Genomic DNA, 142,199 nt, shown 5'->3' on the forward strand with positions numbered 1-142,199 from the left:
GCGGCAGGGGATATGATGTGATGTTGTGAAGCATCGTGGGTCCTTGAACCTTGGATAACAATAAAAGATACAAAGGTATTTTTTTAATCTTAGCAACTTTAAGATGGGTGGATTCCCTTAGCAACTTAATGCTGGCTGGGGAATTCTGGGAGTTGAAGTCCAGACATCTTAAAAGTGACCAAGGTTGAGAAAGGCTACTCTAAACAAAACGCCAAAGGAAAGTTTCCAGCGGCACTGAGTTTGGCAAAATCCTCTCCAGCTCCCCCTCTGTTTTTTCTCTCTCCCTGCAGTTCATTAAGCTGTTTTTCTGCCCAAAATGAGAACATCCTAGCAGCGACCTCTTGCAGCACATTTAATCTCAATTTTCTGTAAGGTTTAATCACTTCCCTCTTTCATCAGCCTGACACCAAGGTGCGCGTACACAGACCCCCACACAAATCTCAATGCAAGCAGAAAAGCAAAGAGATTTTAATGTGCGTGTGTCTGTGTGTGTGTGTGTGTGTTTCTGAAATTGCCATCTGTGCTTGTGTTTGGGAAAAATCTGGTTAACTCAGGAGGTTTTCTTGATGCCTCATCAGGAGGGCAGATCGCCCTTATGTCTTTAGTGATAAATCATATGTGGGCGTCACAACTCTTCGAAGGACATGGGGAGTATGTGGCTGAGTCAGTTGAGAAAAAAACCTCCACTGTTTTCAGTATGGCTCCTTCTGAATAAATGCACACAGGATTGCCTTTAATATTATGTCTATATTGTATTCAGAGCTGTCTTATTAGAAGTTAAATGTTCATACAATATCTTGGGGAATTGGTCGTTAAAACCTGTTGTAAAAACATGCCCTTCTGCGATAAGCGTATTAGCATTCACAGCAAAAGAAGCGAAATTGGTCCAGATCCAACTTTTTAATGTGCCCTTTTGTAATGGGCCTGCTAATTTCCCTGCTGTTTCTTTTAGTAGGGCAAAAGCATTTCTAAATAATTTTTACTGACTTTGATGGCATGTGGTGGCAAATGCTCCACCCATAAGCCGGGATGAGAAGCCAGACTCACACAACAACGGTAGCAAAAAAACCAACAACAACCACCCTCATAAAATCAGACACAACCATGTTAACAAATGCAATGATTCAACTTAACAACGGTGGCAACAAAAGCCGTAAAATAGGGCACACTCGCTTAACAAATGTTTCACTTAGCAACATGAAGTTTGGGTTCAATTAGTGAAGGACTACTTGTATCTGTAACTAATTTTCTCCGTGTCTCAGATTCTGGTATCCTGGGAGCATTGATACATTTCACACAATTGCTGAAAGAAGGCGAAGCGGTTGAGACGTGACAGGCAGGTAGAGGTCCTTTATTGTTGTGTTATTATGTCATGGCTTCTAAGCATGGCAGGAGAGTTTGCAGGAGTCTTCAGGAGCCCTCCTCTTCTCCCAACTTCTGCCTTCTGTCTGTCTAACTGTGGATTAGACTCCTCCTTTTCAGAGAAGCCACCTTCCCGCAGCTGCCAGGGGAGGTCAGCACATGCTAATTCTTGGTTTCGAAAAAGATGGCTTGGATTGAATAGTTCCAGGCCTCTTCTGAATGGAACGGAATGGAATAGAATAGCAATTAAGAATAGAATAGAGAATGGAATAGAATAGAAATAAGAACGGAATGGAATGGAATAGCAATTAAGAATGGAATGGAATAGAATAGAATAGAGAATAGAATAGAATAGAAATAAGAATGGAATGGAATAGAATAGCAGTTAAAAATAGAATAAATAGAGAATGGAATAGAATAGAAATAAAAATGGAATGGAATGGAATAGAACAGCAATTAAGAATAGAATAGAAATAGAATAGAAATAGAAATAGAAATAGAAATAGAATAGAATAGAATAGAATAGAATAGAATAGAATAGAATAATTCTTTATTGGCCAAGTGTGATTGGACACACAAGGAATTTGTCTTTGGTGCATAGGCTCTCAGTGTACATAAGAAAAAAATAAAACACATCAAAAATCATAAGATACAATACTGAGTGACAGTCATAGGATACTAAATAAGCAATCTAAATCATATTAGGAAACTAAATAAAATAATATAAATCGTAAAGATATAAGCAACAAGGTCATCGGTGGGAGGAGATTAGGTACTAGGAAGGATGAGAAGAATAATAGTAAAATAGTCTTAGTAAGTAGTTTGACCATATTGCGGGAATTACTCATTTAGTAGAGTGGTGGTGTTGGGGAAAAAGCTGTCCTTGTGTCTAGTTGTTCTGGTGTGCAGTGCTCTACAGCGTCATTTTGAGGGTAGAAGTTGAAACAGTTTAATGTCCAGGATGTGAGAGGTCTGTAAATATTTTCACAGCCCTCTTTAAGCACATCGGCCCCTTCGGGACCCCAACCCACTTTAACATCCCTATCACTGTGGGAACTATGCAGTTAGAGAATCTCTCTAAGATAAAGAAGCATTTAGCTGGTTTTAGGCAGGACACACCCTGATTAACTTCATCCTGGTTTTTTTAAAAAACAAATTTATATGGCTGCCCAATTCATACAGGGTTAACAATTTAGTGCATTATTCCAGTTCTCTGGATTCAGACAATAGCCTGCATGATAAACTCATCAATCAGGATGAATTCATATATAGCACACTGGGTTAAATTGCAGTAAACATTTTGTAGCTCAGGGTTACATTATGGGGTCCTTGGTGCTCTCTGAGCCTGGTTGTTTTCTTGCAGACATTGCATCACCCAACTAGGGAACATCATCAGTGCTAAAACTTTGTGGCTTAGTTGAGTAATGAAAAATCTGCAACAAAGCAACCCAGCTCAGAGAGCACCACTAAATTTGCTCAGTATGTGGTTCAAGGCATTGTGTGTTAGTAGTTTGGGGTAGGGAGGGGTTGTAGTATTTGCACCATGGTGTATATTCTTGTATTGTAGCATATGTGCATATTGAAGTGTGGATTCCCCTCCAATTGTACTGTATTATGGAGCCAGCTGTTATTGATAATGCTTCTCTTACTTGGAGATACAGTAAGCCAGTCCTGTTCCATTTGGGATTCCAAACACCTGCCAAAAAAGTTGACACAGTTGCCTTTCACAGTGTTACATGTGCGTTTGTGTGCGTGCGTGTAGAGAGGAAGGATGGGCTAAGGGTTCCAAAAGAAGCTTCCTAAGAGTGAAGGAACTTTTCCAGAAACTGATGTTCCCTACACACAACCTACGGCAAAAATGTGGTTTGCTCCAGCGTGACTCAACACGTTTTGCGAAACTGTATCTGGTGCAATTTGTAAAGGATGTTTTGTTGTTGTTGTTTTGGTAGGTTGCAGGAAGCCTCGTCCAAATCACAGGAGTTTTGCAGGCTAGAGAAGAGAGAGTTTCTTTTGATTCTGGGACCAAGAACAGTTTAAGATTATTATTTTTTAATCAGGCCACGGAGATGAGGGAGATTAAATCTGGACCAGCGTTCCCTTGGAGGAAGTTATCGTTGTTGTTTTTTTAAGAAGGAGAAAAAAGACAAGATTTATTTTATTTATTTTATTTGTCAATCGCTTACAAGATAATAGTTATAAGTATAAACATAGTTATGAATACATGAAATGGATACATATAAGAAAAATAAACAATAGGACAGGGATGGTAATTCCTCCTGGGTGTCTGCATGGACCCTTTTAAATCACCTCCACCTCACCACCCCACCACTGCGGACACGGCTCATAAAAAAAAAAGTGCCATGTACAATTTAAGCTGTAGAGGGAAAGAAACTCTTGTCTTTTTAATCCGATACAAAAGAGCCCACCCTGGCAGGCCGCCGTCTGCGTTTGCAGCTCCTAAAGTTTACAAGTGTACGAGCCAAAGGCAGGGAGGTAGGTTCAGGGTGGGCAGCCAGCCAGGGCGGTGATGCCATAGGCCTTCTGCTCAGCCTCTTCTGCATACCTCCACGGCACATGATGCAGTTTAAAGTGGGTCTTGTCGTTGGATTGGATTGTAATGCCAGAATTGGGAGGAAAAACAACAACAGGAGCTGACTCTCCCACCCACTGGCTCCATTCACCCACTGGAGCAGGGGGTCCCCAAACTTGGCAACTTTAAGACTCATGGACTTCAACTCCCAGAATCCTCCAGCCAAGCATAGCTTACTCTCTTATAATCCCTTCCTCTGCAATCTCTCTCCACTTTAGGAGGTTAAGAGAAAAACAAACAAACAAACAGACATGGCTGGCTGGAGAATTCGGCGAGTTGAAGTCCACAAGTCTTAAAAGTTGCCAAGTTTGGAGACCTTGTGCACTGGAGGGTTGAATGGAGATAAATCTCACAGCTGAACAGGTTATCTGCCTGTCTCTACTGGCTGGCTGGATTGCATGGCCTTACTGGATCCCAAAGTTAGCCAATCCCAATCGGAAATGTGAAGGTGGTAGAGAGGTGATAAGGCTTAATGGGAAAGGGGCCCAAGTGTGGGGTTCTGGAAGCTGGGTTCTTGGCCATGCTGGCTGGGGATGATAGTTTTGGAGGTGCACAACGGGGACAGTCACCAGGCTAGCTTTAACCCTTTCATCCACAGGTAGTCCCAGTTCAGAGAACGGTTCAGATTATCCCCCAAAACTGTAATTGGAATAGCTCAGTTTTGCATCTTGGACCCAGAAGGGATACAAAGGCACAGTTTACTCCAAAAATCCTCAAGGCTACTGTTCCATTACAGCAGGCCCTCACCCCATTTTCCTTGCATTTTGTGTACGGTGTGTGTGTGTGTGTGGTGAGTGCAAGAAGTTTGTCTCCTAGAGCAGGGGTCTCCAACCATGCCAACTTTAAGCCTGGAGGACTTCAACTCCCAGAATTCCCCAGCCAGCTGGCTGAGGAATTCTGGGAGTTGAAGTCCACAAGTGTTCAAGTGGCCAAGGTTGGAGACCCCTGTCCTAGAGAACTCTTATCGGGTGTTTCTTCTGACAACCTAGTAGGTCACTACAGTTGTGTCAGCCAAGGCCTAGGCGCAAAATCAGGACATTTCCCTCCCGTGAAAAGAACCCGAAGGCCAGCTCCCCAAAGTTCCGATGCGCCCTTAATACAGGTTCCTTGTCTTTACAAACAGGTTACGCAAAAGGGAGAAGGCACCGCTGGAAAGAGCGAGGAGGGGGTGCCGCGATTCTAACAAGGAAGGCTGGAAGCGGCGAGCAGCAGCGGTTGAACTAGAAGCAGAACCGCTGGTTCTAGTTCAGGGGGGTTGGACTAGAAGACCTCCAAGGTCCCTTCCAAAACTGCTGCGATGCGGTTCAGAAAAGTTTCTATGCGGGGGGTAACCTGCTTCAGAGGGGAGGGGCGATCCGGTTTTTTTTGGGGAGGAAACAAGCGCTGGGAAAAGGAGGGTCAAAGCGCCCCCCTCCCCAAAGACCCCTTTAGGAGACGCACCGCGACTTCCCTGCAGCGTAGAGACCACCCCACTCCCCACTCCCCCGGCGGCCTCTCTTGCCTCGTAGCCCGGCCGGCCGACTGGCCGAGCCCCCTAGCCCGGCACCCTCCCCCAGCTCCGCCTGAGTGACGGCCCCAAGTGGGCCGACTATAAATAGCCGGGTTCGCGGGCCTCCCCGGGGTGATTGACGGCGGCTGGGGCGCTGCGCGGAGCGGCCCCGCAACGCATTCAAGCCCCCGACTGGGAACCGGCCGGGACCCCCCCGCGTGTGAGCTCCGGACCCCGCTTTGGCCCCGCCGGGGCTGCCGATCGCGATGGGTTCCCGGCGGAGACCTCTGGGCCGCTCCTACTCGGGCAACGGGTCTTCCTTGGGCTACTGCCCCGGGCCCGGCAGCGACGGCGAGGATAACGGGCCCCTGGTGGAGTACCGGCCGGATAGGCGCAACTACCTGCTTAGCGTGCGCCCCGCCAACAGGTAGGCTTAGGTGCGGGGGCCGCGGAGGGGAAAGGCGGGACGAGGAAGGAAACCCCCCCTTCCCCGCCCGGGAACGCAGCTCCAGGCCCCCTTGAAAGCCCAAGGGCGCCGCGCCTTGGAGGAGGGGAGAAGGGGTCCCCAAGGTGGGAAGCCTCCTTGGAGGGAGGGGAGAAGGGGTCCCCAAGGTGGGAAGCCTCCCTTCCCGGGCACCAGAGCAGGTGGAAGGCGGTAAGGACGGAGCAAGGACTCCTTGGGAAGAGCCGTGGCTTGCGGAATTCGCGGCCACAAGAGGCAGGTGGTTTTTTTTTGGGGGGGGGGGGTCCGCTGCTCTAAGCGAGGTTCCGAGCTGCCGATTCCAGCGGGCCGGGCATGCTGTGGGGGTGAAAGCCAAGGGGCCGAAAACGTAGCCTCTCCCCCTTTCCCCTGCTTCTTGCAGGGGGCAGGCAAGGTACCCCACCCCCGAGGAGCCGGCGTTGCGGGAAGGGCTGGGACCCTACAAAGAGAACGGTGTGTGTGTGTGTGTGTGTCTGTTTCTGTCGGGCTGGGGCTGCTTGTAGGGTTTCCCTAGAAACACGACCTACCCTGTCCCACTTCTTGGGGGTCCCAAGACCCCCTTCCCTTCCTTCTCCCGCTGCGGTCCCAGCAAGGTTTCCCCCCGACTTTGGAAGAAATAGGGAAGGGGCGAGGATCCCGGAGTTGAAAAGGGGGGGCGTTTTCGCCAGCTGTGTCCCAAGCAAGCCAGAACGAGACCACCAATCCGTAGGGGAGGAGGGCCAAGAAACAGCTTGCTGTGCGGGTGTCTAAGTCACAGAACTGGAGGGAGGGAGGGCTGGGGGAAGGGCAGGCCCGTCTGCACAGCATTATGGACCCCCCCCGCCGCAAAGCAGTGCAGTGGGGGCCCTAGGACAACTCCCAGGAATCAACCTGTCGATGAAATTTAATTATTTTCGTGTTAGTGTTAATACAGAAATGCAGTAAAATGTAATAAATACGTTGCTGTATTTATAGGATACAAGGTGCATGGAAGGGTTAACATACACAGGTTAGTATGGGGGGGCCCTTTGCTCGTGGGGCCCACGGGCAAGGGCCCATCAGGCCCATGCCTTAAGACAGCCCTGGGGAAGGGGAGAGAAAGGGGAGGGATAGAGAAGGCCAGATGCAGCTCTGGGCTTCTGAATGAAGCTGTAAACTTTTTTTTTTTCCCCTAGAACCCCAGATAGCTAAAATACGGGGTGTTTCTATTCATTCTTGTAAAGTCTTAAGGGACTTCTGAAAAGTATGAAAGAGTTTCCTGAATTAGCTGCTTCCAGAAGATGGTAGAGGACAGGAAGGCCTGGAGGAATGTTGTTCAGGGGGTTGTGATGGATGCAACTAACAACAACACCGAAAGTGGCTTTTCGTCTTGTTTTCTCCCGTGACAATCTTTTGGGAAGGAGCTCTGAGTGCACGGCTTGGATTTTTTTTTTTTTAATTTTAATTTTATTTCATTTATTTTTATTTTGGTACAGTGTTTCTGTCCCAGCTGAGCCAGGAGCAATAAGTTGCACTGAACTGGGCGGTGTGTTTACGGCTGAGTAGACCAAGAGAGCTCTTCCCTTGAAAGTTGCCTCTGCAAAGTCATTTGCTGGGGAATTAAATCCTACCAAACCTGATAGCTTATAAATGTACTAGGAATCCCATTTGACTAGAACGGTGCAAAAGTTCTCGATCATTTTTGACCCTTTTGATGCTGTGGTTTAAAGGCACCAGGTTAGAAACTGGGAGCTGAGAGTTCTAGTCCTGCCACAGACAGCGAACCAACTGGGTGACTTATTCTCTTTTCCCATATATTGATCTAGGCTTCTTCAGGAAAGGCCATAAATTTCCACAGGATAGGAAAACAAGGGGGCTGTTTAGGGGCTTGCTTTCTGAAGTAGATCGTGTGATCTCGAGATCGTGTGATCTTGATACAGAGAGCCCCTTTGGTGCAGTGGTTAAAATCACCATGCTAGAAACCAGGAGATCTTGAATTCTAGTCCTTCCAAAAGAGACAAAGCCAGTCACACACTTTCAGCCCAAGGAGGAAGGCTTTGAAAACGTTGGCATTAAAAAAAAAACCAAAAAACACCTGCATGGATTTATCTGTGTGTGGATACACACACAAACAAATACACATTATCCTTGGCAGCTTTGGTGTCAAGCCAGGAGTCTTGCAAGTGACAAGTCGTATCAAAGTCATTTTAATTTAGGCATGGATTAGCATTGTCTTTGCTTGCTTCAGAATTTGAATTTCCTTTAAAAAAAGATGATGAAGTCCTTTTTGCTCTGTTATTTTTGGGCAAATATTGTTGGGTAGGTTGAATCAGAATCAGAATAGAGCTGGAAGGGACCTTGGAGGTCTTCTAGTCCAGCCCCCTGATCAAGCAGGAGAACGTATTCCATTTCAAACAGTATAATAAGGCTTCTTTGAATTAAGAAGAGGATCTAGCTCAACTTTTGGACTCATGATGATCCAATTGTGGGTCTACTTTGAACCTGGAAGGGATACTTCTTTATATTAAAGCAGTCTAACATGTAATGGTTCGTGGGTGACAAAGTTCTAATGGTCTGGCGGATCATGATATTGTAGGAAGTAGCAAACAAATCTAGTAAACAAGGGTTTGCAAAATCTGGATTTTGTTCCTATGACTCTCATTTTAATGACCTCGGGCCAGTTTTTATATCTCACCCTGGCCTACCTTAAAACCCTATTGAGAGGATAAAGCAGAAACGCAGGTGTGTGCTTCCCTGAATTAAGCGGTGAAAAATCAAGATAAAAGTATAAAAATTACACACGTGCTTGATGTTAATCCTGTGATGGCATGACTTCCCTACCTGGAGCCTTGCTCTGAGAAACTCCTTAGAAACATGGTGTTCACACATAAACACTCAGACACAGTGGGGGGAAATGCGGCAAAAGCTTCTTGTATTTCCGAATAGGAAAGGATCTACCATTTTTACGGCCATCCGTAAAAAGATTATAACCAGTGGGGAAGTTCAGGGAACTCTTTCGTGAGTTGGTTTCACTGTAAAAATGGATTAGGAATGTACTGGCTGTAAAGCAGGTGGTGTTTTTTTTTTTAGGGTTTGGGGTTTTGCTGTATTAGCAAAAGGGGAGAATTAAGCAAAAATGTTTAACGAAGAATCTCTTCCAAATGGTTATTGAAAGTTTTATCGTTCTCAGGAGTTTTACACAGTCCAGGATAGTTTGTCATTATAGTCCTCTTCCTACTTTTCCTTCCCTGTTTCTTCTCTCTTTCCTGCTCCTCTCCTTCTTCTTCTTCTTCTTCTTCTTCTTCTTCTTCTTCTTCTTCTTCTTCTTCTTCTTCTTCTTCTTCTTCTTCTTCTTCTTCTTCTTCTTCTTCTTCTTCTCCTTCTCCTTCTCCTTCTCCTTCTCCTCTCTCCTTCTCCTCCTCCTCCTCTCCTCCTCCTCCTCCTCCTCCTCCTCCTCCTCCTCCTCCTCCTCCTCTTCTCTTTCTCTTTCTCTCTTTCTCTCCTCTCCTCCTCCTCCTCCTCCTCCTCCTCTTCCTCCTCCTCTCCCTCTTCTTCTCCCCCCCTCTCTCTTCTCCCTCTTCTCGCTCTTCTTCCTCTTCCTTGCCTTCCCCTCACCCTTCTGGTTGTTATTGTGATGTTATATCTTTCAAACCAGATAGAGACTGACCCAGGCTTTTGTGATAACATTCATACTTTTAAGAATCCTATAGTTCCAATCCACCCTGTGACACCCTTCTGTCTCTTCATTCTTTACCCCGGCCTCCTGCCTCCATCCTCAAACCTCACATTTCTAAAAATGTTGAGTGACAAGATCACATCACCTCTGCCTCCCCTAGACTGAAGCCAGATCAATGACAGTTGCCTCTCTCCAGGCAAGTGGGCATGTCCTTCACTTCTTCCAGACCTTACCTTCTAAGACAGGGCCTCCAACCTTGGCCACTTTAAGCCTGGTGGACTTCAACTCCCAGCAAAGCTAGCTGGGGAATTCTGGGAGTTGAAGTCCACCAGGCTTAAAGTGGCCAAGGTTGGAGGCCCTTGTTCTAAGATAGGAAATGCCCAAAGAGGTCACGTAGAACCTAGATTGGTTGTATTCCCCTGGTAAAATATGGGACAATCTTCTCCCACGTCCCAAAGCTGGAGCTGTTGCTGTTGCGTGTGAGTGTCCACCCAATCTCAATCCTATTTTCCGACCCCTTGGCTGTCTAGCGATGGCCCTGAGATCCGGTCAAAGTTTTGGGGTTTTGGAGAAGGACTTTGGGATCCATTCAAAGAAACAAATTGAAAGCAGGGCATTTCTCGCGACGAAAGCGTCACAGTCTGGCTTGCAAATAGGCCAGTTGGAGGAGAGAAGAAGTTGGAGAGCTGGCTAAGGAAGAACAGGCGGGCTATTTATATGCCTGCTTTCCGGAATGCTGCACTCTGATGGGGGCCTCCACTAGATAGTGTTCAACTCGCTCTCTGGTTTCCCAAATGGGTATGTTGACGCCTAGGAACCGATTAAGACTGAACTGTCATGTCACGGCTAACGCTGCATTCATTGTTCCATGTGTGTCTGTACTCCAATCTGCACCAAAGTTGCTTTTTTCAAGAGGCAACTGGACTTCCTTTGTCCTTTCTTTCTTTCTTTCTTTCTTTCTTTCTTTCTTTCTTTCTTTCTTTCTTTCTTTCTTTCTTTCTTTCTTTCTTTCTTTCTTTCTTTCTTTCTTTCTTTCTTTCTGTAAATTTTTAAAACTTTTATTGAAGGTACATACAATTCATCTTCCATTTAACGGTGTCTCGTCTGGGTACAAATATCTTGTGCAATAACAATTAAAATTTACATCCCCATTCATTACTTTGGTATTAATTCTCTATTTTTAGTTTGTTCTTATTTTATCAATATGCACAATATCTCTATTACTATAGCACTCCTCAGCATGTTTATTTCTATAATAAACCTATTTTCTATATTTCACTGGTCTATTAGCTATTTCTAGCTTTCATATTTTTTCTCTCTAGCCATTGATGAAATAGTTCCCGTATCTTATGATATTATATCTTATAATGGATTTTCTTTGTTTTTCTTTGAAGACAATTCGCTTCTCATCCAAGAAGCTTCTTCAGCTCTGGATGAGAAGCGAAACATCTTCCAAGAAAAACCAGAAAGTCGAGTTGCCTCTTGAAAAAAGCCCCTTTGGGACAGCCATGATCTGGATGATGGAGAATCTCTGTAGAATTTAGCCATGCCCGACCAGAGGGACGTGGTGGCTCAGTGGCTAAGATGCTGAGCTCATCAATCAGAAGGGTCGGCAGTTTGGCGGTTTGAATCCCTAGCGCCATGTAACGGAGTGAGCTCCCCTTACTTGTCCCACCTTCTGCCAACCTAGCAGTTCTTAAAGCATGTAAAAAATGCAAGTAGATAAATAGGGACCCCTTTGGTAGGAAGGTCACAGCGTTCCGTGCGCCTTCGGCATTGAGTCCTGCCAGTCACATGACCACAGAGACGCCTTCAGACAGCGCTGGCTCTTCGGCTTTGTAACGGAGATGAACACCACCCCCTAGAGCCGGAAACGACTAGCACGTATGTGCGAGGGGAACCTTTACCTTTACCTTTGGACCAGAGCTGAAGAAGCTTCTTGGACGAGAAGCGAAACTTCTTCCAAGAGAAAACCAGAAAGTCCAATTGTCTCTTGAAAAAGCACCTTTGGGACAACCATGACCTGGAGGACTGAGAATGGACATAAACACTCCATTCTGCAGTTCAGGAATTACTGAGAGAAGAGAAAGGCAGCTGCTGCTTGCAAGCATGTCTCTAGTCTAGGTGACCCAGTTTCTGTCTTGGGTTTACTGGATGAACCAGAAGAAGAACAACTCCTATCTGCAGAGGTCTTCAGCCGCAAAGTTTCAGAATAGTATAGAATAGGAGTCTCCAACCTTGGCCACTTTAAGCCTGGCAGACTTCAACTCTCAGAATTCCCCAGCCAGCAAAGCTAACAAGGTTATAGTCATAAGTAGAAAAGGAGATAGGTAATAGGAAGGATAATAATAATAATAATAATAATAATAATAATAATAATAATAATAATAATAATAATAATAATAATAACAACAACAACAATAACAACAATAATAATACAGTCTTAGTAAATAGTTTGACAGTGTTATGGGAATTAGTTGTTTAGCAGAGTGACCACATTTGGGGAAAAACTGTCCTTGTGTCTAGTTCTGGTGTGCAATGCCCTATAACATTGTTTTGAGGGTAGAAGTTGAAACAATTTATGTCCAGGGTCTGTAGATATTTTCACAGCCCTCTTTTTGACTCGTGCAGGATACAGGTTCTCGATGGAAGGCAGGTTGATAGGAATTGTGTGTGTGGTGTTTTTTTTTTGCAGTCCTAATTACTCTCTGGAGTCTGTGTCTGTCCTGTTGGGTTGCAGAACCAAACCAGACAGTTATAGAGGTGAAGATGATTGAGTTTATCATTCCTCTGTAGAATTTAGTGGGCTTTGTTGGTGGTTGGGAGGGAGGGAACATTTGGCCTTGTGATAACTGCCTTATGCTCCTCTCCATGAGGTTCTTCATTCAGAGCTTCGGTTACCATGGTCAACCTCCTTTGCTTATCCTCCCTGGTCGTCAGAAGCAGCTGAATTATATTAATATCCTTGACCTCGGCCAGAAGATTGGTTTCAAGTATGCTGTGATTTCATCTCTTTTCTCTGCTTTTCTCTCTCTCTCAAGCCTAATCCTTTTGTTTGCTGTTTCTGCTTAGCTTGCTACCCAGGCGGTTGTCCCCCACCAGCTATGGAAGGTAAATCTTCTCCTACGTCTTGCCCAACTGCAACTCGATGGCATCCAAACTTTGGTGTGGCTCACTGTTGTCCAGGGATACTAACAGCTCTGCCTACTTTGCCAGGGAGTTTATACCCACCTCCCACCTGTTTCTGTTCAGTGTTCATTAAAGCCAAGTTGTTGTTTGCTGAAGGACCAAGTGCCCAACCGCTTCATAGACACGGGGCTCAGTTTGGAAAGAGGTCCTTGCTCAAATCTGGCAATAGATTTACATACAGGGGTCTTCAAACTTGACAGCTTTAAGACTTGTGGACTTCAACTCCCAGAATTCCTCCTCCAGTCATGTTAGCTCAGGAATTCTGGGAGTTGAAGTCCATAAACCTTAAACTTGCCAAGTTTGAAGAGCCTTGATTTATAAGCTTGTTTGGGCTGGAAGAAGGAGATCACTCAAGTTCTCCTGGGTTGAATGGAGATTTGAATCTGGGCCTTGAGGTCTTCAAATCTGACAGCTTTAAGACTTGTGGACTTCAGCTCCCAAAATTCCTCCTCCAGTCACATTAGCTCAGGAATTCTGGGAGTTGAAGTCCACAAGTCTTAAAACTTGCCAAGTTTGGAGACTCTTGGTCCAAGTAGTGCCAAATAAAAGAGAATATCGGTAGCTTAGACTTGAATTGTTGGGTTCCTGCTGTTCTCTGAGCATGATTGTTTTCTTGCAGACGTTTTATTACCCAATTATGTAACATCTTCAATGTTAGGTTTGTTTTCTGTTTGTATTATAGAGTTTCCAAAAGAGAGGCATTGATGGTTCAAAAGAGACAAACCAAAAAGATAAAAAGGAAACAAAAAGACTAAAACACTTTCTTGTTCAGTGATCAACAAGCACCAAGATTGACACTAGACCAACAATCAAGCAGTAAACAATGTTCCAATCAAGAAGCTACCGATTTAGACAAACAATCAAACAGTAAACAACAGTCCAATCCAGGAACTACCAAGAACTCTCCTACCAATACTGACAGGGCAAACTACTTATATATAAACAGAGAGCAAAGCTCACTCCCTTCCAGTAGTGATGCCATTGCCTAGCTGGGTAACGAAACGTCTGCAAGAAAACGGCCCATTTCTCAACAACTAGACTACATTGGCCAAGAGCTTAATTTCACAGAGCAGAGAACCGTTTCTCTGTAGGATCTTCCAGTCAACAAGCTTTCTCCTTTAGATAGGTGGCTTTCCACCTTGAACAGGGTGGACAAGGAAGGAGGAAATGGTAAAGAGAGGCCACCCTGGATTTATCAGCCAGATCAATGCTTGTCCTTTACAATCAACTTGGACGGGATTATTGGTAAGGGGGCAGAATTTAGGGGTTGCTGGGATTCCTTGCCAACCTTATTCTTCCCCCATCTTGCTCCTTGTTGCGAAATAAACATGACATTGCTGAAAACGTAATGGGGACAGTCAAGGTGGAAGTGAGGCACCAGGGAACAGTGCTGAATTTCTAGAGGGGAGAACATAAACCTTGGAAGCTCCCCTAAATCAGATCCGGCCGATGATCAGTTGTTCATCCAAACTGGGCATCGGTTCTTAAAGATCCCTGGCAAAGATTCTTTTCTGTCACCTGTTGTACCATCCTTCAAAGTGGAGATGCCAAGAGTTGAGCCCAAGGATCTGTGGCAGGCCAAGCATGCCTTCTGCAAGTTGGCTGATGGAGTCTTGTCCGAAGGGACTAAAAAAATAGGAGCTGTAACCTTGAAAATGTATTATCCTGAAAGGGATAATATATTTTCACTCGATCTGTTCCCCCAAGCAATCTTGGATAGCCCATCCACACACTTTGCGACTTGATTTGTCACTGTTTGCGCACGACCTCTCACTGTGTGGAGTGTGTGGGCTTGCACAAAAGCCGTAGGCGTTGTTTTTTGCACCGTGAATGTAGACTGCAGTCTGACGTGCTTTCTTTTATCATCCAGCATTTTTCGTCTGAGATGAATTTGCACCCGTTTCTATCCATGCACGATCTTCTTTACGTTAGCATAGTTGCACAAGCAAAGCCTGGGGATTCTGTGATTTCATCATCTCCCCTCCCCCTCTACCTTTATCCCACACACACACACACACACACACACAGAGTGGGTGTGCACACACAAATGCATGAAAGCAACTGGGACAACAAACTCTGTGTTGTGCAAAACAAAACTTTCGGCTGCAATGCAATTCCCAGAGAACATGCTATAACCATGGAAGGGAAAAAAAAAAAATAGGGATTAAAACCAGGAAAAAGAGAGGACCAAGGAGACATAACATGGACAGTACTTCTTTTTTCCAAGGCTGTGCTGTACATATCTTCCACATTGTGTGGAAACCTGATACGGGATGAAGAATTTGGACTTCGGGGAATTTCAGTGTGTCTCTTTCCTCCTGAAAACACATGTTTAGTTCTCTAGTTTACAGTTGGGACTAGAAAAATATTTAAGATTCCTATCTCCTAGCATCACATTTCTGCGGCCCATTTAGTTTTCCGAGTGCAGTTTTTAAAAGGTTATTCCTGTATTGATTGACAAAACCAAGCTGAGGCCAGAAAGAATTTTGGTTTTATTATAAATTATTTTTTTAAAAAAGATAACAGCTCGAATGCCCTTCTTTCTATGGTGTTGCTGCCTTCTATGTTGCATATATCATTTGGACCCTGCCTTCTAAAGCAGGGGTCCCCAACCACCGGTCCGCGGACCGGTACCGGTCCGTGGAACAAGTCCTACCGGGCCGCTGGTTTGCTGGGCGCCGCCATCTTGTTTTAGATGAAAAAGTGCTTCCGGTGAGCTTTTCCGGGTAGAAAGCTCACCGGAAGCACTTTTTCATCAAAAAGATGGCGGCGCATGCCCGTGAGCTTTTCTGGGTAGAAAGCCATTTCTACCCGGAAAAGCTCACCAGAGCGCTGGCGCGCCATCTTTTTGATGAAAAAGTGCTTCCGGTGAGGTCACCGGAAGCACTTTTTCATCAAAAAGATGACGGCGCCCAGCTGATGCTGGTACCGGGCCGCGGCGCCCAGCTGATGCCGGTACCGGGCCGCGGCATAAAAAAGGTTGGGGATCACTGTTCTAAAGATATTTCAGCTACAGGAATACAGAAGGAAGCATTGGTAGCAGCATCCTATCTATTAAGGTACCCTTGGGTTTGACACGCAATGGGAACGGAGAAGGATGCATTGATGACCATTGCTTCATTCTGGATGTCAAGACTTTCACACTTGAGTCAGAGGTGATGACTTTAAGCACAATGGGCAATGCTTGTGAAATTCTCCACTTCCAGATTTCTTCTCACATTTGAATTTTCATTTCAGAAAGAGGCTGAGCTAATTTTTTTTTTGGGGGGGGGGCGATAATAGATCTCCATTGCATTGCAGTACAGCAACCCCCAAAAAGGTGCTGTCATCCTGTATTGTCAGTTGTAGTGGAGTCTGATGTACCTTACACGATTGGCATTGTTCACTTGTACATCTGGATAAAAGAGGACCCCCATGGGCAGCTCGGATCTACATCTGCAGGAATCATCAACAGCAGGTGTTGGAGTTCTTGCTTTTGAACAGACTGTTCCCAAAACAGATATCGATTAGTGTCTCAGGTTGACTTCTAGTCTGGGAGAGGAAAAACTCTCCCTGTTGGCCCATGGTCCATAGTTATTTATTTACAGAATACAGAATAACAGAGTTGGAAGGGGTCTTAGAGATCTTCTAGTCCAGCCCGAGCAGGAGTCCCTATCCGATAGACAAATGGCTGTCCAATCTCTTCTTAAAAACCTCCATTGATGGAACACCCACAACTTCTAGTGGAAAGCTATTCTACTGATTAATTGTTTTCACTGTCGGGGAATTTCTCCTTAGTTCTAGGTTTGATCTCTCTGTAATAAGTTTCCACCCTTTGCTGCTTGTCCTGCCCGCTGGTGCTTTGGGGAATAAGTCAATTCTTCTTCTCTGTCAACCCCTCATGTCCTGGAAGACAGCTATCCTGTTCCCTCTGATCCTTCTCTTCGTTAGACATACCCAGGTCCAGAACTGTTCATCGGCTTTGCCCCATTCAAACCAATGAGACCTCCCTGCCCCCCCCCCAAGTAAACATGCATAACATAGGATCCCGTGCATCATTTCAAGTAAAATATTCCAACGGAGTTTTAAGGTCCTTGTCCTCTAGGTGAGCATTTCTCCCGATCCATTTGGTAGGACTCTCCGCGTGAGAAGTTGGGTTGCCTCTTAATATTTCGCCACAACCCCAGCCCTGTTTCTTTTGATCCTCTGAGACAAATAATTACAAAGTTAGTACCAAACCAACGGCATCAGTTTTAAAGACAATTAGAGACCCTAGTCGGTGATGCTGCCCCCTCAGTTGCCTCTTTCCATGTGTCTGCCATGTTACAGCTGCTGGGCCCCAGCGGCAACATCTGTCCCCTGGAATGACCAGGATGAGTTTGTGTGTGTGTTGCAATGTTCCTGTAGTTGTTCAACTGTGGAATGAACTTGGAATTGCTTCATTGCAGTGCTTTGCCTCTTAAGTTCTCCAGAAGGTTTCTAAAGAAAGGGGGAAGACATTTTCCAACAGCTAGAAATGTGTTGAGTACTCAATGGAAGCGTCTGGAGAGAAGATGGCTCTTCCAAGTTCTCCTTAACCCAGCTCGCTCAACTTCTAATTGGGGTCCTTTGATATTTTTTAGGGGTACCTTCTGTGCAATCATTGCTCAGCTGACCGAAGAGACCCAGCCCGTCTTTGAAACAACTCTCAAATCCTACGCCGTCTCGAAGGACGCCGATGCCAAATTCACGTGCATTGTGATAGGTGAGTGAACACAACTCAACATTGGCATGGATGGTCTCAAGAGCGAGTGTTGGATTCTTCCTTTGGACCACCACAGGGCTGACATGTATCCCATTTGGCAGAAGTTATGTCCCAATATATATCTATATTTAAAATTGTATCTATCTACCTTCTCCAACATGCTGTCTCTAAGCCCAGATTTTTGTGACTTTCCGAACCTCAAATACGATGGCTGAAAATATGATATGATATGATATGGGTGGGTGGGTATAGGCATAATGGTTACCCTTTTGAGAGCTGAATGCAACTAAATTTCATTTTAATGTGTGCTGATTAAAGATAAAGATTCCCCTCGCATATATGTGCTAGTCGTTTCCGGCTCTTAGGGGGCGGTGCTCATCTTTGTTACAAAGCTGAAGAGCCAGCGCTGTCCAAAGACGTCTCCGTGGTCATGTGGCCGGCATGACTAAATGCCAAAGGCACACAGAACGCTGTTCCCTTCCCACCGAAATGGTCCCTGTTTTTCTACTTGCATTTTTACGTGCTTTCGAACTGCTTGGTTGGCAGAAGCTGGGACAAGTAACAGGAATTCACTCCGTTACGCGGCATTAGGGATTTGAACCACCGAACTGCTGACCTTTCTGATCAACAAGCTTAGTGTCTTAGCCACCGCGTCTCTTATTATGCTGATTCGTGTACATTTAAAGTGACAATTTTTTTTTCTATTCTAAAAATAATAGTACATTTCTTGTCCTTTTTTTAAGGAAAGGGGGCTGTTAAAAAATACATCCTCCTCCTCCTCCTCTTTTACCACTTCGGCTACCAAGGGACATACAAAGTTCTGGTTCTTACTCTTCTGGTGGCCTCAACCATTGTCATTTGATGCTTTTGTAGTGTATCTTCGATGTTGTCTCCATCTTCTTCTGGATCTGCCTCTTGTTCTTTGAGCTTCCCCATCTCTCTCTCTCCCTCCCTCCTATTTCTCCTGTACAGTGTAGAATCCCAAGATAATCCCAAGATATATTGTTAAGGTCTAATATTGAACTCCCCAGTCTACCAAATTCTGCCCCTCCCCCCAAAAATGGCTTTTCTCACACACTTTTTGGCCTCTTCTCCACCTTGAATTATTCACTGTAGCCTCGTCCATCATGCCTAGGATATAGACATAGCCCTGACAACAAGATTTATGTCTGCTGAAGCTTTTGATTTGATCTTTAAAAGTCCGGTGTGGCTTAGGAGAAAGCTTTTAAAGAGATCCCTTCCCACCAGCCCAATTTACACGTCCTGAGCCCCTTCAGCTCTGCTGTCATTCCTTTCATGTAAATTAAGTCACCTTCAAACAGATCTCTGGATGGTTTCCTAAGCAATCATTCAGAACTGGTTTTACACCCACCCCCCCAGGTTGGGACTGTGTGATCTCCCGTCCTGGTTCTGACCCAAACCCTTTTCCAATAAAACAAACACGAACCAAAGGGAACAAAAACCTTTTAATGATTCTTACGAATCCCTGGTTAAAAGGCTGCTGCAAACTAATTAACTTTGATAAGCACAAGCCTCGCCTAATCATAAGATTAGGTTAACAACTCTTAACGCCTTTTTGGGTATTTAGTTACAGTGGGCTCTAGCACTTAGATCATTAGAGATGAGTACTCCAACAAACTCTGTCAAGGATCTTGGAGTACTCATCTCTAATGATTTAAGTGCTAGAGCCCACTGTAACTACATTGCCAAAAAGGTGTTAAGAGTTGTTAACCTAATCCTACGTAGCTTTTTCTCTGGTAATATCACACTACTAACTAGAGCATACAAAACATTTGCTAGATCAATACTCGAATACAGCTCATCAGTCTGGAACCCGCATTACGTATTGAATATTAACACAGTTGAGAAAGTCCAGAAATATTTCACAAGAAGAGTTCTCCACTCCTCTACTCGTTGCAGAATTCCTTATGCCACCAGACTTGAAATTCTAGACCTAGAAAACCTTGAATTACGCCGTCTTCGGTCTGATCTAAGTATGGTATATAAAATCATACATTGCAATGTCCTACCTGTCAATGAATACTTCAGCTTCAACCATAACAACACAAGAGCACACAATAGATACAAACTCAAGGTTAATCGCACCAAACTTGATTGCAGGAAATACGACTTCAGCAACAGAGTGGTTGATGTCTGGAATACTCTACCTGACTCTCTGGTTTCTTCCCCAAACCCCAAAAACTTTAACCTTAGACTGTCTACTATTGACCTCACCCCTTTCCTAAGAGGTCCATAGGGGGCCTGCATAAGCGCACCAACGTGCCTACCATCCCTGTCCTAATGTTTCTTTTATATTTTTTGTATTTTTCTTATATGTATCCATGTATTCATAACTATGTTTTTACTTATACCTATTATCTTGTAAGCAATTGACAAACCAAATAAATAAATAAAATAAATAAAACTGTGCGGGGCTGCCAAGAATAACAGATAAGAAATATTTCATAACACAAGAGTCTTCAAATACCAACTTAAGATACTGCAATATCTACGAAGCTGAGTTTCAAAACGTTTTTGCTTCCTGCAAAGAATGTCCTATTCACAGCTGGGTTTTATCTTCTTGAAGGAGGGGCTATTACCTTGCAGCCTTACTTTCGAGTTGCCCGTGCTGCTGCAGCTGCTGTTTCCTGCGAGCAGCCCCGCGTGCACGCGCACTTGGCACAGGCTCCTCGGGAACCTCCTCATCACTGCTGCCAGCCCCTACAATCTCTGAATGCAGCAGTCCACTTCCTAAGGGCCTGGCCCCTCATCTGAGTCCTCGCTCTCCTTAGCCGTCTGCACCTGCTGCTGCCTAACTACAACACATCCATCCAAGTAGAAATCCAGCCTGGCTTTTGCCTGGCTTTCAAGCCAAGGGACGGGCTAAGGTGTATTAAACAGGTATAGATAGTTCCTCTACTTACAACCACTTCTTTAGCGACTATTCAACATTATGACTCTCTAAATCCCAACACTATACTGGTAGCCCTTGACTGACAAGCACAATTGAGCTCCAAATTTCCATTGCTAAGTGAGACATTTGTTAAGTGAGTTTTGCCCCATTGTACAACCTTCCTAGCCACAGTTGTTAAGTGAATCACTGCAGTGGTTAAGTTAGTAACCCGGTTGTTAAGTAAATCTGGCTTCCCCGTTGACTTTTCTAGTCAAAAAGTCCCCCAAAGGGATTGATCACATGACCCTGGGACATGAAGGATGAGATGATGGGATGTATGTACAGAGGAGGCCCTGGGGGATCAGAGGAAGGGTCATATGTGGAGAGAGGACCCAGGTAGGGATGGAATGGAGATGAGAGCGAGGAATATGAATTCTGATAAAAACATCTTCTCTTGCCTTCATTTCTTTGCCTTAAGCAGCCTGGCTCCTTCCTGTCTTCTCTCTCTCTACAGGAGAGGAGGTCAGGGGGGTTGGCGGGGGGGGGGGGTGCTGCCTCAGACAAAGATTTAAAACTGCTTTTACTTTTCTCTGCGGAAGGAGGGGGGTCGTGGGGAGTGGGGGTGCTGCTTTGAGCTGCTCTGCAATAGGAAAGGGGTTGGAACCGTACATTCTTAGCGAGGCAGAAGTTCGCACCTTAAACCACTAGCCAGGATATTAGGAACAAGAATAGCTTGCTTATAAGAAAAATCCCAAAACCCACATAGCTGGCCCATGAAACTAGGACACTTTGCAAGATACCCATGACCTGGGGTGAAAAACAGATGACAAAGTAGAATGCAAGGTCAAGCTAAACGGTTGGATGCCTTTGGGTGTCCCTAAGTCTCCCCACACTTAGCTCCCTTATTGATCTGGTAGGAGTGATCTCAGAAATAAAGCCACAACAGACCAAAATGGTCACATGGTTATAAGCAGTGGTGGCATTCAAATAATTTAATATACTGGTTCTCTGCCCTAATGATTTCTTCCAACAACCAGTTCTCCAAACTGCTCAGCAAGTTAACAACCGGGTTCTCTTGAAGTGGTGAGAACCGGATGAATCTGATAAGACATTCACTTGGAAGGGAGTGATTGACATCTCTCCTTGGATTAGCGCTTCTCAAAAAACAACAACTGAATGAAAAACTGCTGATGACCTTCTACCGCTGCACCATAGAGTATATCTTAACTTACTGCACCTCTGTATGGTTTGCCAATTGCACAGGGACCTATAGGACAGCGCTCCAGAGGGTTAACGTCATTGCCCAGAGGGTCATGGGTTGCCCTCTCCCCTCTTTGGAAGAGCTTTATGGCTCCCGTTGCCTCAAGAAAGTTCAAAACATTCTCAAAGATCCATCTCATCCTGGGCACCCCCTTTTTTGAACTATTACCATCTGGCAGACGGTACAGTATAATAAAAACAAGCACAACTGGGCTGAAAAACAGCTTCTATCTCAGGGCAGTAGCTCTGTTGAATTCTGCTGTATAGTGCAAGCAATATCAAAGGGTTTTCAGTTCAATTGTATAGGATGCGAAGGATGTGCATTTGTGTTTATTTTCAGTCATAACGTACACTGAAGATGGCATTTAATTTCATCGTACGAGGTGCAATGATAAGAAAGAAAACCAAACTAAACTATTTTTCTAAAACTATTCTTCTAAATACTCTATGGTGCAGCGGTAGAAGGTCATTGTCAACTTCAATTCCCAGACGTGACCAAGGTTGAGAAACACTTGGTCTATGGAAAACCTGTGTATTGTTTCAGCAGACCTCCCTAGATCTGGGATGGATTTCAACTGCATCCAAGTTGCCTGCTAATGCCACCTACTCTTCACAGCAGGTATGCTAGTGGTAATGGGCTTGGGACACGTAACTGGAGCCCCTGTTGGGAAAGACACTCATCAAGTTCTTGGATAGCTTCTCTTCACTCTTGGAGCGCAGTGAGAGCAGTCAGATTCTATTTCACTCTCTTGGAGCATGTCACCCCTCTGCTTTTTGGCCGGCATAATCGCTGTGAAAGTATGGAGGGCAAACCAGCTGGCATTTCTCCTTGCTCCAGCTTCATGGCTGCTTTCTGTAGCCTCCTTATTGTGATGGGTGTGGCCACTGATTTCTGAAGGACAAGATGGGTGGTGTAGAAAGCATTGCATGACAAGGACTCATGTCCCAGATCCATGTCTGGAAGAGCTGGTGAATTTAATTCTGCCCCCATTCTCTGGATTTGGGAATGAGGGCAAAAGTTAGGGATGGAGCTGTGTGTCTTGCATGTAAAACATTCTGGATTTGATCTGCCCTAGGTAGAGAATTATTGGTAGGACAGTCTCCATCTCCATCTTCATCTCCACTTCTATCTCCATCTCCACTTCTATCTCCACCTTCCCTTCCAACTCCCATCTCCTTCTCATCTCCACTTCTATCTCCATCTCCCAACTCCCATCTCCTTCTCATCTCCATTTCTATCTCCATCTCCACTTCTATCTCCACCTTCCCTTCCAACTCCCATCTCCTTCTCATCTCCACTTCTATCTCCATCTCCACTTCTATCTCCATCTTCCCTTCCAACTCCCATCTCCTTCTCATCTCCACTTCTATCTCCATCTCCACTTCTATCTCCATCTTCCCTTCCCATCTCCTTCTCATCTCCACTTCTATCTCCATCTCCACTTCTATCTCCACCTTCCCTTCCCATCTCCTTCTCATCTCCACTTCTATCTCCATCTCCACTTCTATCTCCATCTTCCTTCCAACTCCCATCTCCTTCTCATCTCCACTTCTATCTCCATCTCCACTTCTATCTCCACCTTCCCTTCCCATCTCCTTCTCATCTCCACTTCTATCTCCATCTCCACTTCTATCTCCATCTTCCCTTCCCATCTCCTTCTCATCTCCACTTCTATCTCCATCTCCACTTCTATCTCCATCTTCCCTTCCAACTCCCATCTCCTTCTCATCTCCACTTCTATCTCCATCTCCACTTCTATCTCCATCTTCCTTCCCATCTCCTTCTCATCTCCACTTCTATCTCCATCTCCACTTCTATCTCCATCTTCCCTTCCCATCTCCTTCTCATCTCCACTTCTATCTCCATCTCCACTTCTATCTCCACCTTCCCTTTCAACTCCCATCTCCTTCTCATCTCCACTTCTATCTCCATCTCCACTTCTATCTCCATCTTCCCTTCCAACTCCCATCTCCTTCTCATCTCCACTTCTATCTCCATCTCCACTTCTATCTCCATCTTCCTTCCTTCCCATCTCCTTCTCATCTCCACTTCTATCTCCATCTCCACTTCTATCTCCATCTTCCCTTCCCAACTCCTCTCATCTCCACTTCTATCTCCATCTCCACTTCTATCTCCATCCTTCCCTTCCAACTCCCATCTCCTTCTCATCTCCACTTCTATCTCCATCTCCACTTCTATCTCCATCTTCCTTCCAACTCCCATCTCCTTCTCATCTCCACTTCTATCTCCATCTCCCCTATCTCCATCTTCCCTTCCCATCTCCTTCTCATCTCCACTTCTATCTCCATCTCCACTTCTATCTCCATCTTCCCTTCCCATCTCCTTCTCATCTCCACTTCTATCTCCATCTCCACTTCTATCTCCATCTTCCCTTCCAACTCCCATCTCCTTCTCATCTCCACTTCTTTCTCCATTTCCATCTCCAGAAGAGTCCAAGTCCCCAATTATGTTTCCCATCCACCACTTGACTCCCCTTGGTGCTCAATATCGGCCTCCTTTCTCTCTATCCTTTTTGCTGGAGCACGGCCATCATCCAGGAAGGTCACAAAGGAGCAGACTGGACATTTTATGAGGAACATTAAGATGATTAATTTGGGGGGGGGGGCTTGATAGAGCTGAGCATTCTCACAAACATCTCCATACCCCTCAGGGCCAGTCCAACCCCCCTCCCAGCCTTTAAAGGGCTCTTACATGATTCTTCGAGACCTCCAAATTGAGATTTTTTTTTCATATGATAGGAGCAGAAAATGATTTGGTCCCAGGAAAATAAGTGCATTAATTGCATTTAATTGCATCTAGTTGGATTTAATATCTCGTGATTTGGCCGCACCCACTGCTTTGTGCCACACCTCCGTTCTTTTTCTTTTCTTGTATTTTTCCAGGTTGAATCTCTCCTTGATCAGTTTCCACCCATTACTCCTTGTCTGGCCTTTGGGTGCCTTGGAAAATAGCTTGACCCCCTTCCTCCTCTCTGTGGCAGCCCCTCAAATATTGAAAGACTGTTCTCATGTCTCCCCTGGTCCCTCTCTTCACTAGTTTAGTTTACTTTATTGTCATTGCACCTCATGCAATGAAATCAAACACCATCTTCAGTGCACATCATGACCATGAAAATAAACACAAACACACATCCTTCACACTCCACACATTGAACCGAAAACCCCTGACCCCACACCAACATTGCACTGTACAGTAGAATTCAAAAGACTAGACTAGCCAGGCCCAGTTCCTGCAACCATTCATCGTATGTTTGAGCCTCCAGCCCCCTAATCATCCTGGTTGCTCTTCTCTGCATCTCTTTCTAGAGTCTCAACCTATTTTTTTTATAGTGTGGTGACCAAAACTGGATGCAAGTATTCTAGGTGTGGTCTTACCAAGACTTCATAGAGCGGTATTAGTACCTCCCTTGATCTCGATTGTATTCCTCTGTTAATGCAACTTAGGATGTAAGTGTCAGGATTTCAGCAGGCATAGAAATGTTTTATGAGTTGACAATAAGGTCATGGAAGCTCGTGCTTTTCAGAGATTGGCGGCTCTTTCCACCTGAAGCCTCAGTTGGTGGAGGAGGATGCTTTTCATTTTGCTTGGAGAAGATAGTTTATTTTATTTTATTTATTTATTTATTTGATTTGCCAATTGTTTACAAGATAATAAGTATAAGTGTATACATAGTTGTGAATACATGAAATGGGTACATATAAGAAAAATAAAAGAATAAGAGAAACAATAGGACAGGGACGGTAGGCACGTTGGTGCGCTTATGCATGCCCCCTACAGACCTCTTAGGAAAGGGGTGAGGTCAATAGTAGACAGTCTAAGGTTAAAGTTTTTGGGGTTTGGGGAGATAGACAATCCCTCCCTTGAGCTTGGCCCTCTATGCCTCCCTTCTCTGGCTCAGAAGCAAGCAGTCATGCAGATGGTATGATATCATTGTCCTGAAAAGGCATCTGTTGACCAAAGGCACTTAAAGGACACAAGAGGGCTATGATGCAACCCTTGTTGCTTTGGCCCAATGGAAACTTTGGGTTCAGTTTACAGGCTATGACGTGTGGTTCTCCATGGAGAGACTGGCCCTTCACCAAGTGTCTGTTTTTTAACCTCGGACTTCAATCCACCAAAGCGGTCTCACTTCCTAGAATGGTGGGGATGTTCTCATCTCCTGTCTATGTTGAGGGTGACAGGGAAGACCACCTGGTTCCGCTGCTCTACAAGTCCTGCTTGGAAACAGGTGTCATTTCCCCCCTACCCTCCAAAGGAAGGTAAAATTGGCAACTTCTTTTCCTGGTTTGAATGAAGGAGACTACCTTTCATGGGTTATTGTTGCATCCAGCGAAGTCGTTCTGTTGCTGTGTTCACACAAGAGGCTTAATCTCGGTGCTGGTTGATCGTGCGCCGAGAATAAACTAATCCAAACGCATTGTATGCACTCCCAAGGTTGGCAATCATTTGGCCCAAAACTAAAAATGTACGAGTTCAAACGTTCCCTTGAACTTCTTGTCCTCTTTATTAACTATTGCCCGAATTGTTGATACTAATTAATTGCAATGTTGTGATTTTGCTCCTTTTTGAAAGTTAGTTCTCTAATCTTTTTTTATAAACTTTATTACTCTTTTATATCTTTAAAAACAAAACATATAAATATTATGACATTAACCGTGTGTGACATCTATCTCATATACTTCTATGTTGTGCTTATTTACAAATATATACAGTTCATGCAAATATAAACCTTTAATCTACGAAATGCTTATCGTTAACTCTTTTCATCATCCCTTTGTCCTAATTCAATCCAATCGTACAATTTTTCCCAAATTCTATAATATTCAGACTCCTCTTTCTCTTGTAACATCAGGGTTAATTTATCCATCTCGGCACATGCCATTATTTTTTGAACAATCAGTTTATCTGTTGGTTTAAAATTCTGTTTCCAACATTGGAGCATAGGCAATTCTAGCAGTGGTTAAAATATGTAATATTATGTATTTTGTATCTTTCCCATATTTCTTTTTAATTATCCCTCATAAGAATAATTCTGGTTCCAAATCTATGTGTTCCTTAAAGATCTCTTGTAACCACTTTTGAATTTTAAGCCAGTACTTCTGGGCTTCTAAACAAGACTACCACATATGATAGTAAGTACCTTTTTTCTTCTTACATTTCCAACATGCCAGATTCATGTTGGGATATATCTTTGCCAATCTCGCCGGAGTCAGGTACCATCTATAAAACATAGATGTTCTCTTTATATGAAGTCAATTTTGTTAATTTCTAATTTAAATTCCAAATATTCTCCCACTCTATCAAATTTATATTATGTCCAATATTTTGAGCCCAAGCTATCATACATCCCTTATCTACCTCTTCTTCCAATTCTACATCTAATAGATATTTATAGATTTTTGTGATTTTTTTTAAATCTGGGCCTGTTAAAATTTTATCCAATTGTTGTAGTTCCAAATATATTCCATACTCTTCTTTATCTTTTTATATCTATTTTGTAGGTATGCCCACTAATCAATATATATCCCTTGTTTTTGGAGGTCTTGGGTCAACTTTAGATTTCTTTGTACATCTAGAACTTTTGTTGGTAAACCTGGTTTTCCTTCCTTCCTTCCTTCCTTCCTTCCTTCCTTCCTTCCTTCCTTCTCTAGATCAGTGGTCACCAACCAGTGGGCTGGGGACCACTGGTGGTCCGTGAAAATTTTTTAGTGGCCCGCAGAGAAATGTCACCCAAAGCAACCCCCAAAGCAATTAATCCAGGCTGCGCGGGAACACAAGGCTGCACCATCCACATGGCCCATGGGAACACAAGGCTTGCGCCACTTGCATTGTGAACAACATGAGGTAGTGAGGGGAGGGGGGAAAGAGCGGAGGGGGGGAACTTGCCCCACTCGCCCCAGGCGCCTGGCCTGGCCACCTTTCCACTTCTTTCTTCTTCTGCTTTTGGCTGCACGCAAGGAAAGCAGCAAAAGTTTTTCTTTCTCTCCCCCAAACTCCGCCAGAAATGAGTGTTTGGGACTCTGCAAGGCCTCCTGCTCCAAGAGGCTGCGCCGGCACGACAAGTCTCACAAAGACTCATTTCTGGTGGAGTTTGAGAGAGAGAAGGAAAGACTTCTGCTGCTTCTGCTGCTTTCCTTGCATGAAGCCAAAAGTCTCTCTCCCCCCCGAGAACAGAGCTGGAGACGGTATCCTGTGATCTCAAATAAAGATCGATCGATCGATAGGAAAACAGGGTGGGGAATTTTCCTGCAGACTTTTTGGGGATTTTCTAGTCCACGGGATTTAAAATTATGAGTTTGGTGGTCCCTGAGGTCCAAAAGGTTGGCGACCCCTGCTCTAGATCACGCTCACCATTTCTTGATTTCACTCAATCACTCAAGTGATTAAACTTTACTCTGGACACCAGGTTCAAGTCTGTATTCTTCACTAAGGCTAAGTCCAGGTACTTCTAGCTGGAATATTCTTCTCTCTATCCTTAACTTTGCTTCCGTCTTCTTCTTGGGTTACATTGATAGCCGTGAAGACAACCAAAGTATAGATGCTTGGCATCCATCCATGGGATTTCTCCGTATGGTTTCAGAGCAGCCTGTCTTTGTGTATAAAGGACACCATGGTGGCTCAGCCGTTAAGATGCTCAGCTTGTTGGCTGAAAAGCCAGCAGCCCTACGTTCAAGACCCATACACCACACGTTGGGGTGAGCTCCTGTCCTCGCCTCAGCTCCTGCCAAATTAGCTGTTTGAAAGCATGCAAATGCGAGTAGATAAATAGGTACCACTTCAGTGGAAAGGTGACAGTGTTCCCTTATCTCATACTGGCCACATCACCACAGAAATGTCTTCGGACAGTGCTGGCTCAATGGCTTTGAAGCAGAGATGAACACTGCCCCTTATATCTAATGTGTTGAAACTGCAACTCCCAGAATTCCTAGCTAGCCATTCCGGGAAAAGGCTATGTCAATATGCATGGATGCCTACATTTGGAAGGCATCGCGTTGGAGAAGGTTATTCAACGGTTTCTTGCTTATATTCTCAGCCTGTTTAAATTTGGATTTCCTTTTTGGTGGCTGGAGTGGAAGTATCTGTTTTCAGCATTCCTTGTTTTCCCGCCCCCCGGTCCAAATTGACCTTACTGTGGTGTCCAAAGCCAATACAATAACAGGCAACTTGTTCAAGCTGGCCTTGCAGCAGTGGTGGGATTCAAACATTTTACTACTGGTTCTGTGGGTGTGGCTTGGTGAGCATGGCTTGGTGGGCATGGCAGGGGAAGGATACTGCAAAATCCCCATTCCCTCCTCACCCCACTAAACCTGCTTTCCAGCTCCGTTCTCCTGTGCAGGACAACCAAAGGAGACCCAGCCAATCAGCTGGGACTCAGGAGGCGGAGAAAAGATGGGGGCGGGGTCAGTCAGAGGCGGAGAACCGGTAGCGGAAATTTTGAGTAGTTGGTAACCTTCCCTCAGGAGTGGGGCGAGAATGGAGAATTTACAGTATCCTTCCCTTGCCACACCCACCAAGCCATGCCCACAGAACTGGTAGTAAATTTTTTTTGAATACCACCACTAGGGCCAGTCAGAGGGAATATCTGCCGGTTTTCCGAACGACTCAAAATTTCCGCTACTGGTTATCCAAAACTGGTCAGAACCTGCTGAATGCCACCTCTGGTTCCCACCCCACTAACCTGCTTTCCAGCTCTGTTCTCTTGTGCAGGGCAACCAAAGAAGACCCAGCCGATCAGCTGGGACTCAGGAGGTGGAGAATAGATGGGGGGGGGCAGGGCTAGTCAGAGGTGGGATTTGCTGGTTTTCCGAACTACTCAAAATTTCTGTTACCGGTTCTCCAGAACTGATCAGAACCTGCTGAGGACCACCTCTGTCTCGTAGACAAAAAGTCTGTTGCTTTCATGCTTGTTTTGGAACGAGACGTGTTTCTCCAGCACGAATGCTCCTTGATTCTGCTAACGTGTAATGTCCTCATCAGGATATCCACCGCCAGAGGTGACCTGGTACAGAGATAACGAAGAGATGGATCGATACTGTGGATTGCCGAAATATGAGATTTTGCGACATGGGAACCGACACACCCTGCAGTTATACAAGTAAGGAAGGAAGGGAGCACCTATCTCTTGGGCGACAACCCATTCGCCAGCTGTCTCTGGGGTGGGAGAGGAAAAGCCCGTGTATTGTTCAGTTAAGCTCAGAATGACATTGTTCGTAGACCATCTGTCCAAGCGTCTACCATTTCCTAAGCACAAGGTCAAAAGCTCTGTTACAAACAAGCAAATGATTCCAGTTATTCTAAGAAAGACGGCCTTGCAAGCCATGAGGATTTAAGCAGCCTAATTTCTTGTCTCCTGGCCAGGTTGGAGGGGTGCCCTGGAAGGCCAAAACCATCTTTGTACTAAGCAGGCGAGGATACTGATTCTTTTGTAAGGAGCGTTGGGTGAGAAAGGGGAGACATTGCTTTGGTGCCAGTGAGGACCGTTCTGGCAACAGGGTGATTGATAAGTCCAACAATATGACAACCCTCCTGGATTTGACCCAAAGGTCCATCTCTTCCATGAGGTCCCATGAGCAGGTTTGGAGACCAATCAAACCTCTCTCCCTAATTCCCAGGAAATTAAGGTGGCCTCTCTAAATTTGATGTGGTGTCCTTGACTAGTTGACCTTGATAGGTTTTGCCTGTTTGATGGCGCTTAAATTGTCCTTTCAGGCCATCAACAACAGTCTTCTCCAACCTGTACACCTTCTAAATATGGGATCTTTATTGGGAACTTATCTATTGGGATCGATAAAGAGCCTTTCTAATGCCCAGTGCCTCATCATCTGTAGGGGAAGAGCAGGCAGAGCTAGGAGGTAGAGTTAAACAAGTCATCAGTGTGGAATCATTATGTTCCCACAAATAGTGGGAAGTCCAACCCCGCTTGAATTCCATTGAGCCTTACCTGGTGCCCATTTAGTGTTGAACTTGCAATAAATATTCTGAACTGCAACTTAATGTAGGGTCCTGATTTTTTTTGCACCTGACATCATCATACCTACCCAAGACAAAATGATCTTGGAGGGAAGTTGCCAGCAGCTGCTGGATGAGGGGTGCCAATAATAGCTGATAGCGACCATTATAGCTGGGAAGTTCCCAATCTCTGTTGAATGGTTTTTACAGTCACCGCTGGTGCATCGCAAATAATGCCAACCACAATGTTTATGTCCGGAGGACATTGCTTGAACAGCTGATTAGATGTTAAATTTATGTTTTACTGACAAATAAATTATGGTATCTGCTTAGATAACTAGGAAATTAGATGCCTCCAGCTAGGACCGAAGAGGAGAGGAAGTTTCATAAAATAATTCCTTGGAAAATGGTTAGTGTTAAGTTTTGCAGCTATACTTTAGATGATCCCTTAGAAAGCGCACTAATTTATCATGGATTTTTATACTGTCCCATTTTGACCATTGTAATTGGAGAAAATATAAGAATGGTTGAGCTATGCACAGTTGTCTTTCATGTTCTGGACTTCATTCAGCTCTACTACAGTACTCAGTTGAGAGTAGTAGTCTAATATATGTTGAGTTTACCTACTTGGTGGAACACAGTGTAGTAATTCAGGACCCTGGACATGAAACAAACAAAATGTTAAAAAGTTATGGTATTTATGTAGTTACTTACCAAGCACATCTAAATTGTATTAAAGTAACCAAAATATCTTTGCAATCCCCAAGGCATGTCACAACGTTTGAGCACCGCTAATGTTTGGAAAGTGAAAGTCGAAAAATTTGACATGCCCTGCCAATGGACAGTTGTTCCACCTGAGTCCACCCACTTGAAATTCAAGAGATTTTACAATTAACTTCCCGTGCGACACCTTTTCACAATCTAATTCTCTAGAAATATGTGGAACTTCTTTGATCTCTTTCAGCGTCCAAACCAGTGGTGGGATTCAATTTTTTTTTACTACCAGTTCTGTGGTTTGGTGGGCCTGGCGTGGCTTGGTGGGCGTGGCAGGAGATGGATACTGCAAACTCTCCATTCCCTCCCCACCCCACTAACCTGCTTTCCAGCTCCGTTCTTCTGTGCAGGGCAACCAAAGAAGACCCAGCCAATCAGCTGGAACTCGGGAGGCAGAGAATAGATGGGTCCAGTCAGAGGTGGGATTTGCTGGTTCTCCGAACTACTCAAAATTTCCGCTACCGGTTCTCCAGAACTGGTCAGAACCTGCGGAATACCACCTCTGGTCCAAACTCCCTCACTTATGGCCATTCTAATTGGGAGGTTCTGGGAACTAAATCCTGATATTGCTGAGGAACGTCAAGAAAAAGACGGTTGTCCATTACTCATAGCAAATTCAACTCTCTTGGTCCAGAGTTCCCTCATGACGGCGTTTCTTTCTGGTTCACAGGTGTCAAGAGGAGGACGCAGCTATTTACCAGGCCTCAGCAAGAAACAACAAGGGCATTGTGTCCTGTTCTGGGGTTCTGGAGGTTGGAACCATGACGGAGTACAAAATCCACCAACGGTGGTTTGCCAAGCTCAAGAGGAATGCCGAAGCCAAGCTGTATGAGATAGAGCAGAGCAGGAAGCTAGGGAAGGAGAACGTGGAGATGGAACAGCTGAGACGAGTCAGTCCAGACAGGTTCCAGAGGAAGCGACGGTTGACCGGAGAGGTGGGCATGCGTTCGGGGACCTCCCTCTGGGACAAGGAGGAAGTGGCCAAGGTGCGGATCCCAGACGGGAAGGCCTGTTTTGGTGAAGATGAGAATGCCAAGAACAGAGAGGCCTCTCTGACTGCCCCCACCCTGTTCCCCAATGACTTCTTAGCAGGACATCTGGAAACAGAAGTGGCCACCGCCAATGGGGACTCTTCCCTGGAAAGCGGGGAGGAAAATGGAGAAAGGGATGACCATGGTTTTCTTCAATATATTTACGAAACGGTGGGAATTGTGACCAAGGAGTTTTCAGCGAAGAAGAAGAAGAAAGAGGAAGATAAGGCAGCTCCATCAAATGCGAGCCAAGAGGCCTCCCAACTAGAGGATGGCATGCAACCAAGGAGAAAGGTCTCCATGCAGAAGGAGGCTGGGCCTGCTATCCCGTCCCCAAAAGTTGCATCTCCTATAGTCAACGGAAGACCAGTGGAAACCCAACCCCAAGAGAACTGCCTGCTGCATTCCCCCGCTTCCAAACCCGAGGTGCATTTTTCGTTGAAAGAGATGTATTATGAGGCTGGAGCAAAGCCTAAAGCAGAGAAGAAAGTGCTGGAAAGTAAGGCAAGAGCTATGGAAAAGGCCCTTCCCACTAGAGACTTTTCCAACACGGAAGACACTCTTCCAACAACTGTTCAAGCTTTGAGAAGGGCCAAGGCAGAAGAAGAAAGAAATGAAACCCAAGCCAGGCAGAAATCTAAGGGCATGGAGATAAAGCAGGGTGAAACGGAAGCCCCTGGGACTGACCGGGAATCGAACCCCCAGCAATTCCAGCATCCCAGCCAGGCAGTGGAGCCCACCGCAGAGGTCCTGATAGGACATCAAGTGGAATGTCCAAGCAGCAGTGCCCCAAAAAGCGATGTTTTGCAGCCTGGCCAAGCTGGTCCACCAAGAATTGGAAGTCCACCTCTCTTTGCAGGAGGGGAAGTCCTTCTCATCCGTGAAACGGACTTGCTGGACTCTGAAGCCCAGCCAGAGTTGCAGCTCCCAGAGGCTGGACCTGTGGATTTGACCCTGCCTTTGCAGGGAGCAAGGCTAGCCCTTACCCCAGTAGCCTGGGAGGAGAAACCGTTGCCTGATCCAGGGCCTTCTGAGGTACTGTAAGTTCTATTTTTCTTCTTCTTGAGTGAGGCTGACCTCATGCAAAATGCTTGCCAACCAGCTCTACAGCGACTGCCCAAGTTCTGCCCGCTATTTATAGCGGGGGGCATGCGGGAGCTGTGGCAGGCCAGAAAAAAAGATGAGAGAGTGGTCTCTGGGTGGGCCAGGACTAATGAATCCCTGGCTTTGAAACAACCAGGATAGGTAGCCGGCTTCCTTGGTTCTTCGGTAGGTGGCAACCCGATGGTACAGCCAGGTACAGCCGTAGGGTGAGGTCAGTCCCAGCTTTGGTGTGCATGTGGGCCAGTACGAAGTCAGTACTCAAAGCTGTACTCTTGACTCCAGGGTTCCTTCTCCACCAGCATGTTCACCGTGCCTGCCAGCCGGGCCTCAGCTGTCTCTGACACTCACCAGCCAGCGTCTATTTCCATCGCTTTGATGCACGTTTTTTCCATACGATTCTGCTGCAGGGAAGAAGGGTGGGTGGGGTGGACTACGCATGTCTTAGTCACTCTTGGTGTTTCCTAACTCGTGGGGGCCTCGCGGGGCAAGGTTCACGCTCCGGACTGTCTAGGCATCCAGAGAGCTTACCGATGCACTTGCGGAATGCACGTAGGTGGGCTTCGTGGTGTGTCAAGCAATCTGCCCCGGCGTGGGAGGCATGTGGGTGAGATGCTTTTGGATGTGGAAGGAGGTTTTTGTCTCATGTTTCGACAAGATGCAGGATTTCCTTGCTTCTGGGGGACTCCAGATCCCCCAAACGGGGGGTTTGGGAGACCTTTGGAATGTGAACAGATGATGTGGTTTGTTCTGAGTTAGATCATTGGCCCATCTGTTCCAGGCCAATGTTCTGGCATTGGAATGCCTGGCTTGGTTTGCAGTCCCCGAATTGGGTCCCAAACTTCTTCCAACCAAGACCAGGAGAAGAGACAAAGAAGCAAAACCACGGGTGGCCCTCCACATACGACCACAACCGAGCCCCAAATGTATGTCACTAAGCGAGACAGCCACGAAGTGTCCCATTCTTGCCATTTTTCTTCCCACCGGGGGGTGAAGGGAATCACTGCACTGAGTTACATGGTGGCTTACAAATCTAGCTTCCCCGTTTGGCTCAGCTTGTCAGGACATCGCAAAAGGGATCTGATATGAATCGGTGGGCCAAGCATTTGAATTTTGAACATCTGACTGTGGGGATGAGCTCAGTCTAAGTTAGAATGTGGGGGGAAAAGGGTTCCTAAAAGGGATATTACCAGGGGTGGACTTCAAAAACTTTAACAAGGGGTTCTCTGCCCGGTTGCTGAGTGGGTGTGGCCATGGTGGGCGTGGCCTAGTTGGCCTCCTGCACCATGGTGGGGAGGGGGGCGTTTTTGCTCTCCCTGGGCTCCGGAGGCTCTTTGGAAGCCAGAAACAGGCCCATTTCCGGCCTCCTCGAACTTCCAGGAGGCCCGTTTTTCGGCCTCCTCGCGCCTCCGTGTGAACCCTACACTTACCTGCGTCCAAAACGGGCCACGTGGGGACTCCTGGGAGAGGCAGGGCGGAGTCAGCCAGGAGTGGGATTTGGGGGTTCTTCAAACTGCACAGAATCTTAGCTTAGAGGCTAACACCTGCAGCCCACCCCTGGATATTACTCTTCCCTTCCCCTCTTTCTTATTATCTTTCTCTTTTTCCGATTTCCCTTGAATGTTTTAAGACTTTTATCGTACGGGGGAAAAAACTCTTAATTAAAATCGCTAATCTAATCAGCACGTAGCCTTGCCCAGGAACAGTTTTGCTTTGGTATACTGGTATGTGAGCAGGCTCACCGGAGCCGCTGACCCCGTCGAGGGACTATTCAGATGACTTCCTTCTTCTTATCGCCCTCTTAAAGCAGCTTTCAGCACCTGGGTGTGTCCTGGTGATTGGACTGCAGTCTCTTTGGAATTCGTCTGGCCTCTCACCATTTTAGGAGATGCAGGAGAGCTTCGGCCTTTTGATGAAGATGTGGAGCTAAGAACAGGCATAATAACCATTGGAAGGCTTGGTGAGGGCGCTAATTCCAGGCGTCGGACTTTTTTCTGCATTTCCAGCAAAAAAGTCCATAAAGGGTTTCCAGTTTTTTTTTTTTATCCAAGTAGTTGTTCTTCCTTTTCTAACCAAACAAGCGAGTTTAGCCCACTTTTAACCACCTTAGGCTTAAAACACAAAACGAAAGCCTGCTGTTAAAGGGGGTCGGTCCTAGTTAGATCAGATTTCGTGATGCTCGTTCCTGAGTCGGCGCGCAAAGAATTGCGTGAGCGACATTTGTGGAAAGAAATAGGCTTCGGCCAAAGGTACCCCAAAGTTATTTGGATGCCTTTCATCGGAAGAGAGAGAAGGGTTTTTGTATTAATAGAGAAATTGCGGAGGAGGTCGCATGCTGCACGGTTTGGCAAGCTTCCAGCTGATTCACTTGTCAAATAATATTGCTGATTTGTGAGGATGTTTCTAACCCGGCGCAAAATTGCAAAATTTTCAAGATCCTTAGATTGCAATGATCTCGTACCTTTAACTGAGACTTGCGCGAGCCCAATTAAAATGCTCGGCAGCTTCGTTCTTGCACTTGTTCATAAAACTGGGCTTAGTTTTAACCTGGGTTAGTTATTTGCGGGCATAGCTGGTTGGTCAAGCCCAGCTGGTCAGTTTAACCACTAAGATAGACTGTGCAAAAATGAGAAAAAAGGATTAATTTAGTGCCCCGTATGTGAGCGAACGATGTGTAAGCCAAGTCTTCATGCGGGCCTCTAAGCCATGTGCTCAATGGGGAGCTTAGATGTCGTGGCTTGCTTCTTTCTCGATCTCTCTGTCAGCTTAAGACTTGTCAGCAAGGTTTATTTGGGTTCTTGGAACCAAATGTTAAAGAGAAAAAAAGTTATTCGGGGACTTTGGGAAAAGCCAACCATTCCCCACTGAACTTGGAGAGGGAAAACATGATTTTCTGTTCCTGCTGAAGGATGTAGTTTCCTCTGCTGCCAACACCTGAATGTACCAACATCCAATTTATTTCTCTGGTTGGCTTTCTCCCAAGCACAACTGACATCTAAGAATTAGATTAAAACATGCATAGTGTTTCAAAGAACAGCTGGGGAGAAAGAAAAGACGTGGTTTGGTAATGATACAAGGAAAACAAAAAAAAAAATTATGCACTGACTCTCAATCCAGAAGGGTATCAAAAGTGAGGAACGGATTGGAGAGGAGAAACGAGGTAGCAAATGCCTTTTTCCCCCCAAATGCAGCATTGAAAGAGGGAGGAAGTCTTGATTGAAGTCTTGCTGGTCTTGATTCCTACTTTTGAAAGAAAAGAATAGAGTAGAGTAGAGTGGAGTGGAGTGGAGTGGAGTAGAATAGAGTAGAGTAGAGTAGAGTAGAGTAGAGTAGAGTAGAGTAGAGTAGAGTAGAGTAGAGTATAAAATAGAATAGAGTAGAGTAAAGTAGAGCAGAGTAGAGTAGAGTAGAAAATAGAATAGAACAGAACAGAACAGAACAGAATTCTTTATTGGCCAAGTGTGGTTGGACACACAAGGAATTTGTCTTGCTGCAAATGCTCTCAGTGTCCATAAAAGAAAAGATACATTCATCAGGAGTCAAGAGTCCTCAGGTACAACACTTAATGATAGTCATACCGAACAATAAGCAATCGAATCATACTAGGAAACAGTCAATATAAATCATAAGGATACAAGCGACAAAGTTACAGTCATACAGTCATAAGTGGGAGGAGATGGGTGAAAGGAAGGATGGGAGGATTGATAGTAATAGTAATGCCTTTCTATTCTCCGATTAATTAACGACCATTATTAATTAATGACTGTCTATTCTTTGCAGGATTTAGAAAACTCACAGACAAGCTTATCTGTTGCCTCTGTTTTGCAGGCTCTAAATTCCAAGTTTAGGGAGGAAGCAAAAGAGAAAACCACTTGCTTTTCAATAAGGAAAGATATCCTGGAAGATTCAGGAATAAAATGGTCAGAGGAGAAATCTGGTTCCAGCCCAGAGATCCAGGACTCAAATATGGGAAAGCAACACCTGGAAGAGCACCAGCCAGCAATTTTCCAGAATCGTCCGGTGACTTCTCAAAATACCCCAGGCATTTCTTCTAGTGTCCCATTACCAAATGGGATGGACAATCGGGTTCAGAAGGAAGATGCAGAGAAGTATTGTCCAGGTTGGGGCCAGGATGAAACCCAATGTGGACTACCTTCTAATCGTGAGAGTAAGCAGCCAATTACTCCCGCATTAACAGCCCAAGAAACCCGTTTTCAGGGTAGATCCAAGGATGAGTTGGACCAAGTTGCTCCTTGGACCAAAGGCACGAGAGGAGAAGAGCAAGAAGAAGCCCCTAAGTTATTGAGAGAGAATACACCCACCCCCCAAATGCATTTAGTTCCGGAGAGGAAGAGGTCATCTGAAGCAATAGAAAGATCACGACCGATCTCAGAAGTTGCCACCACCACCCCAGGTCTTTCTCAAGTTGTTTCAGAGAGTCCTCCTCCAGCTTCAACAGTGACGAGCGCTCCCGTGCTTCACGATTCCCAAGAAAAAACTCTGCTTTGTCCAGTCAAAGAAGACCTTCTTGAGAGGAACCAATCCGTAGCCCACTTGCTAAAAGATATTAAGAGAGAAACAGAAACTCAGCCACCTGGGACAATGGTGGCTTCAGAAGAACCAGACCGGCAAGTCACCAGGACTGAAACCAAAGAGGTCTGTGTGCAGAAAGAATTCCTGGTTCCTCCAAGGAGTAAAAAAGAGAAGCAAGAGTCTAAAATGTACACCAAGAAGACAGAGGTTAGAGATAAGGAAAAGGACACAATAGCTTCTGATATTCTTTCAAGAGAGAATTCTCATCCTCCTGAGGCGGTAGTGGAGGAGAATCTATCCCTGGAGAAAGACCAGAATACCGACCTTGTTTCTTCTTTGAAAAATTATTTGCTGTTGCTCTTGAAGATCACCTCCGAGTCAGACAAAAGCAAAGCCAGAAGCCCCAAGCCAGAAGCCAAGATGATGGAGGAGAAGACTCCACTAAGTGCTATTCCAAAACACCTGCCAGATGTGGGCATTGCGGGATTAACTCCCCGGACTTCCAGGAAGATCTTCGAACAGGTGGAGACCGATCAACTTTTCCAGAGTGCTGAGAACTTGCAGTTGACGCCTAGAACTTCTCGGAAACTCACAGGGATGATCAACCAAGAACTGCTTGCTTGTCAGAAGAACCTCAACATTGAACCGGAGACGCCTCCTTTGCCCTGTGTTCCCTCCATTGTGGTCGGCGGCATTGGCGGTGAACCAGCAGGTCTCCCCCACCTTCCCTCTTCTGAGATTGTTAGTGACACCCCAACAGCCCTGCCAAGTGCCACACCTGAGGAGCTGGCATCTGGCGCCCGTCGGAAGATCTTTCTACCCAAAACCAAGCCAACGGAGGAGATGGAAGAAGGGGTCCCGGAGAGTCAGCTGTGGCCTAAAAGGGACAGTCCCAGTGTGTCTCCACAGCAGGGCCGAAAGAGCCAGGCTCTCTTGCAGACCTCGGCCCCGGGTTCTCCTGCGGAGAAGCGCTCTCCAAGCTTGGCCAGGAAGATGGCAACACTGGAGGTTCCCAAGATGTATCAGGAGATGGCGGGAGAAAGCCAAAAGGAGGAGGACAGCTCCCCGTTGGTGCCAGAGGGTGTAGAAGAAAGTGTGCCCAAGGTGGGAGAATCTAGGAAAACCAACGATCCATTTAAAGGTAGGTGTGTATTTTCTTTCTAGGAGAGTCAGGAGATCTTGAGGACTGAGGTTCTGAAAAGACCTTCTCTTTGGGGGGATGTAGGTGGAGGGAGGCTGGACAGGGTAGGAAGAGATCCCGGAACCTTCACAGCTGTGGGTTGAACAAACCTGTGGAAACCAGAGGTGGGTCTTCAGCAGGTTCTGACCAGTTCTGGAGAACCGGTAGTGGAAATTTTGAGTAGTTCGGAGAACCGGCAAATGACTGGCCCCACCCCATCTATTCTCCACCTCCCGAGTCTCAGCTGATTGGCTGATTCTTTGGTTGCCCTGCAGAAGAGAACGGAGCCGAAAAGCAGATTAGTGGGTTGGGGAGGGAATGGCATTTTGCAGTAACCTTCCCCCCAGGAGTAGAGAGGGAATGGGGATTTTATAGTATCCTTCCCTTGCCACGCCCACCAAGCCACACCCACCAAGCCACACCCACAGAACCAGTAGTAAAAAAAAATTGAATCCCATCACTGATGGAAACCTCTCTGCTACGTAGTCCCTGCCTTCTAGAATCCAATAAATGTTCTTTTCAAAGCCAAGCGAGTTGAGAGCTTGCGGCTTCTTCCATCCCAATTCACCTCTGGGCATTGAGAAATGACCGCTCTCATTTGTCATCTTTTCTTAGCGCCACAAGTGGTTCGCAAGATCCGAGGGGAACAGTTCTCTGATGCCTCCGGGAATTTGAAGCTATGGTGTCAGTTCTTCAATATCTTGAGTGACTCTAAGCTTACCTGGTACAAGGATGAGGTGCCCATGGCAGAAGTCAAAAGAAGGTTAGTCTTGTGGAAATGTCTCCAGTGGGTAGCAGTAGAAATGTGATGATCTGAGCAATGTTTCTCTCTTTCTCTCTCTTGGATAATTTTTGCCCTGTCTTACTTCTTTTCCCACCATGCCCCAAACTCCTATCTTCAGTCCTTCTCCAACATTCTAGATAGACTAGATTTCATTCCCCATAATTCCCAGCCATCTGTTCTGACCAAGGCTTCCAAGACCGTAATTAAGCACCCGCTTAAGTTAAAACAACTCTTGTTTTATTTCAATACTGGAAATTATGTTCATTCCCAGCCTGTAATGAGTCCCAAATAGTCCCTCGAGATAAGCACCCACCTTTCTCTCCTTTGAATTGCTGCCAACAACTAAAGTGCCAAATGAACTGTAAAAAACCAACCAAAGTACAAAATCCACGCAGAGCTTCAAGGATTAATCTGAACAGAGCGAACGACTTTGCTTCCTGCAAAGGTTTCTCTACCTTTGCCTCTCCTTTATACCTTATGGGAGGGGCAATCACCTCCCAGCCTTACTTCCGAGTTGCCCCTTTTGTCTCAGCTGCTCTTGCCTTCTAGCAGCTCTGTGCATATGCACACTGGGAACAGGCTCCCCTGAATCCTCTTCCTCGCTGCTGCCAGACTCCGGAGGCTCCAGAGTTACCACCCCACTCCCAGATGGTCCTGGCCCCATCCTTGCATCGAATGCAGGACCCTCGTCCGAGTCCTCTCCAGACTCCCTGACTGGTCCCCTTTCTTCCTCACTGTCTGATTCCGCTGCCATCTGCACAGGCTGCCGGCGAACCACACCACCGCCATCGTCAGGCTTGTTAAGAATTCTGGGAGTTAAGTTGCACACCTCTGGCAGGTAGCAAATTGGGGAGGGCTGTTAGCTTACTAAGTTCATCCAGACCCCTCACATCCTGGACATAAAGTGTTTCAACCCCTTCCCTCAAAACGACGCTATAGAGCACTGCACACCAGAACAACTAGACACAAGGACAGTTTTTTCCCGAATGCCATCACTCTGCTAAACAAATAATTCCCTCAACACTGTCCAACTATTTACTCAGTCTGCACAACTCTTACTATTAATCTTCTCATCACTCCTTATCACCCATCCCCTCCCACTTGTGATTGTATGACTGTAACTTTGTTGCTTGTATCCTTACGATTTATATTGACTGTTTCCTAATATGACTTGATTGTTGATTGTACCCTATGACTATCATTAAGTGTTGTACATTATGATTCTTGATTCTTAACGAATGTACCTTTCCTTTATGTATACTGAGAGTATTTACACCAAGACAAATTCCTTGTGTGTCCAATCACACTTGGCCAATAAAGTATTCTATTCTATTATTCTATTCTATTCTATTCTATTCTATTCTATTCTATTCTATTCTATTCTATTCTATTCTATTCTATTCTATTCTATTAAAAGGTTACATTTACTCACCATCAGCTTAATTGCTTTATTTTTTTATGATGATAATTTGGAAGCATCTGGTTAGTCATTCCTGCAGTGTGTGCTGTAGATTTCGTGTTTTCCAGCTCCGGAGACGAAGGACAGGCAGCTCTGGCCATCGTGCAGATGTCCCTGAAGGATTGTGGGGTGTATCAGTGTACCATCCAGAATGAATATGGGACTGACAGTACTGATTTCCTGCTAAGCTCTGAAGGTGAGATTTGGTCACTCAATAGATCTCTTGTTGAGAGTGAAAGACTCGAGACAAATGACTTGCTTGACTCAGTCGTGGGCTGCAAATTTTTTAACAGCCGGTTCTCTGGCTGGGTAGGTGTGGCCGGTTGGTCATGTGACTGGGTGGGTGATGTCACTCATATACCCAGCCCTGCCTCCCAGCCACTCACCTCAAAGGAACAGGTAGGATTCAGCTGGTGGGGGTTAATCTCATCACTGGCTGCCCCCCCATTTCTCAGCCTGTTTCAGGGCCATTTTCAAGCCGTTTTTCAGGCTGTTTTTCAGGCTGATAGTCAACTCATAAAATATTTCTGTGGTCTTTTTAGAGTTGCCAACAGAAAGGGAGGGGGGAGCAGTGGGCAGCTTGCATTCCATAAATGTTTTCAAAGATAGTTTCTAGGTGACCGAAGTTTCTGCTGTGCAAAATTCTAACTGGAGAACACGATTGATGACTCTTGGCTATGGATGTGTCCCTTTGGAGAATATGAATTATGATCCACCTAGGGGGTGGGGGAAAACCAGGGTCAAGGGTGACAATGAATGATGTGTCTCAGAGTCAGCTACATCCAGGCAATACCGCATCTTTTGACTTCTAATAAATCCTTTTGGAGTTTGGATAGAGACTCATGATTTAAATGGGGTTAAGTGTCAGAATCCTGACACTGATTTTGGCTCAATAAATGGCCCAAAAATGGCCGAAAACAGCCCAAAAAACAGGTGGGGTGGGGCCAGTGGTGGTCCAATTTGCCGGTACTCCGAATCGTGCAGAATCGGAACAAGGGGTTCTGGTGAACTGGTCCGAACCTGCAGCAGCCCACTTCTGGCTTGGCCCCTCTCTTGGCATCAACCTACATCTGGCTTTGTATCTTCCAAAAGAACAAGTCCAATGCAGTTTGGCTCCAACTCTATTAAGACCTCTTTACCCCTTTCCGATCTTCTTCCAAGTAAGAGAATCATACTATATCTCTTCCCCTGTCTTGCTCTTTTCCCTAGTGCTGTCTGGATTTATTGCCAAAGAAGAAATAGAAGGTAAAGTACACCAAAAAAAAAAAAAAAAGGTATGGTGAGTCAAATGCCCTTGGAGATAACATGGCCCCCATCATGAACCCTGCCCTCCACAAGCTCGTCACTATGGATGACTTTCCAGTTGAAGGAAAGAGAGATGGTTGAGATGACGCTGTTTCATACCGAGGCCAAAGATCCAAGGAAGGAAGATATTTTACTCATGGAGGTTCGGAGCAAAATTCTGTGCCTTTCTTCTATTTCCCTGGTTTGGTCCATACATGGGCCAAGATTGTTATTATTATTATTATTTTTTGGCTCTCTGTGATATGTGAATCCACCTGCTGTGTTTGCAGACAACGTTGCTTATGGAGTCACTTGTTTCCTAACGATTTTTATTGACTGTTTCCTAGTATGATTTGATTGCTTATTTGTACCCTATGACTATTATTAACTGTTGTACCTGATGATTCTTGATTCTTAACGAATGTATCTTTACTTTTATGAATACTGAGAGCATTTGCACCAAGACAAATTCCTTGTGTGTCCAATCACACTTGGCCAATAAAGAATTCTATTCTATTCTATTCTATTCTATTCTATTCTATTCTATTCTATTCTATTCTATTCTATTCTATTCTATTCTATTCTGTTTCATTTCTATTATTCCTATTCCTATTCTTATTCCTATTGTACCCTATGTCTATCATTAAGTGTTGTACCTTATGATTCTTGACTCCTGATGAATGTATCTTTTCTTTTATGTACACTGAGAGCATTTGCACCAAGACAAATTCCTTGTGTGTCCAATCACACTTGGCCAAGAAAGAATTCTATTCTATTCTATTCTATTCTATTCTATTCTATTCTATTCTATTCTATTCTATTCTAAATTCTATTCTAAATTCTATTCTGAATTCTATTCTATTCTATTTCTATTCTATTCTAAATCTATTCTATTCTAAATTCTATTATATTCTAAATTCTATTCTAAATTCTGCTCTATTCTAAATTCTATTCTATTCTATTCTAAATTCTATTCTATTCTAATTTCTATTCTATTGTATTTTAAATTTATTCTATTCTAAATTTATTCTATTCTATTCCCTATTCTATCCTATCCTATCCTATCCTATCCTATCCTATCCTATCCTATCCTATCCTATTCTATTCTCTATTGTATTCTCTTCTCTTCAGACCAGCAAATCTTGGTGGAATCAACCCATACCTGATTTCCTACTTCAGCCATTGCTGCAGCCGTAGACATGGCCCCAGATGACCAGCTCATTGCTCCTCTTCTCCTTGTTATCCACTGCTAGGAATTCCAGTCTTAAAATTAAGGCAGTTCTTCTACTTTTTTTTACAGCTGGAGAGGAGATTGAGATGACCCCCATGGTGTTTGCCAAAGGTCTAGCTGACTCTGGCTTCTGGGGGGATAAGCTCTTTGGTCGGATCATGGTGGAGGACCTGGAGGTTGGACAAGGATTTCTACGCAAGGCTTGCCGGGCCCGGGCCATATATGGCCTTGAGCCGGTCTTTGAGTCTGGGCACACTGGCATTATCAAGGTCCACAACCTCATTGCATTTGGTGGACGCAGCGAGAACACGTTGGTGGAGAGGAATTATGATATCACCATTCAGGTGGGTAGAAGGGCACCCTTTGCTCGACCCCAGTCCTGTAGTCAAGCGGATCTTCAGGTTCAGTCACCAAGAATTAGATAATATACAGATGGTGCTCGAACTATGACTGTAACTGAGCCTGGAAGTACAGTCATAAGAGCGTGGTGGCACAGTGGTTAGAATGCAGTACTGCAGGCTACTTCTGCTGATTGCTAGCTGCCAGCGGTTTGGTAGTTTGAATCTCACTGGCTCGGGGTTGACTCCGCCTTCCATCCTTCCAAGGTCAGTCAAATGAGGATCCAGATTGTTGTGGGCAAGAGGCTGAATCTGTAAACAGCTTAGAGAGGGCTGAAACGGCACTGTGAAGCAGTATATAAGTCTAAGTGCTATTGATAGTGCCCTTCCTTCCTTCCTTCCTTCCTTCCTTCCTTCCTTCCTTCCTTCCTTCCTTCCTTCCTTCCTTCCTTCCTTCCTTCCTTCCTTCCTTCCTTCCTTCCTTCCTTCCTTCCTTCCTTCCTTCCTTCCTTCCTTCCTTCCTTCCTTCCTTCCTTCCTTCCTTCCTTCCTTCCTTTTCAGGGGTTAGAATGCAGTATTGCAGGCTAACTCTGCCTATACACAATCAGAAGGTTGAGCCTCATCGACTCAAGGTTGACTCAACCTTCCATCCTTCAAAAGTCAGTAAAATGAGGACCCAGATTGTTGGGGTCAAATGTGCTGACTCTGTAAACTGCTTAGAGAAGGCTGGAAAGCACTGTGAAGTGGGATATAAATCTAAGTGCTATTGCTATAAATTGTGGCAGTGACTAAGCAAGTCACCAAATGACCATACTCAATTTTAGGACAGATAACAGATAAAAGATAATCAAAGTTGGAAGGGATCTTATATGCCATCTAGTCCAACCCCCTGCCCAAGCAGGAGACCCTACACCATTTCTGACAAAGGGCAGTCCAATCTCTTCTTGAAAGTCTCCAGTGACGATGTTCCCACAACTTCCAAAGGCAACTTCTGTTCCATTGGTGGATTGTTCTCACTGTCAGAAAGTTTCTCCTTATTTGCAGGTTGAATCTCTCCTTGTTCAGTTTCCACCCATTGTTCCTTGTCTGGCCTACAGGCGCTTTAGAAAACAGCTTGACCCCCTCCTCCTCTCTGTGGCAGCCCCTCAAATATTGGAACACTGCTATCCCGTCTCCCCTGGTCCTTCTCTTCACTAGACTAGCCATGCCCAGGACCCCTTTTCTGGCAGTTGTTAAGCAAACCCAGTGGTCATTAAACAACTTTACTTTCTCCAGCGGGCACTTTTTAGCTGAAAACCAGAAGTAAAGTTTGGAAAGCAGCAAAAAAATGCCAAAAATCATGACCGTAGAACATTGCAAATGGGTCTAAATGTGAGCCGGTTGCCACACAATATCGATTGCCAAGCACCCAAAGGGGGCAAGGTGTGGCTGTTGAGAATGTCAGTAAAGGGTTATAAGTAGCTTCGGGGAGGTTCGATGTAACTTCAACAGTCGCTACTTGTACGTCACCCCATTTTCCAATTTTGCACATTACGCTGAATCCTCAGCGAACAGAACTGAACCAAGGTTAAAACAAGCTAACATCCCCCACAATATTGGCTGGGTGGGGAGGAAGAAACAAGTTTTGCTTGTCTGGTCAGAAGCAGGGGGTGGGATTCTACCGGTTCAGACCGGTTCTATAGAACCGGTTGTTACGATTCTGTGCAGTTTGGAGAACCTGCAAATCGTGGCCCTGGATGGCCCCATCCCTCTCCACCCACCCCTCCCCGCCCAGTCAGTTGTTATCGCGCATGCCTGACATCACTGACTGCATTCTCCCCCGTCCAGTCACTCCTTAAGGTATTTCTTTTTTCCCCCTCCCGACGATCAGCTGTTCCGACAATCAGCTGTTCCGACGATCAGCTGTTCCGACAATCAGCTGTTCCAAGATCCCCCTGAAACCCAGAAGGCAAAAGGCGCATGTGGGGTGTGTGTGTGTGTGTGCTGTGCACCCTCGCTCAGTTTTTTGCCTTCCTGGGCCTCAGGGAAGCCGTCTAGGAGCAAAAACGCCCACCCAGGAGGCTTCCCTGAGGCCCAGGAGGCCAAAAAATGGAGGGGGTGCTGCAAAAAAAAAGAGAGAGAAGAAGCCACGCCCATCCAGCCACATGGCCACGCCCACCTAGCCTCGCCCACAGAACCGGTTGTTAAAAAATTTGAATCCCACCCCTGGTTAGAAGATGTCAAGAACCGTCTGTTTCCTTGCAGGAGTGTAAAATCCAGAATTCCAGTCGGGAATACTGCAAGATCTTTGCCGCGGAGACAAGAGTCATTGCTGACTTTGGATCAGTACCTGAGTAAGTTGTTTCTTTCTAGGGCTGTGAACGGCCTGGTTAAATCTTCATAGGTTTGCAGGTCGTCTTAGACTTCTGACCATAACTGAGCCAGGAAATTATGGTTGTAAGTCAGGTCGGTCATTAAGCTGGTCACCACATGGCTACACCTGATTTTATGCACTTTTTCATGGTGGTTGTTCAGCAAATGCTGCGGTTGTTAAATGAGTTCGTTTTCCACAATGGGTTTTTTTTGTGGGGGGGGGGTCAAAAATCAGCAGTAAATTCTGGAAACTGGCAAAGAAAACACTGAAAATCACAGTCCCGTGACCACCGAATGCGGCAAATAGCCACAGAAAATGCGAGGCAGTTGATAAGGGTCCACAATGCATTCATGGGACTGCAGGAGTTGGAGGCTGCAGCTTTTGGACTGGGCCATAAGTAGCGGTGGGGAGGAGCGGTGCCGTGGCCTAGAGGCGGAGCTCTCGCCTCACAATCAGGAGGCTGTGAGTTCGATCCAAGATAGAGGCAGATATTTCTCTGTCTGGGCGCACTGGGAAGAGATCTGCTGAACAAAACTCCGCATTGGTGACAGGAAGGGCATCGGGCCATTAAAACACTCTGCTAGCTCCAATTTGGTTGCCCAGACTCCACCCTCAAGGGATTATGAGGTCGTTAAATGAAGAAGGTCATGATGATAAATAACTCTGTTGTCACTTTGACTGGTCTAGGGGGAGGTTTCATGAATGACCCAAATTTGGCGGTGTAGAGAGAAAGAACATCCTGATTGTAGTCAAATATATTTTGCATTACAGACCTCAGCTTGCTCCAGAATGACTAATTTTTAAATGTCCAAGAACTCTTGACTGGTGACCCAACTTCTATCTTAATTGACCCAACTTCTGTCCTAATTGGGAGACAATGGCCACATCTGACGTGTCAACCCAAGTAGCTGAAGTTCCCTTTGAACTTCTGAAGTAGCTCTTTTTCTTTGATGCAGGATAATCCCACTTTACCTCATCTATCGCCCAGCCAACAATATTCCTTATGCAACCATGGAGGAAGACTTGCCTGGCTCGTTTCAGTGCTACTGTGGACGAGAAGGAGGTGGCAACCGGTTGGCTCCACCCAACCTCTCTGAGATTGGCCAAAAATGCTCCGCTTTCCAGCACTGGCTTTACCAGTGGACAAATGGCAATATCTTGGTGACAGACTTGGAAGGTGAGGCTCTTGTGTGGGCCACAAGATTGCACCGTCTAAAGTTTTAGGAGAAGGCCTTGCGGGAAGCAGGTCGGATTGTGATGGCGAACCGATGGCATGCATGCCACAGGTGGCACGCAGAGCCATTTGTGCGGGCACGCAAGCCCCAGCCCAGTGGTGGGATTCAAACATTTTTACTACCAGTTCTGTGGGCATAAGTTGGTGAGCGTGGCCATGTGACTACCGTGTTTCTCATATAATAAGGCCGGGTCTTATTTTTTTTTTGAGCCCCGAAAAAATGGCTAGCCTGTCTTTTCAGGGGTGACTTAATTCCCCCCCCTTGCATCTTTGGGCGGGCGGGCAGCGATGGCTTGGATGTTGACCTCGGCGTTGGTGGGGCACTTTGTATCAGGGTCAACGCAGGCAGCACCATATCCGGGTGTGCCACAAAAGTACTTCCTAACGGCAAGCCCCCACACCATTCCCCCCACATTTCGCATGTTTTAATATAGGCCTTAATTTGGGAGGAGGGGCTTAATTTCATTTCATGCCTACCAAACATGCTGGGACTTCCTATTGGGGGGAGGCCATATTGTTGGAGAAACAGGGTAGGTGGGTGTGGCTTTATTATTTTTTTTGCTGCCCCCACCCATTTTGGGGAGCTTCCTAGCCTCAAAGGAGCCACTGGGGGAGGGGGCATTTTTGCTCCCCTAAGGCTCCTCTGGGGCTCTGGAAGGCAAAAAATGGAGGTGTGGGGCCTGAGCTCCTCCCTCCATTTTTTTGCCTTCCTGGGCCTCAGCAAGGGGAATCCCGGCGCAGCTGATTGTATCTAACAGCTGATTATCGGAAAGGACAAAAAAGAAAGAAATATTTTAGGCGAATGTCAGGCGGGCGGGTAAGTGAGCATTGGGCGGGAGGGTGGCTGGATCGGGGGCGTGGCCAGCCAGAACTTATTACCGTTTCGGCGACCGACGCCAAATTCTTTGCTACCGGTTCGTCCGAACCGGTGCGAACCGGTTGAATACCACCACTGCCCCAGCCAAACTTACCTGCACTGCACATGCGCGCACCTCCCAGCTGATTTTTGGCCCATTTGAGGCCATTTTCACCCTCCTGGAGGCTGGAGGGAAGCCTCTGCAGCCTCCGGAGGCTGAAAAACAAGCCTTCCGGAAATACCGGAAGTGCCGAAATGGGCCCGTTTTTCGGCCTCCAAAGGCTGCAGAAGCTTCCCGGGAGGGCGAAAACGGCCTCCAACGGACCAAAGATAAGCTGGGACGCATGTGCATGCACAGTGCAGGTAAGGGGGTGGGAGTGTTGCACACGCCTGTGTGTGTGTGGGGGGGCAGGGGGCATTGCATTGTGAGTGTTGCATGCGCGTGGCTTTAGGCACACCGCAACAAAAAGGTTCGCCATCACTGCCATAGTTGGATAACGTTCCTCCTGATGTTCTGAGGCATGCTGGGAGTTGTAGGCCAGCAGCAACAGTGGGAGGAAGGTAGACCTTTGCACCTCTGCTGCAGATGAATGGCTTGAGGGTGGCTTCAGTGTGATGTGCTAAGGGTCAGCATGGCGTTGTTGCTGAACAAAACATGAAGCGTGTGGTGGACCTACCTTACGATTTCACCAGAGCTTTTCTTGCAGGGGTTGGATGGAAAGTCACCAATGTGAAGATTGCTACCAAAACCAAGGGGTAAGTAACCACATTGGGTAGCTTTCAATCCAGGCTGGATAACTGGGTTCTACCAGAGTGAGCCAAGGCTAGAGCAAGGGGTTGGGCTAGAAGACCTCCAAGATCCCTTCCAGCCCCATGATTCTATATTTTTGGCACATAAAGGAATCTGCTAATATCATTAACTAGGCAGTTTCTATCTACCTGCCAAATAATAAGCAGCTTCAGCACCTTATTATTCAACTCTCAGTGTATCTCAGGGCATCATCCTTCCATAATAGCTCCCTTCTAGGATGAAACCATGATCATAATGTCTTGCTGTATCTGACTTCAGTGCAGTTCATACTCCTGAACTGGGAATCCATGAAATCTTTGTCCCTCATGGCTTAGCAAAAGACTAAACTCTTGTTAAACTCATGCTAAACTCCTGTACAATCCAGACCAGAAGATTCTGATGGGATGTGGGCATTTAAACCTTGATTAGTCACCCACAGGTCTCCTGTGTTGACCTGAATCCAGATCCATCCTCTGGAATTTTCTACGGTGCTTATTAACACAGAGGCTGTCTCTCAGATGCCAGCTAATCTATCTATATAAAAGCAAAATACCCCTCACGTATCATCACAAAATCTCCAGAACCGTAAAGCCTACAAATTTGAAATTGGGCCCGTATGTTCCTCTTGGCTTCTAGGTGCTCACTAAGAAAGGATTTTTCAAAATGTCCATCGGAGCATCATCATTATTATTATTATTAACACGCTCTGATGCTAAGGAGTTCTACTCCCCCTCCTCACCTGAAAAGAAATCTGTTCCAAATGCAAAACACAAGCAGAGGAGTTTAGTTTCAGTTTCAGTTTCAGTTTCACAGCACCAAGCAGCTTTAGTACAGAACAGTTGAGCTGAGCCACGCTCAGGCTCTTTGCTGTCTCCTTCTTGCTCACGCAGCAAATCCTGTTTCAGTTTCCAAACAGCCCTCAACTCTCTCACACACCGACAGGACGCTAGCCAGAGGAATACCGATGGATGCTGGTAGGCCGAGGCAGAATTTTTTCCCCTTATTTTCCTCCCCCCAAACTAAGCCTGACCACATTGTTTCGTAGCGAAGCATGGGTATCCAACTGGTCCATGAATAGATAGAAGACCAGGGAGAAGCATCAGTGAATCCCATAATTTACGAGCACGTCGAAGATGGATGGGGAATTTACCTTGGGGTGTAACCTTCTTTCTCCGACAGGTACCAAGGCCTGAAGGAGAGCTGTTACCCCAACCTCCTCAATCACTTCGTGACCTCCCATCAATGCAACCGTTACTGTGAGCTCCTTGCTCTCAAGAGCCTTGAGGTTCCTCAACCACCCCCGAGAAGCAAAGGTTCCCGGAGCCCCAACGTGGGCAGGAAATCCTCGTCAGCCCAATCCAGCCCTCAGCTCCAGAAGAAAGGCCTCTCTAGTCCCCAGGCTTCCAGAAAAGGGTCTGTAAGCCCCAAGAATGCCCGGAAAGGTCCAGAACACGTGGCGGAATCACAATCGACGGCATGGCCCAAAGGAAGAGACGGCGACAAGATAGGACAGCTGCAGTGACGGGCAGTGGGGGCCATCAGCCCCACACCTTGTGTGTGCCTGAGGAAGGGGACGGGATGTCTTTGTCCCCCTGTGGCTCCCCCCACTCCTTTCCAAGTGTGAGGTCTGTGTGTGGTGTTTGATGGAATGAGCCATGCTCTCTGGGCAGGTTTGAAACCCCCTCAGGAACGATGTGTGAATGCAACCGTGTGCTCACTACCGAACCTGCGAGAGAGTCCCATCTCCAGAGTCCCATCACATGAGCCTGGCCCTCTGTGGTCCTGTTTCTCCTTGGTGCTTGGGCCGCGCTTTGAATATTGAGCCTCTCTTTGGGTTCCCAATAGGTTTGAAGTCCAAGATGGGGTCTGGACGCCAGGTGGCTGGGCTGTAACACAGGACTCACGCCCTTGACTGCAATGCCCTACCAACGACCCAACGCTTTCTGCTTTTCCCATGACGGAGTGGGCCAACCACCACCCCAGTCAAGACTCTTGAGAATGAACTTGGGCCCAAGGCTCTCTTCCCGCCCACGCCCAAAAGACCGCCTAGGAGAAAAGAGTTGACTTCTTCCTTCTCCTCGGCTGCTTCCTTGATGGGACTCCATGTGACGTGGCTGCGACGGTATCTCCTTGCAGTGTTTGGGGACAATTCAAGCGTCCAACATGTCACGGGAGGACATTTGGTCCATCGATTGAGGCTGCTGTGATGAACGGAAGATTAAACCCTTCTTGCTCGACTACCCTTCCTGTTCCATCCACTCCTGGTGCACATATTTTGCACACCGAAACCTCTGGTTTCAGTTAAGGTTTTGATCTCCCATCAAGAGATCAAAGAATAAGGGACACGTTGCTGTCAGAGACTCCGGGACATGAATATTCAAAGCAGATCTGTTATATTTCTTACCTGTGAATGATCACAGATAGCTCGCATTCACATCACGGGCTGAACTTGGTTACTGAACTGATGTTTTTTTTTTTTTTTTTTTGCTGGATTCACATCATACACGGACCTGTAAGTTAACCAAAGAAGCTGGATTCACACACCAAACTCCCCCCCCCCACTTAAAGAGAAACTGGCTTAACCGGAACCAAGTTCAGCCTGTATGAATGCAGTTCCTAAATTTACAGCTGACAAGGATATTGTATGAACATAGCTATAAGTGTGCTGTCTGGGTTGCAGTCTTCCTCAGTCTAACTTCTTCTAGATGTGTTGGGATTAGCCAGGATTCAAAACCTTAGGAATTCTGGAAGTACAGATCTGTCACTCCTTGAGGTTGTAGAGTTAGGGAAGGCCTTTTAGATCCAAATCTCTCTCTCGAACAACATTCTCTTGGTTCACTTTATATATTTCGCTTTTTTCCAAATTTCCCCTTAGCAGATAAATGCAAGCTGTGTAGTAGTTGCCTTCAACCAGCAAGATTTGAAGCACCACCTACTGTCAAATAAATTGCCCTGTAGCTGTCTTTCCTCCAGAGCAGAGGTGGGTATTCAGCAGGTTCTGACCCGTTCTGAAGAACCAGTAGCGGAAATTTTGAGTAGTTTGGAGAACCGGCAAATACCACCTCTGACTGGCCCCGCCAACCCCATCTCTTCTCTGCCTCTCATTGAGTCCCATCTGATTGGCTGGGTCTTCTTTGGTTGCCCTGCACAGGAGAATGGAGCTGGAAAGCAGGTTTAGTGGGGTGGGGAGGGAATGGGGATTTTACAGTATCCCTCTCCTGTCTTGTCCACCAAGCCATGCTACGCCCACCAAGCCACACCCACAGAACAGTTCATAATATTTTTTTTAAATCACACCACTGCTCCAGAGCTCAATTGAATTACATGTAGGATGGAGATGTCACTCAGCAAGAAGATTCTGGAACATAGGTGCTGTCCCTTCACCAAAGACTACTGTACAAACCATCACAATCTGGAGACCTATCACTTGTGAATAAACCTCTATTGTCTTCCATCATATCCTTAGACAGAGAACACCTTAGGAACCCCAAAGGAACCCCCCAAAACGATGTAAGCAGCAGGGAGGGGTGAGCAACATCTAGGTTTAATGGGTGGTCCTTCTAAAGCGTTTTCTTCCTGCGCCATTCAATTGGAAAACAATTCATTATAAATATTACCGGCTTGATATTAGTGCTTGAGTTGCCCAAAGTGAAAGAAGGGAGCTGAGTTCCCCTTGCGGACTCTTCCCCAGGGTGGGTCATCCAACGAACCATGTAGAACCTCATTTGATGTATCGGAACTTCTGCTGAAGCTGTGATGTTGAAGTGGCAGGGCCAAAACTTGTCTTCAAAGCTCCTTTGAAGGTGCAGGCATGAAGTTGCATGCCCTCCAGGGGTGGGATTCTACAGGCTCGCATCCATTCGCTAGAACCGGTTGTTAACATTCTGAGCAGTTCGGAGAACCGGTTGTTAGAAGAAATTGCAGGGCTAATCCTGCAAGGAAGGCAGGAAGGAAACATTCTGGTGTTGCTTACAGAAACTGCCTCTCCATTAACCCTTATTACATTCTTGGCAGGACTAGACTTCCTGTCTCAGGAACTTCTCTGGAGTTTTTCTTCCCCTCCTTTGCTGATACTTTGCTTGTGTGGAGTGACCATTCAAAGTTACAATGGCACTGAAAAAAAAGTGACTTATGACCATTTTTCACACTTATGACTGTTGCAGCATCCCCACAGTTATGAGAGGCCAGGCGAGGAGATGCCTGCCTCGATGTGAGTGATGTTGAACTGGCCACGCCCAGCCAGTCACATGACCACCAAGCCACGCCCACCAACTAAGCCACACCCATAAAACCGGTTGTTAAAAAAATTTGAATCCCACCCCTGATGCCCTTCTATAGGGTTTACAAGAATACAGGGAGAAATTGGGACTGATTGGGTTGTGTAATGTTGACTCAAAATAAAAATAAAAATAATAATAAACAACCTGGGGTTCAGTAGTTACTGAATAAAGCGAAACAGGATGTCACTTGTCTGTGGAAGCAGCTGAGATCTTCTCTGAATTTTATGTACTGTACGCGCATTTCTCTGTCGAAATGTGGCTGATTGCCAAGACTTTGGTAAGCGTAGACTTGAGAACACGGTTTCTTGGAAAACATGAATGAGGACATCGGTTTTATTTTCAAAACAAGTAATTCTGTCATCTGCAAGTTTGAGGGTTTTTTTTTTTCATTACTTAGGAAGAAACTCGGAGGTGAGTCGGGGTTTCCGGCTGAGTGTAAATCTCATTGAAATTCAGCGGGCTTATCTGTGGGTAGACGCAGGCATATAGTCACCTCTGCGACTGAAGAGCCAACAGAGTGAATGCAAAGAGATCAAAGGAAGGCTGGGTGAACTCCTGGGGTTCAACTGCATTTGGGTTCAATTGCCGAAAACACACACACACACACACAAAGAGTTGGCCCGGGCCATCCCTGCTTGAACCCTTTCTTGCATTGTCACAAAATCAAACCACTGGAAGGAGTGTTGTATTTGCACAATGGAGCACTTCGAACCAAAACAATGGAGGATGTTTTTCCATACATTACAGTGCAGCTTTTGAGCTCTTTGCATTCTTCATCGGCGTTGATAAAACTCTTTCCTTTTACAGTTGAAGGTGAAATGTTGCTCCTTGACCCTTTTTTTTAACCTGTCTCACACAATCCTGAGAACTGCCACCTCCCTCCTTTATTCATCTTCTACGTATTCATCGAATGGTTCTCTTCTGCTCCACCACCTCATTCTTCATCAGTTAAGGCCTGAGACATATGGAGGAGTTATAATAATTGCAGCATTTCTGGAGATAGGGCTGTGTTGCATTGGCATGTAGATTCTCCCAAGTGCCACCCAAGGAGAAAGAACTGTGGAAAAGAAAAGTTAAGAGGTTAGGGGGTTTAGTAACAATAGCACTTATTTATGGACCCATAGTACTTTACCGCAGGAGATTACAACCCTTGGGCCAGGGACCAGCACTGGTCTATGGCCTGTCTAGAATCCATGCAAAGCCCCATCTATGCATTTGCGGGATCCAGGCAGTGTGCAAAATCACACAAATGCACTGATCAAAAATCACACAAATGCACGGATCAAACCAGTCCACCAAGGTGTGTGTGTGTGTGGTGGGGGCTGCTCTGTTTCACAGCCTCACTGAGTGGTATTCCCAACAATCTGGGTCCTCGTTTTACCGACCTCAGAAGGATGGAAGGCTGAGTCAACCTTGAGCCGGTCAGGATCGAACTCTTGGCTGTGGGCAGAGCTAGCCTGCAATATTGCATTCTAACCACTGGGTCACCACGGCTTTCTGTATTCCCCATAATGTGATTCTCCAGCCTCTAATTTTCCATGGATAATGTTGACACAGGGAAGAGAAGAACCTGTCTTGCAGATCGTCTTACTTTTTTTTTTTTAAAGCAACAAATGTGATGTGGAAATCTGTTCAGCGCTCGATAGATTTGCAATATTTCTTTCTGGAAATTAAATGACCGGCCATAAGAGATGCCGAATCGTTCAAGCCACTATGAAGTTGAGTATCGATTTGCTGAGCTGTTGCGTGTGTGTGTGTGTGTGTGTTTTTTTTCCCAAGGCAAAAGGGTGCCATCTCATGGTCATTTTTTTAAAAAAGCATTTTTAAGGAAATGGAAGACCACATACACAACAGTCGAGGGATTTCTAGGGCTGCCTTGATGGCCAGGATTTCAAAAACACAGTTTTCAAACGTGGGAACCTCAAAGGCATCTTGGAAGCTCTTGATGATGTACTTTGCCAGCCAATGCAGAAGGAATCAGTTGATGCAGTGGTCCCCAACCTTTTTTGTACCAGGGACCGGTTTCAAGCAGAAAATTTTTGCAAGGACGGGGGGAGAGAAGAGAAGGAGGCTTCGCTCTCTCGCTGCTCCACCAGCTCGGGGGCTTTTCCTGTCGCCACAGCTATTCCAAGCGCCCGTTTCACCCCACCCCCACCCCGCCCGCCCGCGCGCGCGCGCTTCAATCCACAGTGTCCCGTTCTGCCTGCCTGCCTGCCTGCCTTAGTTTCTGGTTGTTTGGGAGCAGCTTCGGCTGAGAATAACTATTCGCCTCTTTTACTCAGCCGAAGCTGTTCCGATTCAACCATTAACGAAGGCAGGCAGGCAGGCAGAACGGAGCACTGGGTAAACCCCCAGCAGGCGTGCGGGCGGGCGGACGAGGTGGGGTTGGGGGTGGGGAGAAAGCGGGTGCTTCGGAGGCGCTGCGGCGACAGGAAAAGCCCCCCGCTTCTTTGAAGCAGTTTCTTCCTGCGCTGGTGGAAGAGCGAGAGAGCGACTGAGAGAGCTGACCCAGAGAGAAGGACAGGCTTTGGTTGCTTCCTCCCTCCCCTTCTTTCATTTGTGTCCTTGATCCCCGATCCCAGCAGCATTCACCGAAGGTGAAGAAAGCCGCCATTTTTTTTAAAAAAAAATTATTTGCGGCCCGGTAGAGAGTGCTCCACGGCCCGGTACCGGTCCGCGGCCCGGTGGTTGGGGACCCCTGAGTTAATGGATATGTGTCTACTACAAAGTCCATAGAGATTCTCAGTCATCCATGTTAGGAATATGAGTCACCTAACAGCTATTTGGGTTAGAAATATATAAACCAGGATAAACATTTTAAAACTGTAACTTTAAGAAAATGCAAAACTGTAATTAGGTGTGGTTCCTCAAATGGCCATAAGATGGAGCCAGAAACCTGGGTTGTTTAGTCTGAGTCTCAGAAGAGAGTGCAAGTGTATCTCTGTTTCCTTCTGTTGGAAAGTATTGCAGTTGCTCCATTTCTTCTAATTGACTGATATTACTGGATTTAATGTAAGTCTGATACTCAACTGTTTTTGACACTGGAATTTGATTTTTGGATTATCCCTGGATGAAAACTGACTGATTTTACCTGTGAATGACTTTTGGACTGCCTATTTTGGACTTTGCTTAAACCTTTCTGGAAGTAAAAACCTACATTTACTGTACAGTGTATCTGTGTGCTGTGTGTGTATTATTCAAACACTCCTCTCAAATACGTCTCCCTGTATGCGCTCATTCTCCTAACAGGGAATTACCTCAACTATCCAGGTCATGGTTGTCCTAAAGGTGCTTTTTGGATGACAAGTGGAACATCTTCAAAAGAAAAAAAAATAAAGCCCAGTTGCCTCCTGAGAAAGCACCTCTGGGACTACCACGACAAAAGCTTTTCCTAGTGTTGGTGACCTGAAGCTCATTCCACGTGGCAATTAAAGTTAAATAAAACCACAGACAATATCATCCCTGGTGTCTTCTAAAGCACAGAATCAACTGTAAAGCTATTAAAGCGGCATTGACCCACACACCTCTGGCAATTCTGTGTCCTGACATTCTTCTACTTGCTCTTGCTGGTGCAAAGATCCATGATGTGCCCTACTCTGTGTTAAAGCAAAGCAAAAGGAATCGGGGTTTCGAGGTAGTTCCTTGCACTGTGCGTATCACGCGCGCCACACACACAAGCTCTCACCTGAACAAATTTTTACAGCATTCATGCAGAAAGTAGCTGGTAGAGTTGATGGTGGTACTGCTAAAGAAGTCTAAACAGTCTGGCACTTCTCTGGGCACGTAAAGGATTCCTGTGGGTAGGAAATTCGGAGCTTGTGGGAAAAGCCACACCTTTGCTTAAAGAGAAAGGAAGTCACCAACTTGTGGGGCCAAACCAGGGGTGGGATTCTACCTGGTTGGACCAGTTCTACAGAAACGGTTGTTACGATTCTGCCCAGTTTGGAGAACCGGCAAATCATGCCACTGGGTGGCCCTGCCCTGCCTCGCCCACTCATCCTTACCTGGCATGCGCGCCATCCAACTTGCCTGCCTTGTGCCTTCGCTTAATTTTTGGTAAATTACTATTTTTCCTCCCCCCCCCCCCCAACCCTCAGCTGTTCTGCTGTGCCGGGAGATTTATATTAGAAAGCAGGAAATCATTGGATTTCTTGATTTTTAGCTAATCTAAAAGCAGAGCTGAACCTTCCTTAGGACTGAAGCTTCTATTTTTCAGTGCAGACTCAGGTAGCAGACTGCAGAAAGATAGATGTCTAAGTGAATCTGTGATTCTGAGAGCAACTCAATCTGCCTGCCTGCTTTGCCTGATTTTGAGTAAAAGTTGCTCTTCTTTTAAATAAAAAATTCAATAGTTACATAAGTATAATATTTACATACAAGCCACGCCCACCCAGTCACATGACCACCAAGTCATGCCCAGTCAGCAAGCCATGCCCACCCATGCCCACCAAGCCACACCCACGAATTAGTCCACAACCACAGAACCGGTTGTTAAGAAATTTGATTCCCACCCCTGGTCCAAACCCACCAGCCTGTATTGTTGCAAAGGAAACTGCATGCAGAAAAAACATGAGCTTGCAATGAGAGAACATAAGAACCCTATACAGGTAGTCCTCCACTTACGGCAGTTCCTTTAGTGACTGAACTTACAACGGCACTGAAAAAAGTGACTTGTGACCATTTTTCACATGACCGTTACACCCTCCCCATGACCACGGGATCGAAATTCAGGCGCTTGTCAACTGACTCGTATTTATGATGGTTGCAGCGTCATAAATGATACCCTTTTGTGATCTTCTGACAAGCAAAGTCAATGGGGAAGCCAGGTTCACTTAACAACTGTGTTACTAGCTTCACAACTGCAGTGATCCACTGAACAAGAAAGGCTGTAAAATGGGTCCGAACTCGCTTAACACATCACACATGTTTCACTTAACGCATGTTTCATTTAGCCATAAAAGTTTGGGGCTCAACGGTACTTGTGTTACTTTTAGCCCTGTTCCCCCATCAACCTCCCCCAGGCAGTACCTGCAAGGCATGCGTTGATTAAGGAGACGCAGGACCCGGTGAGCAAAGCTCGTAGAACGATGCTAGAAAAGTCACCCTTGCGTTGCGGTGCCATTGAAGCTTTGTGTTAAAAAAAAAAAGCAGATGGAACTGGGTCATGGGAATATACACACTTTGTAATTGCTCTTCTTCAGGACCAAACCACTTTGGTAACTGAGGATAACCAAGCCTTTGGAAGGAGTGGTTGGGATGCTTAAGCCACAGAGGCTATAGCTATGGGGCAGTCCCATTCTTTCCCCACCACCGGTAGCAAAAAGAGACTTTTTCCACCCACCATGAAGTCTTCACATTCCTCCCTGGTTTGTTCACTTACTCAAGCCACCCAGCATGATCCCAATAGAGCTTTGGTTGGCAAATCCACACAGAGCAAAGGTTACAATGGTTTCAGCTCTCGGCTAGGGAAGGAGAGAGAGAAAGAGAGAGAGAATGTAATCAGTGTTGTGATAAAGAACAAATCCACCACCCACTCATTCCTCTTCCAGTTGGCATCTTCCACTTTTCTTTGCTCAGCACTTGCTGTTGTGTACTCAAGCAAGGATAGTCAACTTTAGGGGCCTATGACCATTCGCCATGGCCAACACACCATGGCCAACTCACTATTGCCAACTTGCCACAGCCAACTTGCTGTGGGACAAGAGTTCCACTCATAAAGATATTACACAGTGAGTTGGCCATGGCAAGTTGTCCTGAAGTGAGTTGGCTACGGCGAGTTGGCCATGGTGAATTGGTGAATTGTTCCATTCCACAACTTTAGGATGGGTGGACTTCAACTCCCAGAATTCCCCAGCAAGCATGGGGAAGTTGAAATCCATGTGTCTTAAAGTTGCCAAGGTTGAAAATCATTGGTCTTAAGAAGGAAAGTCCACTGAAGCTCTTGTAACCACATGCCAGTCAGGACATCCATAACTTTCTTTCTGAGATTGCTCTCACAAAATCAAGAAGAGGGTAGGGTAGGTGGGCTTGGAGGAGAAAGAGCAGTGGGGTTTCTTTTCCATACAGTATGATGACCAGGGTACTTACCGAAATCCACTGCTTTTGAGAACCATCCCACTCAGGCAGACCCATCAGACGATTATTTTGGTAGGTCGACAGTTGCTGGTAGGCCACAAATTCATTTAAGAAGAACTTGACTCCCAGCATCTCAGCAACCAGAAAAGACTCTTCCCAGCTGGCCCCTAACAAGAAGGCTAAAGGCATCAGGACGTACGAGCAGATCAGCTGAAAGCCAGAAGACAATTCTTTTAAGAGCATTGTAAATGAAGTGCTTGGCTAACTCATCATGGTTGGTCTTTTGGCCATCTTTTGTCATGCTCCTGGTGGAGACTGACTCTGAGGAAGAGGAGGAACAGCGAACAGGGAGTGGAAGTGTGGCTCCAGAGGTGGTGGAGGAGGCTGGGGAAGGGCAGAGGCCGGCTGAGCAGTCAGAGGAGGACCCAGGCCCATCCCCTCTCCATCCTAGGGCATGCAGGGAGGAGAGGATCATGGAAAAGTGTGGTCTACTCAGGAGGAGATGGCCATGATCCTCTTCATGGGTTGCAGGTGGGAGATTTGCGTAAGAGTGTGGACCTGCGTGCTAACAGACGCTGGAGATAAATCAGTGTTTGATTTCTAAAGAAGGTTTATCTTGGTTGGCGTTCTTCCAACGAACTGTTCCTGGTTATCTTCCTGAAGTTGGCAGTTATCTATCTTGGTCTGTCGAGAAACTCTATTCAATGTGGTTAGTTTTTGGTTTTTGCTTTGTTATTGGCTCTTTGAATGTGAACTGTGTTTCTTGCCTTTGAAATGTTATTTTGACTCCTCCACTGCGAACAATTAAACAGTGAAGCCAAGTTGAAGGCATTAAAGGACTTTTAGTTATGTTTTGGATTTTGTTATATTTCTGAGATACTCTGGGTCATCACATCTTTTGACATCTGCCATGGTTTCCTCTGTACACATCCATTGGCCCCTCTGCTCTCCCTCTCTTTCCGAAATTTGACAAAAGTCTAGTTGAAATATTAGCATTGCATAATGCATAATGCAATTTCCCAAGCACAAGAATGTGGCTGTATGGAAGCTCCTGGTGCTAATATGGCTTTCAAAGCTGACAACACGTTTCGACCATTAGACACCACAAGATTAGGGTGTGTGCCTTGTGAGTGTGGGACACAGCTTCTAGCTGGACTAGCTGCTGAAACAAATGATGGTTGAAAATTGGGCCTAGTACATACCTTAAATCAGGGTTAATTTGATACTGGCCCAAAGGTTTGAACCTCAATTCCATTGTTACAAGGGAGCACACTCAAATAACAATGGATTGTAAAAAACCCAGAACTAGTAGAAGAAACGAGGTGGTCTTCTTCTCCCAAAGATGATTCTCGTCAGGCTGGGCATCTCACATCCTCGTCATTTAGCCAGACAACCCCTCCTGCCTCTTGATATTTTCATTATCCTGTCACAAACAACTTGGGGGAGGGGGTCTTGTGGGAGATACCTGGAAGGAGAGTTGGGGCACGTTGACCATGCCTCCTAGCCAACTGAGGGCAGCGTTGATGAATGCCAGCAAAGCCAGGAAGGCAATGAGGTTGGCTACAACGTTGGCCACCAGCCCCACAGAGACAGAGGCTCCATTACCAGCAGCTTCCAGAATATTCTTTTCCTCCCTGCAGGAAGGTACAAAGAGAGAAGGAAATGGAGAGGTGGTCCAGAACCTACCTACCTACCTTCCTTCCTTCCTTCCTTCCTTCCTTCCTTCCCTCCTTCTCTCTTCATCTTCCTTTCTTCCTCTCTCCCTTTTCTCTCCATCTTCCTTCCCTTTTTCCTTCCTTTTTCTTTCCTTCCTCCCCTGTTTCCTTCCTTCCTTCCTTCCTTCCTTCCCTCTCCTCCCTCCCTCCTTCCTTCCTTCCTTCCTTCCTTCCTTCCTTCCTTCCTTCCTTCCTTCCTTCCTTCCTTCCTTCTTCATCTTCCTCCTTCTCTCCTCATCTTCCTTTCTTCCTCTCTCCCTTCTCCTCTCCTTTTTCCTTCCTTTTTTCCTTCCTTTTTTCCTTCCCTTTTCCTCCCTTTCTCCCTTCTCTGTTTCCTCCCTCCCTCCCTTCCTCCCTCCCTCCCTTTTAAATTTGTATGCTGTCCATACCTTCCTAGACAACTGAGATTTGTGCTGAGAAAAAAAAAACCATGCTTAACAGAGTCAGGGCCAATTTAATTCCACTCAGAGGCTGTGGAGTTTCAAAAGGCAGGCACTGTGACAGAGAGAGATGGCATTCTTTAATTGATGGGACCTGTGCCATGGTCCTCCTGCCAGCCCAGGTAAAAACAGCTGGGAAACTGAGGCCCCACCTTCTTCCCTTTGTATCTCTCCAACCTTCTCCCCATCCAGTTGTGTTCGACACATTCTCCTCTTTTCTCTCCTCCTCCTCCTCGAAACCTGCTTCCCAGATCCTTCTACAAGCCACGGGAACCTCATGGATTTTAGCTGCTCTCACCCGCGGGCAATTTTGATGCCTTCCTGGCTTTGGAATCGAGATTTTTCCACTTCTGGGTAGACAAGTTTGGCCATAGCTAAAGCACAAGGTGCCGCCATTACTGAAGCTGCCATCAGAGACGAGGCATCAATCTGCAAGAAGCATCACAAATTGCCACAGAAGAGTCAACAAGCATGGTATTCTTTAATCCAAGAGGTTTAACTCTGGAGCTTTGCGGATTCTTTCCCTTTTCAAACAGTAGTTTAAAAGTTTGCCAAGCACAGTTTAAAAAAAAGCATGATGCAATTATTCTTTGCTGTGGAATAATTATACGTTCTTCCAATCAGTTCTAATCAAAAGGCTGATTGGGAAATACAAGACTTTTTGCCTAGATTTCTACACAGTTTATTAGAATATGATACTGATAATACCAAATCACACATCACAAAATGGCCTTTTACTACAATTTCCTCCCCATTCCCCTGATAAAACAACTCAGACCAAAGTCCGGACTATAATTAAAGATAAAATAATATCTAGCCTTAAACTGAGTTGCAATAAATTGGCTTTGTCAAAAGTTGTTTACTCCATGATTGTAAATGTATTAACAGCGGCTAGAATTGTATTTGCTAAAAATTGGAAAAATGAGAAAATACCAATGCAGGAGGAAGTTATTAAGAAAATAATGGAATGTGCTGAAATGAGTAAATTGACATTTGAAATTAGAGAACAAGAAGACAAACAATATTACAAGATATGGGATTTATTTTATCAATGGTTAGATTAAAAATATGGAAATGAAATACTGTATTTTAGAGAATTTCACAATATAAGGATAATAGAATTATAGAGAATATAACATAAGGATGTATTATTACTGGATGGATTTATGATGAGGTAATGAATGTTATAATATAAATAAATCTAAAATGTTGAATATCTCGCATAAAATGATGGAATAATAGTTATAGTCAAATATATTATTATTAACAATGATTACACACACACACACACACACACACACACGATGGATAACATGAGAATTTATACAAATTATATGTGAGGACTATGGAGATGAAGCATAAAAGACTTGTAACCAACCAACACACTGTATGTAACTGGAAGATGGTTTTATGTTTTATTTTTTGTTTTTGTATGTTTGTTCAAAAAATAAAAATTATTTTTTTAAAAAAGTTGTTTACTCCAACCCATGTCCTCTGGATGTTCATCCAATTCCCATTTGGCCCGATCGAATGCCTTTTCTAGACAACCTTCATCTGATTAAATGAAATTCACCCCAAGGCCTACACTTAGGAAGGACCTAAAGAATGTCCCAATATTGAACCTGTAGGCAGTCAAACAGCCTGGTTCAGAAAAACACCAAAGTGTGTATAATCTGCCATGATACCTCCGATGATTCCATATCATTTGTGCAACAGAAAATGTTGCTGTACAAGAATTTCCCACTCTTGACTCAGCTGTTGATATTTATTTTCTTACTAGCTCGATACCCATGCTTCGCTACAAAACTATGTGATCAGGCTTAGTCTTTGGGGAGGAAAATAAGGGGAAAAATTTCTGCCTCTGCCTACCAGCATCCATCGGTATTCATCTGACTAGCGTCCTGTCAGTGTGTGAGAAAGTTGAGGGCTGTTTGGAAACTGAAACATGGAAACTGAAACAGTATTTGCTGTGTGAGCAAGAAGAAGACAGCAAGTAGCCTGGGTGTGGCTTAGCACAACTATTCTGGACTAAAGCTGGTTGCTGCTGTGAAACTGAAACTAAAACTGAAACTCCTCTCCTCTGCTTGTGTTTTGCATTTGGAACAGATTTCTTTCCAGATGGGGAGGAGGAGCAGAACTCCTTAGCATCAGAGCGTGTTAATAATACTATATGAAATACTAAATGCTCTGATGGTCATTTTGAAAAATCCTTTCTTAGTGAGCACCTAAAAGCCAAAAAAAAATATTTAAAAATTTATATTTAAAAATTTTAGTTTTGTAAATTTTTTTTAATATAATTAAGTATTATTTTTTTTTTAAAAAAAAAAAAAAAAAAAAAAAAAAAAAAAAAAAATAAAAAATAAAAAAAAAAAAAAAAAAAAAAAAAAAAAAAAAAAAAAAAAAAAAAAAAAAAAAAAAAAAAAAAAAAAAAAAAAAAAAAAAAAAAAAAAAAAAAAAAAAAAAAAAAAAAAAAAAAAAAAAAAAAAAAAAAAAAAAAAAAAAAAAAAAAAAAAAAAAAAAAAAAAAAAAAAAAAAAAAAAAAAAAAAAAAAAAAAAAAAAAAAAAAAAAAAAAAAAAAAAAAAAAAAAAACCCCACAAAAAAAAAAAAAAAAAAAAAAAAAAAAAAAAAAATTAAAGATGTGGAGAGACCTGGCCCTTAGATTTGACTGAATGGACATCATATTTCATCAGACTCACCCCAAATGAAATGTATGCGCCCATCACACTACCAGCAATGGTAGCAAAGCCACCGGTCATCACAGCATGGATTTCTGAGCGTGTCATATCCCCCAGGTAGGGACGGATGAGCAATGGTGCTTCGGTCTGGAGGACAAGAAGATAAATCCAAATAGAATTTTTTCAAGATCTCTGCAGACCCTAGAAATATGTCTCAGATTTCTATTAGTCAGAAACAACAAGTAGATAGCATGGTTCCATGTTCTGCTTAAACACACAGCCCAGGAGAATAAAATACTGGAGTTCTGGAATAAACTATGAGAAAGAAAGTGTCCACATTTTGTGACTGTTTCACATTACAAAGAAATGGAAGAGAAATACATTGGAATGCAAACATACCTTGTTTTTGCACCTCAGAACCAAAATATAATCCAAACATTAGCTAGTTCTACAATCTGCATTTCTTTAAGTGTTGCAAAGCAGAATAAAAGGAAGAAAGATTACATCGAAGAAACAGGCAAAGACGCACATATTCAGGGACATGCACTCAAAAGTATGTACCCCTTTTCCTAGCAATTTCCCCCCACACACATACACACAAATTGGCGGGGGAGAAAGGAGACTATTCTCAAATGCAGAAACAAAATAGCTTTGGAAAATGAAAAACAGAAAGAAATCAGAAGTTCGTACAGAGAGGAGAAGATGGAGAGGACCATTCATGGAGATTCATGGAGGAAGGTCAAGACCACTTACCATCCCCACAAATATATTCCCCACCACGCTCAGAGTTTCGGTGGCCGCTGTACCCATTGTGATTTGCAGGAGCCAGGACAACTGTTGGAAGAAGGTTGGAGAGTGTGAGTTGGAAGACATTGGCAGGTTAATGGTCGTTGCCCAGAATATCCTAGATTTAATATCTTGCTGATTCATTTGACAGTCTCGCAGCAATGAGATATCCTTAGCTATTGGGGCCGTAGCTCAGTGGCAAGCATATGCTTTGCGTTCCAGAACCTTTGGTCCAAACTCTGATCCATCTCAGTAGGACGTTCTTCCATGACAGCTTCTTCCAGAAGGTCGGTCTACACCAGAGGTCTCCAAACCTGGCAATTTTAAGACTTGGGGAAGCTGGCTGAGGAATTCTGGGAATTGAAGTCCCCAAGTCTTAAAGTTGCCACGTTTGGAGACCCCTGGTCTACACTGTGACATAGATGGAGCCGTGGGGTCTGACTTGAAATGAAGTCCACAGAGAGGACACAGTCAGTCGAATTAACCCCACTACCTGTGTTGCCCTCATCTTGTGGTGCTCTCTTCTCATCAACCAAGATTCCCTGACGTTCATTTTGAGGTGGCATCTTCCGTGCTTCTCTCTCTTCTTCAATCTCTGATACCCCCATTGATTTGACAAAGCAACTTTTTGTTTTGCACTTTGTGCTTCATCATAAACTCTTTCCTTGTAAATTATCGTGTTGTGTCCCTTCTGTTAGTACTTCCTAATAGCGGAAGAAGTAATATTACTCTCTTTGGGTACCTTATAACGTATCTTGGCCTTTCCAGGTGCCTCATGGCCAGACGTATGGTATATATGGGTGATCAATATACCGTTTAGCTCCATTAGGACAATTATAAGCTTACTCTTGAATTCCTAAAACTCAGCGTTACCTTCAGGATTATAAACTGCATGACTCCCAAGTAGTAGAGGATGGACATCACACAACTGAAGAAGACAATAATAGGCAGTACCTGGAGACAGAATAGAACAGTAGGCAGCTTTAGCACAGAGCTGCAGCTTTCCAGATGTTGCTGACTGACAAATCCCACCCACCCTAGCCAAGATAATTAATGATAAAAGGATAATTGGAGGAAAGTATCACACCCTCCTAGAGAGAAGTCATGTGGTAGTTGCGGAGTTTGAAGCATTGGAAAAATTCCATCGGAATAAACTTAGGTTGCTAGTGAAACATGGGGCACCCTGAACAGACTAAGTTGTCAACTTGTAAATCATTCTTCTTGCCTGTTCCCAAGTTGACATTAGAAGGAGGGGGAGAAAGGTCTGACGGAGCAGTATGGCAGATGAAGCACATTCCACGCTTATCTTGCGGAGATTGTAGCCTAGGCTACTGGATCTTCTGCCCGGGAAAATCTTTCATTGGAGAGCGTGATTGATGACACCCAGCCTGGAATGTGTTTCAGTTGGAGAATCTGATATATGACACATGGAGTGGGGGGGAACAGGGTCATAGGTGATAGTAAATTACGTGTCTCAGAGTTGGCTTCATACGGGGTTAGTGCCGGATATGTTGCTCCTAATAAATCTTTTGAATGCTTTCGAAGCTTGGCTTGAGGCTCATGATTTAATCAGGGCAATCCTCGGAACCCTGACACCAGTGTTCAAAAATACATCTGCAAATTGATGGGCCGCTTGTGCAGAAAACAATGTGAGGAACCCCTTCCTGATCTGCTCTGTCCAATTTGGGAAGAAAGCAAGTTGCTCCCATCCTGTTTGGAGGATCTTTGGGCGTGATGCTTTCTTGTCACTCCCTAATTGACAGAAGCAGTGGACAGAGGCAAGGACACAGAATGAACCCAGCCGAGGTGTCCCCTCCATCTTTCACTCCAGCACAAAGAATCAAAGACCTGGGCAAGGCAGTTGGGAAGCCATTTTTTAAGACCTTCAAGAAGGAGATCAAGAGAAAACGGGGACCAGAAAGAGGAGGAGAGGGAGAATATGTTTATCTAAATTCACCTGAAAGGCAAAAATTTCTTGAATCAGTTTATCTCCAAAGACAAAGCTGGATCCTGCCGTCGTGTAGTTGAGAAATGCCTGTAAGGGAAACAATGTTAGAAGGAATGTTTGGAAATAGAGTCATGTTCATTTTTTGTTGTGGTTCACTGGCAGCAGGTGTGGATGGCCGAGGCCTCAGAGAGCGAGGACTCGGATGAGGGGCCTGCCTGTGACGCAGGGATGGGGCCAGGACCATCACGGAGATTATGGAGGCTGGCAGCAGTGATGCCTTGCGCATGCATGCATGCAGGGCTGCTCGAAGGAAAGAGCAGCTGCAGCAGCACGGGCAACTCGAGAGTAAGGCTGCAAGTAATGGCCCCTCCCTTAAGGGATAAAAGCCAGCCCTCGGAGATGGGATTCTTTGCAGGAAGCAAAGACGTTTTTGCACTTCAAGCCTTGTGGAAGTTCAGACTATCCTGGTTTGTGTTTGGAGACTTTGGGTTTTGATTATTTCCTTGCAATTTAATCGAGTGTTCTTGGCAGCCTTGCACAACCTTGGCAAGGCTCGTTCTTATCAAAGACAATTAGTTTTAATAGCCTTTTAAGCGTGAAGCAACAGAATTCACAGAGAGGCATTAAAAAACTTTTGCTTTTATCTCTGTTTGGCGTTTGTTTGCTTTGAATAAGGCTTGGCTCAGAACAACTTTTAAAAAAAATTATGGCACAACCTGTGATTCAACACGAAGGATCCCTTATCATTTTAGCAGCCTTTGGATCTACACAAGCTCAAGTGCAAAGTCAATGATAATCATAATAGCCACTCAAAATCATTGTCCTTGTTGCTGGAAAATTGGTCGAAGTCTTCTCCTTCCCCACTAGATTTTGTCATCCTAAGCTGGACGTTGTCTTGTGTCAAACCAAACAGTTGATTTGGCTAATGGTTCCCATGGGACCTTTCTGAACCGAAGCTAGTGGACGTGTGACTTGTAAGGTGGGGATTTTTGTCTCCGCGGAACATGGGATATAACGCCTTCAAACATGATTCTACCATACCTGAATCTGATTGCCCAGCCATTGGAAAGCCTGAAATCCAGGTTCTGTTCGGATGATGAAAAGTCCAAGGGCAAATTGTAGACCAAGGCCCCATAACACAGCACTCCAGGGTACCTGAAATCCAGGACATTTTGTGAACATTTTCTGGAGAGCCACGAGAGATAGAAGATTTGCACATTGGAGAGACGGCAGCAGTGGTGGTATGCTACCGGTTCAGACCGGTTCACCCAAACCGGTAAAGAAGATAAAAGGCAGAATCATCCCTCCAACCTGCCCCTGCACCTTTCTCTTCTTTATCCTCTCAGCTCATTGGTGCTGTAGACCTCAGCTGGTGTGGGGAAAGCTGTTAGGTGCGCATGTGTTAGGTCCACACGCACGCACGATCCCTGAACCAGTAGTGGAACAGGTAGGAACCCACTGCTGGATGGAAGCCTTGAGGTTAAACCACATTGGTCTCTGGAACTAAGTAGCCAAAGTCCCAAAGGTGCTCTTTCAAAAGGCAACTGGCCTTTGTTTTTCCTTTGAAGACCTTTCGCTTCTCATCCAAGAAGCTTCTTGGACTCTTTGTCAGAGCTGAAGAATCTTCTTGGATGAGAAGCGAAAGGTCTTCAAAGGAAAAACAAAACCAGGTTCACTTTTGGAAAAGCACTTTTGGGACAGTCATGGAGGACTGAGAATCTCCGTATACATTCAGTAGCCAAAGAAGCAAAGGCAGTCAAATATAGGATTGGAAAAAAATCAATCAGCGCTCAGCGTCGCCTTAACTCAAACTTTCCTTAATGCTGCAGATCAAACCAAGTTCCAGAGAAACAATTGACTGTCTTCAATGAACAAGTGACTTCTACCCAAGCCAACATCATGGAGAATTTATCGACTGCTCTGTGAAGTGGGACTGGAGGTAGAGTGAAGAAAGAAGAAGCAGCAAAAGACAAAGACCTATTATATTGAATCTTGTTTAGGTTTAAGATACCAAACCAAAAAAAAAACCCAATGATGGTGCTTACAGCCATGTGATGCTTGGAGAAGAGAAATAACAAGAAGATCAGCACACAGAAGCCACCCAATGAGACCAGCTGTTCTTTCCTTTGGGACACGTCCAGAACCAGCCATGTGATCAAAGCAATTAGAATAATGGCACACAAAACCCTAGAAAATTACAAGGGAAGCAGAATAATATCGGCGTGATTAAATATACATCTACAATAAGCCATTTATTAAATATACATTCTTGATAAGCCTCGATAAGGGGGAAAGTGGGGGGGGGGACGACAAAAGATAATAGGTTGGGATATAAGAAAAGTCTTTATTGTAATACTTAATTTATCTCATCTTACTTTCCACAATATTGATATTTATATTCTGTGGTAGAATATTTATATTTTACTTGCCTGGCTGAGGATCCTAGGGAAGAGTCCAGAGTCACTTATATTATTTATTTCATTGTGTTGTGTTGTGTATTGCATTGCATTGTATTTATTCCACCATGATCATAGAGCAGGGGTGGGCAAACTACGGCCCGCGGGCCACATCCGGCCCGTTGGTCTTTTTAATCCGGCCCGCCGAAGATTGGTACAGAATTAAGGTTTGATGTGAATGATTGAATGATTGCATTCATTTGATTTTGACTTGTAATGACAGGCATTTCAACACCAGTGGTGCATTAGGCGCAGTGACTTGATTTTGCGGAGATTTTGCAGTTTTTTATACGTATCGTATCTTGTGCTGACCCGGCCCGTCTGTCAAATTTTAAAAGTCAATGAGGCCCCCGAGCCAAAAAGTTTGCCCACCCCTGTCATAGAGTCATAGGATGGAAACTGACCTTTAGGGTCACCCAACCCAACCACCAGCTCAATGCTCTAAAAATGCTCTACTATCCAAAGGAGTAGAGTGAAGATTGGCTCGCCATGGCTTCTTGAACAAGACCTGACCATAAAACTGATCTGTGCAGCCAGTCAGCCCCTTACCATTTCAACCACGGCCAGGCCTTCTGACAGCATTTCATGCAGGGGCTCAACATCTGGATAATCTTGGCTCCCAAATATTTTTTGACTGTGCTATAACCCAGGAAAGCAAGGACCAGGCATGTTAAAATGATCAGTGCCAAGGCTCGTTGGTAGTCCAGGTAACAAGCAGCAATGAAGTAGGCCAGGTAGCCTAAAACGAGAATAGCAACAACGCTTAGATTTATATACCACTTCACAGTCCTTTACAGCCATCTCTAAGCGGTTTGCAGAGTCAGCCTCTGTCTTGTCCCCAACAATCTGGGTCCTCATTTTACCAACCTCGGAAGGATGGAAGGCTGAGTGAACCTTGAGCCAGTCAGGATTGAACTCCTGGCTGCGGGCAGAGTTAGCCTGCAATACTGCCTTTTGACCAATGCACCACCAAGGCTCAAGGCATTCAACATCAAGACATCAAAGCATCAAACAGCCCAAGGTCTCAAGTCATCAGAAACCGCTGCAAATTAGGTTCAGCTGGTCCCTATACCTCATTTAGATGGGTGCCATTCTCAAAGGTTTGGGGCAGAAGTTCCAGCACTGGCTGGAATATAGGTAGTCCTCAGTTTATGACCATTTATTTAGTGACCCATTTAAAATTGCAATGCCACTGGAAAAAAAAGCCCTTGCACTTACAGCCATCAGAAGGATCTCCACGATCATGCCATCAAAATTCAGGCACTTGGCAACTGACCTGTATTTATCACAGTTGCAGCTTCCTGTGGTCATGTGGATCGCCATTTTCGAGCAGAGAGTGAAAGACTGACCTGCACATAAGATGCCTAAGAAGATCTTGTGGAGTAATTCACGATGAGCCTTGCAAAATCCCTTTACTTTAGAGAAAGGTTGAGTCACGTTCTTGAACCTGCTGAAAAGCACATCAATAAAATCAACGTTAAAGGACATCTAGAAGGGATGTTATACATCATTTTGCGAAGTCCTATTTTAGATATTTATTAGATTAGAGATTGCCCGTATAGCTCGGTGACTGTGTTCTGCAAGCTGAATCTGTTTGATTTGTTTAGATCTTGATGAGACAGGTAGCTAAAGATCCCATCACCAGTGAATTGTCAACTTCAGGGACTCTGAATCATAGCCCTGTCCCTACTGTGTAATTTTAGTGGTCTCCAAACTTTGGCAATTTAAAGACTTGTGGACTTCAACTCCCAGAATTCCTCTGCCAGGTAGGCTGAGGAATTCTGGGAACTGAAGCCACAAATCTGAAAGTTGCCACATTTGAAGACCCCTGCTATAATAGCTTAGCCTCCAAAGATCTGGTTCAACCCATCCTTGTAACATATTTGGAGACTTTAAAACAAGCTTTCCCCAAAGACCTTTAAGGATGAATAAAATCAGGCTTGGTCATTCATATTTAGTACCTCCCGAAACGACTGTCCTGCACAGGATTTTCTTCCCCAAACTCAAGAGATGCTGCTTCCTTTCCATTTGTCTCTGATTCCTGCCAAAAACACAGACCCGATTCACCATCTTTGAGGAACGTGCGAAGCACAAAGCTAAGGAGAGGAAGAAAAACCTACCATCCTCTCTCCATTTTTAGGTGAAATCTTGACCTCCTTCACTCCGTTTGTCTCTGATTCCTGCCAAAAACACAGACCCGATTCACCATCTTTGAGGAACGTGCGAAGCACAAAGCTAAGGAGAGGAAGAAAAACTTACCATCCTCTCTCCATTTTTAGGTGAAATCTTGACCTCCTTCACTCCGTTTGTCTCTGATTCCTGCCAAAAACACAAACCCCATCACCATATTTGGACAGGACAAAGTTAAGGAGGAGGAGAAAAACTTACCATAAGCTCAAATGCTGGGTTTGCCAAGCCCTTATGACTGTTTTTAGATGAAATCTTGACTTTGCCCATTCCATTGGTGTCTGATTCCTACCAAAAACACAAACCCCATCACCAACTTTGGGGAAAGGGTGAAGGACTAAGCTAAGGAGGAGAAGAAAAACTTACTGTAGCCTCAAATGCTGGGTTTGCCAAGCCATTATCGCTGTTTTTAGGTGAAATCTTGACTTCATCCATCGTCTTGGGGTTCTGAATCTGCTACCTTGGTGTGTTCTGGAAGACACGATCCACTGTCAGCTTGGCAAGTAGCACCCCAGAGCATCTTCCTGTTGTCAGAACAGCCCTGGTCATACCCCTGTCCTTCCCAACCTCCCTCCCCCCAGCACTGCTTCAAACCTATAATCCCAGTTCTAGGTAGAGTGCCTCTGTCCATGGGCCACAAAGATCTGTAGGAGACACAAACCTGTTGAGTTAATCAATTACCCGACACTACCTATTTCAGTTGAATGCACCAGAAGGTCAATTGGTTGCACCTTTGCTATCACAATGTGCAGCTTTTCTTCTCAACCAACAAAACACCCCGTGATTCTTTCCACTCTATTTCCTTCCACATCTACAGGAGATCACAAACCAGACCCCACAGTTTTGTTGTCTGGCTCCTTTTTTCTAGGGGAACCAGTTGTTCCTTAATCCCTCTTTAGTGGGTCTAATTCTTTTCCCAATGCTGACAATAATCCTACCCATATCCATGGTAAATAACTTCCAGCAAAATCAGCCTCTTCCCAGGTTACCCTCAGAACCAAGAAGAAGAAAATAAGAAAGAAAATAATTACAGTTATTTTAAGCTATAACAATAAAGTGGAATTCCAGTGGTCCTTGCAATCTCCTTTAAAAACTGAAAACCCTGCAAACCACCACAATCCCATAATTTTAGATCATGTGCTCAGCAGGACAGATGTGTGCCCTCTTGTACTCCGAGAAGTGTAAAATGTGCTGATGTTTCAACAACAACTTTGGCGCTGTTCTGGTGATAGTTACACATTAAACAACTCAACTCTTGGATAGCTTGAAAACAATCACTAAATTTTGCCTGGGTGGAATAAAACCCAGGAAAACTCAGGATGGATCTTCAACAATGGACAATTCATTCACAAGCTTTTGGTTGAAATTGCCATACCTCAAGATGAAGCAGGCATGTACAGCAGAGGTAAGTATTCAGCCGGTTCTGACCAATTCTGGAGAACCAGTAGCGGAAATGTTGAGTAGCTTGGAGAACCAGCAAATCCCACCTCTGACTGGCCCCACCAACCCCATCTATTCTCTGCCTCCCATTGAGTCCCAGATGATCGGCTGGGTCTCCTTTGGTTGTCCTGCACATGAGAACGGAGGTGGAAAGCAGGTTAGTGGGGTGGGGAGGGAATGGGGATTTTGATAACAGATAATTATTATTATATGTTACTTCCATACCTCTCAAGGCTAAACGTTTGTGATGGTCCTGCCAGCTGTATGAATTTACTTTGCACATTAGATTTAAATTAGATTAACAGAGTCGGAAGGGACCTTGTAGGTCATCTAGTCCAACCCCCCGCCCAAGCGGGAGACCCTACACCATTTCTGACAAATGGCAGTCCAATCTCTTCTTGAAAGTCTCAAGTGATGATGCTCCCACAACTTCCGAGGGCAACTTCTGCTCCATTGGTTGATGGTTCTCACTGTCAGAAAGTTTCTCCTTATTTCCAGGTTGAATCTCTCCTTGTTCAGTTTCCATCCATTATTCCTTGTCTGGCCTTCAGGTGCCTTGGAGAATAGCTTGACGTACCCCCTCCTCTCTGTGGCAGCCCCTCAGATATTGGAAGACAGCTATCCTGTCTCCCCTGGTCCTTCTCTTCACTAGACTAGCCAGGCCCAGTTCCTGCAACCGTTCATCGTATGTTTTAGCCTCCATAATCATCCTGGTTGCTTTTCTCTGTACTTCTTCTAGAGTCTCAACATCTTTTTTATAATGTGGTGAACAAAACTGGATGCAGTGCTCTAGGTGTGGTCTTACTAAGGCTTTATAGAGTGGTATTAGTACCTCTCTTGATTGTATCCCTCTGTTAATGCAACTAGGGCAGGGGTCCCCAACCACCGGGCCGCGGACCGGTACCGGGCCGTGGAGCACTCTCTACCGGGCCGCAAAGAATTTTTTTTTTAAAAAAATGGCGGCTTTCTTCACCTTCGGTGAATGCTGCTGGGATCGGGGATCAAGGACACAAATGAAAGAAGGGGAGGGAGGAAGCAACCGAAGCCTGTCCTTCTCTCTGGGTCAGCTCTCTCAGTCGCTCTCTCGCTCCTCCACCAGCCCAGGAAGAAACTGCTTCAAAGAAGCGGGGGGCTTTTCCTGTCGCCGCAGCGCCTCCGAAGCGCCCGTTTCTCCCCCCACCCCACCCCGTCCGCCCGCCCGCGCGCGGTTCAACCAGTGCTCCGTTCTGCCTGCCTGCCTGCCTTCGTTAATGGTTGAATCGGAACAGCTTCGGCTGAGTAAAAGAGGCGAATAGTTATTATTCTCAGCCGAAGCTGCTCCCAAACAACCAGAAACTAAGGCAGGCAGGCAGGCAGGCAGAACGGGACACTGTGGATTGAAGCGCGCGCGGGCGGGCGGGCGGGGTGGGGGTGGGGGTGAAACGGGCGCTGGAATAGCTGCGGCGACAGGAAAAGCCCCTCCCCGCTTCTTTGAAGCAGTTTCTTCCTGGGCTGGTGGAGCAGCGAGAGAGCGAAGCCTCCTTCTCTTCTCTCCCCCCCCCCGGTCCTTGCAAAAATTTTCTGCTTGAAACCGGTCCCTGGTACAAAAAAGGTTGGGGACCACTGAACTAGGGGATTGCATTAGCTTTTTTGGCTGCTGCTGCACACTGCTGGCTCATATTTAGCTGGTTGTCCACTAAGACTCACAGTTACTGCTATTGAGCCTGGTTTCACCCAGTTTATATGTGTACTTTTGGTTTTTCTTGCCTAAGTGTAGGACTTCACTTTTCTCTACATTGAATTTCAGTTTTTTAGAATTTTGCAGTAACCTTTCCCTGCCACGCCCACCAAGCCACGCCCACAGAATCGGTGGTAAAAAATTTTGAATCCCACCACTGACGTACAGTAAGCCGGGAGGACAAAAGGCAGGAATCTAGTCTACAAGATCCTTTTAGGGGACAGATAAGGAAGGGAGATAGATAAGAAGAAACCAAGTCATTAAGGAAACAACGACAAAATGTCACCAGAACAGAAGAGAATAACGGAGTTGGAAACGGGCCTTGGAGATCTTCTAGTCCAGTGGTCGCCAACCACTGGTGGTCCACGAGAAAATTTTGGTGGTTCACAGAGAAATGTCCCCCCCCCCCCCAGCAATTAATCCAGGCTGCATGGGAACACAAGGCTGTGCTGCCCACATGGCCTGTGGGAACACAAGGCTTGCATTGCTTGCCTTGTGAACAACACAAGGTAGTGAGGGGAGGGGGGGAAAGAGCAGAGGGGGGGAACTTGCCCCACTCACCCCACACGCCTTGCCTGGCCACCGGGCTGCTTCTTTCCGCTTCTTCTTCTGCTTTTGGCTGCACGAAAGGAAAGCAGCCAAAGTCTTTCTTTCTCTCCCCCAAACTCCGCCAGAAATGAGTCTTTGGGGCCCTGCAAGGCCTCCTGCTCCAAGAGGCTGTTGCGGCATGGCAAATGTCACAAAGACTCACTTCTGGCGGAGCTTGGGGGAGAGAAAGAAAGACTTCTGCTGCTTCTGCTGCTTTCCTTGCATGAAGCCAAAAATCCTCCCCCCCCATTCTAGTCCAACCCCTTGCTCAAACCGAAGACCCTATACCATTTCAGACCAATGACCGTCCAATCTCTTCTTTAAAACCTCCAATGTTGGAGCATCCACAATGGGATGATCTTGAAATTTCTCCCAGACGTATGTCCCGAAGGTGCTTTTCCAAAAAAATCCAACTGGGTTTTCTTGTTCTTTTCCTTGAAAACATTTCACTTCTCATCCAACAAGCTTCTTCAGTTCTTCGGGAATGAAAGAAACTTCTTGGATGAGAAGCAAAACATCATCAAGAAAAAAAACCAAGAAAGTCTAGTTGCCTTTTGATAAAGCACCTTTGGGGCAACCCTGACCTGCCTGACTGAGAATCTGCGTAGACTCTCTGATGTATCTTATACTAATGAAAATCAAGACGGGGTTTGTTTGAGTTTCTTTCTAACTCTTTCCCCATCTCGGATCTGTGTATTCCTTCCTGAAGCACCTCCTCTTTGACGATAACCTCCTTTCTTCCTCCTTTAATGGTTCTGTAGGAAGAAAAACGCTGTCCAGTTCCAAGGTGGGAGAGAAGCACACCAGAATTCTTTCTATTCATTCAACCAGGGGTGGGATTCTACGGTTCAGACCGGTTCTATAGAACCGGTTGTTATGATTCTGCCCAGTTAGGACAACCGGCAAATGGTGCCCATGGCTGATCCCACCCCACCCCTTCCTGCCCACTCACTCCTTACCTGGCATGCGTGCCATCAAACTTGCCTGCTAAGTTGCTATTTTTCTTTTTCTTTTTTTTCCTGACCATTAGCTGTACTGCTGTGCTGGGAGATTTAGATTAGTTAGAAATCAGGAAATAGTTGGATTTCAAAATTAAGCTCATTTTCATGTTCCTCGGGGTGGAATACATTCAAAAAACGACATGGTTTTCGTGGGCGAGCTTTTCCTGTGGAGTTATCCCAAGGCCTATCTCAAAGTGGCGAAAGAACTGAATGTATAGGAAAGAACTCAATTTACAGGTATACATAACTTTTGAATCTGACCTCGGATTTCAAAATTAAGCTCATTTTCATGTTCCTCGGGGTGGAATACATTCAAAAACGACATGGTTTTCGTGGGCGAGCTTTTCCTGTGGAGTTATCCCAAGGCCTATCTCAAAGTGGCGAAAGAACTGAATGTATAGGAAAGAACTCAATTTACAGGTATACATAACTTTTGAATCTGACCTCGGATTTCAAAATTAAGCTCATTTTCATGTTCCTCGGGGTGGAATACATTCAAAAACGACATGGTTTTCCTGCGCGAGCTTTTCCTGTGGAGTTATCCCAAGGCCTATCTCAAAGTGGCGAAAGAACTGAATGTATAGGAAAGAACTCAATTTACAGGTATACATAACTTTTGAATCTGACCTCGGATTTCAAAATTAAGCTCATTTTCATGTTCCTCGGGGTGGAATACATTAAAAAAACGACATGGTTTTCGTGGGCGAGCTTTTCCTGTGGAGTTATCCCAAGGCCTATCTCAAAGTGGCGAAAGAACTGAATGTATAGGAAAGAACTCAATTTATAGGTATACATAACTTTTGAATCTGACCGGATTTCAAAATTAAGCGCATTTTCATGTTCCTCGGGGTGGAATACATTCAAAAAACGACATGGTTTTCATGGGCGAGCTTTTCCTGTGGAGTTATCCCAAGGCCTATCTCAAAGTGGCGAAAGAACTGAATGTATAGGAAAGAACTCAATTTATAGGTATACATAACTTTTGAATCTGACCTCGGATTTCAAAATTAAGCTCATTTTCATGTTCCTCGGGGTGGAATACATTCAAAAAACGACATGGTTTTCGTGGGCGAGCTTTTCCTGTGGAGTTATCCCAAGGACTATCTCAAAGTGGCGAAAGAACTGAATGTATAGGAAAGAACTCAATTTATAGGTATCCATAACTTTTGAATCTGACCTCGGATTTCAAAATTAAGCTCATTTTCATGTTCCTCGGGGTGGAATACATTCAAAAAACGACATGGTTTTCATGGGCGAGCTTTTCCTGTGGAGTTATCCCAAGGACTATCTCAAAGTGGCGAAAGAACTGAATGTATAGGAAAGAACTCAATTTACAGGTATACATAACTTTTGAATCTGACCTCGGATTTCAAAATTAAGCTCATTTTCATGTTCTTCGGGGTGGAATACATTCAAAAAACGACATGGTTTTCGTGGGCGAGCTTTTCCTGTGGAGTTATCCCAAGGCCTATCTCAAAGTGTCGAAAGAACTGAATGTATAGGAAAGAACTCAATTTATAGGAATACATAACTTTTGAATCTGACCTCGTATTTCAAAATTAAGCTCATTTTCATGTTCTTCGGGGTGGAATCCATTAAAAAAACCAAATGATTTTCGTTTGTGAGCTTTTCCTGTGGAGTTATCCCAAGGCATATCTCAAAATGGCGAAAGAACTCAATTTATAGGAAAGAACTCAATTTATAGGAATACATAACTTTTGAATCTGACCTCGTATTTCAAAATTAAGCTCATTTTCATGTTCTTCGGGGTGGAATATATTAAAAAAACCACATGATTTTCGTGTGCGAGATTTTCCTGTGGAGTTATCCCAAGGCATATCTCAAAATGGCGAAAGAACTCTATAGGAAAGAACTCAATTTATAGGAATACATAACTTGTGAATCTGACCTCGGATTTCAAAATTAAGCTCATTTTCATGTTCTTCGGGGTGGAATACATTCAAAAAACCAAATGATTTTCGTTTGCGAGCTTTTCCTGTGGAGTTATCCCAATGCATATCTCAAAATGGCGAAAGAACTCAATTTATAGGAAAGAACTCAATTTATAGGAATACATAACTTTTGAATCTGACCTTGGATTTCAAAATTAAGCTCATTTTCATGTTCTTCGGGTGGAATACATTCAAAAAACCACATGGTTTTCGTGTGCAAGGTTTTCCTGTGGAGTTATCCCAAGGCATATGTCAAATTGCCGAAAAGAAAATTTATAGGAAAGAACTCAAATTATAGGAATACATAACTTTTGAATCTGACCTCGGATTTGAAAATTAAGCTCATTTTCCTGTTCTTGAGGTGGAATACATTCAAAAAACCACATGGTTTTCGTAATGCGAGGTTTTCCTGTGGAGTTATCCCAAGGCATATGTCAAATTGCCGAAAGAAAATTTATAGGAAAGAACTCAAATTATAGGAATACATAACTTGTGAATCTGACCTCGGATTTCAAAATTAAGCTCATTTTCATGTTCTTCGGGGTGGAATACATTCAAAAAACCAAATGATTTTCGTTTGCGAGCTTTTCCTGTGGAGTTATCCCAAGGCATATCTCAAAATGGCGAAAGAACTCAATTTATAGGAAAGAACTCAATTTATAGGAATACATAACTTTTGAATCTGACCTTGGATTTCAAAATTAAGCTCATTTTCATGTTCTTCGGGGTGGAATACATTCAAAAAACCACATGGTTTTCGTGTGCAAGGTTTTCCTGTGGAGTTATCCCAAGGCATATGTCAAATTGCCGAAAGAAAATTTATAGGAAAGAACTCAAATTATAGGAATACATAACTTTTGAATCTGACCTCGGATTTGAAAATTAAGCTCATTTTCCTGTTCTTCGGGGTGGAATACATTCAAAAAACCACATGGTTTTCGTGTGCGAGGTTTTCCTGTGGAGTTATCCCAAGGCATATGTCAAATTGCCGAAAGAAAATTTATAGGAAAGAACTCAAATTATAGGAATACATAACTTTTGAATCTGACCTCAAATTTCAAAATTAAGCTCATTTTCATGTTCTTCGGGGTGGAATACATTAAAAAAACCACATGATTTTTGTGTGCGAGCTTTTCCTGTGGAGTTATCCCAAGGCATATCTCAAAATGGCGAAAGAACTCAATTTATAGGAAAGAACTCAATTTATAGGAATACATAACTTTTGAATCTGACCTCGGATTTCAAAATTAAGCTCATTTTCATGTTCTTCAGGGTGGAATACATTCAAAAAACCACATGATTTTCGTGTGCAAGCTTTTCCTGTGGAGTTATCCCAAGGCATATCTCAAAATGGTGAAAGAACTCAATTTATAGGAAAGAACTCAATTTATAGGAATACATAACTTTTGAAACTGACCTCGGATTTGAAAATTAAGCTCATTTTCATGTTCTTCGGGGTGGAATACATTCAAAAAACCACATGATTTTCATGTGAGAGCTTTTCCTGTGGAGTTATCCCAAGGCATATCTCAAAATGGCGAAAGAACTCAATTTATAGGAAAGAACTCTAATTCTAAGCAGTTCGGAGAACCGGTTGTTAGAAGAAATTACTGGCCTAATCCTGTAAGGAAGGCAGGAAGGAAACATTCTGGTGTTGCTTACAGAAACTGCCTCTCCATTAACCCTTATTACATTCTTCGCAGGACTAGACTTCCTGTCTCTGGAACTTCTCTGGAGTTTTTTTCCCCCTCCTTTGCTGGTACTTTGCTTGTATGGAGTAACCATTCAAAGTTACAATGGCACTGAAAAAAGTGACTTATGACCATTTTTCACACTTACGACTATTGCAGCATCCCCACAGTCACGAGAGGCCAGGCAAAAAGATGCATTCCTCGATGTGAGTGATGTTGAGTTGGCCATGCCCACCAATAACATGACCACCAAGCCATGTCCACCCAGTCACATGACCACCAAGCCACGCCCACCAACTAAGCCACACCCATAGAACCGGTTGTTAAAAAATTTGAACCCCACCCCTGGGCAAAGGCAACATCAGGGGGACATAGGAGAGGGAAAGAGATTCCCAGGCATATCTGTGCCATGGTTGGTAATCGGTGGATTTTTATTATTTTTTGGTGCTTTCAAGTGATTGCTGATTCCTGATTCCTGTTGACTTAAATTAAAACATTTCTTTTTCTGGAAGAAATAACTATTTTTGTAGAGGGAGAGGGGTTGATTAATGTTCCACTGGACAGGTAGTTTTCTGTTTTCTTTTTCTAGACTCTGGTGGCTTTATGATTAACCTAGGTATTGCATTAGTCCATCTCCTTTGTACAATAGTATATTTCTATCACAGTTAAGCATGAAAGGAACACAGCTTCACTGAGCTACCTTGTATCTTTCTGGTTTTGAAATCACATTATTTCCAAAATAAACTTGCAAAAGGTTTACTAAGAAAGCCACAACTCTTTAAATAAGCGTTTGTATGTCTGTTTTCTCCTCTTCTTTTTTCAGGACCAAGGGTAGGCTCCCCCACTACCCATGGCTTATTGGCTAAACTTAGCTGACCAGTGGCTTGTTGAAGGAATCTTGCCAATTGAACCTGAAGAAGAAAAGGGCCCAGCATGTTTTGTCGTGCAAAGCACTCGGCTTCCTTCTCTGCTGTTGCTTTTTAAAAGTGAGGAACAACACACCCATCTTCCTCGTGCTTTTGAAAAAGAAGCGCACTTCTCCAGCTATTCAGCAAACAAACAAAAAAACAGGATTTAGCTCCTAAAGAGAAGAGGCACCTCGAGAATTCCCTCCGTCTTACTTGGGCGCATTTCACCCCAAAATCAAAACTTTTTCTTCGCATCCGATTCTCTTCTCTGCAGTTTTCGTGGTCCCCTGAAGGACCAGGTGGCAAAACTTTTCAGAAGTATTTTTTAAAAAAAGTATTCCAAATGAAAGCTACCCTTCGCCTAAATGGCAGACACCAGCTCCTAAAACGCTTCAACACAAAACGCAGCTATTGAGGCGTCGCAGGCTGAGGGCAGGACAAGTTTTACGCCGAAGAAAAAAACCCAGATCGCGGGAGAGATTTTTCTATCCGGCGTTTACAGCAAAGCCAGACTGCGCCCACCCCCGTTCGCCCTCAAAGAGGATGCGCTTCCTTTCCAAGAAGGAGGCTCCCTCGCCCATTTCCCCACCCCAGATGTTGATGCAGGACAATTCCCGGCATGCTTTCCCACTGGAGCTGCTGGGAACTGTAGTTCGCCAACGTCTGGAAACCCAAACGGCCCCTGTTGCTTTCCAGATGCGCCCTGCAGTCCGGCTCGGGAGAGAGCAGATGCTTCATCTTCTTCCCAGAAATAACGTCGCGTTCTGGACCCGCCGACCCAGAATCTCCCTCTTCCTCCTCCTCCTGCCCTTCTCTTCACCTCCCCCTCCAGTCCTTCCTCCGACGGACGGACGGGGGTTTGAAGGAGCCGCCCCTTGACGCCATCGCTCCGCGCCGGCTATCCCAGGATTTGGGGCGGGTGGGGAGGTTGTGGTTCGCAAGGAGGAGACGGCATAAGGTGAGTCGGAGCAGACAGGCAGACACCTCTTTCTGGATACAGGATGCTTTTGAGCATATGGAGAGGACTCGGTGACTGTCTCTGGTGAGGGAGTGAAAGGAACGAAGAGGTGGGTCCAACAGACCAGCTTCTACCCTGGAAGCAGCCTTGGTCACAGTTTCCATCCTTGGGACAGGGATGCTTCAGGTCCCACCTGCTCTTCGGGGTCCATCTTCCTCTTAGATCTTGGGAATATCACGACTAGACCAGAAGAGTCAAGGAGCTGCCTACACAGTTCCTCCTCTAGATCCTAGGTAAAGGCTAATATTTGGAATAGACTCTCCTGCTCCAGCAGAGGGTTGGATTAGATGACCCCCAAAATCCCTTCCAACTCTGTTATTCTCGTCTGATCTACGTGAGATATTAATTAGTTAAGATCACACCTGGAATACTGCATCCAGTTGTGGTCACCACGCTACAAAAAAAGATGGTGAGACTCTGGAAATAATGCAGAGAAGAGCAACCAAGTTGATTAGGGGACTGGAGGTTAAAACATATGAAGAATGGTTGCAGGAAGTGGGCATGGCTAGTCTCGTGAAGAGGAGGACCAGGGAAGACATGATCCCCTGACATGATCTTCCAATATTTGAGGGGCTGCCACAGAGAGGAAGGGAGTCAAGCTATTTTCCAAAGCATCTAAAGGCCAGACAAGGAATAATGGATGGAAGCTGAGGAGAGATTCAAACTGGAAATAAGGAGAAATTTTCTGACAGTGAGAACAATCAACCAGTTGAACAGAAGTTGCTTTCTGAAGTTGTGGGAGCTTCATCACTGTAGGCTTTCAAGAAGAGACTGGACTATCATCTGTCAGAAATGGTGTTGATCTCCTGCTTGGGGGTGGGTGGATTAGATGACCTACAAAATCTTTTCCAACTCTGTTATTCTCTTATTCTTATTCTTCTGTTATTATCATCTCTTTCTTTCTTCTTCTAGCAGAAAGATGGCACCTTCTTTTGGGTTGTGTCACTCCTGACTTCTTGCCCTTGCTAATCATGGGTCCGAAAGCCAAGGCCCAGCCTTTGATAGAAGAAACCCCGGTCAGGGTAGCCGTGCGCATTCGGCCATTGTTGCCCAAGGAACAGTTATATGGGCACCAGATCTGCCTCCAGGGAGACCCTGAGAAGAAGGAAGTGACTTTGGGCCACACTCGACATTTCCAGTTTGACACAATCTTCACTGAAATCTCAGACCAGGGGTCTGTGTATGCCACTTGTATCCAACCACTGGTGGACGCATTCCTGGAAGGCTTTAATGTCACTGTCTTTGCTTATGGTCAGACAGGCTCGGGGAAGACCTACACCATTGGAGAAGCACGTGTCTGTAAGTTCCCTGGTTTTCTTGCACAAATGAGGTCTGTTGTGGCCTGCCGGTGACTGGCGGAGCTGGCAGCAGAGTTGGTACAGTAGTGAGGAGGTTGGGGAGGAAACTGGGCCAGTCCTGGAGACTGAGGAAGGCTCGGACGAGGGCTCTGCGTCGGAGGCAGAGAAGGGGCCAGGGCAGACTGGCAGTCATCAGCTGCCTTCGGGCTCAGATAGCAGTGAGGCAGAGGAGCAGTTGGAACTGGTTCCCAGCCTGCGCATGCGCAGAGCTGTTAAAAGAAAGGAACAATGAAGAACTCGGGGTTGACATGGGAGCAAGGCCACAGGTGGACAATGAATGGCCCCTCCCATCAGGATTAAAAGAGGAGCAAAAGGGGAGGGGCTTTGCAGGAAACAACTGGCTCGTTCGGTCTTTGTTTGTTCCAGCTGCGTGGAGATTTATCTGTAAGCCCAGTCTTCCCTGCCAACAGCAAGTGTGGAACTGTTTACTGGATAATGTTCAAGGATTGATAAAGATCTGAGATCATTAGTCTACCTTTGTGAGACTGTTTGCCAAGCTGTTGGCTGACTGTGAATGAAATAATTCACATTACTGTAAATAAAGAGGTTTTTGCCGGGACTCGGAATTGACAGTGCTTTTTGGTGAGGCCTAGGGCAGAACTAGGTGCTTTAAAGCAGGAGTCTCCAACTTTGGCAACTTTAAGACTTGTGGACTTCAACTCCCAGCAAAGCTGGCTGAGGAATTCTGGGAGTTGAAGTCCACAAGTCTTAAACTTGCTAAGGTTGGAGACCCCTGCTTTAAAGTCTCTCTTACTTTAGCAGGCATGAATACAGGTAGTCTGCGACTTAAGACCACAAGGAGCCTAAAATTTCTGTTGCTAAGTAAGGTGTTTCTTAAGTTGAATTTTGCCTCCTTTTAAGAACTTTCTTGGCACAGTGGTTAAGTAAATCACTGCACTTGTTAAGCTAGTAATGCTGTCGTTCATCTGGCTTCCCCATTGACTTGGCTTTTCAGAAGGCTGAAAAAGTTGATCACACAACCCTGGGACATTGCAATGATCGTAAACATGAATCAGCTGCCAAGTGTCTGAATTTTGATTTTTAATCCTGTGACCATGGGGATGCTGCAAGGATCAGAAGTATAGAAAAAAAGTCATGAGTCACTTTTTTCAATGCCGTTGTAAATTTGAATGGTCACTAAACAAACTGTTGTAAGTCAAAGGTGCTTTTTCAAGAGGCAACTGGACTTTATTTTTTCTTTGAAGACATTTTGCTTCCAATCCAAGAAGCTTCATCAGCTCTTAACAACTGAAAAACCAGAAAGTCCAGTTGCCTCTTGAAAAACCATCTTTGAGACAATCTTCCTTCCCTTCCCTTCCCTTCCCCTTCCTTCCTTCCTTCCTTCCTTCCTTCCTTCCTTCCTTCCCACTTTGCAATAACACTTAGACTTCTGTGCCACTTTATAGTGCTTTACAGCCCTCTCTAAACGGTTTACAGAGTCAGCTTCTTGCCCCCAACAATCTGGGTCCTCATTTTACGCACCTCGGAAGGATGGAAGGTTGAGTCAACCTTGAACCATTCAGGATCAAATTGCTGGCAGTCAGCAGAGTTAGCGTACAATGCTCCATCACAGCTCTTCCTTCCTTCCTTCCTTCCTTCCTTCCTTCCTTCCTTCCTTCCTTCCCTTCCTTCCCTCCCTCCCTCCCTCCCTCCCTCCCCCCCTCTCCCCTTCCTCCCTCTAGTTTGTTGAAAAGAACCTGAAAACATTCTTGTTTTATTATTAATTCACAACATATATTCTGTGCAATGCACTTTCTTCAAAGTGTTGCCACTTTAGGAGGTCTACCTTTGGTGGAAATGTGAGCGTGTGTGTCAGTGGCATCAGACCATTTCCCTTTGGGGGGTGGGTTTGCAACCTCCCTGCAGCCAGTGCCACTAATAACTTCATTTCTCCCATCCAGCTTCCATCAATGAAGATGAGCAGGGCATCATCCCTCGGGCCATGGCTGAGGCCTTCAAGTTGATGGATGAGAACAATCTGCTCAACTACACTGTCCGTGTCTCTTACCTGGAAGTGTACAAGGAGGAGTTCCGCGACTTGTTGCAACTGGACACGGCCAGCAAAGACATCCAGATATGGGAAGATGACAGGGGGAATACAGGTATAAGCCAAAGAACTCTTCTCTTCGCTGCCCCTTCCTCCATAAGGAACCCCTTAGGACATGCGTTTTTCCTCCTTTGTAATAAGAGTTGGATAGCACAGTTTGTTGCTCAAAGTTTGGGGCCAGAGAAGTAGTTTTCAACATCTGTCCCTTGCTAGGCATTCAATTGTTCAGTAAGATTTTTGAAAACTGATTTGGCTATTCTCCCCCTCTTTTTTGTTATTGTCCTCTATATGTTGTTACTATGGTTGGTTGCACAGTCAGCCAGATGTTTTAGATTGGTTTGGCACTTTTATCCACCTTTGGAGTCCTTCCCAAGGACCAGGGATAGCAGATGTTGCGGTTTGCTGGTGTTAAGGGTATCATCACAGGATGTAAGCTGTTCTAAGTAAAGCTGCCTTTTGCAATTGATGGAAGGTGATTCTGTCAATGCCGATGGTATTTTAAGTGGTTCTGCAGTTATTTTGGGATTGCACATTAAGACAGCTTGTTATTATCCACTTCTTTCAATTATTGTCCCTCTGTTTTTAAATCATAGCTGCCAGAATACCCTGTTTCTCCAACAATACAGCCTCCCCCAATAGGAAGTCCCAGCATGTTTTATAGGCATGAAATGAAATTAAGCCCCTCCCCCCAAATTAAGGCCTATATTAAAACATGCAAAATGGGGGGGAAATGGCGGGGGGGCTTGCTGTTAGGAAGTACTTTTGTTGCACACCGGATATGGTGCTGCCTGCGTTGACCCCGATACAAAGTACCCCACCAACACCGAGGTCAACATCCAAGCCATCTCCGCCCGCCCTAAGATGCAAGGGTGGGGGGAATTAAGTCACCCCCGAAAAGACAGCCTAGCCGTTTTTTCGGGGCTCAAAATAAAATAAGATCCGGCCTTATTATATGAGAAACATGGTAGTATATAAAATTCTGGGAAAGATTGCTTGCTTTGTTTTAGTACATCAACAATGTTGCTTCTCTTTTCTAATTTTATTGTTTCCTTAGCATAAAGATGTGTTGTGAAACTAGATGTCACAGTACCATTTTTGCACAGTGATTTACCCTAATATAAAATCAATGAATCACAGATAAAGCTAAAGCAGCCATTGAGTAAAGGCAGAGAAGTTTTGAATCCACACCCTGCTATGTAATCTAGAGCAGGGCTGTCAAACCCCCCACCATCACCCTCTGGCCACGCCCACGCTTAGTTTAGGGAAGAGGAAAAAAGTCCCTATATGTCACATGACATGGGTCCCCTTGGAGGGGCGGAGGGGGGGTTAAAGTGACATTGTGTTAACCCCTTGTTGTGCTTTGTTTATTGTCAAGATCAGGTTACTTCTGCACCTGGTTGAGAGGGCGTCTCCAGCTGGGATGGATGGTAATTTAGTTTAGTTTAGTTTACTTTATTGTCATTGCACCTTCTACAACAAAATCAAACACCATCTTCAGTGCACATCATGACCATGAAAATGAACACAAACACACATCCTTCACCCTTCACACATTGAACTGGAAACCCCTGACACCGCACCAACACTGCACTATACAGCAGAATTCAAAAGAGCTCCTGCCCTGGGATAGAAGCTGTTTTTCAGCCTATTTGTCCTTGTTTTCATTATCCTGTACCGTCTGCCAGATGGTAATAGTTCAAAAAAAGGCTGCCCAGGATGAGATGGGTCTTTGAGGATGTTCTGAACTTTCTTAAGGCAGCAGGAGCTATAAAGCTCTTCCAAAGAGGGGAGAGGGCAACCCATGATCCTCTGGGCAATGACATTAACCCTCTGGAGTGCTTTCCTATCTGCCACTGTGCAATTGGCAAACCATACAGAGGTGCAGTATGTTAAAATGCTCTCTAAGGTGCAGCGGTAGAAGGTCACCAGCAGTTTTTCATTCAGTTTTTTTCTGAGAAGTCTCAGGTAGTATAATCTCTGCTGGACCCTTTTGACCAGGGCATGTGGGCATGTGATGCAAATGAGGGATGCCAGGGGTAGATTTGTAGTTTTTACTTATTGCAAGGAAACCCGGAACATTCAAATTCGGGATTTCCCAGATGTGCCAGTTTACTACTCTAATAAAAGAAACTTTGGAGAGGGTGTCTGTCTCAGAGTTATTTGTTGGAGTGGAGGTTTTCTGGAAACCTGACAATAGGTTTGGCAACCCCGTTCTAGAGCTACATCTCCTTGTATCAACTGTGGTCGTTGTTAGCTATGGCTCAACCATCTTGGCTGGGTTTTTACCAGCTTCCCTTCTCATGTTGATCTAGGATGAAGATTGTTTCTTTTGAATCGCCTTTTATGAGAAGTTAACTGGGTGTATCTCTGAATCCACGATTAGACAAAGCACGGTTTCTTACAACAAGGGAGCCCAGTCTCTTTCCTTCTTTCTCTTGCTGCAGTGCTGCACGGGGTGAAAGAAACAGAAGTGGAAGGTCTGGATGAGGTTCTGAGCCTGCTGGAAATGGGCAACGCGGCCAAGCACACGGGAAGCACCCACCTCAACAGGAGGTCCAGTCGTTCCCACACCGTCTTCACTGTGACCATGGCACGAAGGCAAAACAGCAACTGCCTCACTCGCTTTGCCTGCCCAGGGAAGACTTTGGTGGCGCCGACCGCTGGGCAGGTTCTGAAGTCCAAGTTTCACTTTGTGGATCTGGCCGGTTCTGAGCGGGTGGTGAAGTTGGGGTGTACTGGGGAGAGGCTGAAGGAGAGCATCCAGATCAACGCCAGCCTCTTGGCCTTGGGCAATGTCATTAGTGCCCTTGGAGACCCCCGCCGGAAAAGCAGCCACATCCCGTATCGGGATTCCAAAATCACCAGGTAGTCTCCTTCTGATTCCTCATCATTAGGAAGTATCTTATCCTCTTATCTGCTTTGCTGAAGCAATGGTTGCAGTGGTGGGATTCAATTTTTTTTACTACCAGTTCTGTGGGCGTGGCTTGGTGGCCATGGTGTGGCTTGGTGGCCATGGCAGGGGAAGGATACTGCAAAATCCCCATTCCCTCCCAACCTAATAACCTGCTTTCCAGCTCCGTTCTCCTGTGCAGGGCAACCAAAGAAGACCCAGCCGATCAGCTGGGACTCTGGAGTCAGAGAATGGATGGGGTTGGCGGAGCCAGTCAGGCGGTATTTGCCGGTTCTCCAAACTACTGCAACCGGTTCTCCAGAACCAGTCAGAACCTGCTGAATACCATCTCGGGATGGTTGTATTCAAATCAAATCTAAATCAAATCAAGTTTATTACAGTCAGAGACCAGAACAAATACTTTTTCTTAGTATTTAATGGGCCTCACAAGTTTATGGATGGTTATTATAGTATAGTTAGGCCACGTGTAACTGACAGACTGGATTTTAATTTTAATATCTGTTATTTATTCTTTTATTCTAGAATTTTTAACAGGATAATCCCTGAGTGTTTTTATTTGTTCTGGTCTCTGACTGTAATAATAAACCTGACCACAATTTGCCCTAAATTTTGGTTGTTAAGTGAGTTTTTGCCCTGTTTGCACCCTTTTTGCCATAGTTTAATGAACCATGGCAGTTTTTTAGTCAGTAACGTGGTTGTTAAGTGAATCTGGCTTCCCCATTGACAAAAGGTCATCACATGACCCCGGGACACTGCAACTGCCGTAACTATGAGTCAGTAACCAGCATCTGGATTTTGATCATGTAACCATGGGAAAGCCGTAACAGTCGTAAGTGAAAAAACGGTCATAAGTCAATTTTTTCAGTGCTGTTGCAGCTTTGAACAATCGTTAAACTAACTGTTGTAAGTTGAGGATCACCTGTAGCCATTGATCAACTGGCCATTTCCATCCTCTCCATGGTTCTTATGGAACTCCAAGGAATTTTGCTGATTCAACAAGCCAGTAAAAACACGGATCCATCTGATCTTTTTAATTAACCCTCTCAAAAGATCTGTGTCCAAATGGCCTTCAAGAAGAATAGTTTTCAAGACTCTCTCGAAGGCCAGGAGGCTGGAAATGTTCCTTATCTCAGGAAGCAGGCAGCCCCCCAATGGTAGTACCTTCATTTTAAAATCCAACCTTAAAGCTTTCTTTTAAAAAATCCCTCCCTTGGAATTGTCCTTTGTTATCTCCCTTCATTCCATTTTAAGCCGAAATGGATGATACATCTCAGCGTTGGGAAATACTTTGGCTGGGTGAGGTTAGCACATGCTAAATCATCATGGACTTAACAGGGACATTGGATAAATTGCAGCAGGCCGGGTTCAAACAACATGCAGAGTCACAGATCTTGATTTTTTTAGGCTTTGCTGGCTGGCCTTGCAGAACATAAAAGCTGGCGGTAGTTTGGAAGCTAAGGTTTGTGGCACATCATGAGAACACAGACAACTGTACTAGTCAGCAAAAAATATTTAAACAACTGATAGTTTAAATTCGGGGCCAGGACTCTACAATGCTGATAGGTTATTTTTTCCTTCTTCCTGAAATAAAATTGATTTCAAGCTAAGAAACCACGTAAATAATGAACTTCAATGCCACTGTTATTTTCATGTACAGACTCCGATAGGTTTTTCCTTCCTGAGAGCTATTTATGACCCAAAACAAAAGCTGGATTGCACTGTTCCTTTAAGTGTGATTCCACCCACTCTACTTCAGTCTTGCTAATATGAGATCCTGCTCTGGTTTCAGAATCTTGAAAGGCTCCTTAGGTGGGAACGCCAAAACCGTGATGATTGCCTGCGTCAGCCCTTCCTCCTCCGACTTTGACAAGAGTCTGACCACTCTGAATTATGCCAGATGGGCTCAGAATATCAAAAATTGGGCCATGGTGAATTGTAGCAAGGAGATGGAGCCCGTAGAAGCCCTGCAGCTGCGTATCAAGAAGCTTCAGAGGGCCTTGGAACAGAGACACCGCTCAGAGACTCGCATCATCCGCCGATCGGAGGTACCCATCAAGGGTCACTTGGAGGAAAGCATGGCTCACTTACGAGCTGAATGCAACCACTACCAGACTCGCACAGACGCCGCCTATCAGCTCTTGATGGAACTGCAAGGGGAGGGCAAATTGACAGAGGAACAGGGGCTCCGGGTGAAGGACTGGCTGTGTGCAGTGGAAAATGGGGCAGGCGAGCCAAGTTTGACCTCCGGCGTAGACAGCGGGATTGGAAGCACTTCGGCTGAGGAACAGCACTCCAAAACCTCCACTTCCAAGCTGGTCAAGACTCAGGTACTGTGGTAGAACCCCCAACTGAAGGATGGTGTGCCCATTTGGGGGAGGAAAGAGACATTGGAGTTGGTTCAAGGGAGGAAACATCAGAGGTCAAAATGTTAGGTCCACACCTGCTGTTTCCCAGGGGAAGGCAGACTTCCCTTGGCAAGATTCTTGTAATATAGGTGATCAATAATATATACTATCTACTTGGGTCTGTCCACGTGTGGTTCTGGTTGCTTGCACTTGATTGGTACAATAATAGGAAAAGAGCACTTGGAATGCCCTGTGTTTGGGTCGATGGTGCAGAAAAGAAAGGGAGAAGATTTCATCATCTACAAATGGCGTTGATATGTTGCCAGTTAAGAAAAAGTCTGTAGGAAACTTAAAAGAAGTTTACTGTTGTTGTAAACCACCCAGAATCACTTAGATGAGATGGGCAGTGTAGCAATTTAATAACTATATAAATTAAAAGTGAAAGGTTAATACTGTTTTGTCAATAACCTGAGATAATTGTAGACTATGTGTCAGACTGTGCTCCTTCTAAATCCCAAGAAAGAAATATTCAGACTCCATGGTGTAGAGCAGAATTATTCTTTTACTGGAAATTGAATGGTAGCAACAGAATCAATTCCGAAACTGAGATATTGGCGGGTAAAATGCATATACAAAGGGATAGAATTGCTCCCCCACTCCAAAGATCAAATGATTCTTCCAATTAAAACTTCTGAATAGGATCATGTGGTCATCTCCAGGTGATGATGAGGCTACTGTCAGTGACCTTGACATATTTTGATAAAAGTTCGCAGCTGCGCAGAAAAAAGGACAGAGGCTAGCGAAGAAATGGAAAGTTAAAACAAAGAATCCCCCCTCCCCTTCTTAACCCAGCAAAGGAATGCAAAACACCTCCTGCCTTCTTCCCCTCCAAGATTCCCCCCTCCCACCGTTTCATGACAGCCGAAAGAGAGAAAAAGAGCATAGCAACAGATAAGCAATAGTTAGGGGTGAAGATATCTTGATAGTTAGGGGTGAAGATATCTTGAGGCTGACACTATGTAAAATGAAAGGGCATGCTTTGAAAATTGTTTTGGTTCTTTGACTAAATGTTAGTCAAATAAACACACTGGCTGCTTTTCTTATATAAGAAAAGATAAAGTATGGTGGTAGAACCACCAACTGAAGGGGAGGATTCCCATTTGAGGGTGGAAAGAGACATTAGTTCAAGGGAGGAAACATTTGAGGTCAAACTGTTAGGTGTCTTTATATTTATATCTTTATATTTCTATATCGTTAAAAACCAGCCATAATTGGTTGGTTGCCTGTGCTTATTTGTAAAACACTCTGGTTTATATTTATTTGTTTTTACATCTCCACATCCATCCATCCATCCATCCATCCATCCATCCATCTATCTATCTTAAAGATAAGCAGCCAGCGACCAGCCAATTGTGGCTGGTTTTGAAAGAGCTGCTAGAGACTATTATGCTTGTGAAGTCTTTAGAAGAGACATGATTGATGATTTTGGATGTTATTTTTTTGTGCTCTTGGGGATAATTCCAGGTGGGGGTGTAATTAAATAGCCTTCCTTGGGGTACAAGACATGGAGCTGTTTCTGCCAACAGCATTTCATGGGATGATGCTGAGAGTGGATTATGAGGATGTTCTGCTCCTTCTTTGATCTGGGTGGGGAGATGATCCAAGAACCTTCTGAAGATCCCATGAAGATCCCTCCTTTCCCTCTTCTTTTCCCAGGAGGGGCATCAACAAGGACCCGAGACAGTGGGACAGGAGGAAGTGGTGAGGCTGGAGGAGCAAGTAGAGCGCTTAGAGAAGGAGAACCAAGATTTCTTGGCAGCTCTTGAGGATGCTATGGAGCAGTACAAAGCACAGGTATCTCCTTCTTAGGTTGGCAAGCTTCTCCTCCCTCAGCTTGCCATCCACTGATTAAAAAAAGTCATTCATCTTTGCAGTCAGATTCACTTTCTCCACTTTGGTCTCCTTGAGAGCTCATCTTCTTTCAGCTTGCATTTGGAAGAAGGAAGCCACCCATCTTTGGAATTTGGGTCAATAGCTCCATTCTCTTACAGGCCTGCCTTTGTGGTACTTGCCTTGCTACATCCTAATCCCAACGTTTCTCTGAATACCCACTCAAACAGTCAATGGGCATAGGCAGAAGATCTGCAACAGAGCATTTGTGTCCAAGTCTATATCACTCATGTAGTTCTTCGGAAGCCATTTTCTTCCTTGAAATGCTAGGACTGCAAGTCTGGAAATTCCTTCTTTGAAAACATGGGAGAGATTTGAAGTGTTCTTATCCCAGCACATCTGGAAGATGTTGGACAGAGGTATAAATAAGGGCAGGAGGTCAGGGAAACCCAGGAAAATAAAATATTTCAAACAGCTGTGGAAGCTAGCTGAAGATGATGCCATGATGTCAAAGGTGAAGCCAAAATTATTGAGGTTTGACCATTATTTTTCCCCTTCCTACTATTTTTGAATAGGTGTATGGATTATACATAGAGTTATGTTAGTGGTTTAATAGAATAAACAGAATACTGGTGTTGAAAGAGAACTTGGAAACTTCTAGTTCAACTCCATGCTCAAGCAGGAGTCCATATAGAATTTCAGATGAATGGTTGTCTAATCTTTTCTTTAAAATCTCCAATGCTGGGAAATCCACTGTTCCACTGATTAATTGTTCTCCCTGCCAGGAAATTTCTCCTTATTTCTAGGTTGATTCTTGCCTTGATTAGTTTCCATCCGTTGCTTTTTGTCCTGCCTTCAGGTGCTTTGGAGAATAGCTTGACCCCTTTTAAAAACAATACAAGAAATCATATTGTTGAAAATGCATAGTTTAGTCACTTTGCTGAAGGGGGAGAAACCAGGCAGTGGGAACAATAAAGAACTGGGGTGCCCATGGCCCTGACGTTACCAGCCATGCTTTCAAACAAGCACATTTGGTCTCATGTTATTTTCTTTTCAGGGTGCCAAATTGCAAGAACAGGAAGACATCATCTCTGAACTTCAGAAGTACCTAAAGATGGAGATGCCCCATTTGGGCATGCCTGAACTGCTAGGAAATGTCTCCCTGGTGCAGCTGGACCAAAGGCCACACACAGCTCCTATGGATGCATACCAGTCCCATCACTGGCTCAAGCTTGCCTGTAATAACCATAGGAAGGTTTGTGAGTTGTTTCATCATCCTATAAAAACAGGAGTTATGTTTTTGTTAAGTCTGGATTGGAGACAACCCAGAGGCTATGTCTCCCTTCTTACCGCCCCCCCCCCAACCCTCATTCAATTAAATAAACTCACTTTTAGAAGAGGTTCTGAATTAACATTTTTGCATACACTTGTGAAATCTCTCAAAAGGATGCCCAAATCTTGTGATGCTTCAGGAATTTGGAAGCTACTGTGCAAGATCACACAATCATCTTGGTGGAAAAGAAAGGATGATAGCTCCTTCTTGAAAGTTTTTATTTTATGTATTTGATTTCCATAGCCATCCAACTCAACCAACTGACTTTGGGTGGCTTAGAATTCTAAAAATCATAAAACAATGAAAGCAATTTTAAAATCATTAACCTAAAAACACCCACAAAATAAATAAGTATAAATGGCAGCCATGATAATTAATCAACTAATCGTAAAGCCAATTCACAGGGCCCTTAACATATTCTGAGACCCAGCCTGGTTGCGTATCTTTCTCCACTGAAAACATTTTTCCTGACAGTAGGGCAAGCAGTTTGAGCATCAGTTTATTGGGCGTTGCATGAATTAATGAAAAATAAAAGTAAGAACATAATGAGGTGCCAGTGAGGCATGTTGACTGTATTCCCGTTATATATTTAACTTAGCAATAGTTTCCTCAATTCATCCAATTTTGGGGGTTCATGTGAGATACTGAACCATAACTTAATGACATGACTTGTCTTGAGCAACTTATTGGTCAGAAAATGAGATCGGCTAGCAAGTGCTATAATTTATGCTGTAATAAGTTATCTTCCTCCCCTGGAAGTAGATAAAGAGAACAAAGAAAAGATAATTAAAATTCAATCTAAGTAGCTATAAGTAACCACAAACCTTCTTGGGGCAAATAGCTTAGAGCTGTAAGCAAATTAGAATCATCCTACAGCCCTTTCCTCATTGCACACTTTCCTTTAAGTAGCTCCACAGTGTCACAGTTCACAATGGAGAAGACTCACTGGGACAAAGTCACAGTCTCGCTGGAGATAATATGTACAGTCTAGGGACAAAGGATATATCACAAATGAAAACACTGGATAACGTTTTGGATTCATCTTTGGAAGATGAGAATAGATGTTGGCCAATCTGGTCCCTTCAGCAATATAGGTGAGGCATGAGTGAAATATTACATCTTTTTGTAGATTTGTAGAGTCTGGTGATATCCACAATGTTTCGAATATGTTTTTTTTTTTTAATAGGAAGCATCTGTATTGAATTCAAAATGGTTGCTTCAAGTTTGAAACATTGATTCCATTGAAATCCTCTACTTGATTCTAGATACAGATTTGATTTTTCTGAATTTTTTTTAAAAGAAGGAAATTTTCTGCAAGCATCTGTTTTAGCCCCATCGTCAGCCTGATCAGCCAATCTAATTTGATTGGACTTTCAATCAAATTGCCTTCTTATTGAAAGTCCAAATCAAAGCTGTAAATTGCATCTACAAAGGATGATGCTTGAGTCTCTTGGATTAAGAGACCTAGAATTTTTTGCCTTAGCACCACATATAATCCAGTCACAGAAATTTACTAGTCTTTTATCTCCCATATTTGTTATATAACACCTTCAGTTATCTCATGGAAATATGCAAGTGTAAGTTGATTTAATTTAGCCAGTTTCAAAGGATTTGCAGTTTTGTTCCTTGTCTCCTCTGCTTTATTGATGGCCATGTTTTTATTAAACCCAACAACTGGGTGTTCTTGTAGGAACAGAACCCATAGCTGGAGCAAAGAGGAGGTTTCAACCAAGAAGAATAAAAAATACAACTCAAAATCCCCAGAGGGAGTCCAAGAGAAATCTTTGGAGCTACCTAAAGGTACGGCATACTTTCAGCCAAGCAAAGAACACCCAGAAACAATTATTCTGCTTTCCCAACGCTGAGAACAAAAATGTTATTTCAGACACTCCTCTCTTTCTACAAGTGCTGAATACTCACCAAAGAAAAATGTGGAGAAAACTGTAGAGTTGGAAAGAGCCATTGGGTTGGCCCTGCCTGCTTCATGTAAGAATCCAAATTCAAGCAGCTTTGAGAGAGAGCTGCTCCATCCACAGAAAAGAGACCCCACCATCTCTCTCTGTCATTGGTTCCATTGATGAATAGTTGTTTTTGTTCAGAGTCTTTTCTTAACACTCTAGTGTGGTATTTCCCAACTGTGGCAGTTTTAAGATGAGTGGACTTAAACTTCTATAGTTCCCCAGCCAGCAAGGAATTCTGGAAGTTGAAGTCCACTCATCTTAAAACTGTCAAGGTTGAGAAATACTTCTGTATCAGAATCAGTGGTTCTGAATTGAAATGAAGTCTTGATTGTCTTTGTACCATTGGTTCCATCCCTTATTGTGATAAAATTTATACCAAACACCTCTCATTTACATTTTCTTTCCCAGATGGTAGGCAACAAGAGCTGAGCAGTCCAGCAGGGAGCTTTCCAGGCAAGGATTCAGAATGGCAGCTCCTTCAGGCCCACCAGAAGATCCGTGAGCTGGCTATCAACATCCGTATGAAAGAGGACCTGATAGTAGAGCTTATTAAAACAGGTATGGAGCTGTTGAACTGTTGTTGAACTTAACTCATGCTTGATCCTTTTCCTCCTGTTGTTCAAGGCCATTATTTTTTTAAATTATTTTTAAATTTTAATTATGAGAATATAACACAATACATCCAACTTAGCCTTGTTATACATATTATAATATCCATATTTAATATATTAATTACTAATTAATCATAATTAATATTTTGACCTTATCTTCTGCTATATAACCTTTGATAAAATTTATTCCATGTTTTATAATATTTAGACTCCCCTTTGCCTTTTATTTCTAAAGTTAATGTATTTGATTCTGCACATGCCATATTTTTTCTTATTATTTCTGTTTCTAGATGTATATTTCATTTTTCCAGTGTTGTGCATATATTATTCTAGCCACCATCAATACATGTACTATTATACATTATTTTCTTCTTAATTTTTTCTGATGTTATTCCTAGGAGGAAAAAATTCCAGTTTAAATGGAATACTCGTCCACCACTCTCTTCTATCCATGTTTGAATTAGTCTCCAATATTTTTTGCAGCATTGCAAGTCCACCACATGTGATAAAATGTGCCTGATACATCTTTACACTTCCAACAATTTGGAGATATATTTTTAAACATTTTAGAAAGCCTGGCTGGTAGAAGATGCCACCTGTAAAACATCTTATAAAGATTTTCTTTATAAGCTGTAGCCAATGTTATTTTCTTATTTGTGGTCCAAAGTTTTTGCCATTTAGCCAATTCAATATTATAACTGAATTTTTTTGCCCATGCCACCATTGTTTAACATGTTCTTCCACAAGTTTGTATTCTAATAAATATCTATACAATATTTTTATTAATTTATCATCTGTCTCTAACAATAGCTTATCCAGAATTGTTAATTCTTTATTAATACCCCATGTTTTTCTATCTTGTATGTATCTTGATTATATTTGTAAATAAGACCACCATTCTATATTTACCCATTGTGCTACTAGTTCTAATCTAGTTTTCAGTACTCCTTGTTCATTCAGTATATCTCTATAAGTTACTATTATCTCCAAATTTATCAAGTTTGGATGTATAAATGCCATTCTTTATGGCCTTTACAACAATCCTATCCCCCCTGGTCATCTGTTTCTCTTCTTCACTGCTGGTAGAAAGGGCTAGAAAAAATTTCTCTTGGAACATCAGACTTTGCCTCTATCTTCTTCTTTGTTTGCTCTATCTTTCAGTGCAATTCTTCCTCTTCTTTCTAATTCCAACTTTTCTGCTCAGGAGGTAACTTGGTGGGCAGACCTTCTTCTATGTCACAGGAGTCTGTTTGTTTCAGGCAAGCATGCTCAGGCCATGAACAAACAGTACCAGCAGAAGATTCAACATTTGGAGCAGGAAGCCGAGCAGGTGCGGATGGAGCTGAATGACGGCCAGAGGCAGTTGCAAGAGCTGGAAGGCAAAGAGCCTTGTGACCCTGCTGAAAAGTGGAAACTCCAGGAATATCGCAGCAAAGTGGAAGCTGCTCAGAGCAAGGCAAAGGTAGCCTAGAAAAGGAGGAGGTTCGCATAGATCCTGAAGCCAAAAGGGCCTAGATTGTTTAGCAAAGCCCTACACCCCCCCCCCTTCAACTGTTAAGGGATGCAGTGGCTCAGTGGCTAAGATGCTGAGCTTGTCGATCAGAAAGATCGACAGTTTGGTGGTTCGAATCCCTAGCGCCCTGTAATGGAGGGAGCTCCCATTACTTCTCCCAGCTTCTGCTAACCTAGCAGTTCGAAAGCACATAAAAAATGCAAGTAGAAAAATAGGAACCACTTGGGTGGGAAGGTAACAGTGTTCCGTGCATCTTCAGCATTAGTCATGCCGGCCACATGACCACAGAGACGTCTTCGGACAGTGCTGGCTCTTTGTAACAGAGATGAGCACTGCCCCCTAGAGCCAGAAATGACTAGCACGGATGTGTGAGGGGAACCTTTACCTTTACCCCACACTGTAAACTGTGTTATGGCATAGCGTAATCTGTGTGACACCGACTATTTATAAATGTAGAATAGTTTAATTATTTTAGTTTAGCATGTTAAAGGCACCCAGGCGTTGTAACTTGCAATCATATGTGCCAGCGCAAATCAAACTTATTTTTTGGCCAAGACTGAGTCATTTTGAATTTTTAAATTTAAATGTGGCATGCAAATTCTAGGCCATAGATTATGCATTTCCCTGCCTGATGCTGGAAACATCTGGAGGCTTAGACTTAGAAGGAAGAGCAGCCAAGTACAGGTGGTCCTTGACTTATAACCACAACTGAACCCAACATTTATGTTGCTAAGTGAAACATTGGTTAAGTGACTTTTGCCCCATTTTATGACCTTTCCTGCCTCAAGTAAAACATTGCAGTTGTTAAATTGATAGAATGGTCGTTGAGTGAATCTGGCTTCCCTATTGACTTCATTGGTCAGAAGGTCACAGAAGTTGATCACATCAGTTGTGGGATTCAAACGTTTTTACTACCGGTTCTGTGGGTGTGGTTTGGTGGGTGTGGCAGGGCTTGGTGAGAGTGGTTTGGTGGGCATGACAGGAGAAGGATACTGCAAAATCTCCATTCCCTCCCCTCTCCACCCCACTAACCTGCTTTCCAGCTCCATTCTACTGTGCAGGGCAACCAAAGGAGACCCAGCCAATCAGCTGGGACTCAAGAGAAGAGATGGGGACAGGGCCAGTCAGAGGTAGTATTTGCGGGTTCTCCGAACTACTCAAAATTTCTGCTGCTGGTTCTCTAGAACTGGTGAGAACCTACTGAATACCACCTCTGGATCACATGAGCCCTGGACACTGCAACTGTCATAAATATGAGACAGTTCCCTAGTGGCTGAATTTTGATCACATGACCAACGGGATGTTGCAAATGATGTAAGTGTGAAAATTGGTCATGAGTCACTTTTTTCAGTGCAGTTGTAACTTTGAATATTCACTAAATGACTTGTTGTAAGTGAAGGACTACCTGTGACTAGGACATGGTTCCATTGTCCCTAAACATTGTCGGAGCTGCATGTGTGGTCCCAGCATCTGCTATTCTCCCTGTATCATCTCTCTTGGGACAGATCCTTCAGGAGAAGAAACGGGCAACAGAGAGATTGGCATCCTTCTCTGCTCAAAACGAGAAACGCCTGCTGGAGCTAGAGAGGAACGTGCAGCTGATGCGGCAGCAGCAAGGGCAGCTCCAGAAGCGTTTGCGGGAAGAAGTGGAGCAGAAGCGACGTCTGGAAACCGAGATGCAGAAGAGACAGCATCGGGTCAAGGTAGAGATGGCTGGGCTCCAGCAGCATCCCAGCGAGAAAAGATGGTGAAGGGCAGAGCTTGTCTATCATGTTTGAATTGTATTTGTTTTATTAGCAATAGCACTTAGACTTATATAGCACTTCACAGAGCTTTTACAGCCCTCTCTAAGTGGTTTACAGAGTCAGGCTCTTGCCCCCAACGATCTGGCTCCTCATTTTACCGATCTCAGAAGGATGGAAGGCTGAGCCGGTCAGAATTGCTGGTAGTCGGCAGAATTAGCCTGCAATACTGCATTCTAACCACTAAGCCATCACGACCCTTCCTTCCTTCCTTCCTTGCTTCCTTGCTTCCTTGCTTCCTTGCTTCCCTCTCTATTCAGAGTTTTGCAGTGTAAATTCAGCGCCAGAAAAGTAAACAGAGATGGCTGATGCTTCATTTAACGTCTTTATAAACACAAAGTAAATTTTACAATACCAATTGTAGATTTCTCCAACATGGAGCAAACTCAAACAGAAGCAGACATGTTACAGGTTCAAAGCAGAGCAGCAAATAGACTTCAGCAGAGAAGCAAACAAGTTAGTTTCTCTTTCACTTTAGAGCTGAACACAGATCAGAGATAAACCACACCCAGATTCTCTCTTTAAGTTTCAGCCCTCAACTCAGCTCTCATTGGGTGACCTTGTTACTAAGCTCTATTCTAGTTCATGAATATACTCTGACACTCCCTCCCTCCCTCCCTCCCACTTAGCAATAGCATTTAGAAATATACTGCTTTACAGTGCCTATTGCCCCCAACAATCTGGGTCCTCATTTTACCCACGTCAGAAGGATGGAAGGCTGAGTCAACGTTGAGCCGGTCAGGATCGAACTGCCAAAGTGCTGGTAGCTAGCAGTCAGCAGAAGTAGTTTGCAGCACTACTGCATTCTAACCACTGCACTATCACGGCTCTTAGGGGCCAAGGCAGGGGGAGATATTATTATATGCACAGTCACAACAGTGTGAAATCACAGCTGCCAGTTCTTTGGCTGGTGTTGGCCCTGATATGAATCACATTCTTCCCAATCTAGGATGTCATAATGGATTGGTATAGTATATAGCAATAGCATTTAGGCTTATATATCACCCCATTGCACTTTGCAGCACTTTCTGGGTGGTTTACAAGGCAGAAGAATTATTTGCATATTGCCCCCACAATCTGGGTCCTCATGTTGCCAATCTCAGAAAGTTGGTAAGCTGAGTAAACTGAGTTTACCTTGAGCCTCCAGGCTGTGGGCAGAGTTAGCCAGCAATACTGCATTTTAACCACTGCGCCGCCAGCATTCTTCTATGTGCAGATACAAGCAATGGAGTCTTTTGTAATTGTAGTTGGTAAATTCTGAGATCCAAACACTTACAGGGCACCCAGGTTGGCAAATACATTTGAGCACAGAATCTTTTAAACTGGGAACCAGTAAGTTTCTGGCATTTGAAAACCACAATTATCATTCATGATGGGTACAGCAGACACAGCTGGGTTTCTATCTGAGACCAGGACTAGAAAATTAATGTTTCTCCCCAGATTTTATGTGCCTGGAGGGCAATACTGGGTGGCTTTTATTCCCTGTCTATGGTGGCTTCACATGTAGGATTCTCACTTTGAAATGCTGATCAATTTCAGTAGTCATGGTTGGAATAGAATAGAATAGAATAGAATAGAATAGAATAGAATAGAATAGAATAACAGAGTTGGAAGGGACCCTGGAGAACCTTGGAGTCCAACCCCTGCCAAGGCAAGAAACCCTACACCACTTCAGACAAATGGTTAACCAACATCTTTTTAAAAACTTCCAGTGTTGGAGCATTCACAGCTTCTGGAGGCAAGTTGTTCCACTGATTAATTGTTCTCTCTGTCAGGAAATTTCTCCTTAGTTCTAGGTTGCTTCTCTCCTTGATTAGTTTCCACCCATTGCTTCTTGTCCTGCCCTCAGGTGCTTTGGAGAATAACTTGGTTCCCTCTTCTTCGTGGCAGCCCCTGAGATATTGGAACACTACCATCATGTCTCCCCTAGACCTTCTTTTCATCAGTCTACATACCCAGTTCCTGCAACGTTCTTCATATGTTTTAGCCTCCAATCCCCTAATAAATTTTGTTGCTCTTCTCTGCACTCTTTCTAGAGTCTCAACATCTTTTTTACATTGTGGCAACCAAAACTAAATTTGTCCTGAGTTTGTCCTGAGGAATTATTAAAAATAGATCGGAAGCTATATGCTGCCCAGAAGATCCAAGTTGTTCTTTGTTTTAAAATAGATACTCAAACACTAGTTAAACTGTGTATTTCCCCCCTTCTATCTTTAGGAGTTGGAACTGAAACATGAGCAACATCAAAAGATTCTGAGGATCAAAACGGAAGAGGTAGCTGCCTACCAGAGAAAGCACAGGAGTGGCAGCAATGACTCAATGATCAGTCTAGAACAGCAGCAGGTAAAGGCAGCTGCCTACAGGTTTCCTGGCAGGAATCTGGACCACAACAGAGCCAAGGACAACACTAACATCATGACACAAATGGGATCATTGTGTTATTTGCACAGTGATATTGGGATGCACACATTGTCATCATCTGGACGTGGTTGTGACTTTGATCTTGAATTCTCCCAATTTTCCCCAATGTTTCCCTAAAGGGATAGAACAGAATGAGCTGGAAAGGACCTTGGAGGTCTTCTAGCCCAGCCCCCTACTTAAGCAGGAATTAATTACATGCCATCAAGTCATTCCCAACTATCTATGAAGACCTCATAGATAGATCTTCTCCATTATGACCCCAGAGAGATACCCCCTTTAAAATGTTCCTTGTGCTTTTTGTATTTCTTCCCTGAATGACTGCCACCATGGAAAGCAAAGGGGATGTTGTGGTTAGGGGATGGTTTTTCAGATTAGTCATTTTTTAAAATAAAATTTCATTTAATTAATTATGAATTTGATTTCAAGTTAATGGATAAATAAGTAAAAACAGTATCGCAAACATATTCTTCTCTCTGAAGTAATTGGAAGGCATGAGCCACGGATCCCAAGGGGAAAACATTGGCGTTAGTATGGCCATATAGGGATTTTTGGAGTAGGAATTCTGTTTGGCAGTCGACAATAAAAACTTACACATTGTTTAGCATGTCTGGTCACTGGTACAAACTGGTTTCCTTTTCTCCTGTTTATCTATCAGAAAATTGAAGAGCAGAAGAAGTGGTTGGATGTAGAGATGGAAAAAATCCTCAAGCAGAGACGTACCCTGGGTGAGCTGGAAGATGAATTGATCAAGAGAGAAACAATTGTCGCCAAGAAAGAAGCTCTCCTTCAGGAGAAGAATGACCTGGAAAACAAGAGACTCCGGTCTAGCCAGGTGGGCAAAATTGTCCCTTTGCTTTCTGAGTGATATTATAGTGATCAACCTTGGTTAAGAAAGAAGATTAAATGAAAGACAGTCACATGGATAACTTGTGTAAGAGATGCTGAGCAAATGAAGAACGAAGAGCCACGTTGGCGCAATGGTTAGAGTGTAGTACTACAGGCTACTTCTGCTGCCTGCCTGCAATTTGGCAGTTCAGATCTCACCGGTTGACTCAGCCTTCCATCCTTCTGAGGTCAGTAAAATAAGGACCCAGATTGTTGGGGAACAATAGGCTGACTCTGTAAACCACTTAGGGCTGTAAAGCACTGTGAAGCAGTATGTAAGTCTAAGTGCTTATTGCTATTTATACAAAATAGATTCCTAACTCCTCTGCTATGGTGATTTAGGTTTAAGTTCTGTTAAGTGTGGGGTAACTAGCTCTGAATCAGTTTGATTAAAGATTAAGGTAAAGGTTCCCCTCGCACATACATGCTAGTCGTTTCTGGCTCTAGAGGGTGGTGCTCATCTCCGTTATAAAGCCGAAGACCCAGCGCTGTCCGAAGACGTCTCCATGGTCATATGGCCAGTATGACTAAACAGCAAAGGCACATGGAACGCTGTTACCTTCCCACCAAAGTGGTCCCTATTTTTCTACTTGCATTTTTACATGCTTTTGAACTGCTAGGTTGGCAGAAGCTGGGACAAGTAATAGAAGCTCACTCGGTTACGCAGTGCTAGGGATTCGAACCGCCAAATTGCTGACCTTTGTGATTGACAAACTCAGCATCTTAGCCACCACATCCCTTTTACAGTTTGATTAAGCTTAGGCAATTCTAGTGATACCACAGTTGCAATGCTTTGGACTTGACTTCAGAAAGAAGTTTCAGAATATTGCGAGGTGAAAGTACTATGTCTCTCTGCAACTCTTTAAAGCAGCTGTGTCTTCCTGGGATCTGTTGACATTCTGCTAATTCTGCTTTCTTCTTCAGTAAACATTTACTTACCAGGAGTTATTGAAGTCTGGCAAATTTGCAGACTCCCAACAGGCACTGAATGTTCCTTAAGATATTTTTCTTCTCTCTCTGCCATAGGCTCTGAATGATGACATTCTTCGTGTCTCCAGTCGTCTGGAGTACCTAGAGAAAGAGCTAACCCAGAGGAGTGGGCAGCTTTGTCACAGCAGTGCACAGGACCAGCAGCTCATCCGGCAAGAAATTAACAATTTACGGCAGGAGAAGGACCAGTTGCTCAAACAGAGGTTGGAGATTGATGAGAAATTACGTCAGGGCACCTTGCTATCACCCGAGGTAAGCAGGTCAGATCGTTCTATTTTGAAAATACATAATAATCCCATTACACACCAAACTCAGTGTTTGGTTGAAGCATCATGGAAGTTAGTAAACGCTGCGCTACTGAATTCTGTAAGAAGGTTGCCCTTTGTTTTATTCTCACAACAGCAATTCCATGAAAAAGGTTGGGTTGAGATACCAAGTACACTTAAACTGTAGTCATTAGGATAATCAGGTATCTTGGAGTTTGTCTTGAACCATGGATATCATTCTGCTCACTTGGGGATTTGCTGATACTTTACAACAAGAGTCTCCAAACTTGGCAACTGCAAGACTTGTGGACTTCAACTCCCATAATTCCTCAGCCAGCTTGCCAAGTTGGGAGATCCCTGCTTTAGAACATGAGCTCCCTTTGTTCTACCAATGGCCGTAACAGTAACTGAATGGATGGAAGGGAGGAAGGGAGGAAGGAAGGAAGGAAGGAAGGAAGGAAGGAAGGAAGGAAGGAAGGAAGGAAGGAAGGAAGGAAGGAAGGAAGGAAGGAAGGATAAAGTGAGGATTGGGATTCTAGTCAACTGAAGTATCAATTTACCACTCATAAGGATCAAATAATTTATCAGGGTGGTGGGGATGTTGGTCTATTTTTAGGAGGAGCGGATTCTTTTCCAGTTGGATGAAGCCATTGAAGCCCTGGATGCTGCCATAGAATATAAGAATGAGTCCATTACTTGCAGACAGCGGGTTCTGAGGTCCTCCGCCAGCCTTCTGTCCCAATGTGAGATGAACCTTATGGCAAAACTCAGCTACCTCTCTTCCTCAGAGACCCGGGCACTTCTTTGCAAATACTTTGATAAGGTGGGTATCCAATAATGCATGGCTCAGGCCCAGAAATGTGTGTGACTCCCCAACTGTAGATAGATAGCGTGTCAGGGGAGATAACTGTAGACTTCTCTCTGCATGTCACTTTTCCTTCTTGAGAAATTGATTGGCTTTGTAGAAGAATGTTTAGCTAATTAAACCACTATGTACCTGTTCAGTTCTGGGATAGCTGTTGTAGAGTTTAGCTTCGTGAAACTGCTTGTTGCCTTTTCGTAACCACAGTGAGTTGAAATCTTCCAAACATTCCTGTTAATGATCAGGTGGTGACCTTGCGAGAAGACCAGCACAAACAGAACGTGGCATTTTCCGAACTGGAAATGCAGCTGGAAGAGCAGCTACAGATGGTGTTTTGGTTGGAGGTGGCCCTAGAGCGTCAGCGCTTGGAGATGGATCGTCAGCTGACCTTACAACAGAAGGAACACGAGCAGGACATTCAGCTCCTGCTCCAACAGAGTCGGGGTAATAAATAGGACTGAGGAACAGTCGTGGTTATTGTTAAATCCTTAGTTGATCACTGGTGGCACTGCCTCTCCTAAAAACACACACTATATAAGCTCGTTGTTTTAGTTGTTTAGGTGGAACTGTAAAAGATGGAGACATCTGTGGTAGCCATGCCCTAATTCTGCTTTGTTGGAGAGTTCTTGAAGAAATTGGGAAAAATCACCTCTTTCTCATCTGAAATGAACCCTGCCAATGGTTTATCGTTCATATTTCCTAAGGCATATAAACTGATGCCACATAAGAAATGGATTCCATTCTTGTCTCCTGCCAATTTGGAAAACTGAAAGGCTTCTTCCATCAAATCTGTAGAAATGTATTTAGCTGAAAAACCGACACAGCAGCTGAGATCTTTGAATAACCTTACAATGAATGGTAAAGTTAAGCCTCTAATCAAAATTGGACTTTAGGGGATTATATGGACCCAACTCATGCAGACATCTCAGCAATACTGAAGGAGGGCTTGTCATTTCTCTCTTCTGGAGTGCTTTTTCCAGCTTTGCAATCAAATCTATGGTTCTGATTTCTTTGTGCTCCCCCATTTAAGTACCTCCAACCCTGCTGAGCTTTTTAAAGATCAGTCAGGTCAACTAAAGTGCCACTCTCTAAGCTCATTATTTATTAGCTGTTCTTACATTGTTGCATATTGAAATGTATGTTTATCCTTAAGATAAAATGTATTCATACCCTCAGTTGAATGAATAGTTTCCTTTTGTTTTCCTTCAACTGATGCTTTTTAATTTTGTGGGGGTTTTTTGGTCTCTGTTGTGCAACTAATCACCACCATAGTTTGTCCAAATCTCTGTTTTTAACAAGGCTTTATTTTCTTCATTCTTTTCAGAACATATAGAAGGACAGGCAAACAGCAGGCTTCAGTATGAACACAAGATCCAGACATTGGAAAAAGAATTGGCTCATTACAAATGGCTAAACGAGGAATTAAAGCAGTCAGAGGGACACAGTGGAGGTGAGTGTATCTCTGGTGTAGTGAATTTGCCTTTGCTTTTCTGCTGGTTGTAGTGGACTGAGGAAATGGCTTTGAGGACAGGAGGAAATGCTCAGATAAGAGGACAGGAAGGTGACCTGATGAAATGGAATGAATGAATAAGGGGGAAAGAGGAGATACTGCCTAGGAAACCATCAGACAAGATACAGGACTCTGCAGTCATTTAACCGTCAGAGAAAGGAAAGATCCAGTAGTTAAAAGCGGAGATGGGAAGTTTTGTGCTTTCAGACTTGCAAGGTTCTGTTAGTGTAGACTTGCAAGTAAAGTAGAATTAGTTCATCTAATCATGCTCTCAAATGGGAACTGGATGCATCTGGATTTAGGATCTCTACAAACAGGCATCTTGGCAAAGGAGCATAGCACCGTGTCTGGCTATGCTGTCCCAGAAGCACCAGGAGCTAAACATGCAGGTTGCAGTGCGTTGTTCTTATTAGCCTGGCTTGTTTGATTATTACCTCTACTTGGCTAATTCAATGTACCTGCTAGGTACATCACTCAAGTAAATTCAAAATGGTTCTACTGCATGCAAAGCAACTGGCTTTGTGAAACCCAAACCACAGCTACTAGATCAAACATGTTGTTCCATTTTTATTTGTCTTTTAATGGCTCCGTAATCCCTTGCATCAGGGTGGCCTCTGGGCAACTGAATGGAGGTGTTTACTGGCCAGATGCCCTTCCTATCACCAATGCAGTTTTGTCCAGCAGACATATTCTCACTGTGCCCAGAGAAATATCTGCCTCTACCTAGGATCAAACTCACAGCCTCCCGATTGTGAGGCGAGAGCTTCACCTCTAGGCCATCGCACCACTCCAACCATGTTGTTCCATCATCCCTCACTAAAAGATTCTTTTCTCACAACAGGTATGGAGAGGAGCATCTTTGCAGTTGGAGATAGACCCAATTCACTCAGCACACATGAAGATTTTACCAAAAATAGCCAGCTGGAACCATCCTTGCAGTTGGAGCCCTCAGAAAGGAATCAAAAAAAGAGAGAAGAACCCCGGGACTTGGTGCATGCGCCATTACCATCCACCTGGAGGCGCTGCTCACTGTCTGGTGCCAATAATTTGATAGTGGAAGATTTTCATGAAATGGAGACAGATTTTCTCCTAAAGTCTAACCAAGCCAAGGAGATTCTTTTGCCACCCAGATACCGCAAAGAATTGCACCGGGTCAGTCAGAACGCCATCCCTGGGTTGTCTTATCCAGAAATCATTGATGTCAGAAAAAATCCACTCTAGTTCTGAGATGTTGACTGTTCCATCTAAAATAAACTAATTAGCGCCTTCTGAAGATAACTGCTCATAAATCGCCAAAAAGACAGTAGGTGGGTTCATCCATGATGTAAAATCGTTATGCACAATCTGGAGAAACAATAGCTTGGGTTAACAAAAGGATGAAGGATAGCCGCTTTGGATCTGAAGGACTGTCTCATAGATGGGGCAGAATTGCTCCAGAAGACAGGACAAGAAACCATAGATCAGTGGTGTTCAACAGTGGCAACTTTAAGACTTGTAGACTTCAACTCCCAGTATTCCCCAGCCAGCCATTGGAGCTGAAGTCCACAAATCTATCGCTTTCCTAATGATAGAAAATGTCCAACCATGGAGAAAGACTGCCTCAGAAGCTGGTGGAGATCTTCAAACAGAAGTTTGATAGCTGCCTATCAGAAATATTATATTGGTGGATTAGAGAGATGATGATAAGATCCTTTCCAGCATGCACAATCTCCAGATTCTACAAATCACATTCTGCTTTAATATAATGAATGAACCCAGTCAAATGTTGATATCTTCACAGATCTTTTACCTGGGTTTCGCTGGCTTTGTTACTTTTGTATACAGGTGAAACTCAAAAAATTAGAATATCGTCCAAAAGTTCATTTATTTCAGTAATGTAACCACTCCAAACTCGATTGCAGAAAGTACAACTTCAGCAACAGAGTGGTCAATGCCTGGAATGCACTACCTGATTCTGTTGTTACATCCTCTAACTCCCACTCCTTTAACCTCAAACTATCCACTATTGACCTCAACCCATTCTTAAGAGGTCTGTAAGGGGCATGCATAAGTGCACCATCGTGCCTACCATCCCTGTCCTAATGTTCCCATTTATTCGTACCTATTTCCTGTATTCTTACTCATGTTTATACTTATACCTATTATCTTGTAGACGATTGACAAATCAAATAAATAAATAAAAATAAAATAAATAAATTTTGGGCACCAGGGACCAGTTCCGTGAAGAAAGCTTTTCTGTGGACCAGAGGAGATGTGGTTTCATGTGCTGCCTGCATCCCACGGATGGAGCTTTGCTTCTTTGTGTTGGCCAGTTGCTGGCATGCTACAGCCCAGTGCCAGTCCATGGACCGGGATTGGGGACCCTGTTTTAATCTAAAAATCCTGTTTAAATATATGGAAGATTGAGACTAACCCATAGGCTCTCCACAACCCATAGTCTCCATAACTGAGTGTGATGCTCACACATTCCCCTCTTTGTAAAAGTCTCTGCCTTGCAGAACAAAGATTTGGTGAGCACCAAATTTAGCTCTTGTCTTCATTTTTAAGTGAGTCATGGATTCTTCCAAACTGGGTGGAAAGACTTTCTTTTCTCCTGTCTACGTAGTTACAGCTGAATAAAATTGCACCAGACCAAATGTTTCTCTCTCTCTCTTTTTTTTTGTCCCTGGACAATTGGAATTTATAACCAAACTGCCTTAGCCAGTTATTTTCCAATTCTTGGGTGAAACTTAAAATAATGTGTACATTAAGCTTTGTGGCTGATCCTTAGCACTTCCAGCTGGTTGACATTCTTGCAACATAATCCTTTGTTTTCTTATTGACTACCACACCTCCTCCTGGGCATCAGGTTTGGCTCTTGAATGTTCAGTGAACTCTATGGCCAGTCCCACATTTATGCACCAATGACACATAATTTTAACCGGTGCTCAGAATGAGGATGAAGGAATGTCTTGTCCACCTTCTTGATTCTCTTAAGCTTGGGAAGAAGTCAGAGAAGGTGAAAGAAAAATTAGAATATCGTGCAAAGTTGATTTATTTCAGTAATGCAACTTAAAAGGTGAACCTAATATATGAGATAGACTCATTACATGCAAAGCAAGATAGTTCAAGCCGTGATTTGTCATAATTGTGATGATTATGGCTTACAGCTCATGAAAACCCCAAATCCACAATCTCAGAAAATTAGAATATTACATGCAATCAATAAAACAAGGATTGTACATAGAACAATATTGGAACTCTGAAAAGTATAAGCATGCATATGTACTCAGTACTTGGTTTGGGCCCCCTTTGCAGCAATTGCTGCCTCAATGTGGCGTGGCATGGAAGCTATCAGCCTGTGGCACTGCTGAGGTGTTATGGAAGACCAGGATGCTTCAATAGCGGCCTTCAGCTCTTCTGCATTGTTCGGTCTCATTTCTCTCATCTTTCTCTTGGCAATGCCCCATAGATTCTCTATGGGGTTCAGGTCAGGAGAGTTTGCTGGCCAATCAACCACAGTAATCCCATGGTCATTGAACCAGGTTTTGGTGCTTTTGGCAGTGTGGGCAGGTGCAAGTCCTGCTGGAAAATGAAGTCAGCATCCCCATAAAGCTTGTCTGCGGAAGGAAGCATGAAGTGCTCCAAAATCTCCTGGTAGATGGCTACGTTGACCCTGGACTTAATGAAGCATAGTGGACCAACACCAGATGACATGGTTCCCCATATCAACACAGACTGTGGAAACTTCAAGCATCTTGCAGTGTCTCCATTCTTCCTCCAGACTCTGGATCCTTGGTTTCCAAATGAGATGCAAAAGTTGCTCTCATCAGAAAAGAGGACTTTGGACCATGAGCAACAGACCAGTTGTTTTTCTTTTAGCCCAGGTAAGATGCTTCTGACATGTTTGTTGTTCAGGAGCGGCTTGACAAGAGGAATACGACATTTGAAGCCCATGTCCAGGATCCGTCTGTGTGTGGTGGCTCTTGATGCACTGACTCCAGCCTCAGTCCACTCCTTGTGAAAGTCCTCAACACTTTTGAATGGCCTTTTCTTGACAATCCTCTCCAGGCTGCAGTCATCTCTGCTGCTTGTGCACCTTTTTCTTCCACTTTTCCCTTCCACATAACTTTCTATTAATGTGCTTTGATACAGCACTTTGGGAACATCCAGCTTCTTTTGCAATTACCTTTTGTGGCTTTCCCTCCTTATGGAGGGTGTCAAGGATGGTTTTCTGCACAACTGTCAGGTCAGCAGTCTTTCCCATGATTGTGCTTCCTACTGAACCAGACTGAGAGACCATTTAAAGGCTCAGGAACCCTTTGCAGGTGTTATGGCTTAATTAGCTGATTAGAGTGGGACACTTAGAGCCTAGAATATTGAACCTTTTCACAATATTCTAATTTTCTGAGATTGTGGATTTGGGGTTTTCAATTATGACAAATCACGGCTTGAACTATCTTGCTTTGCATGTAATGAGTCTATCTCATATATTAGTTTCACCTTTTAAGTTGCATTACTGAAATGAACTTTTGCACAATATTCTATTTTTCGAGTTTCACCTGTAGTTGCCTTTTACAGTGAAACTGGTTGTTTCCATTCTTTACAGAAACTTTTCTTTGCAAATCTGGATTTCCCGTAACGGATGCCATTTCAAACAAAGGGACAGTAAATTTGATCTCTTTGCAAATATGTACACATATTTTAAGTAGCTTTTTGGACTGTACTTTTAATAAACTAGAGTAGCTATTTTGTAAATTTGTCTAGTTTATCCCTGCCTGAGAAGGTTTGATCATAAACTTGACTAAAGGGGTGTTTGATTTTTCTTTCCCCCCAGATACAGCCAACAGGTTCAGGATTAGGACTTCAAAAGTGTGGTTGAGTCAAAGTTAGAGCCTTGGAATATTTAAGCATGAATCTAAGATGTGCTAAACCTTTAGCGACCATTTGAAAAATCAGTTTGTCAAAAGAAATTAATTTATTTTACAAAAGAACAATTTAAAAGTGGTTGCTTTCACTGCTCTCGGTTCTGGGCATTCCTCTTAAAACTTTGCAAAGGCCATACAGTGGCATAGCCCTTACTTTTTAAAAAAACCCTATATAAAATATAGCAGGGGTCTCCAAGCTTGGCCACTTTAAGGCTTGTGGACTTCAACTCCCAGAATTCTGGGAATTGAAGTCCGCACATCTTAAGGGGGCCAAGCTTGGAGAGCCCTGAAATACAGAATTCAATTTCTGCTCTTCTTGGAACTCAGCCATGAATCACTGCCAGCCATGTACAAGCGATCCCTTGTGGTGACTGAATCCTGATTTGGATTGCAGCGTTTGTCCCAAAGAGATTGAAGGTCTGGCTCCAAAATATTCCTGCTGGCCATCTCATTTCAGCAGAGTGGCCTTTTCCGTGAGTAGGTCCTGGTAATGGATCTCTTTCTGGCAGGCGTGCTGCGGAAAAGAGACAAGTCCTCGTATGCCGCTCCAAACATATCCATGTCTTCCCCTAGAGGAAAAAATCAGTGTGAAAAATCCCAACGGAACACTGTTAAGAACAGCAAGGGTGGGGGAACTCATCACTTGTTTGAAGGGTGTGTAGCAGAGGTGGGGATTCATCAGGTTCTGACTAGTTCTGGAGAACCGGTAGTGGAAATTTTGAGTAGTTTGGAGAACCGGCAAATGCCACCTCTGACTGGCCCCGCCCCCATCTATTCCCCGCCTCCCAAGTCCTGGCTGATTGGCTGGGTCTTTGGTTGCCCTGCATAGGAGAATGGAGCTGGAAAGCAAGTTAGTGGGGTGGGGAGGGAATGGGGATTTTGCAGTAACCTTTCCCTGCCACGCCCACCAAGCCATACCACGCCCACCAAGCCACATTCACAGAACCAGTAGTAAAAAAATTGAATCCCACCACCGGTGTGTAGGACTTTCTAGCTTTCTTAAGGAAAGGTCTTTTCAAAAGAAAAATGAAAAACAGTTTGCTGTTTTCTAGGTTAGTGTGAAGTGTGTAGAGGAAGGCGAAAAGGACTCAAGATCCTTCCCCTTTATCGATTCTAATTTGGCTATACAGGTAGAGACCAGTTGCTTTTAGCGAGCTTTTGAAATTATGATGGATCCCCTTAAGAAGTACTAACGATCTGGTTCTGACAGCTTTCTCCCTATAGTCATGTGGCCATATTTTGGCATTCAGAAACTGGCCCACGTTTATGGCTGTTTGAAGCATTCCCTGGTCACAGCACCAGGATTTGCAAAGTTTTTTGCTTAAAACTGGTTACTATCCAAAGGCAGGATTGAGGAAAGTTAACCTCACATAGGCCATCATTTCAGCAACAAGTGCTACTCAGAAAATCAAGCCTAGAGACTATTTGGCTTCAGGCTGTGTATTTCTCCAGGACCATTGTAACCAAAAGCCAGCACTTGAATTTGTTTGGTTTTTTGCCTTTCTCACGTCCCATCATTTTCGGTTCTTGTGTTTTTGAAACCATGTTCAGAGAGAGCAGAGGCATTTACTGGTCTTGAAAAACCCTTTCTTGGCTCAAAAGAAAGCAAGGGATGTTTCCAATAAGCAAGCCTCAGATTGATGGTGAACTTGCCTCATCGCAACATTGTGTGCAAGAAATTTAGCTCCCTTGAAATGTTGTTGCTCATTACACTGAGGGTTTGAAATGCAAATTGGCATACCGTTGGGGCACTTCCTCTGGGTTGCAGGAGGGCCTTTGTAGAGGAGCGGGGACTGTTCCAGGGCCCACAGACCACTAGCAGAGATCACACCATTTCCTGAAGATTTGGGTGGAGTCGTATCTGGAGTTGGGAAAACAGGAGGTTTAAACTTAATTGAAGAAAATTGAATCTAACACTGGAGGACAATCTAAGGAGCTCTTTACAGGAGATAAAATGGCTTTCATGGAGTTCACCGGCCGTAAGTAGAAAGTAAAGCAAGATATCAGGAGCTCTGCATAGGTTTATCCTGGTATCTCATTAAAATTAAAGATCAGGCTCCAGGCTCAAGATCCCTTCTCAGGACATCAACAAACCCCAGCAGAAATGAACCAAGGTCCGAGAGAGTCTGAACAACCACATGCTTGGAAATGTTTTTAATTGGGATTCCTGCAACTAAGGTTTGTACTCTTAACTAGACTTGTATGAAAAGGTCTGGCAGATGGGACTTAAATTTAATAGCTGCTGTCATGCCCCCATCAGAGTCTGAGGTAGACGAACAGCTGACAGAGTGGAAGAATGGCTCCGTTGGCTGTGGAGGACACTGGGGAAGGACAAAGTCAGGTTGGGCAGAGCAGGGAAGAGGTAGAACAAGGGAGAGGGGGTTCAGAAGAAGACCAAGGCCCACCCCCTCTTCATCCTAGGGCATGCAGGGAAGAACGGAGAAGAGAGCAATGTGGGTTGCGTGGTTTATGAGGGAGGAAAGGGCCCTGATTCCCTTCACAAGGCACACCTGGGAAGGGAGTTTAAAGGAGAACCAGTTGGGAGGGGCGTTTGTCAGGAATAAACATTGAGTTTATCTTCTGTTGGCTGCTGTTATATGAGTTCCTGGCATCCTCCCAACTGGTTTGATTTATTGCTGTGTTACTTCACTTCTGGAACTCATCTTGCCCAGCTGGATTTATTACCTTATCTTGTCTTACTGAATTCATAGTTTAAAGTTGTCTGTTTATAACATTTTGGAGTGGAATATCTGTAGTCAAAGACTGTTGCAGGTTCCTGAAGAGTTTTCTCTCCAGACCGGAAGGTAACCGGGACATTGGGAGCAAAGTTGGAGCTAAAGAGACCCCTACTTATTATTCTGACTGTGTTGCTTTTGCACCACACCCCAGTCATTACAGCTGCCTTGACAGGACAACAGTAGGAATGATCAGCCCAAAAGTACCTGAGAAGTTGAAGATGTCCTCCAAGATGGTTGACTTTGAGGATACAGTCTGTTGTCCCATGCTCAGCTGTTCAGTTGAGTAGACAGCTGCTCCGGGGTTCTCTTTTATTAGGCATGGCCTTTTCGTTTCCTGGCTAGCCTGCTCACCCAGTGTTCTCTGCTCCTGAGCCCTTTTTCTGGACTCTAGCACCAGAGTGTTTCTGCAGATGTTCTCATCCTTATTGCCTTCTGTATCGCTGCCAAGTGACTGATCTTGAAGTTTATCAATTCCTTCAAGTTCTGGGTCTCCCAAGAGCCGAACCTTTCTGCTACTGAAGAGTTCTAATGGTTCCTGGGTCCCAGGAGGTGGAGCTGGCTCTTCTTCAACTGCTTCTGCCAGCCTTTCGCTTCTGCTGTAGCCCACCGCGGCCCTTTTCCTTCGTGGCCAATCTTTGATGGCCTCGGGGGTAACCTTCCCATTACATTTTGGAGACGGGGTCCAAGGGACGCCAGCGCTGCCCTGGGAGGGGGAGGTTGTAGATGAGGTCCAGAGAGTGGGGGAATAGGAATGGCATATGTAAGTCTGCCCGCCCATCCCAAACTTCCCAGGGGTATTGTGGGCAGAGCGAATGCAGGATGGTGAGATGGACATGGGTTCCAACTTCTCCGGGTGCCTACTACACCAGGCCACTGAAATATCCCCCACAGGGCGATCGTTTTCCTCCCCCCTGAGTTTGTCACACAAATTGAGAGGCTGCTGGGTGGCCTCGGAAGCCACTTTTCTGATACGGAGCTTCGGCAGACCGGACGCTTGCATTTCAAGCTCAACCTCGTAGGTCAGCGGTGTAGCTGTGGCCCCGAAAGTTTTAGAGGTGGCCATCTTCTCCTCCTTCTCCAGCCGTGTGGCAGCTTCCCGTTGCCTTCTGTCGGCGGTGCAACGCAACGCATAGGCACCAGACCCTGGCTTTGAGATCGCAAGCGGGGAGTCCCAATCTTGTCTGGAAGGACTTGAGAAGAGCAGAGGCTGCCCATCCGCAGCATCCTCTGTGGAAGAAATGCTACTCTTGAAGCCTGGATCTACATGAGAATCATCTGAAAGAGGCTTGTTGAGATCCAATTTTTTGCACAATACTACAGCCTGGGCAAGGTGCATGGGATTACTGGAAGAGAACGTAGGTGACAGGCATCTCTCTAAACCTTTCCTCTTACTCGGACTTATTATTTTAGTTATTTGTTCGGGTCTCTGGCCCAATGAAGCACTGTCTTCAGGTTTAATAAATGGGCTGGTTTCAGCAACAAGACTTCTGGTGTCCATAGAGGGATGTTCCTCTCTGGGCAAGGAAGGAGGGGAGCCGAGGGCAGTTATTGGGGAGATCTTTCTGACACTCTGGGTTTCTTGAGGACTACAAGAGTTTCTCCCCAGCTTTTCCCTAGTTGGAGAGAGCGTGCAAGGGCTCTCAGCTTTTGCGGACCCATTACAAGATGGAGAGATCCCGTTAAATTGGAAAGGAGGACAAATCTCCGAAGCAGATTCAGAAATAGTCCTAATATTTGGACTATTCTGGATGTGTGTCAAACCCAGTTCTGGATGTGTGCCTTTGAAGGCTGCAGATGATGGCAACAGAGAGGGGAAGTTCACCGATGAGATTGGCTCAGGACAGGTATTTCTTCGTATCTCAAAAGTCTGGTTCTCCGCCAAAACCGTAGGCATTATTTGCGGGGCGATGCTCACGGAACTCCTTGGGGATTGCAGTTCTGAGCACAACTTCCACTGAAGAGCAAATGGGGATGAAGGAGGTGACAGAACGATGGGTGAATCGGGACCATCTGCAGGCAAAGCAAACACATCATCCAGCATGTCAGAGAGTGGTGGCTTCTCTGGAGTTTGGAGTTCTGCTGCCTTGGGTGAGGAAGGATGCCCATCTTTCTTCTCCACAATCCAAGGCAGACGGGATTCCTGACTTTCAGTGGATGTAGGCAAGGATTTGCTTTTCTGTCTTGGAGGAGAGAAAAGATTTCCCAAACATTTGGCCACAGAGTTTTTAAGGGCTGGAGTTTTCTGGGGAGTCTGTCTTTCTTGGATCCGAGGAGATCTTCTCAGCGTGCTGCCCTTGGGATTTAAGAGCTCCTGAGAAGACTGAAAAGAATTCTTCCCTGGTGCCTGTGAAAGAAGCATGGAAGAAGATCAGAGATACGGTGAGAACAGGATAGGCTGTGCACTTTTTAAAGCATGAAGATCATTGTGTTCAAGAAATGTGAAAACAAAGATCTTAGCAGAATTGCGGTGTGTAATAATTGCTTTGTAGAATAGCTGGAACTCATATAACAACCCTCTTTAAAAATGGCATGTATCTTCTTCAATTATAGCAATTTTATATTCATTGGATTCTAATACATTTTAGATAAACACCTAATGAAGACTATATTACCTATCAGTAGGGTGAGATTATTTTTAGGTGTACAATTGCCAAGCAGATGCCTTGTAAATGGTTAAATTAGAGTCTAGATCCAAGAACTTTTAAAAAGAGCAAAGAAACTGGGGAAAACAGTGTTGATGATCACCCAGAATTACTTTTGGTGGGATGGGTGGCTATATACATTTGATTAATAATAAAAAGAAGCAGACAAGTATTGAGAAAAATAGAGAGATGGCAATTCTACCTGAGGAACAGGCTCATCAAAGGCAAGTTGTTTTCTTCTCATTTGGGGAGAGCTCCTTCTCCCCAAACTAAATCCACCCAAAACTTCTCCAAAAAGTATACTCTTTGGCGATTGGGGGGCTTTTATGGGAGGTGAAGCCAGACCTGTGAATAAAACAGTTTAGACAAGCTTAAGCAACTGTGCCTGTAAGTTTGCAGGACAAACTCTACCTAATATTACCATTTATTGTGATAAATTAAAACAAAAACCCTGTGTCCTTCTGAATACTACTGAACTACACCTCCTAGCATCATTTAGCCAGCCTAGTCATTGGTGAGGGATGCTGATAACTTCAGTGAAACAATATATGGAAGGTTGGCAGTTGTCTACTCTGTATTAGAAAATAGGAAAGGCCGTGGTTTCAATTTAAAGTGGTCATCAAAAATAAACCCGTTCAAACATAAATACTGATACAAGTATAAATACTGATACAAGTACAAACATAAATACTGATACAAGTCAGGAAACTCAATCTCTCCCTTGCTTACATCCCTATTAGATCTCCTTCCTCACCTGGTTCTTCCAGATGCGCAGACTGCACTTGTGGTGTGTTCCTCTTGTTCGGCTCTAGGGAGTGGATGTTGCTGGAGAGAAATTTATCCTGCATCAATTGCTTGATCCGCGGACTTCTTCTTAAACCATCTTTTAGGAAGAGAGAACAAAAGGGGAGAGAATCAAGGAGCATTAATGCTTGATTTAGATTATGTCATCCTTGGAAGGAAATAATGAGGACTGGAAGCCTCACTTATCATAAGAAACAACACTTCAAATCTCATGAAGAATTCTTTGGATGCTATCATTTTTTCAGAAGCATAAATTGGCAAGATGGAAGACTGCTGATCTCTGCCTCTAGCAAATAGACACTACCACTAAGAGACAGAAATAACACTAACTTGGATTAGAAAGGGCTGCGGTTAGTGTCACTCAGTGTCCTTTAAACTGTCTCTTTCTCTCTCACACACACCCCATAATGATCTAGATGAAATTGGAGCCACTTCCTACCACCGTAGAAAGGCTGAGTCTCTATTTCATCCTGTGACTTGGCTGCTTTTTCAAAAGATGAAAGCAGCTGAGATAACAATACTGTATCTGATGCATGGCTCGTGCCCAAAGCCAGAATTTAGTCATAAGAGCCATGATGGCGCAGTGGTTAGAATGCAGGACTGCAGGCTAATTCTGACAACTGCCAGCAGTTCAATCCTGACTGGCTCAAGGTTGACTCAGCCTTCCACCCTTTCAAGGTTGTTAAAATGAAGATCCAGATTGTTGGAGGCAAGAGGCTGACTTTATAAACCACTTAGAGAGGGCTGTAAAGCACTGTGAAGTGGTATATAAGTCTAAGTACTATTGCTATTTCTCAAATTCCTGTTCAGACCACATCCGGTGTATAAGCTAAAGAAATCTATAACAGGCCAAGGTTAGAACACTTCCCCTTCTTGCTCTGCTAATGAAGATAATTTTAATTGTACTCTCTCAAATCTCGAGCCACTTTGATTTGCAAAGAAATAGCCTGTCAACCAGTACTTACAGGTTATGGTTTTCTCAGGAGATTCTTCTACAATGCCAACATCAGACCCAGGATCTGAGCACCTTTGAAGAAAAGAATGTTTTAGTGGAGCAGTAAGAGGTGTAGAAATAAAGAAAGGAATTTTCACTTTATTCCAAAGTAAGATCGGTAAATTGCAATTAAATGAATCTGAAGCTTTCACTCACCGGCCTGTAATCTGTCTCTGAAGCAGCCTCTTGGACATCTGCTTGTGCAAAGGGGTTTCTGCCACCCTTTTGGTCAATAGCTTGTGATGAGCTGGAACACAGTAAGTTGTATAGAGAAATACGATTACACTTAAGTAAGCAATCTGCCTCCTGTTCAGGAAGCAAGGACAGGAATTCTTTTTCCAGGACTGAATTTATATTAAAAGCAGCTGCTACTCCCCCATGTTATCATGACAAATACTGTAGCATCTTGAACACAATCACATTTTCCCATATAGTGGATGAACTCCACTTTATCAGATGTACTTTACTTTATTGTCATTGCACCTCATACGAAATTAAATGCCATCTTCAGTGTACATTATACATAAGAAAACTATAAAACTAAAATTAAAACACATTCTATACAATTGAATTAAACCCCATGGTATTGCATTAATATTGCACTATACAGTAGAATTCAATATAGTCACTGCTCTGGGATAGGAGATATTTTTCAGCCTGTTTGTCCTTGTTTTTATTTTCCTGTACCATCTGTCAGATGGCAATAGTTCAAAAAAAGGTGCCCAGGATGAATCTTTAAGAATGTTTTGAACTTTTCTTTTTTTTTTTAAAACAAATTTTATTAATTTTTAAAAACAATACACAAACAAAACGTAGAATATAATAACATAAGACATCTTTTCTGAAAAACAAATAAAACATCTTATTTAAAGACAGGATAATTCCAAATTATCACATTTCCATACAAGCACAATTTAATATGTATATTTATCTTATCTGTTCAACTTCATATCTTTTCCCAACTTCTCTTTATTTCTCCCTTTCCTTCTATTCAATTACCGTATTTGCGGCGTATAAGACGACTTTTTGCCCTGAAAAACATGCCTCCAAGTGGGGGGTCGTCTTATACGCCGGGAGGACTCGACTCCCACTTGAGCTTGAGTTGCAGCCGGGAGGGAGGCTGGGGGAGCGTGTGTGTGTGTGTGTGTGTGGCGGGTGTCACTCGCCACGCGCTGCGCAACCTTTCCCCCTCTTCCTTCCTTAGCGGTGTGGGGAGGAGAGGATTCGAAGATCCTCACGTGCGGCGACTTTTCTTTTCTTTTTTTCTTTTTGCACGCAGGTTTTGCATGCGGCGGCTGTAGGTTAAGGATGGGGAGCCCCGGGTGGGTTATCAGGTTTTACGGTGCTTCCAACATGTGCGAACGGTGGGGAGCGGAGAAGAGAGCGACGCGCCCCGCTGTGTGAAATTCTGCCAAAGCAACACTGGGGGAGGCAGGGTATAAATTTACCAGGTTAATGTAGCAATGGTGATTAATGCCCAGAACATTGTTTGCGGGTATTGGGGTGTGTGTGTGTGTGTGGTGGTGGTGAGGAGAGGTTGTCCTTTGAATGCAGAAAAGTAGGTGTGACCTTGTGTAGGAAAATAAAGAGATCCTTTTTAGCGTGTTTGGCTTCTTTGCCTCCCTCGTTCGTTTTGACGTGGAGATAATGGCCTTCGGGCGGGAGGGAAGAAAACGGTAGCTGGATCATTTCAAATTTCACTTACTCTCCTGCCTCACTTCAATATGTCTGAGCGACTCCAGATACTGGAAGACTTTTTGAATGAAAGTGTTACCTCCATTTTTTTTTTTTAAAGAGGGCCACTTGGGGAAAAAAAAAGATTCTAAGGAATTCCTTGTTTCTTGATTAAAGAGAAGGCATTGAATATACTGTTCCTTGGCAGCCTTTTCAGTGTCCGGTTTTTTGTGTGTGTGTGTGTGTGTGTGTGAGAGAGAGAGAGAGAGAGAGAGAGAGAGAGAGAGAGAGAGAGAGAGAGAGAGAGAGAGAGAGAGAGAGAGATCAGCTGTATTGAGAAGAGAACGTTTCCTGTGTTCTCATTTTATTTACAACATATTTTACGCTTAATGGTAAGCAATGAAAAATATTTTTAAAACTCATTTCTAAACTCCATAGCTATTTGCATATTCTTGGTTCAAAATTGGATTAGCTCATTTCAAAATTGTCCAAAGCAGAAAAGTGCGTCAAAAAAAAAAAAAAGTGCAAAAGTGGAAGGTGTGTGGAAGAGGGGTAGTCTTATACGGCGAGTATATAACAAACTCTATATTTTGAGTGGAAATGTTGGGGGTGCGTCTTATACGCCCAGTCGTCTTATACGCCGGCAAATACGGTATATTTCTTTTGCCTTGGATTGTATATATTCATTGTATCCATCTGTCTTATTTACAATTTCGTTATTCTCTTCCAACATTCTTCTAGCGTTTTATTAATTCAAACATAGACAAACAAAACACAAAACATAAATACATAAAACTTCTTTTTGGAAAGCGGCTTACCCCGGGTTACATCTTTTTGCACAGACATAAATCAAATTCATGCTCACTTAATATACTATTTCATATCTTATTTAACATTCTATATTTTCTATATATTTTCTCTCTTCTATTCACTCTCTTAATTCTATTTTATTTATTTCATCTCAGTTTAAATAATTATACTTGCATCTTTTGTCCGTTCTCTTTCAATTATCTATTTATCTTTTCTTTCTAATACAATATTTCTCCTGTAATCACTGGTTGAAGTATGACAACTTTTTATCTTTCCCCTAAATTTAACACTTAAAATAATACATACTTTCCATACTGATTCTGCTTAGTACATTCTAAGTACTACATTTTAGAATAATAAAACAAAAATAGAGAATTAAGTTTATAATAGTAAAAACAATATTCCATAGGAAGTTAAACTCTATTGTTAAATCTTAAACATTTTTATACATTCCCTTTAATGCATTATTAACTCATATATTTCAGTTTTCTAACTCGATTTCAAATACTAATATCTACAATACAGTCTTATGTACTTTTGCAGAATCATTTTTTAAAATTATATTTTACCCTTTGTCTCTGAAAAAAACCTGTTTTTTAACATCTTGTTTTAAACCTTTATGACTTCTTTCCTTTTTCCCTTCCTTTCTTATCAATTCTAGCCTTTTTGCCCCCCCATCTCTCAAACTCCACTCTCTTAATCTTCCCTGTTTTATTTCTCTTTTCTGTTGCTTTCTGACATTGTATCGATTTTTCATCTTATTTTTCCCTTTCTTGGTTGCTTTTTTAAGTTCTGAGTTCTCCATTTTCTTTCCCCCCTTTCTCTTTTCTTCCTCAACTAAGATTATTTGTCCATTAAAGATGGACTTCTTCTTCATCCCAGCCTTCTTGTTGCTGTATTTCTTGGTAGGTAGAAATTGCCATTTCTAAAAAGTGAAAAATAGATCCAGAAGAGCCCTTGCCTTCTTGTTCCTCTTCTTTTAGCTTTTGAAATTCCATTTGTAATTCTTCAACAGATAGTGCCATTTTTTTTTTAAGAACAACCCAAATGTTTTTAATCTTTCAAGAAATAGTTCCCAAAAATCCCAAAGTCACAAAGCAATCCAAATCAGAACAAACTGTTTCATTTAGCACTTTCTTCTTTTTATATTTTCTCTTCCTGGGGTAGAATTCAATTACACAGTTCCAAAGTAATTTTTTAGAAGTCTTATTGCCATTTATTTCTGGTCTTATAAACTCCAAGCAGTCTCCTTCAGTACAATCTTAAAATAAGTTCTTTACCTCTTCCCTCCCACTTATAGCAAAAAAAAAAATTAGTTTTTAATTCCAATGTTCAGAAATCTTTTATCCCCTTGGCTTTAAATTTCAAGTTTAGTTACCTTCTGTGCCCAAGCAGGTTTTTCAGATTTCCATCTGCTATTTCCGTGGGGAGGGAGAGTGAGAAAAAATAACTTTCCCTTTCAATTTTCTTCTGCCGCTTTTACAGTCTTCTTGGGAAACAATGTATCATTCAGGCGATTAAATTTCCAGGGTGTTTAAAGGTTCCTTGTTGTCCCGGTTCAGCCAAAAACTTTCACTTTCTCCGACTTCCTCCTGCACAATCTTACCCGGCTGCAGGCTTCTTTGTGGCGGCCATTGCTGACCGCCGCTCCACTGCCTTGGGAAAAAGGAGTTTAGCCGGCTGAAGAGGGGGTTTGCGATACCCCCAAGCCCCTACCCGGATCTCCTCTATCTTCGGTTGCCTCTACGGGGCAACCATATCCTCCAGATCCAGCTGGATCGGAGGCACTTCGGCGGCGAGCGCAGCAGGAACCGCGCACGATCGCGGATTCCTGCCGCCGCTGAAGCCTTGCAAACCGAAAGCCAAGAATGTTTTGAACTTTCTTAAGGCAGCGGGAGCTATAAAGCTCTTCTAAAGATGTGTTAGAGAATATATGAAATATAATGCTGTGAAAAAAAATTCTATGCTAGAAAAAAAAATATGCTAGAAAAGAACAGAACAGAACAGGAATTCTTTATTGGCCAAATATGATTGGACACACAAGGAATTTATCTCCAGTGCATAAGCTCAGTGTACATATAAACAGCAAGTAATATAGTCACTGTAAATAAAAAGTCATTCATGGAATAAGAGCAATTTATGCCAACTGAACTTTTTTCAAGCCTCTTAGTATTCTATCCATTATTCTCTTACCTCTAATATCTTCTTTAGATCTGCTGCGTTTATGTTTTAGATCTTCTAAAATGGAAACTGACTGGCTCCGAGCCATCTTTGGTAAGGAACTTTTACCCAGTGATAGAGTTTCTTCATTGAAAAGATTTCTTCTCACCTTTGTCACTTCTGAAATCAACAAAAACAAAAGGTTTTCTGGTGTGCAAGCATATCCTAGACAAAACCAATCAATAAGATATTTAAGAAAAACATCAGTAAAATATCTTTAAGACAAACATCTCATTGCATCTAGCTAAATTTTGTTATGCTGCTTGCAAAATTAGGTATATTTCAATTATACACTGATGAACCTGCCACCAACTGCAGTGTTTTATCTAGCTTTGTTTTATTTTCAATGTTTTTTGTTTGTTTGCAATTCTGGTCAGCGACTGTGATTAAAAAATATATTCATTGAGAGAATGTTGTTTTTAGGACACGCAGTCACTGTCATAGCTCCCTGTAATATTGAGAGAAAGATCACCTCACTTCCTGCTTAGAATAGAATATTGTCACTTTGAATGTACACTAGATATATTAAAATGAAATTATGTTGCATGCAGCTCTCAAAGGGTCTTCACCTCTAATATAAACATAAACATGACAAGATAAATAAATGCAAAATTATGTATGTACCTTACATGCAATATATGATACAGAGAAACAACAGTCTAGTTCGGATGGATACATGTACATGTCAAGAGAAACCAATCTTGCAACAAAACTTAGGAAAGAAGACATACCTTGCACTCCCATTTTCTTGGAAATGGGTGCCAGTTTGGCATTCAGGGGCACATGAGAGGTGTCCTGAAAATTTAGAACACAGCGTTAGAAAGGCTGCAAAATTCACATCATTTACAAGGCGTCAGTGGAAAATGAATACCGGTGAATAAAAACGACTTCATTCCAAGTTCTACAGAAAATAAAGTACCCCTCTCTCTTCTATGCTCAAAAACGATCACACTTTCCCAAGGACTCTTTATGAAACAGAGTTGCCTTTTTTAACAGTTGTGCATGTTTCCCTCCCTTTAATCTTGCAAGCCATTTGTTCCCAACTGGAAATCTCACCTTTCTCCTGTGGTTCCAGGATGCTTGAGGAATTTCTATCTGGCGTAAATTCTGCGACATTTCTGTGATACTCCTATGTCTGGTTAACGGATGCTTTCTGAAACCAGAAGACAAATGTTTTCGGCAAATGAAGCAAAAACATTTAGATTCTAGCTACTGTTTTTAAGATATAGGACGTCTACTTCCCTTCTCCATTATGAAGCAAGCCTGTTTTTAAGGTGCACAAGACTGAGTTTCTGGGCCATGAATGACTTCAGAATATTCCCACACAATAAGCCCAACAGATAACAACCCAACTCTGTTTTCCACCCAATAACCCAACCAATACTGTGGCTATATAGAAATTAATTACAGAAGCAGAAGAAACATTGGGGGGAAAAAGTAGACAGAACATTTTGTTAGGGGATCATGCAAAGTTGCGCTTACGTTTTAGCCTGAATTAAACTCCAGACTGTCAATTGCCTTTTCTGACGTACACCTACCGTTTCTTGGCAGATCGGGTGCGTAGTTCTTCCAGCTCGTCTGCTTCAGCACTTAAGGAAGCTGCTTTAGAGAGTGGAAGAGAGGCGGCAGAGGCAGGAAGGGATGAAGTCTGTGTCTCTTCAGGGATGGAATTATCACTAAAGAAATCCTCTGGGAGGACGGAAGCTAACTTAGCAGGAATCTCTGTTCCCAGACTGTAGTACAAATCACCAAGAGTCTTGGGCATAGATTCCAAATAGCTGTAGGGAGAAGCACAAAACCAGAGGATTTAAATCTTGGCCAAAATTATGTACCAAGCTATGTACAGGTAGTCCTCGACTTGCGACCACAATGAAGCCCAACATTTTTGTTGTTAAGTGAGACATTTGTTAACTGAGTTTGGCCCCTTTTTAGACCTTTCTTGATGCAGTGGTTAAGGAATCACTGCAGTTGATAAGTTAGTAGCCCGGTTGTTAAGTGAATCTGGTTTCCCCATTGACTTTGCTTGTCAGAAGGTTTCAAAAGTTGATCCCAAGACCTTGGGAGACCTCAACGATCATAAATACGAATAAATTGCCTCCGACTTTTCATCACTTACATGTCTACAACTTCTTCCAGAAAACCGCTGAGGTATCCTGGATCTTTAGTCAAGCACAACATCCTAAGTAACTCTGTCATCTGCAAGAGAGTAAAAGTCCCCAAATCCATGACACTCAAAGTAAAAAACAAAGTCTTACTTTCCAGGACTCAAGAAAGCCCCCCCCTTTCTCCTTCCCTCCCTCTCTCTCTCTCTCTCTCTCTCTCTCTCACACACACACACTTTATTTACCTCTTGCACAAGCTGCCCCATTCTGTCTGGGTTATTTTGCAAAGAAGGACATTGCAGGCATATCTCCAGGCGCAAATATACTTGAAGTTGGCACCTTTAAAAAAAAGAAGACAGATTGAGCGGAATATTCCTTTTTGCTCTTTTCCCTTTAACTGTTTAAACTAGCGATAAAAATGGACCGTGGGGGAAGGGGTGCAGGAGAAATTATTCTGAAAAGCATTTTCCACACAGTGCCCAAAGCTGTAAATGTTCTCAAAACCAATTACAGTAGCAGTTTGGACTAAGGGTATTTTAATTGTTTACCAATCAATCACTATCAAATATTCTAGTGGAAAACCAGTCCACAAGTGTGTATATATATATATATATATTGTAGCAAAAGCATTTAGACTTAAAAATCACTTCACAGTGCTTTACAGCCCTCTCTAAGCAGTTTACAGAGTCAGCATATTGCCCCCAACAATCCAGGTCCTCATTTTCCAGACCTCGGAAGGATGGAAGGATGAGTCAACCTTGAGGTGGTCAGGATTGAACTGCTAGCAGTTGGCAGAATTAGCCTGCAATACTGCATTCTAACAACAGCACCACCACGGCTCTATAATAGCTTTATCCATACACCATACATACAAAATAATACATTTTGCCCAGGCTAATTATATACTGGGTATGCAAATATTTTCGGAACAACATAAAGGGAGTGAATTTAAATCAAAGACAACATTACATCAAGTAATAATTATATCCCTGCACTTATATACAGAGGAATCCCATCATCTGAAAATTAATTGAGTCAATTATTTTAGAAGCAAAGACCAGGCTTCATACTCTTTGATTCTGGTTTCTTTGTCAGGATCAGTGGCAAGTTGCTGACGAAGAGTGTTGGTGGTCTTCAGGAGACTTCTTTGGATCGTGTCTAAACAAGTTGCCTATGAACACAACATCAGAAACAAAGACGTTACTGCAGATATGCGCTAAATACAAGTGGCAACCACAATAATAGCCCATTGGAATAACTGCACAAAACCAGAGTGGCTACCTAATTAAATGAGAACAAAAAAACAGTGGGGGAGTATCAGAGATACTTTATAGATTTATATGCCACTGCTAAAACCTAGAGTCTTATATTAAGGAGCAAACAAGTTGAGGCAGAATGAAATCCTTTTTTCTTCCTTTCTATGGAAGCAGATGACATTTGAATAGAAAAAGGAAACAAATACAGGATGTTCCCGGCAAGATGTCCTTCTCAAGCAAGAACAAAATTGTATCACTCTGTTTCAATATCTTTTAATGTCATTTGTGCTGTGCTGAAAACACGGTATGACTGTTTCAAAGTCAAGTCTTGCTGGAAGTGGCTTGTTCAAATCCGATCAGGTTTATTGTTTCTGCAGTAAGTTTTCATTCACGTGTGTGTTTGTGTACACACACACACACACACACACACACACTCTTCTTTGGAACTGGAACATTTCATCTCTTATCTTAGCATCTACTGTTTTCTTGTAGTCTCTAAACCAGCGGCATATAATGTGGAAAAGATCTGGGAGAGAAAGAAGCCAACTCAATTGTCCATCTGACAAAAGGCCATGCTTTGCAGGATGTTCCTTAACACGTGTGTGCAGATAGACAGGCAAAAATAATTCATGAAACCCAATTAGCTGAACTCAAAAAGAATGGTAAAATGCGGAACAACATTTTTCTTGATTGCAAATGTCATTTCACCAGGGGATTTATGCTTCTGTAATATAGAAATAGAAGCTTGTTCTCTTTAGCTTCCCTTTCAGTGCTTTTAACCCTTAAAGACCTTTGGAAAACCTCTGGGAGGCAGACAGGTGTATCTAAGCAATGACTCTACCTCACTGGATTTCTGAAATGTATTAACAGCTGTCACCATATCTTGAGAACGTGCAAACAATTTTTCTCCGTCCATCATAGCATTCTGGTAGTTTGTATTGAGGTAAGAAAGCATTTCATCTTCGGTAGTGAAGTCTGTAAAACACACACAAAGAAGCATGAAATATTTTACTATTCTGTGCAGCACAATTTTAACTAATTGCTTAGGTTATAATGGTGAATTTGCAGCAAGAGGACCAGGAAAACCTTGGGGTATGAAGACCAGGGGGACAAATGACGGGGCAAATAATCATCTCTCATTTGTTGAGTTGTTCCTGTTAGGGATAACATTGGTTACCTAACTTATTTGTGTAAAAATAATATATATAAACTATGATTGTGTGTATCACTTTAAACTGTAAACCAAGTTTTTGGGTGCGGTTGTAAAATCACCATAAGAGGGAGCAAGAGAGCTCACTGTTTGCCTGGCTTATACTGGAATGCTGACAATGATAGATTGATGGTGATAACTGCTTGTTTGCTGAGAGAAGAAAAGGGGTTTGATTTTTCTTCATATCTCTGACTGCAAAAGAGATATATCACTGGACTGATTGATTGTAAGTTTAATGAACTCTTTTTCGACACTGGACTTTGCAAACTGAATAACCCCCGGACTGACTGAACTTAGTGTATGACATATGGACCGTTTTGACTATGCTATAACTCTTGCTGGAATAAAAACTATTTAACTTGCACAGTGTATCTGTCTTACTGAGTGTAAGCTACTACAACGTTTTGTCTCACATATCTGCCTGCCTGCTAGACTGCCGTTGCACGTTCTGCTAGGGTTTATATCCCTAACAGTTCCTCCCCAGCGTTCACGCATTTCTATTCACTCACAACCTTCACAATTCTAGTACTAACAAGCCAGATCTCTCTGCACGGACTAACCTAGCACACTAAGAAGCCTCTTATCATTCAAGCATCCATAGTCAGCTAGCTCATTGAGAGCAGGATGTTCAATCTTTCCATCCATCTTTCTGGCTCTGCAGATCAGTGGTGGGAGGACGGGATGGTTTCACGTGTGTGCTTTCCGCTTGCACAAATTGGGGTTTTGCACGCGCATCTGCTGATTGTGTGGCCTGGTTCCCAATGGGTCGTAGACCAGTACCAGGCCGTGGACTGGGGTTTGGAGACTCCTGTTCTAGAATGTTTGCAATTCTCTCTTAAATCTGCACTAAGACACCTAGCTTTGACTGCTACTCTTTGTTCTGAAACACAGGACTTTTGGTTTGCCTACTACGCACGACAGAGAATTGATTTCCATGCACCTATCTTGCTTTTCCGTTTCCTTCCGTTTCCTTCCCCTTTGCCATCCAATCTTCTGGAAAGCAGCCTTTGGCGTGGCTTTTTATGCGCTGGCAGCTCTCCAACAGGCTGGTGTTTTTGAGCTTTCATGTTGAACATGGCAGCGTTCAGCATTTGAAGAGAACGGGGCATGGTTTTCATCTTCTGCCTAATAGGAGTCCGGGGAACCCCACCTGCACAAGCAGAAGGAAAAAAAAAAGTGGAATGTAAACTTAATTAGAGTCCAACAGATCAGTAGCATCACAGATCCTACAACACACAACCACTTATCAGGAATGATGTGATCTTTACAGGCAAGCCTAGTCTTACAACCATTCGAGCCTCGGTGGCAAAGTGGTTAGAGTGCAGTACTGCAGGCTATTTCTGCTGACTGCCTGCAATTTGACAGTTTGAATCTTACCAAGCTCAAGGTGGACTCAGCCTTCCATCCTTCCGAGGTGGGTAAAAGGAGGACCCAGATTGTTGGGGGCAACTATTCTGACTCTGTAAACAGCTTAGAGTGGGCTGCAAAGCACTGAGGAGCAGCTTATAAGTCTTAAGTGCTATTGCTATTTGATTAGTGACTGCTCAAGGTTACAGCAGCATTGAAAAAAATAACCAGCTACCGGTCCTTGCACTTAATTTTTTTATATACTTTTATGCATTTTTCTTTAACATACATTGGTGTTTATGGTAGTAAAGTGTATTATCTGGGTCAATTTACTTATACATAGTAATAGTAATAATAATGTTTATTTATTCATATTAATAATCTTTCAACTTCTAGCTTCTGTCTCTATTATCTAACCATTGATAGAACAAATCCCATGTTCAAAAATATTCTGTGTCTTATTTGTCCTTTATCTTTAGTATTAACCTATCCATTTCTGCACACTCTAATATTTTTTTTAAATTATATTTTCATCTGTTCATTCTCCCTTGCACTTTGACTGTCGCAGCATCCCAGTCACATGATCAAAATGTGTTTGCGACTGGCATATATTTACAATGGTTGCAACATCCCAGGGTCATGTGATCGCCATTGGTCACCTTCCCAGCTGGCCTCCGACAAGCAAAGTCAATGGGAGAAGCCAGGTTCGTTTAATGACCGCACAAGTCACTCAACAACAGCAGTGATTCACTTAAGAACCATGGCAAAAAAAGTCATAAAATTGGGTGTAAAATTCATTTAACCACACTTTGCTGATCAACAGTAATTCCATTCTTAATTGAGGTCATAAGCCAAGGACTACCTAAGTAAGGGTGATATGTTCTCTTGTGCTTTCATCTGCATGATTGTAAAAAATATATAAATTGCATACATCTCTTTTTCTGATCTTGGGGGTGAGATGAAACTGTACACTCAGAATTTATTTTCTGATAAAACTCTGCTAGGGACTGTCTCAGCTCCACTTTTGATTTTGATGTTTCCTCTTCGTTTTTAGTAGAACTTGCTTGCAGCATCCTGTAGAGAGAAAAAAAGAAAAATAAGGAAAATGGATAAAAGCCAAAACATAATGGCTCTTCCCAACTGCAGTTTAACAATTAGCAAAATTTTGCATGTCTAACTAACAGTTAATATTCCCCAAATTATTCTGCTCAGAAATGAATCTGCAAAACTTCAGGGCTATTTCTGATGACCACCTGTGAAGACTGCACATTCAAGACAAGTCGAGATGAGGTTTTTGTCCAGGTGCAATTTCTTTTTATCGAGACATACAGTATGCCTTTATTGAGCACAAATGCTTACCCTTTGGAAGAGTCTATGGGAAGGAAATTTATTCCAGTTTAATTGCATTATAGCAGCACTAGTAATTGTGGAGTATTTGGTGTCTAGGTTTGCTCTTCTCTAAACTTAGGCATTTAAAATTAAGCCAAAAAAGAAAAAAAAGGAAAAATAAGAGGAATAACCTGAATGACTCCATCATGTGTGACTTTGCCCCACAAAGGTTTGACACACTGTACCAATCTTCAAGGACTGCTGGACTCCAGTTTTGAGCCTGGGAGAGCTCCTGCTGGGCCAATCCTGGACATAAACTCTCTGTTTAACATGTATAAATGAAACATTCAAAAAAAGACAAATACATTATTAGAAAGAAATTGCATCAGCTTTTACACATGTCTAGATAGAACCTATTTTAGGCAGCCCTGAGCGAGAAAACACTTTTAGATATTATAGGTGAGCTTGTAATAAAATAGATAATTTCCTTCTCCAACCTAACTTTATCTAGACCTCTTGAATGCGTTAGGAAATCAGGGTGCCTGGGAGGGAAAAGAGGTTCCAGCAAAATCCTAGCAACAGTGAGTTCCTGTGGATTTGGGGATCTGTTACAACATAAAGGCTTTTTATGCTTTACTCTGCACATAGTGACGTTTACAACCAGCATTTACAACACAGTCCTAGTGTTTACCCAGGGTCAGATTTCCTCCTAAGTCTCCCAACCAGAGACTATGACTTTAAATGCTCCAAAGAACCCATTGGGGGGCTAGTTCACCTTCTACTAAATTGGGGGTATTTTGTCACTGCCACGCTCACCATGGTAGCCACTTACCACATGGGCTCAAAATTCCTGTTCTAACCTGGCTCCCAAACACGACAAACCCTCTGTAGTTAAATCAATTATTCCTTTATTAGGAGTCCCAGCAAGAAGTCTCAGTCGTCTGTCTGTCTGTCTGTCTCTGTCTGTCTCTGTCTCTCTCACACACACACACACATAGAGAGAGAGCAGGCTAACAAGTCTGTCTTGGGAGATGAATAGTTGTCTGCCACACCTATTCATCTCCGCCCCCTGCCTTTTAACCCCAGCTAAGGTGGGGCTTCGCTAGCAGCGGTGGCTCTTCTGTCCCAAGGACTGGCCCATAGATTTCCACTGCTCTCCCCTCTACTGCCTTCTGCACATCCGTGCGTCAGGCACTGGACTCAGCTGTTCCTCCTCTTCCTCATTAGCCACCTCCAGACTTGGGAGCTGTTAACTGTCCATCTGAGGGCTATGGATGGCCTCTGTCTCTATCTCTGACAGTTCCATTCCCTCTTCCCCCTCAGAGCTCTCAGGTTGCCTTGATGCTGGCCCTGACTCCCACACCACCTCATCTGATTTGGCTGCTGAAGGGGCCAGAGGCCGACAGGCCACAACAATTCCAAACAGGTCATTGGCCAAGAAAATCTGCTTGTACTGGGACACTGCAAAAGTTTCCTTTTCAGACAAAATACAAGAGGTCTTCTTGGAACATTTGAAAAACAAGAGTGGTAAAAAAAAGATCAGGCTTACCAGGACTTGGTTGGTGGTCTTCCTCTGAGTCCTCCATAACTTGATTTAGCAAGCTGCTCACAACTTCTGGCAGGCAGAAGTCCTCCTCCTTGGAAAAGTTTTCTGCCACGGGTGCCTGAAGGACGGAGAGCTCAGCTTCTGCCACTTGCTCAGCAAAGAGCAGAGAAAGAAGTGCGGTGGTGCCAGAGATGGGGGAAAAAACTCCCGTACAAGGAGAATGAGCTCCAGATGAAAATATCACTTCAGCCACCTTTCCAACAGAAGAGAAACATGAGAACAATGAGGGGATGTACAAACCCTTCCCAAGAAACAAAAAAGATGCTTTGAAGGAGAGATTTTGTTTTGACTATCCTTTCAGCAAAGTGTCCTTTGAAATTGATACGCTGCTCTGTGGCTTCACTTAATGTCTAGCATCCCATAAAGCTGATGAGCTGTTGGACAAGTCCCCAGAAGGCACATAAGGCACTTCAGTGAGGTGAATGATGCTAATGACTCAGGAAATATTTCATTTTTTTTGAACAGGCCTAAAGGCTGACATGTTTTCCCCCAATATATGTCACCGTTGTTTCCTTCTCTCTTCTTAAAAAGTGCAGGTTGATAGCAGCCTTGGGGGATCTGGGAGCTGCCTCTCAGTCTTTCAGCAGCTTGCACAACCCTTGGTTTCAAGAATGGTGAAACATCCACTTTCCCCCACCATCACCATCCTGTCAGAACCTATCATTCCCCCACCCCAACTAATCTCAACTGTCACTAACTGTCCTTCCATCTCCCACACCATCCAATACAACTGATGAAGCTTTCAGGATAGGAAGCAAAACACCTTCTTCCTCAAAAAAATCAGTGTAATTGCCTTTTCAAAAATAAAAACCACTTCGGATACGTCTGATGTTGGACCATGTTAAAATAAAGCACAGTGCAAGTTTACTCAGAGTAAACAAACTTATCTACTGGACCAGAGCTCCTACCAGATATTTTGGCTATCAATGAAACATAATCAACCTCACCCTGCTTATCAATTACTTATAATGAGATTTGCTTTGCAGAACGAAAAGAGACTTACCATATGAAGTCCTTGAGCCAGAATATATTTTACAAACTGCTGGAACCAAGAAATCTCTTGAGCTGAAGGTCCCAACGGCTTACTCTGGAGTGTCCAGCTCTCCGTGTGAAGATTTCTAACGTGCGCTGACTTCCAGTCTGTCATGGTGCATTTAAGATGTATCTTGACTGTCCCTTCAAAGTTCCTCTGGTTCAAGGTTAGAGGCTCCAGCACCACAGCACAACTCTGGGCTTCTTCTTTTCCTGTCCATTTTTAAGATAAAAAAGGTTATACTTTTTGTTTATCAAGCTTTCTTTCTATAATTCCTGAATGCAGTAATGAATAAAAGCATAAAGAATAAAAGCAGAGAAAAATACTAATACAAAGTGCTTTACAACAAGGGTTTCGTTTGATCCGCTTAAAATATAACTACAATACTGTAGAATACAGGTAGTCCTTGACTTACAACCACAATTGAGCCCAATATTTCTGTTGTTAAATGAGGCATTTAAGTGAGTTTTTCCCCATTTTACAACCTTTCTTGGCTCAGTTGTTAAAAGGAATCACTGTAGTTGGTAAATTAGTAACCCGGTTGTTAAGCGAATCCGTCTTCCCCATTGACTTTGCTTTTGAGGAGGTCACCCAAAGGAGATCACATGACCTTGTGACACAACAATGGTCATAAACATGGACCAATTGCCGAGCATCTGAATTTTGATCAAATGATCATTGGGTGGGTGGGTGTGCTGCAAAAATCATAACTGTGAAAAACGGTCATGTCACTTTTTTCAGTGCTGTAGTTAACTTTGAATGGTTGTTAAATGAAGCGTTGCAAGTCAAGGACTACCTGCGAACCCTCACAAACCATAGATATCATTTTCATTACCATCTGCCGTCAGGAGCAGGACGCCGTCCAGATATGGGAAGGATGTCCGTAAAGAAGAGCGCGAGGAAAACAAGCAGTTCAAAGAGGAATCCAAAGGCAGTATTTTGGTCCAAGGAATGAAAGACGGTTCGGAAGATGAATGCTCAACGAGGGAAGCTGGGATGGTCCTTTTTCTCTGGTGGTCTAAATGCTGCGTTAAGACCTCAGATGGCACAATGGTGCCTCCCAGAATGCACATCACTTCAAGCAATGTGAGGTAGCCCACATGATCAGGGGGTTCAAGAAGCTGAAAGGAGACAAATCAGAGATGACCGGAATAAGGCTAATCATGATGGGTAGAACAGTACAACATGCAAGCTAAGGTTAATGTTGGGTTGCACAATTTGTGGTTCAGCAGTTTGTGGGAATTTATCCACTCGCTTACTTGTGGCATTTGAACCAGAGCGTTGCGGTTCAAGCTGCAATATGGTTTCTTAACTTGAGCACTGCATGTCACATGAACCGCCCAGTCATTTCAATATGTGACGGGCAGCAAATAAATTTAATTAATATATAAAGATGAATTCAGCATCCCAATAATGATCATCTCCCACATAAGCCTTCTTTTCAATAGCAGAAGGTCTTCTGCATGTTCCCCAGGAATCCTGCAGCTTTGCAAAAGAGACAACTCTGCTTCTACAGTAGCATCTCTAAGCAATGGTACAAACTCCAGAAAAACATGAATTTATAGTTCAAGTGGCTCCCAAGTCTTTTCTTTTACTTAAACTATTATATCACCAATGTACTCTTAGGAAGTTATCTTATATAAACCACCAGTTGGCAACCCAGCAACTGTGGCCTGTGGGAATGCACAGACCATTTTCACAGACATAAACAATGTTCCCCAACTGGAGTTTCACAGAATACGAGGGTTCTGCAAGAGGTTGCTAGAGATTTTGTGAGAAGCAGAGCGTAGTGCTTGCAGTGGTGGGAATTTTTTTTATTAAAAAGAATTTTTATTTTTAAACATAGACAAACAAAACATAAAAACATAAAACCATCTTCCCGTTACATACAGTGTCGGTTGGTTACAAATCTTTTGTGCTTCATATCCACAGTCCTCACTTATAATTTGTATAGACTCTCATATTCTCCATCTTGTATATATATGTATAAATATTGTTATCATTGTTATGGTGGGACTTTTTATGCACTGCAACTCAGCAGCCGGCTTGCCGCTTTGCTATTGTTAAAAAAGGTAGATTGTCAAGGTTACAATCGAACTATATTCTGAATTATTTTTTTTAGATATTTGCCAATTTTAATGCAAGGGTTTCCCAAAACTAAAACATTATTTCAAGGATTCCTCTAAGGAAACAATGTTGAGAAAGGCTGGGCACAAATATTTATACAAGGATTATGCAGTTAGTCTTGTCTGTTCATTTTGGTAGAAAGAAGAGCTGTTAGGTATACAGCTTTTTGCACAATTTGTGAAGATGTGATCAGCATGCAAGAAAACCTCAGGATCAGAAACACCTTATACAGGCAGCCCACAACTTACAACAGTTCATTTAGTGACTGCTCAAAATTACAACTGCACTTTATAACAGTTTTTTACACTTACGACCGTTGCAGTTTTTTACATTTACGACCGGTCACATGGTCAAAATTTGGAGGCTTGGCAATTGGCTCATATTTATGACAGTTGCAGGGTCCTGGGGTCATGTGATCCCCTTTTGCAGTCTTCTGACAAGCAAAGTCCATGGGGAAATCTGATTCACTTAACAACCGCGTTACTAATTTAACAACTGCAGTGATTCACTTAACACCCATTGCAAGAAAAGTCGTAAAATGGGGCAAACCCCACTTAACAAATGTCTCACTTAGCAACATGAATTTTGGGGTCAATTGTAGCTGTAAGTCGAGGACTACCTGTAGCCACTTTCCATGTAGGTAATTGAGAAAACTAGAGAATAGTAAGATGAAGTTGAAATGTTAAAATAAAAAAATAAATCTGAATTTGATCAATAAGTCATAAAAACCCAATAGATGAACATGGAACCATTTGCCTCTATTACAGCTTTGTGTCTCAAGTAGTACAAATATGTATGATTTTTGAAGGAAGGAAAACTTTCCTGACAGTGAGAACAATGAATCAGTGAAGTTGTAAATGCTCCAACCCTGGAAATTTTAAAGAAGAGACTGGACAACCATTTGTCTAAAATGGGATAGGGCTGTAATGGCGAACCTATGGCACACGTGCCAGAAGTGGCACGCACGAGGTCGCCTGGAAGAACCCCACTGCGCATGCGTGAGCCCTGCCTACCCGCTGATTGTCGGGTACCTGGAGCGCACGTGTAAAGATACACAGGGCGCACAGGGGGGTCTCGTGTGCATATGCAGACACACATGGGAGGGGGCTGCACATATTGCCTTCTGGGTGCTGGCATGCAAGCACGTGTGCAATTTTCAGCATGGGAACTCAAAAAGTTTAGCCACCACTGGGATAGGGTTTCCTGCCTAAGCAGGGGAAGACTTCCAAGGTCCTTTCCAACTCCGTTATTCTATATTCTGAAATGAATGCAGCAACATAGCAAACTGAACAATAATCTTGAGTTTGTTTTTTTTACCTTGGACCATTCAGAGGTGTCCATCCAATATAGAGTGATCTTATGACTGACCATCATGTCTTGGATTCCCTTAGGGAGGAATTTTTCAGCCAGGTCATGCGAAGGAGGCAGTTCTTCTGGGAAAGGAGCATAGTTCCCAGAAATAAATTGCCATAGTTCCCTCCGGGAATGAGGGCAGGGAGACAAGATGAAAATGGCGTTAGCAAAGCCTGCATGAGTGGATTGCGCCGGAGGGTTGTCCACAATCGCCATTAATTTATTTTTCTGGCTCCTCAGCACTGGCTTGGTAGGAGAGACTATTTCAGGGCGATCCCACTGATAGTCCAGCAGCGTTTCTTTCAGAATGTTCCGAGTGACGGTGGATCGTGGCGTTGGGCCAGGTGAGCCCAGAGGGCAGAGCTGCTTCCCGAACCTGGATTCCAGCTCTTCCTCAAAGTCTTCCCAGCTGCGGGACCCAAGCTCCCGGAAGCTGCCTACTCGCGAAGCCCGGCCACGGATTCCACTGGAGTCAAAGAATTTGAAATCCCATTGGACCTTAGCTAGACCAAACTTGCAACCCAAGAAGTTCAGGACCCTCAAGGCGCCTAGGTGAAGGTGATCTTTCTCTGCAGAATCCGTCGTGTCCAAGAGGAAGACCACATTGTGGGAGCAGGTCATGATGCTGCAGCCGCTGGTATCCTGGAGGCTCCCAAGCGCAAGCAGAACCGAGATCCGAAGGTAGAGCCCCACTTATTTCAGCATTCTAATCCAATTGAAGCAGGCTAAAGGTGAGAAATAGATCCCCGGCTCTACAGTCACTGGAGCCGGCCTTCCAAAGTAGCATGTTCAACGCAAGGCTTGCAAAGCAAGGAACTTAAGCCCCTGCGGGCATTCACAGGCATGTGGCAGTGCCATCCATCTCCAAAGCTCACCCTTCTCAAAGAAAAGCGATGCCCCCTCTCCATTTGTAAAAGGCAAGGTGCTTTACTCTATCCACTGGGTCCTTTTGCAAATGGAGGCGCAACCTGGAAGGTCTACCATGGCACCTTCTCCCTGCTCTGCTCTCAGTTGCTCTGGGGGGACTATCCTTCTGGGGCCCCTTTCCCAGTTATCCTAGAAATTACCCCCCCTTCTTACCTTGATAATTACCCTTCTGCCCCCTCCACAGCCCTGGTAACTTATTCCCTCCTACTTCTTACCTTGATGCCCCCCAGGGTGCCCTAGTAACTACACTCCCTTACCTTGATGACTACTCTCTTGCCCCACTTGGTTGCCCTGGTAACTAGCCCCCCTTACCTTTATTCTCCTGCCCCCATTACTTTCTCCCCCCGTTGCCCTGGTAACCGCCCCCTTACCTTTACTCTCCTACCCCACACACTTTTACTCTGTCCCCCGTTGCCTTGGTAACTACCCCCTACTTGATGACTACTCTTGCCCTCCCCGGTTGCCCTCGATTGCCTTGGTAACTATCTTCCTGTCCCCCGGTTGTCTTGCTAACTGTCCCCGCCCTCCGTTACCTTGATGCCTGCCTCCCCAGGACTTTCAAGGGTTTAACAAGAGAGCAGAGAACATCTCACGAATTCCTGCCCCCCACCCCGAGTGTTCTCCCAGCCTCTAGTCCTTCTCGGGCAGCCCTCCCGTCGGAGAGAAGCAGGCAATTACTCCGAGGGAGCCTCTCCAACGGCCGCCATGACACCCGCGATCACCCCAATCCATCCAACCGATGGCGCCTTTCGCGCTCTGCTTTCCCATTGGCTCGGGAGAGGAAGCCAGGCTCCGCTCCTCATTGGCTGAGTCTTTTTTTCCCCAAACTCCGCCCCTCTCCGCTCGACAGGTGGGCTCCTTCTCTTTGGCTTCGGATTGGCTAGTGCCGTTGGCGCAGGCGCCTTCGCAGGCTGACGAACGAACTCGACGCTGGGCGGGGGGGGAAGGGGGTAGTGGTTCTTAAAGGAGCCGCGGCTCCTTTAATTTACATTAAAGATTTTGAGAGCAAAGCTCACCTTATTTCAGTGTTTCTCTCAACCTGGCCGATTTTAAGACGTGTAGACACTCCAACTCCAAGAGTTCCCCAGCCAGCCTTGCAGAATTTGGAAGACGTTGGATTTGTGGCTGAGTATGGTGGTTGTGTTCCACTCAGCTAGCTTCATTATATCTATCTATCGATCGATCTATCTGTATATATACTATAGATAGATAGATAGATAGATAGATAGATAGATAGATAGATAGATAGATAGATAGATAGATACACACACATAATATATATACATTATACACACACATATACATTATATGAATGTGTGTGTGTATAACGTATATACATTATGTGTGTGTATATTTATATTATATATATATATATATATAATATCTATCTATCTATCTATCTATCTATCTATCTATCTATCTATCTATCTATCTATCTATCTATCTATCTATCTATCTATCTATCTATCTATCTTCAGACTTCATCGAAACGTTGCCTAGATACTTCCAATCTTACGTGGGAGAAAACCCGAATAACCAAAGATCCACATACAAATACCCGCGACAACCTCAGAAAACATTATATATATATATATGTGTGTGTGTGTGTGTGTGTGTGTATGTGTGTGTGTATGTGTATATGTATATATATGTATATGTATATGTATGTATGTATGTATACATTATATGTATGTGTGTGTGTGTATGGTCGTTCTGTCATTTGCAAGCTCTACGTTCCTCTTCTCCCTTCAATCCATTTCCCGTTTCTCCGTCATTGGCCGAGAGCTCTGGAACGCGAGGCGCTGATTGGATGACAGGCAGCCTCGCTTTGATTTTTAAAACTTTAAAGGTCGTGATCGCTCTGGTCAAAGGGGAACAGGGCGATGCCTGGCCATTTTTAACCTTTTGCTTTGTAGTTTTTAGTGTGTTGTGTCAACCCAGCATATCTGCTAACTGCCCGATTTCAATCTATTGTGCAAACATTTAAAAATGGGTTAAAAGAGAGAGGGGGAGGGGGGGAGAGACAGACAGACAGAGATAGAGAAAGAGACAGATTTCTCTTTCTGTTTCTGCTCCTGTATATCTAACTCACATATATATGCTGCATTGTTTTACATCCAGAATAATAAAATTCAAGGACTTTGAAACATTTGGATGTGAGTTCTGTTCCAAAAAAATAATAAAACATAGATTAAAAATGGCGGGAGAGAGGGGGGGAGGGAGGGGGAAAAGAGAGCGAGCGAGGGCGTCAGAGCCAGCATGATATAGAGGTTAAGGGTTGGGCGAGGGCTCCGCAGAGATCCAAATCCATTCTCAGCTTTGGGAGATCAATGATCAATGGATGACTGGACTTACCTCTCTCTCTCTCTCTCTCAGCCCAGTCTACATCACAGGCTTGTTGTTCAGAAAGTAGGAGGCAGGAGTGAGAGCTAAAAGTCTATGGAGATTCACAGTCATCCAGGTCATGGTTGTCCCAAAGGTGCACTTTTTTTCAAGAGACAACTGGACTTTCTGTTTTTTTCTTTGAAGACATTTCCCTTCTCATCCAAGAAGCTTCTTTGGCTCTGAAGAGTTGAAGAAACTTCTTGAATGAGAAGTGAAACATCTTCAAAGAAAGAGCAGAAAGTCCACTTGTCTCTTGGGGGGAAAAAAGCACCTTTGGGAGTTTTGAGCTGAGGGCCTCCAATATACAGGTAATCTTTGACTTATGACCACAATTGAGATCAAAATTTTGGTGGTTAAAGTGAGACATTTGTTAAGTGAATTTTTGCCCCATTTTACAACCTTTCTTGCCCCAGTTGTTAAGTGAATCGCTGCCATTGTTAAAGCGGCAACAAAGTTGTAAAGTTAATCTGGCTTCCCCCATTGACTTTGCTTGTCAGAAGTTCACAGAAAGTGATTGCTTGATCCTGGGAATCTGCAACAGTCTTAAATATGAACCAGTTGCCAAGTGTCCCAAATTTTGATCAAATGACCTCAGGGATGTGAAAAGTGGTCATAAGTCACTTTTTTCAACGCCATAACTTTGAATGGTCACTAAATGAACTCTTGTGAGTCGAAGACTACCTATATAAAAGGTGGGGTAATATATAGTAAGAATCATAACCCTTAAGTAAAAGAAAGATTTAAGGGTTCATCTATAAAATAAAACAATATCACACGTAAATTAATCTATTAAATAAGACAACATCACGCATAAAAAATGTGCTAACATGACCATAGAGTAGAACTGTGGGAAGAAGGCATTCATAGGAATTGGCAAATAGTATTTATTTCTGTGTGTAAAATATTTCCGTCAGTTAGTTTACATCCTACTTTTCTCATCTAGGACTTGAAGGTAGATGGTTATTACTGTGCTTGGTTGAGTTATCGTATCTTAGACAAAAATCCTCACCGCCATTTGGTGGCAGCAAAGTGTCTCTTTTCTATTTTACTATTACCCTCTATTGGTCTTAGACCCAATTTTTGAAGGCTGATTTCTCCTTGGGATTTTGGCAGAATGATAGCATAATGAAGTTTATAATACATATAAAACCAATATAATTTATAATATTGCACAGATATTCCTCCTACAAGTCAGTGCTCGCCTGGTTCCTTTGCCTAAATTTTGTCCATAATCAAAAATCTGCTTGAACCAGTGGGATTGGTGTATTTCCTGTTTTATGCCCACTAGATGTCACCATTGGCTCACTATAAAGTTATGATATTGACTGCTTTACTAAGAATCTTTGCATAATAGGCAGCGGAAGTATACATTTGCAAGACTAAGCTCAAGTGCATACCATAAAGCCTGGAATAAAATTAACAATACTATTGGAGTCATTGAATGTATCTGAGGCCTTTAATTCAATTTTTCTATTTACTTTTAATTGAAAAAAACTAAGATACATGCACTAATTTTAAAAACCTGGAAAGGTACATCTCAGCATCACAAAGCAAGATAGAATACCTGCACACGGATTAGAGAACAAATGAAAGTATACAATATTATCAAGAG

At 43.9% G+C, this 142,199-nt stretch overlaps 4 protein-coding genes across 9 annotated transcripts; 2 read left to right on the forward strand and 2 right to left on the reverse strand.

The window, feature by feature from the left end:
* Positions 1–5,565: 5,565 nt before the first annotated feature.
* Positions 5,566–53,960, forward strand: ALPK3 (alpha kinase 3). 3 transcript variants are annotated; one of them, XM_087972744.1, is made up of 14 exons: positions 5,601–5,868; positions 12,629–12,667; positions 17,347–17,468; positions 29,621–29,738; positions 32,037–33,432; positions 37,327–39,172; positions 39,827–39,974; positions 41,523–41,650; positions 42,664–42,699; positions 44,039–44,313; positions 46,552–46,640; positions 47,617–47,837; positions 49,458–49,506; positions 50,720–53,960. In XM_087972744.1, the coding sequence occupies exons 1-14, from the start codon at positions 5,708–5,710 to the stop codon at positions 51,060–51,062; spliced, it is 4,971 nt and encodes a 1,656-aa protein (XP_087828870.1). In that variant the 5' UTR covers positions 5,601–5,707; the 3' UTR covers positions 51,063–53,960. The 3 variants fall into 3 exon arrangements, with proteins under 3 accessions (XP_026545820.2, XP_087828870.1, XP_087828871.1); XM_026690035.2 differs by lacking the exon at positions 12,629–12,667 and having other exon boundaries at positions 5,566–5,868; XM_087972745.1 differs by lacking the exons at positions 5,601–5,868; positions 12,629–12,667 and adding an exon at positions 13,290–13,990.
* Positions 53,961–54,535: 575 nt separating this feature from the next.
* LOC113421465 (sodium/nucleoside cotransporter 1-like) lies at positions 54,536–73,241 on the reverse strand. The gene is made up of 20 exons (XM_087972750.1): positions 73,135–73,241; positions 72,698–72,747; positions 72,470–72,574; positions 72,305–72,391; positions 71,878–71,957; positions 71,266–71,366; positions 70,466–70,655; positions 69,506–69,647; positions 68,502–68,615; positions 67,470–67,547; positions 66,386–66,466; positions 65,480–65,560; positions 64,748–64,873; positions 62,349–62,479; positions 61,361–61,529; positions 59,908–60,105; positions 59,201–59,282; positions 58,849–58,947; positions 57,506–57,614; positions 54,536–54,877 (listed from the first exon to the last, which is right to left on the reverse strand). Exons 3-20 carry the CDS (start codon positions 72,536–72,538, stop codon positions 54,769–54,771), a joined length of 2,046 nt encoding a protein of 681 aa, XP_087828876.1. The 5' UTR covers positions 72,539–72,574; positions 72,698–72,747; positions 73,135–73,241; the 3' UTR covers positions 54,536–54,768.
* A 7,550-nt stretch (positions 73,242–80,791) lies between these two features.
* On the forward strand, positions 80,792–108,472 carry KIF7 (kinesin family member 7). Of its 4 annotated transcripts, none has more exons than XM_087972746.1 (19): positions 80,792–82,467; positions 83,331–83,717; positions 85,678–85,878; positions 88,268–88,688; positions 90,524–91,061; positions 92,796–92,933; positions 94,027–94,224; positions 95,212–95,396; positions 95,993–96,102; positions 96,672–96,821; positions 98,134–98,336; positions 99,893–100,090; positions 102,407–102,532; positions 103,266–103,442; positions 104,522–104,737; positions 105,368–105,574; positions 105,859–106,057; positions 106,938–107,063; positions 107,965–108,472. In XM_087972746.1, exons 2-19 carry the CDS (start codon positions 83,390–83,392, stop codon positions 108,342–108,344), a joined length of 4,101 nt encoding a protein of 1,366 aa, XP_087828872.1. In that variant the 5' UTR covers positions 80,792–82,467; positions 83,331–83,389; the 3' UTR covers positions 108,345–108,472. The 4 variants fall into 4 exon arrangements, with proteins under 4 accessions (XP_087828872.1, XP_087828873.1, XP_087828874.1 ...); XM_087972747.1 differs by having other exon boundaries at positions 80,792–82,358; XM_087972748.1 differs by having other exon boundaries at positions 80,792–82,358; positions 83,334–83,717.
* A 3,589-nt stretch (positions 108,473–112,061) lies between these two features.
* TICRR (TOPBP1 interacting checkpoint and replication regulator) lies at positions 112,062–138,566 on the reverse strand. Its single transcript, XM_026681861.2, has 23 exons — positions 138,460–138,566; positions 137,240–138,417; positions 134,631–134,916; positions 133,766–134,007; positions 132,706–132,955; positions 131,348–131,477; positions 130,759–130,901; positions 129,421–129,630; positions 128,112–128,245; positions 127,085–127,185; positions 126,260–126,353; positions 126,029–126,108; positions 125,451–125,690; positions 124,969–125,065; positions 124,644–124,707; positions 123,886–124,032; positions 119,365–119,455; positions 119,180–119,241; positions 118,165–118,293; positions 117,613–117,755; positions 114,973–117,112; positions 113,772–113,891; positions 112,062–112,599 (listed from the first exon to the last, which is right to left on the reverse strand). Exons 2-23 carry the CDS (start codon positions 137,894–137,896, stop codon positions 112,484–112,486), a joined length of 5,676 nt encoding a protein of 1,891 aa, XP_026537646.2. The 5' UTR covers positions 137,897–138,417; positions 138,460–138,566; the 3' UTR covers positions 112,062–112,483.
* Between the last annotated feature and the right edge of the window lie 3,633 nt (positions 138,567–142,199).

This window comes from Notechis scutatus, chromosome 11 (genome assembly GCF_049901735.1).
Source record: "Notechis scutatus isolate UNSWTSFEM ecotype Mainland chromosome 11, rNotScu1.2, whole genome shotgun sequence".
NCBI classification, from domain to species: Eukaryota; Metazoa; Chordata; class Lepidosauria; order Squamata; family Elapidae; genus Notechis; species Notechis scutatus.

What these genes read in the sequence shown, in the direction of transcription:
- LOC113421465 (XM_087972750.1), bottom strand. Translation starts at nt 72,538, where the DNA reads ATGGATGAAGTCAAGATTTCACCTAAAAACAGCGATAATGGCTTGGCA. An exon ending in GGCATCAAAATTGCCCGCGG is followed by an intron (nt 61,530 to 62,348) that starts GTGAGAGCAGCT and finishes ACCTTCCTGCAG; the next exon opens with GGAGGAAAAGAATATTCTGG. An exon ending in TGCTGTAAAAATTTGTTCAG is followed by an intron (nt 54,878 to 57,505) that starts GTGAGAGCTTGT and finishes TCTTTTCCACAG; the next exon opens with TTCTTTCTCCTTGGGTGGCA.
- KIF7 (XM_087972746.1), top strand. Translation starts at nt 83,390, where the DNA reads ATGGGTCCGAAAGCCAAGGCCCAGCCTTTGATAGAAGAAACCCCGGTC. An exon ending in AGTAGAGCTTATTAAAACAG is followed by an intron (nt 96,822 to 98,133) that starts GTATGGAGCTGT and finishes TGTTTGTTTCAG; the next exon opens with GCAAGCATGCTCAGGCCATG. An exon ending in TTTGCAAATACTTTGATAAG is followed by an intron (nt 105,575 to 105,858) that starts GTGGGTATCCAA and finishes GTTAATGATCAG; the next exon opens with GTGGTGACCTTGCGAGAAGA.
- ALPK3 (XM_087972744.1), top strand. Translation starts at nt 5,708, where the DNA reads ATGGGTTCCCGGCGGAGACCTCTGGGCCGCTCCTACTCGGGCAACGGG. An exon ending in TCCCCCACCAGCTATGGAAG is followed by an intron (nt 12,668 to 17,346) that starts GTAAATCTTCTC and finishes GATATTTTTTAG; the next exon opens with GGGTACCTTCTGTGCAATCA. An exon ending in CTTGGTGACAGACTTGGAAG is followed by an intron (nt 47,838 to 49,457) that starts GTGAGGCTCTTG and finishes CTTTTCTTGCAG; the next exon opens with GGGTTGGATGGAAAGTCACC.
- TICRR (XM_026681861.2), bottom strand. Translation starts at nt 137,896, where the DNA reads ATGACCTGCTCCCACAATGTGGTCTTCCTCTTGGACACGACGGATTCT. An exon ending in ACACCTCTGAATGGTCCAAG is followed by an intron (nt 134,917 to 137,239) that starts GTAAAAAAAACA and finishes GTCTCCTTTCAG; the next exon opens with CTTCTTGAACCCCCTGATCA. An exon ending in CATTTCAGAAATCCAGTGAG is followed by an intron (nt 127,186 to 128,111) that starts GTAGAGTCATTG and finishes TTGTGTTCATAG; the next exon opens with GCAACTTGTTTAGACACGAT.